General features: G+C 41.0%; 5 protein-coding genes across 7 annotated transcripts in view; all 5 read left to right on the top strand.

Annotated features, from left to right (window-relative positions):
• NUDT7 (nudix hydrolase 7) overlaps positions 1-3,233 on the top strand; it is an 8,014-nt gene extending 4,781 nt beyond the window's left edge. The window contains exons 3-4 of the mRNA XM_087729429.1: positions 876-1,034; positions 2,665-3,233. Coding sequence (XP_087585555.1) covers positions 876-1,034; positions 2,665-3,039 — 534 coding nt within the window. The 3' untranslated portion in view covers positions 3,040-3,233. The remainder of the gene's footprint in view (positions 1-875; positions 1,035-2,664) is intronic.
• A 23,598-nt stretch (positions 3,234-26,831) lies between these two features.
• On the top strand, positions 26,832-91,247 carry VAT1L (vesicle amine transport 1 like). The gene is made up of 9 exons (XM_014056792.2): positions 26,832-27,139; positions 35,827-35,956; positions 43,254-43,469; positions 52,466-52,608; positions 59,439-59,542; positions 63,257-63,312; positions 65,672-65,866; positions 83,150-83,233; positions 84,418-91,247. Exons 1-9 carry the CDS (start codon positions 26,880-26,882, stop codon positions 84,517-84,519), a joined length of 1,290 nt encoding a protein of 429 aa, XP_013912267.2. The 5' UTR covers positions 26,832-26,879; the 3' UTR covers positions 84,520-91,247.
• Positions 91,248-102,128: 10,881 nt separating this feature from the next.
• On the top strand, positions 102,129-109,088 carry CLEC3A (C-type lectin domain family 3 member A). Its single transcript, XM_014056794.2, has 3 exons — positions 102,129-102,243; positions 104,287-104,370; positions 107,432-109,088. The coding sequence occupies exons 1-3, from the start codon at positions 102,129-102,131 to the stop codon at positions 107,821-107,823; spliced, it is 591 nt and encodes a 196-aa protein (XP_013912269.2). The 3' UTR covers positions 107,824-109,088.
• A 769-nt stretch (positions 109,089-109,857) lies between these two features.
• LOC148042770 (uncharacterized) lies at positions 109,858-115,303 on the top strand. The gene is made up of 4 exons (XM_087729297.1): positions 109,858-109,951; positions 110,354-110,841; positions 114,770-114,983; positions 115,125-115,303. Exons 1-4 carry the CDS (start codon positions 109,858-109,860, stop codon positions 115,301-115,303), a joined length of 975 nt encoding a protein of 324 aa, XP_087585423.1.
• A 2,483-nt stretch (positions 115,304-117,786) lies between these two features.
• WWOX (WW domain containing oxidoreductase) overlaps positions 117,787-144,179 on the top strand; it is a 576,922-nt gene continuing 550,529 nt past the window's right edge. For all 3 annotated transcript variants that reach the window (XM_087728466.1, XM_087728467.1, XM_087728468.1), the window contains exons 1-4: positions 117,787-117,954; positions 119,922-119,986; positions 123,136-123,193; positions 133,413-133,591. In XM_087728466.1, the coding sequence (XP_087584592.1) occupies positions 117,848-117,954; positions 119,922-119,986; positions 123,136-123,193; positions 133,413-133,591 (409 nt within the window). In that variant the 5' untranslated portion in view covers positions 117,787-117,847. The remainder of the gene's footprint in view (positions 117,955-119,921; positions 119,987-123,135; positions 123,194-133,412; positions 133,592-144,179) is intronic.

Genomic DNA, 144,179 nt, shown 5'->3' with positions numbered 1-144,179 from the left:
TTAGCATTAAAACATTGTTTTGCAATGTGAAACCACTTATGCCCCACACCCAGTTGTTATCTCACAATAACTCCTTTAGGATTATTCAATAACTCCTTTAGGATTACTGGATTATTCAAAACCAATACCATCAATTATAGGAAAAGTTATGAAAGCCTGTCTTGTTCACGTCTGTACTTGCTAAGTTCCTATGTTGATGATATTGATTTTGAATAAAAATGGCAATAGACACAAAGATCAAGAGACTGCAAAGAACAATTGACCTAATATTTGGATCCTGGTTTTCCCTGTGTGACATTTGACATTTGAGGTTATATTTTAAATGGAAATGAGTGCTAGAAAAACTCACAGGATTTATGCATACCAATTGCTAAATTGGAGTACAGTTCTTTGAACCCATCGATTTCAGTGACTCTTAAGTTTGACTAGTTCTTGATCTAAGATAGGATTTTATACATGCAGCTATTCTTAAACTAGCTGCCAGGATTCCAATGGATGCCCTAATTATACCATCAGTCTCGAGCCAAGCTTCAAAAGAAATCCAGTTATTTATTAGGAGCAACATGTTGGCACATACCCAAGTGAAGCCAACTCTGACCCCATGTAATTTACAACCAAATTATGACCCTGTTTCCCTCCTCCCTCAGGATGTGTCATAAATCACATTCTCCAATAGAGCACTTTTGCAGGCTGTAGAGATCACACCCCTCCGGCTGCTGCATGTGACCTGGGATAATAATAATTACACGTCAAACAATAACAGGTGCTTATCCTAGGTCCTTACAAAAGACTTGTTAGGTGAATCAAAATGCCAAAACTTAGTCTAAACATCTGATGGACTTATGCAACCAACAGTGTTAATGTTCTAATTCCAGTTGAGAAGAGATCCCGGAGAAGTTTGTTTTCCAGGAGGTAGAAATGACCCAACAGACACAGATGAAATTGCCACGGCTCTTCGAGAAGCTAAAGAAGAAGTGGGACTTCTTCCTGAACAGGTTGAAGTCATCTGTAGACTTGTTCCTGGAATAGATAAAGTAGGTACTGTTTGTCTGAAATATTTAAAAAAGCTGTAATTTGTGCTGAATGGGCCTTAAAAAGGAATACAACAAATTCACAGAGGATAATACTGTCAGCAGCCACTAATTCAAATGACAATAGACTTAATCCTTTGTATTGATAGTGTTGACATGGTCTATATCCGTGATGGTGAACCTATGGCATGCATGTTCAAAGTGGCACGTGGAGCCATGTCGCCCGTTCCTCTTCCGGGTTTCTGGTGCGCATGCTCACACTATGATCAGCTGTCCTTTGCAAGTGTGGGAGTGCCAGAAACCGGAAGAACTGGTCTTCTGGTTTCCATTTTGCGCATGTGTGCCGACCTGTTGATCATCACATGCACATGCACGCCAGTAACCGGAAGAAAAGCTGGCTGGTGCACATGCACACGCTGTAAACCGGATGTTCATTTCTAGTATAATATTTATGGGTATGCCCACTGGGCAGCTTCTCTTCTGGGTCACGTCCCCAACGAGCATGCGCGCAGGTGCTTGAGCACTCCCTTTTTAGCGTCAAAAAGCTTCACCACCGCTAGTCTATATGTCCTTTAGTGGCTTAAGAGTCAAATATTTAAACTCTGGCTTCCATCAATTCCAAAACCAGTCTACATTAAAAATTGCTGGGAAACCTTGCTCATGTCCTTTATCAATGCAATGGACACGATCAGGTCCTTCTGAGTAGTAGCATCTGTGGTATTAACCTGCTGCTTGAGGGAACCATAGGTGTCCTCCCACAGGCTGCCTTCTTTAAAGTAAGAACTGGAAATCCTGTGTTAATCCAGGAACAAACTTTTTAGATAATCTGTTACGTAAGGTACTTTTAAAGGATTAACTCTCTTTTAAATTTCATACTTACCATTTTTAAGGAATACAGATAGTTTCTCCCCATTACAGTTGTAAGTTGTGAAAGTAGTAAAGGACTCATCATGTGGTCCACCTGGTTTAACCATTTTTTGTGACAGTTGTTAAACAAGTCACCAGGATTGCTAAATGAATCGGCAGTTTTTAAGCAATCATTATGGGGTATTTCACTGAATATTGCAAGCCGATGCCTGTGAAAACATCATGAATCGGAGTCACGTGATGACAGGACACTGCAAATAGCCATAAATGTGCGCCATTTGCTGAGCACCCAAAATGCAGCCACATGCCTGGGAGGGCAACCATTGGAGCTTTGGAATGAGATCAGAAGTACATTTTTTTGACTGTTCCACCGCGGCACAACGCGCCTTTAAAAACGGAGACTATTTTGTTCACATTCAGTAAGACCCTGGATCCCCCCCCCCTCAAATTTATTTAGTAATTTGACTAAAGCGAATTGAAAGAATACTTGATTCAGTGGTGAAATTCACTTTTTTAAACTACCAGTTCTATGGGCGTGGCTTGGTGGGTGTGGTGTCGTTTTGTGGGCGTGGCAGGGGAAGGATACTGCAAAACCTCCATTCCCACCTCACTCGGGCCAGCCATAGGTGGCATTTGCCGGTTCTCCAAACTACTCAAAATTTCCGCTACCGGTTCTCTGGAACCTGTCACAACCTGCTGGATTTCATCCCTGACTTGGTTAGAAATGTTAAAAGTTTAACTATAACTTTACTTCTCTCCCCTTTAGACTCATTCTGTCGTAACTCCAGTTGTAGCCTTCATAGAAGACACTTTTCAAGCCCAACCAAATCCAGAAGAAGTCAGTCACGTGTTCTCTGTACCGCTAGAGTATTTTATACGCCCTGCGAAACACAGCATTGTACCTGTGGAAACACAAAAGGGATACCCTCCATTTGTGTTACATTCCTTTGAATACAACGACCCAGAGCATCAGATGTTATTTAACGTGTGGGGACTCACTGCCCGTTTTGCAATCTTTGTTGCTGTTGCAATTTACGGGGAGAAACCGACATTTGAAGTTGAATTTGACCTTGATAATTTGAATTCTTTAGCTGAGAAAACCTTTATGATGCACTACCATAGCATAAAAAGCAAACTTTGACAGGTAACATTGTCATTTCCCCCCCCCCCATGTAATTGAAACGCTTAAAACTATGATTCATGTCTTAGCTGAAATAATTTGGTTAATTTATATTTATAAATCATGTTGGAAGCGTATAATTGCAGGAATCTGTTTGTGCCACATTCAGCTGTGATAGGGTGGTATTTAATTAAAATTTTAAAATGTAATGATCATTTTGGGCCCAAGTCTCTAATGCTTGGCACTTTCCCCCCCGTCTAAATCTAAATGCCAATAGAGATGATATGGGAGAGACTGCTAAGGTAAATAAATCTTTATAGGTTTTACGAATGCAAATCTTTTTGCACATTTTATACAAATAAAATGCACTTCTACTAGATTTTAAAAAAATATTCTCCTGTGTCTATATACCTACTGGGCTCTTTAATAGATCACTATAGGGTAACAAGGTAGTTATATATGAGGACCCAGATTGTCGGGGGCAATATGCTAACTCTGTAAACCACTTATAGAGGGCTGTAAAGTACTTTGAAGCGGTATATGTGTCCAAGTGCTATTGCTATTTTTGAGAAACAGAACTGTCATATGCACAATTTGAGTTGTGCTTCAGGCAGAAGCCTCTTGGTGGAGTTCAACTACTCACTTTTTAGGTATGTATGGCCTGGCATTAGGCACCCTTTTCTCTTAAAGCATCGCAGTCGTAATTGTTCTATATTTTTCATAGTGAGATTGGAATCATAACTGAAGGATGCGGTATATTCCTCACAAGAGAAGCTACTATAGAACCCATTCAGTTTCAGTTTGGATTGCAATTTTAATATAGTTAGTCCGTGTATAATTGACAGACTGGATTTTATCATAGATTTTAGTTGTTTATTATTTTATATTCTCCTTCCTCCTCCTAGCATATTCCCGCAGGTCCACTTTTCGGATCATGGAATGCCACTTTGCATCTGCATCCCCTGTGCACAGGCCCATGGCATTATTTGTTTATTTTATACTATAATTTTTAATTGTAAATTTACTGAGTGTTTTTACTTCTTCTGGTCTCTGGTCTGTGACTGTAATAATAGTAAACTGAAACTACTCCAGAACCAGCATTTCTGCAAATTAAGTCCAGAAGCAGATGCTTCTTGGTTATGGCTCTGATATTATAGAACTGCCAGATTTTTTTTAAAAAATTTTTTCCTGGAAGTAATAAGTAGTTTGGCTACTTTTATGGATTTTATTTAGATATCGTTTAACATGAGATTGTTGCCTTCTCTTGCATTTTTCTGCTAGCTCTTTTTCAATTCAGAGGTTCAGCTTCTTTTCCTTCATCTAAAACTTTATACCCATTCACGGTTGAAAAGCAGCTGTTCCTGATACTTTAGGACTGGCACTTGAATGGTGGTGACGTTTTAAAATCCTGGGGCTTTTGGGTAGCCTTGTTTGTCTACCAAATAAATTCAAAGCACCTTCCCTTCTAGTTTTCTTAAAGCTGGGGCTAAGGAAGAATTTTGTGGCAGGTTAGACTAAGTTCAGCCTACCTAAGGTAAAGGTAAAGGTTCCCCTTGCACATATTTGTTAGTTGTTCCCGACTCTAGGGGGCAGTATTCATCTCCATTTCAAAGCCGAAGAGCCAGTGTTGTCCGAAGACATCTCTGTGGTCATGTGGTCAGCATGACTAAACACCAAAGGCGCACAGAACACTGTTACTTTCCCTCCAAAGTGGTTCCTATTTTTCTACTTGCATTTTTTATGTGCTTTCGAACTGCTAGGTTGGTAGAAGCTGGGATAAGTAACAAGAGTTCACTCCGTTATGCGGTGCTAGGGATTCAAACCGCCGAACTGCCGGCCTTTCTCATCAATAAGCTCAACATCTTAGCCACTGAGCCATCATGTTCCTTACTATCTAGTAGTAGACTATCTTAAGCAAAGTTTACAGACTTACAGAGTCTGCCAGTAAGATTTAAACTACTTCTGGCTGTAAAATCACAATTTATCCTAACATTCTGATGACTTCACAAGAACTTAGAGATGGACAAGGTCTCAAGTCCAACCTTTTTTGCAAGAGTATTGTTGCAAATGTACATCAGCTTCCTTAACTCCACCTGCACCCTTTCTCCATCCTATTTTTCCAACTACAGTTGGTTTGGTTGGGATCGATCCCTGCCCTCCAGTCAACACAAACTGCGACCGATCTGACAGGTAGGAGGAGAACCACCATAAAATGGTGCCCCCCACTCCCAACCCCCCGAGTCGTCGCAGTAGGATACCATGGTCGATGGTATCGAAAGCCGCTGAGAGGTCTAATAGGACCAGGACAGGGGAGCAGCACCTGTCCCGGGCCCGCCAGAGATCATCTGCCAACGCGACCAATGCCATCTCTGTGCTGTATCCGGGCCTGAAACCCGACTGAAACGGATTCAGGTAGACAGCTTCATCCAGGTACTGGGGAAGCTGACGTGCTACTGCACTCTCAACAACCTTCGCTACAAAGCGAAGATGTCAGCGTTCCAAGTATCATGCAGAATTAAATCAGAGTCCAAGGCAAAACGATCCTTTTTGTTCCAATTTAATAAGACAGACATCTTAGACACATCTGTGTTAATCCCAATACTGGAAATGACATCAGAATTCCACCCAGTTAAAAGTTCATGATCTTGTTCCCACACCCACAATCCATCACATGGTCCAATCTTCTTCTTCCACGCTGGCATCCACGCCCAGCTACTTCCGGCCAGGTGTGAAAGTCCAGAGACAAAGGATGACCTTGGCTTCTAGTAAAAAATGAAAACAATTCCACAATCTCACTCCTGTCTATTCCCCCCTCCCATTGACTATACTTAAAGAAACAGCATAATGAAATAAGAGAAAGTGTGGCAGGCCAAAATTCTAAAAGGAATATAAATGCAGGCCTGACAGAAGGTTGGAGACCGGAAGATAGTTGGCTAAAGAAGCTGGGTCCGGGGAAGAGAACCCCTCTCTCAACGAAGCGTTGGTAATCACCTGGAGCCAGCCTCGTGTCACCTCCCGGGAGGCCGAGACTAACCAAGAGGGACACGCGTCCAGCACACAGGTGACAGCACTGAGTGTCCCCATAATCCTGTCCATACCCTCGGGGGTCACAGGGTCAAACTCATCCCAGATGGTCTCCACAAGATTCATCCCCGTCGACTCGCCTGAATCTACCCAGTCAGAGTCCAAGCCTGTCAGGATCTGAGTGATTTTATCCTGCAGATACTGAACAAATTCTTCAGCCCTACCCTGCAAGGGGTCTTTCCCAGTTCCTTGGTTAAGTAAGGAGCAGGTCACCCTAAACAGGGCAGCTGTTTACGTCAAGAAGCTAAAAAATGAAGCAGGGGGGAAAAAATAACCTTCCAGGACTTGAGAAAATATGTGAAGGAAAGGAGAGTGTTTTCGTTTGAAAATTGAATTGTAAAAAAGAAGCAAACATACCCAGGTTATTTGGGGGCCTGGAGGAAAAGAGGAAAGGGTTCATATAAGAACCTGCAGACGGAGTAGGATTTAGCTGTTGTAATTACTTCTCTTGTCTACCAAAGGTGTGTTGCCATAGTAATTTGGTTTGGCTGAGGAATTAAAATGTAAAAACCTCTATCCATGGAGCAAGTCACACTGTTGGGAAAGGTTTGATTTTGCTTTTGCTTTTCCTGGAAGAAGAGAAAAACAACACCAGGGACTGTATTGTTCTCATTTTGGGAGAAATAACCAGGAACATTTTGGCTTTAAAAAAAAAAATCAGGTTTTTAAGTTGGGTAAGATGCATCACTTTTTGGCCTCGGGTTTTTCATAAATATGATAGCCGCATTCGGAGATGCACTTCTTGAGTTTCTTCCAGATTCCTTGATTTAAAGTCTGAATTGACAAGTGTTTCTATTCCCCACCGTGGCGCATGAAATTGAAATTATTAATATAAATGAGATCCCAAGGAAGCAGCGGGAATTTATTATTTCTTCTCCAACTCTCTTTAAGGGCATGGTCTGGGGCTAGTAAATCTGGACTGCAGAATTCTCTTTCCTGCCAACCAGCAGTTCTCTTGGTCAGTACAGCCCATGCTTGGTAGTGGGAGCAAACTCAAATAGTCAATACTGCAGGGGAGGGAAACTTGAATAAAAATGGAGCTGTGAAAAAGCAAGTTGAAGGAACCATAAGGTGTACAGTAGTAAAATAAAATAAAAGTATCTTTAAAATAAAATAAAAATGTCTTTAAAAAGAAGCATAATTGTGCAATGAGTGCACTTTAGAGCGTGAAATGTTGACTGTCAGGAAAGAAATGGATCATTATATCAGAATTGTAAATGCAACTGGTTTAAAAGGTAAAGGTTCCCCTCGCACATATGTGCTAGTCATTCCCGATTCTAGGAGGTGGTGTTCATCTCTGTTTCAAAAGCCGAAGAGCCAGCGCTGTCCGAAGACGTCTCCATTGTCATGTGACCTGCATGACTAAACGCCAAAGGTGCCCAGAACGCTGTTACCTTCCCACCAAAATGGTCCCTATTTTTCTACTTGCATTTTTACATGCTTTCAAAGTGCTAGGTTGGCAGAAGCTGGGACAAGCTCACTCCATTACGCAGCACTAGGGATTCGAACCACTGAACTGCTGACCTTTCTGATCAACAAGCTCAGCGTCTTAGCCACTGAGCCACTGCCCCCCTTTGTGCAACTGGTTTAGTGAATGCTAAAGGTAACCTTCCAAAGCCTTAGATGCAAACTTCAGACATCTGAGCTATCGTACCTTGTACGTTCAACCATGTTGAAAAAACAACAACACAGATTGTGATTTCTTAATCCAGCAATACCATTGAGTCTAGATTACCTTAACAGAAATACAGTATGTAATCTAGTTTATTTGTTTTAATTTGCAATATTTATTAAAACAACCCTGGTCTTAACCACACTGGATCACACACACAACCATTAAAACCAAACCAAATACATATAAATAGTAAAATTCATAGTCAATAAGAGATGCAAGAAAAATAATGTACATGGAAGACACAATCTCCATGCCATAATCATCTGGAACCAAAACCCAATTGAAAAAAGGATGGTTCTTTATAAATTCAAGAACGGAAGATGCCTTCTGAGACTCCATGTGTAATATATTCCATGATATAAAGGCTGCCAAAAGAAGGCCTGTCCTGTCACAAAATTAGCTAGGGAATGATAAACCGCACCTGAAATGGTGCCTCTTAATCACTAATTTAGAAATTCATGATTTGGGGTTGAAATTTTGCCACCGTGTCTCTACAATGTAGGATGTCTCTTCCTTGATGTTTCTAATTGTTGTACAGTTTCTGATGTATAAAAATAGAAAACGTGTCCTGCTGGGCAGATCAAATATCCACCTATCTTTATTCAGCATCCTGTTTTTCACAGCTGGCCAGTGCAGATGTTTCCAGGAAGCCCACAAGGGGAGCCCGATGAAGACATTCATTGAACCTTGAATTTGTTCCCCCCCCCCTCAACCAATTTTCAGTGGCTTCCTACATTCAGAACATAAAACTACTGTGGCTAAGAGACGTTGGTTATTTTCGTTTTGTTTCTGTCTTAATAAAAATAGTGTGGATAAGAAAAAAAAGATAAGGAAATTAAAACGATGTACTTGGAAATATAGACCTACTGTTAGATAGATCTAGATCTACCTATAGAAACTACTGATAGATAGGACAGGTTCTAGGCCTCTCATACTTTTCTGTGAGTGATCCATCACTGGAGGTTTTCAAGAAGAGACTTGACAGCTATTTGTCCAGAATGGTATAGGGCCGTGATGGCAAACCTATGGCACACATGCCCCAGGTGGCACACAGCACCCTCTCTGTAGGCATGCGCGCCGTCACCAGCTGCTCTTCTGGTTTCCGGTGCGCACATGTACGGCGGCTAGCTGGTCTTCGCTGGCCACAGAAAATGGCCCAAATATGGCTTTTGGGGGGCTGTTTTCCGGGCCATTTTCAGGCCATTTTTAAAGCTGTTTCGGGGCCATTTTCAGGCTGCTTTTCAGGGTATTTTCAGACTGATTTTTGGGTTGTTTTCTGGACATTTTAAGGCTGTTTTGGGGGGCATTTCAGGGCATTTTCCAGCCTGAAAAATGGCCAAAAAGCAGGCATGAGCACAGTGACCAGCTGGTCTTCAGGTTTCCGGAGCTCCATGCATGCATACACATTCCGGTTTGGGCACTTGGTGCCCCATGGCATTCCAGAGGTTTTCTGGAAGTCAAATCTTCTGATCTGTTGTTCTGGGGGGAAAGGGGGGAAGGGACTATTTTAGGTCTGGACCAAGATTACAAGAATATACACCCTTCTTGCAGAACATGAGAAATTGCAAAGGCAAACCTTTGTAATTTCCCATAATATCCTAGAGTAGCAGCATGTTGGGATTTTAAAATGACAGAATGGCAACTTAAACTGCCAAGTTCTCTCAATATCAATTCTGCACTGTTATTTTTAAGGCACTGGTTTAATACATTATTTGATTAATATATATTTTAGTTATTTAATACATTTTATTTGCTCGAGTCAGTAAAGAACTTATCATCTGCTGTGAACAGTTACAGACTCTTCTCTCTCTGCTGTGAATTATTTACACTTTGCTGCTTTTAATCCCCCCCCTTGCAGTCTATTTGACCCTCCCTTTTTTGCCTGCTATGTTATAAATGAAATCGTGTTCCAGTGACCTTCATTGCATGTTGCTATGGAGCTGGGTTTTGTTTTGAATAAAAATTTAAAAATAGAATATGTAATTTAATCATAATATTTCCAATTTATTTCTTCAAGTTTTATTATCATCACTCAGGAGGTGACCCTGGGTCTCTATACAGAGAGCTGAAAGTCACACAATGCAAGTCAGAAAATGATGATTATGATGAAAAATCAGCTGTAAAATATGTAAATTATCCATTAGTAAAGCATTGTATTGTCTGCAGATATGGGTCTGAAATTATATAGAACATGTTAATTCTCTTGTCCACAAAAAAAGAGGTTTTCACTGTCAACTTGCTAGTAACATTCTCTTCATTACCTCATAAAATTATTCATATGATTCTTTTTTTTTTAGGAACCAAGGAATTCAAAATTAATTAGTACAGAATTGCCCTGGTTTGCTTATTGCGGTAAGCTACTTTTTAACTAAGATTGAGGTCACTATCCTGATTCATCAATAACATTAAGCTACTTTGGCAAGCTGCATGAATATCAAAAACGAATAATACAAAGAATACTATAGAAACAATGAATGGCTAGATTTACATACCACTCCATGTGAGTAGGTTTTGAATCACAGCTTGTAAAACGAACCTTAGTAGCCAAGTTAGCACATAAGGCTAAACACTGGCCTCGTATTCCTTATTAAACAAGCCAAAAGGTAGCTTAATTACAATGCTATATTTTTAAGAGACTGAAAAAAGACAGAAGTCAGTTGGATTTATCTTTGAAAGTCATTGTAACACTAAATAACACTAATATAAACCCTAAGAAAATAGAAATATTAAAGGGAAAATATATATATAACAAAGACAGGGGAACGACAGTAGTATCAGCTGAACTTTAAGGACTTGGGAAATAGTGATACTGAATATAATCAACTCAACATTCTTACAGCATTAAATTAAATGAAAACCCTAGGCTGTTGTTTATTACTACTGTTTGGAGACAGTAGTTCAGGGTGTTGTTTATTTCATGCTCATCTTATGCTAACCTTTTGGGCTCAGGTAGAAGAATATGTGCAGGACTCCAGTCTCGTGGACTCAGTGGTATTTCCTTCATGATGTTGTCATGACAACTACATCTCTTAAACCATCGCAATGTACAGCATGCTCCTTTAGCAAGCAAGGAAAACACAGACATTGGATGCCCACCAATCTATGATACCGGGGAAGAAGGCATGCAGTGGATTTGATTACTATTTTAGTGGTTTTGCACAATGACTCTGAACTTGGTAGAGAGGTACTTAAAGACTGAGTCAAACTACATTTTTAAGCAAGTTTATGTCAAATACTGGAGACTTTTATTCCCATATGCAACAGAGACTTCCCTAACAAGCTGTAAGAAGGGGAAATACTCTGTGATTATTATAAATATTCCTGGGGCGGCGAAAGGCTTTTTTGGAAGTCATAGCATCTAACTTATGGCATGATTGAAATTTTATTCTATGCCATGTGTCGGATGAGTGTTGAGGATTGAATGGAGCTTCGACAACAGGGTAATGAATGAGGTCAAAGCATAATTGGTGATTTTGCAAAGTGTTGCTGACCATAATTCCCCCCCCCCTCAAAAACACCATCCAGTTAATTTTATTTCATGTGGAAATTGTTACAGCAGCTCTATCTTCTTGCTATGTGCTGAATTAATTATTGAAGAAGCCTGGCAGACTCCCAGATTTTTTTCTGCATTTCAGAACATTTGGATATACTTTTATCTTTAGGAAATATATATGCATACAAATGGATATTCATTATCAGTAGCAAAACTTCCGTTGAGCCTGTGGTCCAGGAACTGAGCTTTGCGGCTTTCTTGTCTGTAATGCAAATATGCACGGATTAATGTTACCGAACTAGGCAGCATGCATTTCCGTGCTACAGTTGGCAAAGTTTATTGCAGATTGTTGAGATATGTGGAATCTCTGTTGTGGAGAGAGAGAAAGCTGGGAAATGCTGATACTGGAAGCAGACATGCAAGAAATACCTATTTTGCAGTATATGTTAAAAGGTTCAAGGAGTTGGACATTAATTACATATTGCTTCCTGTTCCTGGTACAACACTTTATTTAACGGGACTGGGCAGATACCTTGGCTGTCTGACACTGCAATGGATCTTCTTGCCATTGTGTTGCTGGACAGCTCCAGGTTAGCTTCTACAGTCACACCTTGATACTCAACTGTTTTTAAATTTGTCGAATTCTGTACTCAACACATTTTGACATGAAAATTTTGTCCCGGTACTGATCATTTGTTTGGTACTTGATGCAGAAGCTAGAACTTGTCGGTCAAAACCAAGGGCCATACATTAGTCACAAGGTAGCTCTGGGCCTACACACATTCCCCTTGTGGCCTTATCTTAGTTTCCATGGTCATGTTGTGTATTTTTGCACATTCAATTTATTTACATTATTCAGGGGACAAAATTAAGGGTTTAGATATAGACAAATACTTAGATAAAGAGAAAATACCCCTAGTTAGAGAAGAGTACAGGCAAAAGTTGAACCAACCAATAACCTCTGGGGAAATTCTGCAGGTAATCAAACAACTAAGATTAGGAATAATTTAAACTGCTTAAAGTTTGTGCAACGGCAAGAAGCTGAGTTCAACGCAGAGATCTTATTGACTTTCTTTTTTTAAAAATTTCCTTTGTTTTAATATATTTTAGACTGTGTTTGTTAAAAAGCTACACCGTGTACGGGCTCTGGGAAGTCCGGGGGGGGGGGGAAGGGAGGTGGGATCTTAGGGGGGAGGGGGGAAATATAGTATGTGCTAGATTTTAAAGTAACATGATTGCACTTGTATACTGTTGCTCTTTAATTCTAGTGTAAAAATAGGACAAGCTGAATATATTGATAGATAGTAGAAATACACCGAAGGGAGGAGTAGAGGGAAAGAAGAAAGAGGGGTAGAGAGAGTGGGAGAGAGGATTGGAGGGAGGGTGAGAAGGAAGGTAGGGAGTGTATTGGGAGAGAGGAGTGATAGAGGGGGAGGGGAAGTAGGGTAGAGGGGAATGTTGGAGGGAAGAAAGGAAAGTTGGAGGGGGGGGCGAAAGAAAGGGTGTATGGAGGGTCGAAGTGGTACATTGGGTTTGTATTGTGGGGGGTATTGTTGACAAGAGGAATGGCTGTGTTTATTGTTTAATGTTATATGGCCCCGTTTATGCACAGTATATATGTGACTGTACAAAATGAAAATGAAAATAAAACACATTTACAGAAAAAAAATTATTTACATTATTCCTTGTGGGAAAAGTTTTATACTCACCAATTTTTGGTACTCATTGCGCCTCTTGGAGCCAATTAACAAGTATCAAGGTACCACTGTGTAACGTAAAGACACCTTATTACCATTGGTGGATACATAGCATAAAAGTTTTGCAGGGCCAGGAACAGATGCTAAAAGCAGGGGTGTTCAATCTTGACAATTTTAAGACTTGTGGATTTCAACTCCCCCAAATTCCCCACCTAGCCATGAGTGATACCCCTTTGCTAAAGAGTGATACATTTTGGGATGAGGCTGGCCAGAGTCAGAATATCATTTAGGACATTTTGTGTATGCATCTGAACCTCAGTTAAATGTTTTTGTCCACTTTGTGGCTTGTTTTCAACACAAAGGATGAATTCATGTTTATGATGACTGCGTTTCATACTAAAGTACAGAACTGTGTATTTTATGCATGCTACAGGTAGAGCATGCATCAGTTCATGTTATCTTACATGCAAGTGATGGCATCTGGTATCAATGTAAAAAAATCCATCATGCTAGAAGGGAGTGGGGTTTGTTTTCGGTTTTATACAAATGACTTGCCCTGTCAGCATTGTAGGAGTGTTCTTGGTCTTGATTAGTCTGTTGTTTATTGTTTAATTGCTTGCCTGAATTGCTAGATCCTTGATTGTGGTATTGTTTATTGCTTGATTATTAATCTAGTAACAATCTTGGTGTTAATCTCTGTTCATATGGGTTTGATTGCTGACAAGGAAGTGTTTTGGTCTTTGTTCCCTTCTTAGCTTTTTGATTGTCTGTTTTGATTGATATGTAGATGTTGCTTATCTCTATGTGTCTAATGATGGCTGATTTGTCTGAGTGCCAAACTTCCAGGAATTGTATAGTGCTTTTGAACTTGGCTTGGTCTAGAAGCTCACAGTCTCTCAGTTAAACTTATCGTGAAGTCTCTCCATGTATTGTGCATTTAAGACTCCTTTCATCATATCTTCTGCTAATTGGTATTGGACATGTAGAAGACATTGACTAAATAAATAAATGCCCCTTGTACATATTTCTGTTCTAGAACTGAGCTATAGGTTTGTTCGTGGAATCCTGCTGTTCTTAAATACAGTGAAGGACTCTATTTCATCCCATTGATAAAATAAGTTACATGACATGATTGACCTATTGCTACATTGAACTAAGTGTAGCGCTGTCTTGAGTCCTTAGCAGAAAAAATGGCTATGCTTATATTGTGCCTTAAGCGATAATGTACGTTTCTTGGTCTTGGCATGTCAACCCAGGCCCTGTATTTTTAAAACCATGATTTAGGGCTCGATGTATAGGTGCAACTAGCTTTACCTTATACCCCGCTTACAATAAAAGTAAGAAGATATACTGATTTTGGAAATGTTCTCCCAACATGACATATATGTTTTAAGTTCTTCTTAGCTAAGCTTATAAGAAAGCTGAAGTGGTGTAGGGTTTCTTGCCTAGTCCAAGTGGTTGGACTAGAAGACCTTCAAGGTTCCTTCCAACTCTATTCTATTCTATTCTATTCTATTCTATTCTATTCTATTCTATTCTATTCTAGTGAAGATAAGAGAAGGACCAGGGGAGACATGATAGCATGTTCTAGTATTTGAGGGGCTGTCACAGAGAGGAAGGGGTCAAGCTATTTTTCAAAGCATCTGAAGGCTAGACAAGGAATAATGGATGGAAACTGAACAAGGAGAGATTCAACCTAGAAATAAGGAGAAGTAAGGAGAACAACCACCAACCCATGGAACAGAAGTTGCCTTCAGAAGTTATGGGAGCTTCATCCCTGGAAGCTTTCAAGAAGAGACTGGACTGCCATCTATCAGAAATATTGTAGGGTCTCCTGCTTAGGTGGGGGTGGGGGTTGGACTAGATCAGTGTTTTTCAACCACTGTGCCACGGCACACTAGTGTGCCATGACATAGTGTAAGGTGTGCCGTGGGAAAATTATTTTATATATAGTCAATATAGGCACAGAGTTAAAAAAATTTAATATTTTCTAATGGTGGTGTGCCTCGTGATTTTTTTCATGAAAAAAGTGTGCCTTTGCACAAAAAAGGTTGAAAAACACTGCACTAGATGACCTGCAAGCTCCCTTCCAACTCTGTTAATCTGTTAATCCTCTGTTAGATGTCTTAGAGAATATTGGTAATTAGACCTAAGTTTGAAAGGACACAACTCTTCACTAACTTTAGCCAGAAACAGAAGAACCCAAAGTGGTGAACTCAAATTATGAGTTTGAGGCAAGAGGTGACCTTAAAAAAAATATGGTAGCCCTTCTTTCAATATTCATAAAATGCTATTTTGATTATTCACCCAGTAGTGAAAGTCTCTTGATATTCTAATGGGCCAAACAGCATGGACTGGTTTGACTTCTTTTCTTCAAATGCCTACCACAGCTCTTGGAAAATGCTCACCATTTCTGTCAGCCCTTTTTAATTCTCTGGCTTCCTCCTGCCCATCCAAATGAACATGGATTTGAATTTAGCTTTGTGACAATTGCACTGTTAAAAGATTAACACTGTGTTTCAGTGGTCCCCTTCAGAATTCAGCAGTAGGAATCCAGCCATCCGTGATTCAGTCTGAAGCTTGCTCAGTTTTCCCTAATCTGTTTTGATAGCTATGCCTGAAGACTCCTGGTGATGTTTAAAGGATTCTGTTGAAAGCCAAACTACATGCAATTGGGAAGTCATCCAGCAATTTCATTGAACCCAGGAAGTGCAAACAATTCTAATTTGAAGCCATACATTGAAATAATTGGTGGATATTCAATAAATATTGAAGAAGCAAATTCATTCCAGCTTGTGCCTTTTCCCCCCCTCATGGAACATTGAAAACCTATTTGAAACACATTTATTTAGATCCCAGTGGACATAACCAGTTAGGAGATTATAATCTCCAAATGTAATTTTATTAAACTAAAGGTGCCCATTGAAGAATTATCTGAGCTTTTTAAAGTAACTTCATAGGTACTAAAATGCAGCAGTACATTGTAAGCAGGTTTGTTTGAGGCTGAAAAAAAGAAATTTGGCTTTTAATAATCAACTACAAGCTTAAATTCTTTCCAGTAAGTTTAGCACCTCTCAATTATCAACTCAGTCAATGTAGAAATGCAAAATTTGAACAGAATTTGCACATTCATTCCTTTTATATACTGTATATTATCCCATCTCATATGACTCTGAGTGGCTTATAAAGTTAAAAAGCCCCAAAACAATACAGAAATAAACCAAAAACATACATATGTAATATTAAAAACAATTACAACATAAAGATATAGTCAGCAGGAGAGTATATGGCAAATTATCTCTGAATTTTAAAACAGTAGGCAAAGTGTTTTATTTGAAACTGCCAAGTGGAATTGTCTGAATTAAATATCACATATCCTGGTGAATTTTTTATTCTTTCCCAACTGTTTTTTTTTTTTTGCCTATTTAACTACTCTTGGTTAGAGTAATGAACTTTAAAGTTTTATCATCCATAGTCTTAGAAAGTAGCGTAATGTTCCATAGGACTGGAAGTCTGGACTTGTATATTTGGTAAAGTATAAATTGAGATGTAATACTACTTTATTGCATAGTTTTATTTTCCCAAGACATTTTTGCCACCTCTATTTCAGTGTTATGAGCTAGTAGAACTGACCCATTATCTCTCTTTTATTTTGGCAGTTACATGTTCAAAATGTTCCCCTGAGCAGGCCAAATTTTGTACTATTTCTTGGAGAATCTGCCAAATGATCCTTTCAGATTTGGCCCAGTTATGATGTAACTGGGGCCCAAATGTGATTTGGCTTATGCCAATGTGCTTGTGATATTTCTTCATTACTTGTTATCGTCTGTCTGTCTGTCTCCCTCCCTCCCTCCCTATCTATCTATCTATCTATCTATCTATCTATCTATCTATCTATCTATCTATCTATATATATATATATATATATATATATATATATTTGTATCCTACCTTTATTAGTTTTGCAAATAACTCAAGACGGTGAAGATACCCAATACACCTTCCTCTTCCTATCTTACCCCAACAACAGATCTGTTACGTGGGTTGAGAGTAAGGGACTGGCCCCATGTTTATGCCTAAGGATGGACCAGAACTCACTGACTCCTGGTGTTTGAGCCAAATTTACCCAGCAGATTTTGATGCCTAAGGCAAGACTAGAACTCATAATGACCTGTTGATTTGCCCAAAGTCACCTGGCTGGCTTTCATGGCTAAAGTGGGGCTAGATTTCACCGTCTCCTGCTTTCTAGACTGGTGCCTGCACCACTAAACTAATCTGATTCTTTTTTTTTTAAATTCTGGCCTATTTTAGTTTAGTTTTTAGTTTATCCTGGGCATAGAGATGTCTCGAGCAAACCACAATTTTGTCAGAGTGAGGAAATCTGCATTATGATACCATGATATAAAGTCTACTCACTACATATTTGTGTGCAACATTGTGATCCCTGGAAGAAATGTTCATTATTTGTCCCCTATAGATACAACATAGAAGCCCATGATTTCCCCAAAACTATAATAAAACATGTATGCGGGTTTGTGTAAGTATATACATATTTGCACACATACCTATTTATTTGATATGCATATGTTTTCCATGCATAATATCCATAGTCACAGTCTTCCTGTAATTCCGCCTTCCTTCAGATCTGACATATTCCATTAAAACTTTGAAATGCCACCTAAGTGATAATGGCACAAAATCTCTTACATTAAACTCTACATGGTTTTCTTTTTTTTAACTGCAAAAAGAGGAAAATGTAATGACATTAGATGATTAAAGACAACCAAGGGAAGGAAACATGCTAATAAAGGACAAAGCAAGTTCAAGTAATTGCTTTGAAGCCTGGCTGTTTCACTAATAGGCTGAATCTTTTACGAGCAAAATTCTATCCTGATATAGAAAACGAAAAATAATATCTAGTCTCTGGAGTTTATATAAGCCATTCCAATCCGTTTTCTCATGCTGAGGAGCACATTCTTTTAATGGGCACTAGCAATTGAGTCCTGGATATTGAATTCCTACTCTTCTGTAGGATTAATGGGTTTTTACTTCACCAATAATATAGACAACATATATCCACACACATATATACAGAGAGAAAGAGGGAGGGAGGGTGGGAGGCACCCCCTAAACACAAAGCTCTGTTTAAGTAATGCCAGCATGACTTTCAGAGATGGCATTGATTTGTAATGTCAAGTGAGAGTTTAAATTTCCCAGACACTAAATTTATATAGGCACAGAAGAAACAAATAATTTACCCCCAATAAACTTGCCATATTTTCTGCATGAGTGCTAAGGATCACAACAAGTGTCTTAGTATGTTTCAGGAATACTAAACAAGGCAAAAACACTTCAGAAGTGACAGAATACAAGGAATAAAACCATATATTTCTCAAGGGAAGTTGCACCAGGGACTCCGGTAGATAAAATTTTGGTTTAGAGTCAATTACTTCCCGCTGTTTAGTGAACAGAAATGTTTCTCTTATGTTTATTATCTTCATATCTTTTACAAGCAACCTTACAATCTCTCTAGAATCTTAAATATAATACCAAGGTGGGAAAAACTGGATAATTCCAAAATTAGAGTTAAGAATTCAATGAGTGAAATCTCCAAGAAGTATATCACTTTGTCCCTGTTATATTACACTCCCAGTAAGACAATGATATGATCCACATTTTTATTGTTGTGTTGTACTATTTATAAAAGGGATGTGGTGGCTCAGTGGCTAAGATGCTGAGCTTGTTGATCAGAAAGGTCGGCAGTTCAGCGGTTCAAATCCCTAGTGCCGTGTAACGGAGTGAGCTCCCTTTACTTGTCCCAGATTCTGCCAACCTAACAGTTCGAAAGCACGTAAAAAATGCAAGTAGAAAAATAGGAACCACCTTTGGTGGGAAGGTAATAGCGTTCCCTGTGCCTATGGCATTTAGTCATGCCGGCCAGATGACCACGGAGATGTCTTCAGACAACGCTGGCTCTTCGGTTTGAAACAGAGATGAGCACCGCCCCCTAGAGTCAGGAACGATTAGCACATATATGTGAGGGGAACTTTTACCTTACTTTATGATTTATTGCTGACTGAGCATTGGTCTCTGCTTGGGGATTTCTCATCCACTAAGAATTTCTACTAGGAACAAAAGTACTTTTGTAACACAGGGAGCTTCTTGGCTGATATCAAAAACTCAAGCAGGTTGGACTTTGTTGACCATTACATGGAAGACGAAGAAGGTGACCCAAGAATTTAAGCAATACTACAGATTAAGATGGATGTTGAAATAAAGCTAAAGTCCTAGAATTAAACTATTTCTGTGCAATCACCAAGAAAGCTGGTATATGGTTGCATCTCTGTGTCCATTTCAACTCAGAGCTGATTTTACCTATACTATTATTAACACTGTGTAGAGGCCTGTTTTGTTAGCTTTCCCCCCCCCCCCAATATCTATTGGATGACACATAAATAATGTATAAACCTAACCTTCCTATGCACTCGGTGCACAATCTGCACCATCATGGTTAGACCTCGCAATTGCAGAAAAACAGCAACGCCTTTTAGTTTGATAAGATAATGTCTTCTGTGTTTTGAAATGTGGGATGCAAAATCATTTGAAATTTTTTTTTTTAATCCAATACCTGGCAACGATTCCTGAGTGGAATAATCAGATTTAAATCTACCTCACACAAGCAGAATCTATCTACTTTCTAAATACACTACACATTTATCCCTGAGGATTGTTTACTTAAGGGGGCGCATATTTGCTAAGCATTTTCATTACCTACAGGATTTCTCTTTCCATTATGAGGCTGCTGATATAATTGAGGGAGCCAGTTTAATGTAGTGATTAAGGTGCTGGATGAAAAGAAAGGAGATGCTATGTTTTAGTTTGGCCTTAGGCAGAAAAGCCAGTAGAAGTCTTTCTTTTCTTAGCCACAGGAAGAAGACAAATCATTTCTAAAATGGTGCCTAGAACCAGCAGTGACAACAACAACTTTTCATTTGCAAATAGTGAGACATCCATTGGTGTCCTCGTTCCTCCACCTTATATTTTTAAAAATCTGAAAGTTTAAAAGACTATTGCAATATCTACACGGGTGAGCTTCAAAAATTATAGCTAGGGGTTCTCTGCCCTGTTGCTGGGTCGGCCTCAGATTCAGCCTGTAAATAAGGAGGGACTTTCTGACAGTGAGAACAATCAACCAATGGAACAGAAGTTGCCTTCGGAAGTTGTTGGAGCTTCATCACTTGAGACTTTCAAGAAGAGATTGGACTGCCATTTGTCAGAAATGGTGTAGGGTCTCCTGCTTGAGTGGGGGGTTGGATCTATAAAGTCCCTTCCAACTCTGTTAATCTGTTAAAATGATTTGGGAGATGGATGGGAATCCTGTAAGAAGGCAAATCAGAAAAAAATAACCAGCTAAGGGATGGAGGGAAGATGGGTCGAATGTATCTCTTAAACATCATGTGGGAGACTGTACTGATGAAGATACTATTGTAGGAAGTTAGCACCCAACCCTCTCCTAGAAGAATGAAATATTTTAGGAAATATTAAAAGAGCAGAATATTTCCCCTAAAAGGGAGGCAGAAACTCATCCCCCCATTTTTTTTAATGGACCATTAAGGCCTGGCCCAGTCTATTCTATATAATAAAGATCTACCTCCTTCAGGCAGCCATTTAATTGCCCTCCATTGCATCACCCAGCAAGATTCAACCAAAGGTAACACAGAGACAACCTACAAAGTTACCTCTGCATGGCCCTATGGGTGTCTGACAACCAATCAGAATCTAAGATCAATTTTTTTGCCCAGGATTTCAAAGCATGTAGTCCTTGTCCACCATTAAAACCATCTTTTCAAGCAGTCTCCGTGTTTCCATGTCTTTCTCCCCACTGGGAACTGAACCCATATGGATATTTCTTCCAACACTATCAAAGCACATTAGAAACCATCTTGCTATTATGGGAGTCTCTTGTCTGAGCTTTTAATCTTCCCCCCTCAACAGTTCTGGCAAAACCCCACCAAAATTACACTCAGGAACAAAATCAAGGATATATTTTGCCCTATCCAGATTGTGGCACTAAAGCTGAACGCAGCTGGGCACAGTTGGTAGGCAGAGAAATTATATTATCCTGAGGGAAGGAGAGATTCTCTCAGTTTTTCTAGGATAAAACTCTCCCTTAAAAGTAACAGAAGCAGCACCATTCCTGGGAAGAATTCTCACCTGAAAATGGGAGAGAATGAAGATGTAAGAAGACCAGGATACTGCAGGCAGATGGAGAATCATGTCTGCTGAAAGACGAGATAACTCACTAAGCACAAAAATGGTATCTATTCTCCCACCCCCAAACCCACTTTAAAAGAATTTCTAAAGCAAATTCTCCTTCATCAAATGGAGTGAGAGCAAATAGAAAACAACCCAGAGGATGTAAGTAAATGCATTGTATATCTCTTCCACTGAAAGCAGAAGCCATTTTCACTTCCATGTACATTATTATGTTTTGTATGTGTGTGTGTGTGTGTGTGATGGAAAAAAAAATACAACTCTCAGTAGAATCTCTAAACAGAAAATTGTTTCATTACAGCCATGATTCATACTGACTTCTGGAGAGAAGGGGGAAAAGAGCTTTGAGTGAAGTTGGCCGGGAAGAGGGAGGAAGGAAAACAATGATCTTAGATTGTGAATAAGCTTTTTGAAGGACAAGATTGCTTGGCACAGAAAATTGGCATAGAGAAGTTTTCATGCCTCTCCTCTACTGAATCGTTTTCAGTAATGAAGACAAGCCATTGGGAAGCAGTTCTCTTAAATGAACAAAAAGGGATTATAATTGCAATAGTAGAAATAAAAAAAAAACTCAAGTGTGAAAAAGTCAACACTGGGACCACCATGTACCTCGCAAGGCAATGGGTTATCCTTGGTTAGATGGGCTCAAAGGGATGCTTGCTAGGTAGACATATTCCCTGGATTCTTTCAATTGGATTCCAGCAGTGACAACAGAATGACGGCTTAAATAATCCTTTTTCCAGCAATACAATTCCACAATTGTATAAACAGGCAAATTCTACAACAGAGAAAAATAGCACTGATGGTGCTCACAATGAAGCTTTGAGAGCATCAAGCACTCCACAGAAAAAAAATACTTCAGGTGTAAACCATTCCATACATTATATGCTTATTTTGCCTGGCATCATGCATATTTTTATGATATCAAAAGGAATTGCTGGACTATGTCATCAACACAATGTACAGAAAGAATCCAGACTTCTGTTTGTGGGATGCTTGGCGACCTCTGAGCTTGGTTGTTTTCTTGCAGATGTTTCATCACCCAACTAGGTAATATTATCAGTGCTGGAAAGCAGTGGGGTTTGCTCTCTGTTTACATAAAATGGTTTGCCCTGTCAATGTTGGTAGAAAACTGATTGGTTGATTCCTGAATAGAGAGCAGATCACATTCCTTTCCAGCACTGATGATGTTACCTGGTTGGGTAAAGAAGCGTCTGCCAGTTGGATAAGAAGCAAAACATCTTCAAAGAAAAAAAACAAGAAAGTCCAGTTGCCTCCTGAGAAAGCACCTTTGGGACATACCACTAAGGACTTCACAGTTCAATCCTGAGCTACCAATATTCTCTTTTGTTAGATTCTTCTTTCTTTCTAAGCCTTAAGCATACTTATTTCAAGACTACATCGAAGCCAAATTCATTCATATTGCTGTGTTTTTCCCATTTTCACAAAAAACCTTGAATTGTTGATGTGTCCACTCTTCCCTGCATTTTCAATTCGCCCTTCCTCACCTGCCTTTGTGATGTCACAATGCAGCCGAACTAATTAGCTTTCTAGCAGCATTGTGTCATCCCATCCATTGTTTGTGATTCGAAATTGGCTGCTATTACCCCTGAGATTAAAGCAAAACAGAATTCGAAGCAACAGTTGGAGAAGAAAACATCAGTCAAGTAGCACCAACCAATTTTGCCTTTTTTTACTTTTATTTTTAAGGTGGACTTTAGAAAACCTGCAGAGTCAGATTTTCAGGGCAGTATTGTCAGGACAATTTTCTACACTATAATTTAGATTAAAAAACAGATGGAAAATAAGGTTTATTATTTAGGTAGGCAATGCTTGGGGAATGACAGGTCCATTTGGCCCTTTTCTGCACTTACATTGTGAGACAAAATTGTTTATTTTTGTTAACTGAGCTGAGCCTATTTTAGGGCTTACACTGCAGTGACTGTGTCTTCTCATTTTGAAATAAACAGAAAGTAGCAGTGGGGGGAAAGCAAACTCAATATTTTGGTTGGAGGAACAAAAAAGAGATGGAAAATCACATTTTATGTTACTGGTACTACTGGTTTAGACAACAAATAGTTCCATTAAAAACACTTTATGTACTGCTAAAAATTCTAAATGTCTTTTCAACTGACATGTCTCACTGAAAATCAATTATCAGTGAACTAGCCTGATAGCTACTAACAGAAATAAAGCAGAACTTAGTTCCATGCTGGGATTCATGGAAAAAAGGACTTCTTTTTCTTCTTTCATTGTGGACAATACACTGTAATGTGACTTATTGATTGGATTACTTTATGGTGTCAACCCAGAAAGATAGATAAATAGATGGCAGGTAGGTATCTGCAGACAGATACAGACAGAGATGATTGGATGAAATAGGGTAGGGTAGGGTAGGGTAGGGTATGGTAGAGTAGAATAGAATAGAATAGAATAGAATAAGACTGGAAGGACCTTGGAGGTCTTCTAGCTCCCAGCTCAAGCAGGAGAACCTATACCATTTCAGAGAAATAGCTGTCTAGTCTCTTCTTAAAAACCTCCAGTGATGGAGCGCACACAATTTCTGGAGGCAAGCTGTTCCACTGGTTAATTGTCCTCACTGTTAGGAAGCTTCTCCTTAATTCCTGATTTGATTAGATAGATGATAGATAGATAGATAGATAGATAGATAGATAGATAGATAGATAGATAGATAGATAGATAGATAGATATGAATGGATGATAGATAGAAGTTAGATTGATGATAGGAGAAAGAAAAAAAAGAAAGAAAGAAAGAAAGAAAGAAAGATAGATAGATAGATAGATAGATAGATAGATAGATAGATTGATGATAGAGACCATGTTCCTTTTCCAAAGCTGATGACCAGCCACTTGAAGTCAGGTTCTCATCTTCTCAAAAGCCTTTTCCCACCTCTAAATTTCAGAACCCGCCTCCCACCTCAATCCAAGTTGCATTAGATGGAAAGAGAAATCCAATCAAGCTTCTCTTGAATTCAGCTTGACTCCTGGGTGACTTCGTGAAGATCTCCATGTTGTTTCCTTGGCTACAAGTAAATAGTTTGCTTAGAATTTCTCAGTGTCTTCCATCTAAGTACTACAAGGCCCAACCTTGTTTAGAGGTAGAGATCAAATTAAGCCAAATGCTGCTTTTTAAAAAAAAGATGGAGGGGATCCACTTTTGGAAGTATGCATTGGGTTTGTTTGTTCACAGGGGTGTTTTCTAGTATTAAGTTTCTCTCTCAGTTGTTTTCAGTTTTTATTTTTTTCTCAGAAATTTGAGAGTCTGCTGGCATATGGTTTTCCTCTCCAGTACTTCCTATTTGCCACACTAAGTACTGTTAATTAGGAGACATTGCTTCTGAAAAGGATTTGATGGGTTGTTATTCTTTTTCCAGCAACACCATTTCTTTCTGCTAGCAAAGGAACCTATTAGGTGGAAGTTTTATGGCGGGCTACTGGTGAAGACCTCATCAGATTAGTTTCCTACCAAAAATGCTCAGACACTTCTGATGCAACTGAATTTGCCAACCAGTTGGAAGCAAATTTCCTGAGACATATGTCAAAAAAAGCCAATCCACCAACTACAATGGTGGATTTGAAGCTGTAGGACACAGCACACCCAAAACAGGGAGAGCTTTGATTGTACGGTTGTGACACCCATGTTGAGTTTTGACCATACAGAAAAGAGCAGGCAGAATAAATGCTATTTTTAGGACCATTCTTCTCTCAATCCCCACCCCCAACCCAAATTCACTTCTGAAACATAAACTCTGAAAAGATCCACAGGTGTAGCATTTCTGATGTTTTTAGCCAGGCAACTAGAGTTGAGGGAAAAAAAGACAATTTAATAGTGGCGATACCTTTTGGTATCACTTCCTCTAGCAAGCTTAAATGTAATTTATTTGGGAACCTCCTTTTTAAAAATATAAAAAAATCATGACAAATTAGAACAGGGTGATGAATCATAACTCAGTGCCTTTTCTGAGTCTCTGGAGGATGTTGGGATTGTATACGTGGCTATAGTCATACCTGCATCTGAAATTTTTCATGGGGAAAAAAAGAGCATCAGTAAGAAAAAGGACAATTGCAGGAAGATTTCATGTGGAACAATGGAATTTAATTGGGGGCAGTAGGTTCAGAGGTATTCTGAAGACCACAATTCTTCTCCATATTATTAAGGATGATTTCATCTACTTAGGTTTTTTTTCCATAGTTCCCTGTTTATGCCATCAAGGTGGTCGGAAGTCTACAGCCCATTGCAATGTCAGAAGCTCACCAAATGTGATTTATTCCACAGATTCTGGAGTTAAGCCCAGTCGTGGCTTAACGGGGTGAACCCAGTTCCAAATTTCAGTAATAGGACAGTTCCATAGTAATCCGTCCAGAATCCGTCCAGAATCCAGTAATCAATCCAGAATCAGACAACTACAGATAATCTTCTTCCAAAGTGCTTTGGAAGAGGCAGGAGTATTTTTTAAATCTTTAGTTCTTGTTAAAAGCAGCCTTAGGATGTCATGCAAAGCTAACTAAGTGCGGCTTACTCCATAAACCATGACTTGTTCAACCAAATGGATCAAATTGCATGAGTGAGCTCTGGCTCAAGCAAACTGAGGGTTGTAAGCCCCAGTTTATGCCTTGTGCAAATCTAATCATTGTAGCTTGCACCGCAGACCATGGCTTCCGGGCGAGTCTGCCAACCTAAACTTGCTAAGATTATCTCAGGCCACCTGTGCATCAGTGAAGGCCCATCTACCTGGGCACAGGCACAGCATAATCCCTCCTCCCAGGTATGCAACATCCAGGCAGCATCCTTTCTTCCCAAATAGCGGCATCCCTTCCACACCTGTTTCTTTTCCCCCCTTCCTGCCTTTAAACTGCTCCTTTCAATCCCAAATGAGGATTATAAACACAAGGAGCATAGGAGCAACAGAACCAAAAACCACCCAATAGCATCTGCAGGCCAAACTCAATCACAGCAACCATTTTCTTTCTTCTTTTTTTCTCCCTTCCTTCCTTCTTCTTTCTCTCTTTCTCTTCCTTCCTTTCTTCTTCTTTTTCTTCCTTCCTTCCTTCGTCTTTTTCTCTTTCTTTTCTTTCTTCCTTTCTCTTTCTCTCCTTCTTCCTTCCTTTTTCCCCTTCCTTCCTTCCTTCCTTCCTTCCTTCTTTCCTTTTTCTTTCTCTCTTCTTTCTTATTTATTTATTTGCCCCCGAAATCTCTTGTCTCGGGAACGATGCGTTCAAAAACCCCGAGCGCTCGACCGAAGCCCTCAAAGTAGGCGACTGCTGTCGTCCGACCCCCCCACCCCCCCCAAAAAAAACCCGCCCCCGGGGAGTTTACAAACCCGAGCTCGAGAGAAAATAAAATAAAATAAAATCGTCTGCGCGTCTACGTCATGGGATACGCACACGCCCCGAGCCCCTGCCAGCCCGGCACCTCCGCCGCGCGCGCCTCTCCATCGTATTGGGTGGCGGGGGGGGGGGGGGAGACGGACCCAATTGGTCTGCGGGCGAAGCCGGCCGGCCAAAAACAGGCGCGCTCTCGTCCTCCGGCTCCCCCTCCCGGCGCGCGCGCGCGGCCCCGTCCCCTTAAACGCGGCTCTCCAGCCCCTGCGCCTTCTTCTGCCGCCGGAGCAGCGCCATGGCCAAGGAAGGAGCCGGGAAAGCTGAGGAGACGGAGCAGATGATCGAGAAAGAGGCTCCCGAAGGCGGCGGCAGCGGCAACGGAGAGAGCGGCGGCAACAACAGCGGCGGCGGCGGCGGCGTCCCGAAAGCCGGGGATGCCAAAGAGATGCGAGCCGTGGTGCTCTCCGCTTTCGGGGGCCTCAACAAGCTCCGGGTGTCTAAAAAAGTGATGCCGGAGCCTCAGGAAGGAGAGCTGAAGATCCGCGTGAAAGCCTGGTCCAGTATTCTGGTTTTCTTTAAAAAACAACATTATTGTTATTATTTTTAATTCTTCTAGTTAGCCGGCGGTCGTCTGGAAGCATCTCCCTGCCTTCTCCCTTCCTTTCATCCATCCATCCATCCTTCTTCCTTCCTTCCACCCATCCTTCCTTCTTTCCTTCCTTCCTTCCTTCCTTCCCTTCCTTCCTTCCTTCCTTCCTTCCTGCTTTCCTTCCTTCCTTTCCTTCCTTCCTTCCTTCCATCCATCCATCCATCCATCCATCCATCCATCCTTTCTGCCTTTGGATTTGATGGGCAAACAGGCTTCTTTGGGGAAGGGAGGCTCGCCCATCTGAGGCAGAGGCACTGGAGACGCCTTAACTCCAATATAAGTAAATGAGTAAGCAATCAAGGGGGTGGACCCGTCCCCCCAAAAGAATCCTGCTCCCCCCTCTCTTCCTCCAGCTACTTTGTGCAAAGTTCCAGCTCAATCTCCAAAGGGGGGGAGGGTGAATTCAACAGGGAGCCCCCCCTTCCACCCTCTCTTTGTCCTTGCAATTGGTGCCTTCCTTAGCCATCATGGAGAAAGAACCTTAAAAAAATAACAACAGTCGGAACAAACAGGCTTATTCCCAAGTTATGGAGTATTTTGGTTGGAGCTTTGGAAGAGCAGGCTTCAGGGCTTTGACTCAGCAACAAATGCAGCTCTGTCATCTTTGGTAGGAAAATGTGCACAAAGATTGCAAGCGAAAATGAAGATCTTTTTTCTCTCTTTTTTTTTCATTTCTCTTCCTCTTTTCATCTCCCTCCCCCCCCCTCTCTCCTCCTCTCTCCTCCCCCCCTTGCCCCCATCTCCAGGGGTGCTCAATAATAGGGTGGCTGTGAATCTGAAGAATGTGAATCATTTTTGGTTTTTTTCCAAAAGACCACTGTATTAGAAGCCCTTTCCAAGTTTTTTCCCCAAACAGAGGGACCAGAAAGCTTTCCCCAAATTGGCCTGTTTTGGTCCTTTTGGGGCACTTCCCATTTCTCTTACATCTGCAGTCTGTGTAGCTGTTGACACTGCTAGATAAGGGACCAATTGCCTCGCCTTCTGATAGCCTCAAGTTCTTTTCTTTGGTCAAGCTCATGAATAAATCCTCTTTTCCCCAACTGTTCCCCTGCTCCTATGCTTAATCCCCTTCTATTTTCTGCCTTCTGGCTAATTTTGTTTTCCCTGGAAATCCTCTGTTAGAAGGATGCTGGTGACAGTTAGACCTACAGCTCCTACAAGCTGAAATTACTCAAGGCCAGGAAAACTTTGTTGAGCTATTGAGAGCTTAGGCAAACTGTGGGTAAAAGGTTGGGTTGGGCTTTCTAAAAGTGAGTAGTAGAAATCAGAAAGAAGGATGAAGCAGGATTGGGAAGGCCATGCTCCTTCTTCTGGAGCTCCTTAGCTTACCTGAAGGAAATGCACATATTTAAGTGAAGAGTAACTTACTCATTGTGAGGCTGAAGGTAAAGGTCCTTGAGTTGTGCTTGACTCTGATGACTCCCTGGAATCTTGCCGTTTTTATGGTGCAATATGGGAGTAGTTTGCTGGTATCTTCTTCCTGATTATTTTAATCTGCTCAGTGGCCCTGAAATTCCTTAGGATACATAACTAACTAATCCTCCTGTCTAGGTAATAGTTATGTTCAGTGCTGCTTAAGAGAGCCGAGGTGGCGCAGTGGTTAAATGCAGCACTGCAGGCTACTTCAGCTGACTGCAGTTCTGCAGTTCGGCTGTTCAAATCTCACCGGCTCAGGGTTGACTCAGCCTTCCATCCTTCCGAGGTGGGTAAAATGAGGACCCGGATTGTTGTTGGGGGCAATATGCTGACTCTGTAAACCACTTAGAGAGGGCTGAAAGCCCTATGAAGCGGTATATAAGTCTAACTGCTATTGCTATTGCTTAGCTTCCTAGCCCAAACAAAGTTAAGTTGTTGCCATCTACTTGAAAGTGCAATGTTTTCCATAATCTGTTCATGTCCAACTCAACCCAACTCATGGGGACCAGCTACACATGCAGTTTTGGCAAGAGGCAACCGTCATTTACATTGAGTCCATTTACATTGGGATGCTGTGGCTCAGTGGCTAAGACACTGAGCTTGTTGATCAGAAGGTTGGCAGTTCAGCGGTTCCCGTTATTTGTCCCGGCTTCTGCAAACCTAGCAGTTCGAAAGTACATAAAATGCAAATATAAAAATAGGGACCATCTTTGGTGGGAAGGTAACAGGGTTCCGTGCACCTTTGGCGTTTAGTCATGCCAGCCACATGACCACGGAGATGTCTTCCGAGAGTGCTGGCTCTTCGGCTTTCAAACGGAGATGAGCACCACCCAGTAGCATCATGAACGGCTAGCACACATGTGCGGGGGAAACTTTTTACCTTTAACTGTCATTTGCTACTGCCTCCTCCTAAATGAGCTTTCTCATTTAGCTGGTTTTTTGTGAAAGTCTGTCATCTAAGGACTAACCAGGCCCAATCCTGCTTACCTTCTGAGCGGACAGAAAGTAGGTCAAGGGTGGATTGTTGCTTAGTTTCTTCTGAAAGTTATGTGACTGTATGAACTGAAACGTACTTTAGCCAGAAGTCATGGGACTTACCCTGTTGGAACATTTTTGTTTCTTTCCCAGTTTAAAAAAAAAATTAAAAGAGATTAGAGCGGTACAGTATATGTTTGTTGCATGGAATCTTTCTCCGGCTTTAAATGGTTGGTCTTAACTGTTTTAACATCTTGGGGGTTTTTTTGATGTTGTGTTTGTTGTTAAATCAGCAGGGTATATTTACTGCTGCTCCACAAGGCCATTCCAAACAATGAGGATAATTGGAAGGGAAGAGAACTAGGAAGTGGCACAATAAAAAAGTGGTTTAGAATTAACAATCAACCCATCTCTTCCATCTTTCTGTTCCAGATTAAAACTGTCTTTTCCTAATGAAGATGTAGAAGGATGGGAGTTTGCTCTATTGGTCAAATCTTTATTATCATTGGCTAAGATGCTGAGCAGAAAGTTAGCAGTTCGGCAGTTCAAATCCCTAGCGCTGCATAACAGAGCTCCTGTTACTTGTCCCAGCTTCTGCCAACCTTCTGCTTTTGAACTAGCAGTTCAAAAACATGTAAAAATGCAAAAATGCAAGTAGAACAAATAGGGACCACCTTGGTGGGAAGGTAATAGTGTTCTATGTGCCATTTAATCAAGCTGGCCACATGACCATAGAGACGTCTTCGGGCAGCTCTTTGACTTTGAAATGGAGATGAGCACCGCCCCCTAGAGTCAGGAATGACTAGCACATATGTGCAAGGGGAACCATTAGCTTTACCTTAGACTAGCATGAGGAAAGTGGGATACAGAAATTATTTTTAAAAAAATTTAAAAAATAAAAATAAAAATTACATAGAATATATATATATATATATATATATATATATATATATATATATATATATATATATATATATATATATATATAAAGTGTCTGTGTGTATAGATACATACACACACATATACATACATATACATACATACACATACATATACATACATATACATACATACACATACATATACATACATATACATACATATACATACATATACATATACATCCATCCATCCATCCATCCACACACACACACACACACACACACACACACACACAGCATGCACCCATATAGTACATACACACAAAAATCTACAAACTATAAGGAGGAGTAAAAACATTAGACAAATACATAAAAATTAATATATCCCTAAATGTATAATAATTCAAAGTACTCTTGAGTAACAATTTAAATACTCGTTAAGGCTAGTTTGAAACCCAGGTCATTATTTGCGGGATTTTGAGCACTGTTGCCAACATTGTGTTGTAGCAGGTTTGGGGTTTGCAATTTGCAGAGAAATATAAAATTATCATGTGCGTCCTTGATATTTATGCAATGATGGTGAAATAAGGCTGCATGTTTTCATGTAATATCTGATTAAGTGATTAGAAGTGCATGTTTCCCAAATGGCTGGAAAGAAGTGTTGGCCATCACAATAAAACGTACTGCAGAAGTTTCAGTTCAAGAATCCAACTAATTTGGCCTATTTCAGACGTGTTCTATTTTTTCTTTCAACCTCCAGATTTTCAACAATTAATCAGCATGCTGTGAATGTGGAGTGTATCCATCTTTATGGATATTCTTTTGGGGGTTCCACATTGTTTTGGAACCTTGACCAAGAGTTTCACAGTGTCTTTTTGTGTTTCTCTTATGTTCTTGGATGTGCACACGTGCCACCTCCTATATGTTCTTCCCATGACGTATGTGTGACTATCCTAGAAATTCAAAACAGAGACATAGGAATTGTTTGGCCAATGAGCTATTAATAGGCTGTAATACCTCTTTGATCTGTAGCAAACATACAATATGTACACTATAGTTTCAGTTAGGTGCATGTTTCAAAGAACAATTCAAAAAGTTAATTCATTCTACCAGATTTTAGGGAAATGATCTCCAGAGGTAAGGCTGAGTCCTAGAAACCCTAATCAATTTGGGCCCTGGTTAAAAACATTTTGGTAAATCACAGGTTTATTAGGCTATGGTATAAGGACGTGGTGACTCAGTGGCTAAGATGCTGAGCTTGTCAATCAGAAAGGTCGACAGTTTGGCCGTTCAAATCCCTAGCACTGCTTAACAGAGAGAGCTCCCATTACTTGTCCCAGCTTCTGCCAACCTAGCAGTTTGAAAGCATGTAAAAATGCAAGTAGAAAAATAGGAACCATCTTTGATGGGAAGGTAGCAGGGTTCCATGTGCCTTTGGCATTTAGTCATGTCGGCCACATGACCACAGAGATATCTTTGGACAGCACTGGCTCTTTGAAATAGAGATGAGCACTGCCCCCTAGAGTCAGGAACGACTAGCACCTATGTGCGAGGGGAAGCTTTACCTATGTTTTAAAGCATATGTTAGTAGAGTGAGCAGGAGTTGGAGCTCTTTATGAAGCCACAGATTTTTCAAAACAATATGCAGAGAAGTGATTCAAAATGTCCTCTCAAGGCAGAGCTTCAAAAGCTAAAACAACAACAACAACAACCAAACACCTCTGCAGCTTAAACTGGGGAATCCACCAGAGATTTGAACATCTCTGATACTCAGTCCAAATACCCTTTTCAATCCAAGGGTAAGACAGTAGTGGGTATGGCTGAGAAAGACTAATCTATTATTTAAAACATTTCACATGTTTGAAAATGGAGTTTCCCATATAGCCCATCCATGCATGAAATGCCCACATGCATCAGACGTCCACAGACAGAATTTGGAGCTGCATCTCCTGACATCATTACCGTGTCCTGATAGCAAATATAACTTTGTACTGTCACCTTGCATTGGCATCCATGCTGAAATGAAATTCCAGCCGAGAAGCACTCATGGATGACTGAATATTGATGCTCTGGCAGTATAAAGGTAGAAAACGTTTCAGTGAAGATTTGGCATGAGGAAGGCATCACTTGCAAAGCATTTTCCAACCAAGTTCAAGAAATGGAAATAACTCCTGTGTGCCACTAGGTCAGAAAAATCACATTTCTGCTATCCACGTCTGGCTCCTGTTATACAAAAGCCCTGGCATTTTTATCGGAAGAAAAAAAAAATCAAGGTGAAATGCTGCAGTGCTTATTTTAAAAGACTTTAACCTTGAAAGAAACATTAAGGCATCTGTTTAGTGGAAACAATTAGTTGTATTGTGAAGGACCAGGCATACATTGGATTTTGTGGCTTATTTGAAATCTGCCTAGTTTTACTGAATCCCCAGAATTCTAGAATTTTCACTCAAAGTGTGAATAATCAGCTCAAAACATGTATTTAATGTCAGGGTTCCAAATAGCATCCAAAATTAAACCAGAGTCTGAGGCAAAGTATTGCTCAAGGTTCCAATTTATTAAGAGAGCCATGATGGCACATCTGGAAAAACCCAAATCTGAAAGCTTCCCGGGTTTTCCCACCTAGTTGAAAGTTCAAGATCTTGCCCCCAAGTCCATCACATGGTCCAACCTCCCACTGCCATGCTGGCAGTGCCACCCATCCAGTTCCAGTCAGGTCCAGAGGTGCAAAGACAAAGGATGACCTTGACTTTCTAGAAAGAATTTTGTTATGCCTACAACGCATCTCACTTCTCCAATCCCCCCTCCAATTTTTCCACAATAGAAATTGCATAGTAGAATAATAAAAAGGGCAGGCCAGAGATCCAAAAGAAAAGATGGCTGCAGGCCTGACATTTAATACATTTTGCAAAGAGCCAAGCTCTCTTGAGAAGTCTACAATGTTGAGAAAAGTGGAAAGAATAATAATGAGAGGGCAGCCAACATCAAGATCAATGTACTTGATTGTAGTAGTTTGGCAATAAGGGTGTCATTGAAAGAGTTGAAGGACCAGGCTGGGGCAAGAGCCTCTTGGAGAAAGTCAACCTATGTACAATCACAAGAACGGATGCTAACCTGGTGGCATATAATCAACCCAGGATCGTGGATTATGGGCATTGTAGTCCAAAACACTTCGAATGTATAGTTTGTCTACCCTTGGGGACGGAGGTGAATGCAATCTGATTTTGGATGGTATTACATTTCATTCCGCATTAGAAATGGTAGCTGTCTGTCATTGTCTAGCATCTATATTATGGCAGCCTTCCTTTCCATTGCTGCAGAGTGGAGTTGCTTTGCTTTACGCAGTCCTTCATATTCTACTGATCTTCCTTATAAAATAAATTCTGTAACACTAAGCATCGTATTACTGTTTACCAAAGGCTTATGTTTGGTGGGGGGAAGCAATGAGCATGGGTTAGAGAAGAGTATGATTCTTCTCCTTTTTACTCTAATGCACGTCTAATTCAATAATCTGTCAAGAGTTCTCTATTTCACCATCTCAGGGTTTTTATATATTGGAGTTAGCCATTAAGAGTATTTTCTTTCTTTCTGCTAAAAATGTTAACTCAGAAGGAGTAGGAGCACAGAGAAAGAGACAAAGAGAGAAGGAGTCTAACTGGAATGTAGGAAATCTTTAAAAAGCACATCAACAAAAAATAATGAGGCAGCGTTCACCAGTTTGAAGCCCTTTTCAGCAAATGAGGCTTAAGTACCCAAAGAATAACATTTTTGTCTTTCAATAAAGCAAAACACGAACAGCTTAGCTTCAGAAAAAAAATTTCCCCAGCGCTGGGGATAACCATTGTCTTATTTCCACTAATTTAGGGTTAATTATTTAGGGTTTGTCTTATTTAGGGTTAATAGGACACAGTGGTTCAGTGGCTAAGACACTGAGCTTGTCGATCAGAAAGGTCGGCAGTTCGGTAGTTCGAATCCTTAGTGCCACATAACGAAGTGAGCTCCCGTTACTTGTCCCAGCTTCTGCCAATCTGGCAGTTCGAAAGCATGTAAAAATGCAAGTAGAAAAATAGGGACCACTTTATTGATGGGAAGGTAACAACATTCCATGCTCCTTTGGTATTTAGTCATGCCTGCCACATGACCACAGAGACGTCTTCAGACAGCGCTGGCTCTTCAGCTTTGAAACTGAGATGAGCACCACCCCCTAGAGTTGGGAACGACTATCACATATGTGTGAGGGGAACATTAACCTATTTAGTGGGAATTGAAAAACTCAAGGACTGAACTGGGTTATTCAGATATCTTTGTCCAAAATTCCACACAGGTTTTGAAGGTTGCCATGATTGTTATAGACTGTATATTACAGAAATCCAGGGAAACTGGTGTGACAAGGAAGTTTGGTAGTCCTCAATTTATGACCACAAAACTCAATTGCTAAGAAAGACAGTTCAGTGAGTTACGTCCCATTTTTGGCAGAGTTACTAAGGCAGTTGTTAAGTGGCTCATATAGTCGTTAAGCAAATCTTGATTCCCCCGCATGGACTTTGCTTGTTGGAAGCCATCTGGAAAGTGTGCAAGTAGGGATCATATGATCCCAGGATCCTGAACCTTCATAGGTACATGCCAGTTGCCATGTGCCCTAAAATTTGATCATGTGACTGTAGGGATCTGCAATGGTCATTGAAAACTTGTCATAAGTCATTTTTTTCCAGTATCATTGTTAACGTTGAATGGTTACTAAATGAATGCTTATAAGTTGAGAACTACTCGTAATACGTTCATGATAACCAATTTGATTAATAGTCTGGAGCTCATGGATGAGCTGACACCACCTTTTTGAAAGATATTGGACCATGGGGAGCAATCAAAAGTTACCAGTATTTGTGGGAAATGAATGTTATGTTTCATTTTTTAAAATTGCATGCTACATTAATATGGAATTGCATAATAGCTTCCTTAAAAATCAAACCACTTGCAAACTCCTCACCCTGCATTGTCAGTTTCTACTCAGTTGTAAACTGAATGGGTTCATTTTTGCAAAGTCCTAATATTTGAATATTATTTTCCAAAGCAGCATAAACAAAGGAGTTTTTAGCTGTAGACAAAGGAAAGCTATGTAACCTGAGTTTTTCCTAGGAATATCCCAAAAGATGAACAGTGAACTCAGCTTGGGTGAGGGTGGGAAAGAAAAGAAATCTCTTATAAAGAGCATTTTGGGTTTTGGTCACTAAAATATGGTTGTGAATGGCGTGATAGATTGTGTTTATCAGCTACCTTGGAATGCAGGCCTTCATATCTTCCTTTCTTATTTTTTCCCCTTACAGTGGCTTAAATTTTATTGATCTGATGGTTCGCCAGGGGAACATTGATAATCCACCTAAAACACCACTTATACCTGGATTTGAATGCTCTGGAATTGTAGAAGCTCTGGGTGAAAATGTGAAAGGCTATGAGGTAATATGATAGTGCTTGAGAACAAAACAAGATACCCTTAAGCCATGATAAAGCAGTGGTTCTCAACCTGTGGTCCACGGACCCTATGGGGGGGGCACAATGGCATCAAAGGGGGGGGTCCATAAAGGCTTGAAGAAATGTCATGATTTGAATCTTGAGTTAGGTCTTGTGGATCTTTGGCCATGGTTCATGGCCACAAAAAGTATTTAAAGGGGTTTGTGGTGAAAAAGGTTTTAAGAACCACTGTTATAAACAATAACATGGTCTGTTTGGGTTTTATTATGTAATGTATGTACTTAACTATTGCTGATTTGTGTTATGTGCAGACTGTCATTTAAATATCCTGGCATGCTACAGTGTCTTTCCAATGTTGAATTCTAACGTATTGTGAATTTCAAATGGTGGTAGAGCACTTGATGATTAAATGGACTTGTTCATAGCTCAGGTTGTACCATAAAATGGTTTGTTTGCTTTGGGATTAGAATAGGTTGGACTAGAAGACCTCCAAGGTCCCTTCCAACTCTGTGATTGTATTGTATTGAATTACATATCCCCATTCTAATTTGTGTTCTATATCTACCAGGAAACTGGTTTTAAAATGGCTGGCGTAGAAATACGTCTAAATATAGCAGCTATATAAATATATATAAATACAAAAATAGCAAATGCGCAGCAGCAGTGGTATAAAAGCAGTTTTAAAAGGCATCATAACATAATTCTCTCTTGAAAAAAAAAACAAAATTCACATTAGGAACACTATTGGTGATGTAACCAAAACAACATTTCCTGCATAGGAGAAGATGTGCAGTACTGCAAAACAAACAAATCATCACCATTATCATCATCATCATCCCTTAATGACAATAGTTATGCTTGGTCCTAATAGAATATACACTCCTCGAGGGCAAACTGAGTAAGATGAAAAGCAAAATCAAATAGGGTGAAGTTCTCCGTGTGAAACATGAAGACTTAAGTGTTCTGATTCAGGCTTCCTTAGAAAGCAAGAAGTAAAGTCTTGCTCCTGACAAAACCCATTTTATTTACATGACTGTGAATTCCTTTCATTCACAGCAGTAGTGGGTTTCAGAAATTTTTGGAACCTACTTTGTGGGTGTGGCCTCCTTTGTGGGAGTGGCTTGCCGGCCATGTGTTCTCTCTCTCTCTCTCTCTCTCTCTCTCTCTCTCTCTCTCTCTCTCTCTCTCTCTCTCTCTCTCTCTCTCTCTCTCTCTCTCTCTCTCCCCCTCTCTCTCTCCTTCCCTTTGTCTCTCTGTCCCTTTTTTCTTTTTTTCTTCCATCTCTCTCTCACTCTTTTTCTTTCTTCTTTCTTTCTTTCTTTCTTTCTTCCTTTTTTTCTCTTTCTCTCTCTCTCTCTCTCTCTGTGTGTCTGTGTGTGTGTGGCAGTGATGGGTTTCAAAAAATTTTTGAACCTCTTCTGCAGGTGTGGCCTGCTTTCTGGGTCCACTGGTGGAACCTCTTCTAACCGGTTCGGTAGATTTGATGAACCGGTTCTACCAAATAGGTGCGAACTGGTAGGAACCCACTCTGATTCACAGCCAGCAAAGAGTCTTTCAGAGGAATGTTTATCCACACGCACCTTATCTCGTTTGGAGCGCTGCCAGATAACTAGAACACAGGACAAAGCAAAACTTGGCACAGAATCACAAACAGAACTTTCCGGACCAAATGAACAAATTGTTTCCTGCAAACCCCACTCCCCATTCACTCCTCTTTTGTTTCCTATGGGAGGGGCCAATCACCTCCAAGGTGTGGCTTTACTTCTAAGTTGACCCTGCTTTCTTAGAAGTTCTTATCTTCTAGCAGCTCTGCACATGCACACACTGGGAACAGGCTCCAGCTGTTCTTCTGCCTCGCTGCTGTCTAGCTCCCTCTCTGCCTCCGACACAGAGCCTTCGTCTGAGTTTTCCTCAGTCCCCAGGATTGGCCCCTGTTCCTCCCGAACCTCCTCACTGTCCGACTCTGCTGCCAGCTCTGCTGGCTGGCGGCAGGCCACAACACTAAGATACTGCAAAGGTGGTTCTCAAATTTATAACCTACCAAGTCATTTTTTGTAAAAAAAAAAAAAAAAAAAAAAGATACTTAAAGGAAGGAGTGCAATATACAGGTGTCATCTGACAAGAACTTACCACTCCCATCTTACTTCAGAAGATGTGGGATGGTAACAAGGGAGGCAAGAGCAAACTAGATGGACAAATGTGGGGAGGAAGAAGAGAAGGAGGGAGTTGACTTGCCTGTGACCCAGAAGAGTAAAACTCCACCTCCATTGTTGTAAACCCTGCAGAAGATCAGCTGACTTAACCTGGACAGTGTTGAAGTTTGTCAGCAGTGTTGGCCGGATCCTCCTTGGTGCTGAAGGGAGATGACTGGAAATGATTTCCAGGACAGTGGACAATGGCATTCACTGGGTTCATGCAAGATATTCTAGGTGACTGGCCAAGTTAGCCTTGCTCCCTCTTCTTCCAAGGGCACCTTAAGTAGATGCCTGCTTAGAGAGGTGATGACAGGATCCATGGACCCTATGCAGGCTGATGCCCAATGGAATTAGTAGGAAATGCCACATCTGGAATTTGAGGGATTCACATTAAGCAAGGGTCCTTGCTTGCTTCCACATAGTCATCAGCTTCAATGATTCCAGCTGCTCTCCACACAAGAAACATCCACAGCCATCCCTGCTTCTAAGAGCCTTATATAAAACCCCAAATGTAGTTATGTAAAGTTCATCTATTTAATATTTGTGTACTTATTGCCCTTATTTTCTTCATCCTTGACTCATTAGAGATTTCATTGTTAAGGCCTTTGGTCTTTTGAGCTAGTCTCAAGTAACATTCATGGCAATCTGAGTTTGAGATTCCAGCTGAAAAGGAAAAGCAATAATTTCTTTTGGGCTCTAAATCTGTTTTTCTTTGAAAATACAATGAGAAATAACCCAGGGCTATTCAGACAATCAGAAGATAACTGCATTTACCTCTGTGCAGACTGCAGTCAAGACAGTAACTTATGAATTGTTAAACTGTCTACTATATCACCCTTAGTATTTGGCACGAATAAATTTTACTTGTCTTGCTGAGCAAGAGGCTGCAGACTTCCTCCTAAAAAAATTAAAAGCAAGCAACCCTTTAAAATATTGCCAACATTTCAGCAATAGTTATGGATTGTAGAATTTGAATGCTGCCCTCTTTTTATTATTTATTGTTTTAAGGTTGGCTTACCATATATAGTCTTACATTTACAATATATTTGTGTTTTATTGGTCTGGGACTATAATCAGTAAACATAACCAGCCAATCTGTGAATGGAATAGTCTTCCACCTCAGCTGTCATTCAATGCCTGTGTCCATCCCATGCTCTCAAAATTTCCCATGCAAAGATTGGGGTTGTAGAAAAAGCTCAATGAAATTTGCTTGTTTGTGGCTTAGCTGTTTTGTTCCAAAGTTGCTTTTCCAAGATGCTTTATCTTGTTGGGTTTTTTGTCTTTAAAAACATTTTGCTTTTCATCCAAGAAGGTTCTTCAGTTCAATCCAGAACTGAAGAAGTTTCTTGGGTGAGAAATGAAACATTTTCAAGCAAGATACACCAAGAAAGTCAAGTTGCCTTTTGGACACCCATGATCTGGATGATTGAGAATTTCCATAGACATTTAGCAAGTTTTCTAAACTCAGTCAACTGTAGTTAAACTCAAACAGCTGAAGTTCATTCTTCTTAAGCCAAATAGACTTTAACATACTGGGTAAACAACTAGTACAGTATAGCCATTCAACTGAAGGCACAAATGAAGTTATGGTTGCAAGAAACTTCACTCCAAATCTGCAATTCATCAGCCAGTTGAATGAGTTTGTTCCCACTTCTTTGGAATGGGACTGTAATTGCGATATTCAACTTAGCTTTCACCTATTGTATGCAAATACTGTATCATTTTTTATTTGGTAATAATGAAAGAAAGCAGGCAAACCATTTTATTTCACATAAAAAATCTACTTTTTGCTGATGGGGGTAGAAGAAGAGGTAGACAAATAGGCATGTCATCCTGCTTCAGCTGCATTTTAAAGCTATCAGCAAATTTTACAAGTTTGTAATCTTTTCTGTATCCCAAGGCAGTTGAAATGTGGCACCACTCAAGATGCTATAAATGTTTCCATGCTACAAGCCTCGTAATCCACATCCCCACAGCCTTTGAGTGAAGACAAGTTGGGCTCTAAAAGAGGGCAGTAGAATTTGATCAAGATCAAAAAGCACAATTTCAAAATAAATGAATATGTGGGAGATAAAAGGGGAGAGATGCTTGCTGTTTCATTTTCTCATTTCGAAAGGTCGTCACCTGAAAGACATGCAGAGCTAATAGAATTTGAGATGATCTATGATGGAAGATATAATCAGTGATTGAGCATTTAACAGCCTTTAACATTCAATAGGTCTCTTCGTTAAAAACAGAAGATAGGATTTGCATACGGTGGGGACTATTTCAGTTCCCAGTATTGCTAGTTTATGAAAATAATACTTTATATTATAAAAAAATGTACAGATAGATTTGAGTCCGCCTAGCTTGTGGTCTGCCTTTTTTTTAAAAAAAAACACATTATGATGGTTATCTTAATTCATCCTACAGCACTCAGCTGTTTTATTTGCCCATTTTAATCATGCTATGGTGCTTCATTATTTAGTCAACATTTATAATAGCAATGAAGATCCCCAGCTTATCCAGATGTTGTTGGATTACAACTCCATCCCTTTAAATGAATATAGAGATGTTGGAAGTTAAAGTTCAAGGTCCAAACTTTATCAAGTGCATTTTTCTTGAACAAAGCTCTTGAACTTGATCAAGTTCAAGTTAATTGACAGTGTCAATGGTCACTGTTGCTGTTTTTGTATTTCGCACCTGGCCATCTCCAGATAGCGATCTCCCAAGATTAATTGAGACCAAAACTCTCCACTTCCTAAGCAAATCCCAAATTGCAACGTGATTCAGTAAGACTGAAATCCTGAGTAACCTGTAAAGAAATAAGCACTCTTAAATATTTGTTCTTATTTATTAAAGTTGTATGCTGCCCATCTTCTCTACCAAGCAATTCTGGGCAGTTTATAAATGTCATAAATAACAAAATAAAACAATTTACACATCGCCATGAAAGCAAATATTTTATTCTATCCAGTAGGGAGTTGGTCTCTGACAGAAAACCACTTGAAGAAACTAGAAGCATTTGAAATGTGGATTTATAGACGGCTGTTACATAAAAGCTGAGTTAACAAAATAATAAATGAGGAGGTGATAAGTTGCCTGGGAAAACCAAGGGAAATCATCAAAGCCATTAAAAAGCAAAAGTTAGAATATTTTGGATATGTGTTGTGACATCTGGAAAAATACCTTCACTTAATCCTCCAGGGAATGATTGAAAAACTTAAGGGACTGGTTTGGACAAAATTCACCAGCACTTTTTCATGTTGCAGTTGACAAAAGAGGATTGCCAACATGATCGCCAATGTTCGTTGACGGATATGGCACAAGAAGAAGAATGAAAGCAAAAATATTAAAATTAATATTAAAATGGATAAAGAACCAATGCATAGGGTGGAAATGTGATCTTGTACTAGCCATCTTCAAAATGGGATGGCCGAAGCCAGTTATGAATATAACTATTAATACAAATTAATTATATTAATATAATAATAGCTTAATGTAAATATGTAAGTTTACTTCTAAAGGCGCATGGGTAGAACTATACTACTCTACAGCCAGACAATCTTTGAAGCATGGAATTGAAGCTCACATTAATGGCACCCAACTGTGCCATAACGCTGTATTCCTGCTGGCTCACTAGCAATTATTTCATTTGTCATAACAATACACGTCTCGGGAGAAAAAAGTACAATGGACCAAGCTAATTAAGTAACCAAAATAATTTTATTTCAGATGAGCTCATGCGAAGAATCAGACAACTGTAGCAAAAGCCTTGAATTTTTATCAATAGGCGAGTCAGCTTTGCAGTTTAATTTCACTTTCCTCCCCTCTAAAGCTGTAATTCTGTGTTGACATCTGAATAAAATTGCACTGAGTACTTGAATATGCTATGGAGAACGATAACATCCAGTTTTTAAAAAATGATTTTTGCTACTTTATATGTGAAAACAGTCTTCCTTTCCCTCTCCCCATATTTTATTGTATGAATAATTATATATGAGCAAGGTAAGGAATGGCTTCCTTCTTTAAAAACTATCAAAAGCAACTGATAAAGTTAAATGTACCATAGGCAGAAGAATGCAGAGATACACATGTTGCAATCTGAATCAAGCAGTGTTCTCTGAAACACAATTCAGCCTAGTTGAAACAGTTTATACATGAATTTAAATCCACAGCTGCTAAGAATGCAAAGAGGGGGTGGATTTGCAATGACTGTTAAATACTTTTTAGCATATTTAAAATCTGGAGCATATAGGACTGATTTTGTTCTGGTTGGAATAAGCCAGCTCTATGAACTGGTTTAAGCAATACACCAATGATTATTTTTAACTTACCTTCCCAAAATATTATGGGAAGCATTAGGTGGGTTTTATGATAATCCAGGAATCTCCAAATTTGGCAACATGGCTGGCTGAGGAATTCTGGAAATTGAAGTGCACAATTGCCGAATTTGGAGACTCCTAGGACAGACTATTTTCTGTACAATTCTTCTAGTTTCAAGAGGAAGAGGTCTCAGTCTCATTTAAGAAACTGGGGAGATCTATCACTCTATTTCAGGAAAAATACAGACCTGCCCAGAGGGAAAAATGGGGTAGAAATATGGTATAATAACAGCTGACATATTTCTACACATTTTGCATCATTCTTATTCCCACAGTGACTCTCATCTACCAACACTGTACGTGGTCGTACCCGTGATTGCTGGATGTTACAGTCACGAAAGGGTAACTGCCACTGATCTGAAACTAGCCTGTATTTTGGGGGGTGCCTCCATGTGGATTATCCAGAAGGTATCTCAGGGGTTGCCACAAAGAAGAGGGAATCAAACTATTCTCCAAAGCACATGAGGGTAGGACAAGAAGCAATGGGAGAAATTTCTTGACAGTTAGAACAATTAATCAGTGGAACAACTTGCCTCCAGAAGTTGAATATGAATGCTCCAACACTGGAAGTTTTTAAGACAATGTTGAATAACCATTCGTCTTAAGTGGTGTAGTTTCCTGCCTAAGCAGAGGGTTGGACCAGAAGACCTCCAAGGTCCCTTTCAACTCTGTTAGTCTATTCTAAAGTTGTAATCCGATTGTGTTTCTTTCCAATGATTTCAGATTGGAGACAGAGTCATGGCATTTACTAACTACAATGCCTGGGCTGAGGTTGTGTGCACCCCGGTTGACTTTGTGTACCAAATTCCTGATGACATGAGCTTCTCTGAAGCAGCTGCTTTTCCTATGAACTTTGTAACGGCATATATGATGCTCTTCGAAGTTGCCAACTTGAGAGAAGGCATGTCCGTGCTGGTTCATTCTGCTGGGGGCGGAGTGGTAAGTTGATTCCGTTTCATGTCTGTCCTATAAAGAATTACAACTTTGATTGTCAGTACTGTATCAATAATTGCTATTGTTGTAGATTGTGCAGCTCTACCCTCAAAACGATGCACACCAGAACAACTAGACACAAGGACAGTTTTTTCCCAAATGCCACCACTCTGCTAAACAAATAATCCCCACAACACTGTCAAATTATCTACTAAGACTGTATTACTATTATTCTTCTCTTCCTATCTCTTTCCTGGTACCTATCTCTTCTTACTTATGACTATAACCAAGTTGCTTGTGTCTTTAACATTTATATTGTTTGTTTCCTAGTATGATTTGATAGCTTATTAGTAACCTATGGCTATCACTAAGTGTTGTATCTTATGATTCTTGATGAATGTATCTTGTCTTTTTATGTACCCTGAGAGTATCTGTACCAAAGACAAATTCCTTGTGCATCCAATCACACTTGGCTAATAAAGAATTCTATTCTATTTAAATTGAGAGGGCTAGATGTCAAAAAAACCCACCAACCACATAAAAGTCTCTCCTACCCAGAAGAAAGTGTCTTCAGGTGTGTTTGTGTGTTACCAGAGGTGTGTTGCTGCTGGTTCAGCTCGGATTGGGTGAACCAGTAGTAGCAGTGACGGGAGGCTCCGCCCACCCACCCGGACGCTTCTGCGCATGCATAGAAGTGTCATGTGTGCAAGCAAACCAGTAGTAAAAATAATAGAAACCCACCACTGGGGTTTACGTCATTAAATAGAGGGAAAAGATACAAGTATTTAAATTTAAATTTCACTATTAATAGCATTGGATTTAAAACAAGCAGAATTGCCAGAATTCAGTCTGCTTAGCAGATTTTGTGTACTTTAATGCCATATGTGCTGTTTCAAGCCCAGCTTGTTGAAAGAAAACTGGCACCTTGACCAAGAAAGTCTGTAATGACTTCCTTTCAGAATAAAATAGAAGAATAATTCTTGGCTTGTGAAATCTGCCTTTGAATAGGTGGCTATTGCTGAAAATTGGGATGAATGTTGAGAGCTGTGTAAGTTAAAATGGAGAAAGAGCCACAGGAGCTTCCAAAAGTGAACACACATGGACTTCCCATGTAGAAGTAGAGATACTCTGTTGAGTAGGTTTTGGAATAATGTAAAAGGGTTCTTTTTTTAAAAAAAGGATGTGGTGGTTCAGTAGCTAAGACGCTGAGTTTGTCAGAATGGTCGGCACTTTGTCAGTTCAAATCCCTAGCGCCACATAATGGAGTGAGCTCCCATTACTTGTCCCAGCTTCTGCCAACCTAGCAGTCTGAAAGCATGTGAAAATGCAAGTAGAAAAATAGGAACTACCTTTGGTGGGAAGGTAATAGTGTTCCGTCTGTCTTCAACATTTAGTCATGCCTGCCACATGACCACAGAGAAGTCTGTGGACAGCACTGGCTCTTGAAATGGAGATGAGCACCGCCCCCTAGAGTCGGGAATGACTAGCACATATGTGCAAAGGGAACCTTTACCTTCACCTTTATTCAATGACATGTCACAAAATGCTTGATAAAACAAAGATGTAAGCTTTACCTAGGCCAAAATCTTGATCATATAAGTTACAAACTGCCTAACAAAGAGAGTAAAATAACTGCAATAGCCCACTTTACCTCTATATCCTTTTTCACGTTGAATGATTACTCCTGAGTCATTGCAATAACTGTCTGGAATTATAATCTCATGATACTGTAATTTAGTATAGACAAAGAACTTTATTTTTCTCAAATATTTTCTTCCTCCTCCTTCTCTTACTCCCCCCTCCCCCCCAAACCACCACCCAAATGCAGACCATTCAAACAGTGGTGAAATTCAAATTTTTTTTACTACTGGTTCTGTGGGTATGGTTTGGTGGGCGGGCAAGAGAAGGATACTGCAAAATCTCCATTCCCACCCCACTCTTGGGCCAGGCAGAGATGGTATTTGCCAGTTCTTCGAACTACTCAAAATTTCTGCTACCAGTTCTCCAGAACCTGTCAGAACCTGTTGAATTTCACTCCAGGATTCAAATTATTTGAAGCCAGGAAAAAAAAATTGGGTTCAAGAGAACTTTGGAAGGAGTTAGTGAACTCCACAGGAGCATTTATCTAGTTTGCAAATAACACCATACAATCATGTAGTTAATAACAAACAGTTGCAAAAAAAAAAAAAAGGTCAGTCTGGAGACTCCCACACTAGCTCAATGTAGGAAAAATATCTGCAGCAGTACAATCCAAAACAATTATTGCCTATAAAGCTGGTTTATAAAAAATGCAAGGGAGTAGGCATTGGACATAGGCTCAAGAGAGTGATTTGTAGGCTGGTGTGGATAACATATTCCAGGGCTTTAATGTCTACCAGGAGGGAGGACAGCCAAACTACCACATTTATTCCCAAATGTCATGAGCATTCTTGAGCCAGCCAGTAAAACAATGGAGGTCCTGTAGCACAAGAATCTTGGACTTCGTTTTGCATTAATGAAAAGTTCCATGTCATTGTTTCAAGTGCTCCAAACATTCCAGGAGCGCATGATATCTTGCAATATCAAACGGGTGGGAAGTCTTTTGTAGTCTTGGACGAATTGATTTACGAAAAGTTCTCCATTGGTTGCTAACTTGCCTTGCAAGACAAGCTGTCCAGGAGATGGGTGATTGGTAGGGCCTTTCCTTTCGAGAGGAATGCAGCTTCTTAGCAGGGGGATTTTTTTTTAATTGTTCACTGGACATGAAATCATTGGAGGAATAGCCTAGATTTCAAAGAAGCAGTTATCAGGGTGTTTTTTAAAAAAAAAAATTAAAGAGGAAAAAAGCCTTTAAAAAATCTTAGTGTACCTTGCCCATTTCAACTCATTCTGAGCTTTAACTTTTCTGGTGCTATTGTTCTGACCTAGGCAGCCTGAGACAGTAAAAATCACACGCTTAGTCCCCCAAATCCTTTTTTAATTTAACCGGCTGTGAATTATGTTCATTCGCAGCCCGTAATGATTCACAACCAGTCTGGGAAGAGTCCGACAGAAGTCTGCCACAGTCTTTCAGGGTAAGGCTGATAAGCACCCACCTTTATCTCTCTTGAAATGCTGCCAGAGACCTAATTGTCAATTAGTTTTGCAAGGCCAAACGGAGCACAGAGTCAAACGGAACTTCGGAATTTAAACCGACCAGAATGAACAAAGTTGCTTCCTGCAAAGGCTCAAGTCCATTTGCTCCTCTTTTATGTCTTATAGGAGGGGCCAATCATCTCCAAGCCTCACTTCCAAGTTGCCCCTTTTGCCCTTGCTGTTCTTGCCTTCTGGTAGCTCTGCGGATGTGTGCACTGGGAACACACACACCCGTTCCTCTGCGTCGCTTATGTCAGACTCCAGAGGCTCCAGAGGCACCACATAACTACCAGATGGCCCTGGCCCCCTCTCTGCCTCTGAATGCAGAGCCCTCGCCTGAGCCTTCCTCAGACTTCAGAACTGGCCCATGTTCCTTCTCAACCTCCTCACTTTCCGACTCTGCTGCCAGCTCCGAGGCCGCCAGTGGACCGCAACCGCTATTTCTGTAATTCCAAGACATCTTTGCAACATCTTCTGTGCGTGCCCATGTTTGTTCTCAGATCTTCAGGGAGGGGCAGAAACCTGGCAAGAGTGATTTTTTTTTCTTTGAAGACATTTTCGCTTCTCATCCAAGATGCTTCTTCAGCTCTGACTGGATGGTGAGGAATGGGAGGATTTATATTCCTTGAAGGAAGCTGATCATTTGCAAGCTTTTAGAGGGCCGTTGAGGCCACTTGGAGGGTTATCTGTGTCCTCAGGGTAACCTGATGTGGAGTCCTGCTGAAAGGACTGTGTTGTAGTCAGGAGATAGATGATGACATATTCTCCCCACCCCATTGGGAGAGGGCTGTTCAGTTTTAACATATATGTCCTCTCTGACCCTTCTTTGAAACCAGCAGACTTCTCTGTCTAAAATGTGGATGTTGCTGTCTTCAAAAGAATTGCCTTTGTCTTTTAAATGCAGATGGACTGCTGAATCTTGTCCTGATAGGTTTGTTATCCTATGTTGTGCCATTCATGAAGTAATTGTTTTGTTCAGAAAGTCCAGTTGCCTCCTGGAAAAAAAAAGCATCTTTGGGACAACCATGACCTGGATGACTGAGAATCTCAATAGACATTCTGTGAATTCTTGTGTTCATTTCCCTTGTCAGAATTGATTGCAATTCTTATTCTACTATCTTCTTTATTAGGAACCTCTGTAAACCACTTTCCCCATTACTTTGTTTTGCCATGGAACTTTATTTATTGTTCTAAGTTTATTAACATTGACCTTTTTGTAATCCAAGATACACATTCAACTCCACTGAAGCTTTCTCCTTAATAACAAGTACTCTAATATTACACAATCAGTTTCCCCATGTCTCTTCCTTTCACTTCATCCACTATGTCTTCTCTATTAGAAACTATTTAGGGAAAAAGTAAAGGATACATGTACTTTGCTTCACCCTCTGAAAAGAGGAGTCTCCAAAATCATTGTCTTGAATGAAGTAGTTGGGGTGCAGCTACTTGTCTTGAAGATCTTAGTTGGGATCCAGCTGAATGAATGAACTAAGACATCAATTCAATTACTGAAAACAAATAATATATTGAACATGTGTTTTCTTTTTTTAAAAAAATCTACAACAAAAGACTTTAAGGCAGCTATTGACATTTTAAAGCAATAAACCTCTAACATGTTTTCAAAAGGAAAGCGAGATTTAAAGCCATCCAAATCAATACTAGAAAAAATTCAAGCCAACGCCACCAAGAAACTGAAGGTTTCATGAAATGTTAGAACAGGGGTGTCAACTCAATTTTATTGAGGACTGCATTAGGGTTGTGTTTGACCTTGGAGGACCAGGTGTGTTTGTGTGTGTGTGTGTGTCCCCGGGGGGGGCATGTCCATGGCACCCCTCATGCCCCATTTTCTGCTGTGACAGCCTTGTGCAGCCCTCTGCCAGTGAAAATGGATGCCCCCCATGAGCTCCATTTTCACTGGCAGAGGCACTAGGGACTGGTCCTTTGCTGTTTCCAGGCTGGCATCGTGGGCCAGATCTTGCATCCCATGGGCCGGATCTGGCCCACGGATCCCTGGATTAGAAGATCTCTTCCCTCGATCTCAGTGCTGTTAGTGCAATTGAGATTTTTTTTTATAAGGATGTGGTGGGGAACATTTTACCCTTTTATATTTCCAGAAAACTGTGAAGACTTGGCTCTTCTTCCAAGCATTGGGGCAGAGTCAAGAGGTCCACAGTATGGGTGACCTGGCATCTGATGGGAAGGATCTGGTTTATTTGTTCCAAAATGTTGTTTTTATGGGTTATTATAATCCACCTAAGATCATTGTGGGAAGTACAATCAGTTCTTTAAATACTGTATTTTTTTTTGGACTATAAAATACATCAAGATTTCGAAGACGTAAGTAAGAAAAAAAGGGTTTTGTCCTCTCCGGCCCCCAGGCTGGGGTAAGGCAAAAAGCCCCCATTTTTCACCAAGAGACGTCTTCAGACAGTGCTGGCTCTTCAGGTTTGAAACAGAGATGAGCACCGCCACCTAGATTCAGGAATGACTAGCACATATGTGTGAGGGGAACCTTTATCTTTACCTTTATAGTATAAAGGGGAAAATCAGTTCATCTGATTTTTATTTATTTCCTTTCCACACAGTAACTCAGTTTCTCCCTTCTTATGAGATGAAAAACTTTCCTTCTGGAATGTTATTTGGATCTAAGTACTAACTGTGTCTCACCCTGTGAGCAAAACTGGGAAATCCATCCACAGGGAAGGTATTTGAGTGTATGCCTCATACAAGGATACTGCCTAAATCAAAGCATATTCATTTTTCATTACCAAGAAGCCTATTCTGTCAGATTTCCACATCACTCTGCAAATGATGTCTTTAAAATATATATTAAAGTATAAGATGTAATGCAAAACTCTGCTTGCCATAAATATTTTAATCATGGAAGCCCTTTGCTCTGTGGGAAACCCTCATCTGAGTTCCTACTTTTACATGTGGTTATTGAGCCAAATGCTGCATTGCCAGTTCTCCAGGGAGTTACTAAGGGGAAGGTTAGTAGTTCTGCTTTGTCCATACATCTAGGAAATATCTGAATCAGGGCACTTTGCTTTAAAACAGCAAACCGGATGAAATTTTCCTACAGCTCTCTTTTTTCCACCAAGAACGAATCTGACAGTTCCCCTTGCAAATGCTCCCATCCACTTCAAGTGCGGTTTGTTTAATTTAAATAGTAGACTGTCCACTTAATAATTATCTTTCCCAATTTCACTGTTTGAAAGTCCTAAGAGATAAAACAACCCTCTATTCCAGTTGAAGAGCAACTTCCCGGTCCTTTTACACAGGCGAGAAACATTTGAAATGCAGCCAAGGTAGCATAAAATAAAACAGCCCGTTTACCAAAAAGACAGTGATTCCTCCTCCTACAAACCCAAAGTGTGCGTACACAAAGGAAAGTGCAGCAGGTGTTACCAGGGGGCTGCTCAGCTAAAGTATGGAAACTTAACAAGCTTCTGAATACATAAAAAGATGGGCTAGGACAGTGTTGGTGAACCTTTTCAGCACCAAGTGCCGAAACAGGAGTGCGCGCATGGGCATGCATACTGGAAACTGGATGATCACCTGCCCAGCGTGCATGTCAGGCAGCTGCTCTTCCGGTTTCTGGCATGTGCATGCACACTGGTGAGCTCGTCTTCGCGCACGCATGTATGCTAGAGACCAGAAGAACAGGTGGCCAGGGCACCTGCGCCTGCCTGAAACCAGAGGAGCATCCACCAAGTGCTCATATGTGCACCAGGTAGCTGCTCTTCCGGCTTCCATTGCTCCCTCATGGGTGAAGACCAGCTGGATGGTGTGCTGGACCCGGAAGAGCAACAAGCAACGGTTCGGGTGCCTGGAGCGATGGCTTTGTGTGCCACTTCTGGCACACATGTCATACATTTGCCATCACGCGGCTAGGAGACAAATTCCCTACAAAGGTTCTTATTTTTTAAAAAATGTTCAAGTATGTCAGGTATTCCTGGTCTAAAGGGAGAAACATGCTCATTATACAGTTACCTCATTGATTTTTCTGTATCCGAGCAGGGGAGCTTTAAAGAAGTATTCTCCAATATTTTTGCAGAGCAAAGATATTAAAATAATAGGCTGGTCGGATGTAGAGAAGGTGTGATGGCTTAAAAATGTTCTCCCTGTAGTTCTCCCTCTGTGGTTCATTGCACAAAAAGCTCTCCATCTCACAGGGCATAGATGACTAAGGTACTTGTGAGAGGCAGGGACTGTGTTTTTCTATGAACCATCCTTTTCCTTGTTGATTGGAAATCATCAGCAAACAGAAGGAACTAGACCTGAATGGTTAACATTGTAATTTCAGCTCGTAATTGAGTTTGGAAAGACATGCTCTTCTCTCAATCCCCAGGAATCCCATTTGCAGCTGAAATACAACATTTGGCACATACTTTATGCCTGCAGTGGAGCTTTTGAAAGTTTGGATTGTTCATGCTTTTACAAATTAAATTGGGCTTGGAATCTAAGTTCAGTTGAGGTTCACAATCAAAGTTTGAGCCAACATTGTGACCGCAGAGAACTAAGTGCTTCTTGGCTAAGATTTGAAGGCCTGAAAAATGAGGAAGCTATCCAATTGATTCTCTTCATTTAAAAGATAAATTCCTATCTACAATGAGTTCACATTATGAGAAATCTTTGTACTCTGGTAAATATATATCTTGACTTGGCCATCACTTGGAATTGAGGTACACTTTTCTTCTTGATGAATTTTTTTCTATTTCCCAGTATAGATCATAGCCCCTAGAACAGTGGTGGCTTTTTGTCACTGCGTGACGAAAGTGTCTACACCCATAATGCTTTACACGCATGACCCCCCCCTGTGCTCCCCCTACCCCTGGACATGCATGCATGACCCCGTACACAACCTCCGCTGCGCCACACATGCACACGTGACCCCCTCCCACACCCCATTTTGGGCCTAGTAAGCCTCTCTGTAGCCTCCTGGGACCAAAAATGGGCTGCTGGGGGGTACCCCATGCCCCCTGCACTTGCGCATGGGACACCCCTCCCCACTCCCCATGTATGAACGGCAGAGACCTGAAAATCATCTGGCCAGCAAGAGAAGCGTGCACATGCGCAGTGGAGCTGAGCTGGGGTGACAGCTCGTGTGCCCGTAGAGAGAGCTCTGTATGCCACCTGTGGCACGCATGCCATAGGTTTTCCATCACGGCCCTAGAATGTCTTGGAAGTTCCCCATGGAGCTCTTAGTCTGATCTGAGCTTTCATAAGATCATCTAAAGTCAAGTAACTGTTGTCCCCTTTGGCAAATCATACAACCACAAACGCAACATCTTAACCAGTGGCTACATGTGGCCAAGTGGCAATATGAGGTTCTTTGATCCAACTATATCTCAGAAACAATTCTGTTCTCCTAAGTCTGGCCCTAGCCTAATTTTAATCCTACATATATATTACAATAATAGGCTACTTTTCAAATTTCTCTTATTTAAGCACAAGTTACAAATGGCAAATGGTGCTAACATAATATTGCCCAATGGTGACATAACATTGCATAACATAACATTGATTTTGAGCAGTAAGGTAAATAGCACTTAGCACATATATACCGCTTCACAGTGCTTTTACAGCCCTCTCTTAAGAGGTTTACAGAATCAGCCTATTGCCCCCAACAAACTAGGTCCTCGTTTTACCCACCTTGTAAGGAGGGAAGGATGAGTCAACCTTGAGCCTGGTGAGATTCGAACTGCCAAATTGCAGGCAGCCGGCAGTCAGTAGAAGTAGCCTGCAGTACTGCACTCCAACCACTGTGCGGTTCAAAAAATAAAGAATGTATTTTCAGATCACTTTTGGACAGAGAGCCAATTACAGTAATGAATGGTAAACACGTTTGATATATCCATGCAACTAATTTACAAATGCATTTGTAGGGACAAGCTATTGCTCAGCTCTGCTCAACGGTTCCTAATGTTACCGTCTTTGGAACGGCTTCTTCTTTCAAGCATGAAGCTATCAAAGAGTCTGTGACCTACCTGTTTGACCGAAATATGGATTATGTCCAAGAAGTTAAAAAGTGAGTGAGTTTGTATTTTACTTGATACTGGAAATGGTCAATGAGAACTATAAGAAGCTATTGGAGGCGACAAGTAAGTTAATTTTGAAAAAAACATTTTTATTGTCCTATTATAAACAGCCTGTAAAAGATGAAAAAATATGACAATGTGTGTGGTTTTTGGTTTGTTTTTTTATCAACTCCTAGATTGTATTTCTGGATAACAGTGATGTGACCAGTTATCAATGGGAAATAAAATGTTATGAGGTCTCCAATAGGTTTATCACATTTACAATATATCCGCTTTATTGAATCTTTCTTTTACGTATATAGATAGTAGTCAGGGAATCCAGAGGTGTAAAAAAAACCCTCTTCCTTAATCCATTTTTATGCTCCCTTAATCTATAATCTATTTTTGTCTGACAAGACAAGTCAATGGGGAAATCTGAGTGCCTTCACATAACCATTGTGTTAATAACTTAACAAATGTCATGATTCACTTAACAACTTTTGCAAGAAAGGTTGTAAAATAGGGCAAATTCACTTAACAAATGCTCCACTTAGCAACATAAATTTTGGACTCGATTATGGTCACTTGAGGACTACCTGTATAAAAAAAAGGCTGTGTTTGCATTGTACTGCTCATTTTGTTATTCTTCTCCCCATCCCCAAATGTTGTTGCTTACATCTTAGCCCAGGGGTGTCAAACTCGATTTCATTGAGGGCCGCATCAGGATTATGTTTGATCTTGGGGGGGGGGGAATGGATGGGCGTGGCCAGCTCAACATCATTCGTGTGAACTTGACATCACTCATTTTCAGCCGTGATGGCCTCCTGCCAGTGAAAGCAGAGCTCGGAGAACTGCTCATGGCTCCCATGGGCCCTTTTTTCAGACACAACAGCCGCCTGCAGCCTTTAGTGACCTACCAGTGGCCGGCGGAGCTGGCAGGAGAGTTGGACAATGAGGAGGTTGGGGAGGAACATGCGCCAATCCTGGAGGTTGGGGAAAGTTCGGATGATGGCTCTGCGTCAGAGGCAGAGATGGAGCTGAAGCCATCTGGCAGTGATCAGGTGCAAGACAGCAGTGAGACAGATGAACAGCTAGAGCCTGTTCCCAGTGTGTGCATGCGCAGAGCTGCCAGTATAAAAGAACAACTCAGAAATCAGGGTAGACGTGGGAGTAAAGCCACAGGTGGAAAGTGATTGGCCCCTCCCATAAGAAATAAAAGAGCAGCAAAAGGGGAGTGGGCTTTTGCAGGAAACAATTCGTTCGGTCATTAGATTCATTTCAGGAGTGCAAAGATCTGTCCGTGAATTTCAGAGACTCTGTGCCCAGTCTTTCCTGGCACAGCACTCATTTGGAAAATATTGACATGGCAGCTTTCCAAGATAGATAAGGTCTGTAGTCATAAATATTCCTTTGAAAGACTGTTTACCAGGCCTTTGCTGAATGTGAATGAAAGGAATAAAAGGGGTTTTGTGGGACCAGGACTTTGCCTCATGCTTTTTGGGGAAGCCTAAGTCAGAACACAGCCCTCTGCCATTGAAAACGGAATCTGGGCGTGTGAGCTCCATTTTCAGTGGCAGAGGCTGTCATGGTTAAAAACAGATCTGGGAGGGTCACACGTGGCTCTCCTGAGCTGCCCTTTTTTCTGGCAGAATCACTGAGGGTCGGTCCTTCGCTGTTTCCAGGATGGGCCCATAGGCCAGCACCCCTAAGACATCCCTGTCTTAGCCCCACTGTGTGTACTTAATCAGAGTTATAGCTTGTTTGACAAAAACTGTGGAAAATCATAACAATAGAATCAGCACAACCCAACAATATGGACATTTTCCTGCCTTTGTTCCTTATTATTCTGCCTTGCAGAGTAAGTGGGTAGAAAATGAAATCCGAGAGCAGATTTTAAGTAGCACTTACTTTCTTTTTAGTGCATCATTTGTTCTCTTGAAGAGCAGTATTATGTACTCCATAAGTTATATATTCAAAGGAAAAGTTTTTGCCTTCCCCTCTCCTCCTTCTGCTTTCATCTTTCTTTCTTTCTTTTTCTTTTTTAAGAGAGGTTAGTCAGCAGGCTTTTGTAAAAAAAAATGTGATCAAAAGAAATGCTGTTAGGTCGCACTCCTCAACAATTGTACAGGGCACAGGCAAATAATTATGACAATGAAAGTCTTGGCTCATGAACACACCAGATATAAGAAGAAGGAAGTGTGGATAATTGATGTGGTGATAGCAGGAGATAGTTGAAGATAAAGACTTGGAGAAGATCACAAAGTATTGTTCTAACCAAGGCTTCCCAAGAGCATGAAGAAAACTTCTTGTCCTGACAAAAAACCCTTTTATTAATTGACTGTTGAGTTCTGCTCATTCACATCCAGCAAAGTCTTTCAAGGGAAGATTTACAATCACAGACCTTATCTAGCTTGGAGAGCTGTCAGGCCGATATCTGCAAAACTTGGCAAGGAGTCTCAGAGAGTCACGAACCAATTAAGCGAACTAATTTTCTCCTGCAAACTCCACTCCCCTTTTGCTCTACTTTTATTTCTTCTGGGAGGGGCCATTCATTGCCTGGCCTTAATCTCAAGTCGATCCCTGTTCTTTAGCTGTTCCCTTCATCTATGAATGCACACACTGGGAACAGACTCCAGCTGTTTGTCTGTCTCCTTGATGTTTGACTCTGAAGGCAGATGATAATTGGCATACGGCTCTGGCCCCATCTCTGCCTCCGACACAGAGCCCTCATCAGAGCCTTCCCCAGACTCCAGGACTGCCCCATGTTCCTCCCCAACCTCCTCACTGTCTGAAACTTCTGCCAGCTGTGCTGGTTGCTGGTGTGCCACAAGTATCTAGAACTGAAAACTGAAATTGAAGAACTATAAACTGAAGATTTTAGCAAAAATTGGCTCAATGGTCCCAGTTATTAGCACACAGTGTGGCATACTTACAGAATCTGCGCATTGACATTCTGGTTTTCTTTAACAAGCAGACCGTGCTTTGCAAGAAGCTCCGTTTTCAGTGAGCTATTTTAGGGTTTCCCTGCCTTTAGCAGTCTCTCCACTATCCTTCTGGAAGATGGATTTCCCTCTTCTCCAAGCTTGCTGGTACTTTTTGTGTCTGTTACCGTTTTGGATGTAAAGCGTGAAATTGGAAACAGTAGGATTTGTGAGATGTTTGATGCCATAGCAAAGGGATCACAATAACGTGAGCTAATCTGCAAATTGCGCTCATGAGAGAGGCCCCAATGGACAGATCACAGAGTTGCAAAATAATTCCTTCTCTTTTAGAAGTATCCTGATGATAATGTTTAAAATCCTATCTTCCTCTATGAAGAATGGCTGAAGATTTTGGGTCTGGCTAGTCTAAAGAAAAGAAGCATTAGGGGTGGCATGATAGCAGTATTCCAGTATTTGAGGGGCTGCCACAAAGAAGAGGTGGTCAAATTATTCTACAAAGCACCGGGGAGGGGGGGCAGAACAAGAAATAATGGTTGGAAACTGATCAAAGAGAGAAGCAACCTGGAATTAAGGAGAAACTTCCTAACAGTAAGGACAATTAACCATTGGAACAGCATAAATTCTGGGTGCTCCATCACTGGAGGTTTTTATAAAGAGACTGGACAGTCATTCATTTGTCTGAAATTGTATAGGTTCTCCAGCTTGAGCAGGAAGCTGGACTAGAAGACCTCCAAGGTCCCTTCCAGCTCTATTCTGTTCTGTTTTTTTTTTTTACTCAGTATGGAAAACAAAACAAATTGCTTAGGTCTTCTGTCTGTTTCACCTGTACCATTTGATCCATAACTTTCTTCCTTAAAGAATACTTCCACAATTTTGTTCCATTGATGTGGCTGAATCCTGCAGTTCCACCGTTCTTTTAAAAATACATGTTGACTTTGATTACTTTTTTGGGGGAAAGTGCAGAATTAAAATGAACTTTATAAACAATTTCCTATAGCTTAGTATGCCCAGATAACATCCTGATCCTAGCGAACTATTTACATGTAATATAACTCCATTACTTCTCTCTGTCGTCAGATGCCCACTGCTCTTCCTGTTTCTAGAAAAGAAAAGAAAAGATTCATAAACTAGATCAGTTAGTTTAACCTATATCTTCATAACAGCTATTAACCAATTTCAGACAATAATTGTCATGAGATAAAAGCTGGTCTTGGGAGTTAGACGTTATTTGGTGCAACTTATGCCCTTCAGACTCCATAGAGTACAATTATCCGTAATGAGTGCACCAGTGATTTTCATAATTATTTAATTGAAGTGAGCCATTGAAACAATCTTTTAACAACTGCTATAGAGGTTGATGCATATAATCTATGCAGAGAATGGTTGAAGCCAGTTTTCACAGATTTGGTTAATTTAAGGCAGAAACCTGGCAACCTGGTGCCATCCAGATTCTTTGGATTTCATCATCCATCAATGGCATCCATTGGTCTTAATTCTAAGAGATTTTAGTCCAGAGTTCTGGCAGGCTGAAAGATGTAGACTTAAATTTACAACATGGAATTTGCTTTTTGAGAATATACGCTGACGTTGGCTTCTCACTGCACAATTGCCTTTGATCTTTCTGTACATAAGTGGCTCTAAGGAAGCTCACAATGAAACTAGTGAAATAATGAAAAGCCAAGGTGGCACAGTTGTTAGAGTGCAGCACTGCTAGTTGCAGTTTGGCAATTCAAATCTCACCGGCTCAAGGTTGATTCCATCCTTCCGAGGTGGGTAAAATGAGGATCCAGATTGTTGGGGGGCAATAGACTGACTCTGTAAATTGCTAAGAGAGGGCTGTAAAAGCACTATGAAGCAGTATATAAGTCTAAGTGCTATTGATATAATAATTTGAATTTACTACCTTACGGATAGGGTTCTACCTGGCATTCTCTTCTATGCAACCTAACCCTAAGCCTCCAAAACATCTGTTGGCTAAAGCCTATTTTTCAGGAGGTCCTTGGCTTAATTTTTAAGAATGTCTACAAAGATGTTTCAACTTCTTATAGAAACTGTTCCTTCTTTAGCTTAGGGCAGGGAAGATAAAAAGCAGGGGAAAAGAAAGTAAGTTCAGAATGAGTAAAAGGAGAGTTTCAAAAGTAGAGAGTGAGTTTTGTTTCTTCTTCCCCTTTACATATAGAGGAATATGTTCTCCATTTTCTAAATACTGTAGATGGTCTGTATTTTCATTTTAATTGATTGCAAGATAAAAAAATTGAACAATTCTGACTTGTGGGTTTTTAACAATCAAATGCCCTATAAAAGTATAGAAAAGAATTCTTGATTGTGGGGCAATTAAAACATCCCTATGCACAAGGGGGCAGTAGCAGCAATACTAAAGACAACTTCATAAGAAAGGCTGAGCACCAAAGAATTGAGGCCATTGAACTATGGTGCTGGAAAAGACTCCTGCGAATTCCTTGGACTGCAAGGTGATCAAACTGGTCAGTCCTAAAGAGGATCTGCTCTTTAGAAGGCCAGATCCTGAAGATGAAACTCAAATACTTTGACCACCTAATGAGAAGGAAGGACTCACTGGAGAAGAGCCTAATGCTTGTAACGATGGAGAGAAAAAGTAGAAAGGGACGACAGAGAAGGAGGTGGCTGGATGGAGTCACCGAAGCAGTCGGTATGAGTTTAAATTGACTCCAGAGGATGGTAGAGGACAGGAGGGCCTGGAGGAATGTTGTTCTTGGGGTTGCAATGGGTCAGACACAACTTCACAACTAACAACAAAAACTAAGATAACTTCACCTTTGAATTTAAGACAGCTCTTGGTGACTTTATAGATAAATAAGCCTCTATGGTTTTCTTGGCAACAGTAAAGAATCAGGCTGTCTTTGTTTTCTTCTAACCCTTAAAAAACAGTCTAGCTGCAACTCTTTGATTTGAACATTCCCTATTCAGCACTAATACATTTGACATTGCATTGTCTTTGAATATCAGCAAGGTTGGCCAAATCATTCCACCTGCTGGACTGCTATTCTTATCTTTGCAGAGAGCCATGGATTACTCCAAACTAAATATTTTAATAGTTGACTTCTATGCATTGCCTTTCTCATCTCCTACTAATACCTTGTAGAGGGCATCAGGGAATGGCCTTAAAAGACAGGAAAAAGAGCCACTATCAAGGCGACAGACAGATAAACAGGACTTGACTCCATTTTAAGAAAGTAATTTGGGAAAAATGTCTCAGATAAGCTTCTTAGAGTCTGGGGGCAGAGTTAAGAGAGAGATCAATCTAGAATCCCTATGTAGCCACAAGTAGATTAAGTCCCATTTACCTTGTGTTCCATGACCGTCATTTGAGAAGATTCCTGTGCACAAGCTGTTTAGCAATCAATCACTTTAATTGGAGCTTCATGTGTAGCTCTGGCCCTTCCCTAGTTGACATAAAGATGGGGAGGGGCACATCCAGGCTCTGAAGATTCTGTTATTATGGCTGTTTCAATGTAAGAAGTCCTGGCTTCCATGAGAACGGTTTCTTAGCCTGTTGGGCTGATAGTCTTCTACACATTTTAATTAAAGAATGGAGGAGTAGCATAGATCAGTTCTACCCACTTTTTAAAAACAGAATAAATTTGAGTGATGGGTAGACCAATACACAAAGATAAAGGATCAGTTCAAACATTCGCTAAAGTGGACTGTTGAGGGAGGGAAATGCTTGAATGACATAATGGGCATTCTAAAGAGACCTTGTAGATTCAGTATTTGTGGATTTGGGTCTTCACCTCCCCAGGACCAGCCTAGCACCTGATACATAGGTAGTCCACAAGTAACAACTGTCCTGTTTACTGATTATTTGAAGTTATGATGACATTGAGTAGCAAGTATCATCTCAGTGTTTCTGTGCTTTCTAGAATCTCTGCAGATGGTGTAGACATTGTCCTGGACTGTCTTTGCGGTGAAAATACTGGTAAAGGCCTCAGTCTACTCAAACCACTTGGGACTTACATTTTATATGGTGAGTAAAATTCAAAGGCTAAATAAATCATGAACCTCTCAAGAATCACCATTACGTTGTAACGGTTCTAGTTGATTTCTAATGAGTGGTTGCATGAAAAATTCAGTTACTATTTCAGATATCAACCAAGAAGCACCATAACTTCAAAGTTAAGTTAACTTCAAACGGTGGGAGGAGAAATGAAAAGATGGCTGTTCTGACTGAAGCTTCCCAAGAGCATGAAACTCCTTGTCCTGGCAAAAAACTCTTTTTATTAATTTACTGTGAATTCTGCTCATTCACAGCCTGCAAAATCTTTCACAGGAGGATTTAGAGTCACACAACTTACCTGGCTTGGAGAGCTGCCAAGCCGATATCTGCAAAACCTGTCAAGAGTCTCAAAGAGTCACTAACCAATTAGTGAACTAATTGTCTCCTGCAAACTCCACTCCCCTTTTGCTCCTCTTTTATTTTCTCTGAGAGGGGCCATTCATTGTCTGGCCTTACTCCCAAGTCAACTCCTGTTCTTTAGCTTTTCCCTTCGTCTGGCAACTCTGTGCATGTGCACAGTGAGAACAGGCTCCAGCTATTCATCTGCCTCACTGATGTCTAACTCTGAAGGCAGCTGATAACTGGCATACGGCTCTGGCCCCCTCTCTGCTTCTGACACAGAGCCCTCATCAGAGCCTTCCCCAGACTCCAGGATTGGCCCAGGTTCCTCCCCAACCTCCTCATGTCCGAATCTGCTGCCACCTCTGCTGGCCACTGGTGGGCCACAACAATGGCAGAAGTAAAAGGAAGATATATGAAAGATAGATATGACCAATTAATCTATGTTGGCCATCCAGGCTGTCTGTTTTCATATGACCATACCTGAAGTCCTTCTTGACCACTTTGCTCTTGGGGAAGCATATATTATGGTTTAAATTGAAAAGAAATGTTAACTATTAAACATGTTGATTGATAGCATAGAACTCATAGAAACTTGGATGATATTCTACTAAGGCCATCAAAAATGCAGTTTTAAAAACAATTTTCCCACTTTCTCTCCAATGATCTCCTTTTATTATCTGATAAGCAATCCTATCTGCAGGGATACGAAAGAAAGTTTTCCATACAACAGGGTAATTATTAAGCCCAGAACTCAAGATTTCCCACATTTAATGAGGTCTACATCATCATTAAATATAAGGGGATGCGGTGGCTCAGTGGCTAAAATGCTGAGCTTGTCGTCGATCACAAAGGTCAGCAGTTCGAATCCCTAGTGCTGCGTAACAGAGTGAGCTGCTGTTATTTGTCCCAGCTTCTGCCAACCTAGCAGTTCAAAAGCATGTAAAAATGCAAGTAGAAAAATAGGAATCACCTTTGATGGGAAGGTAACAGCATTCTGTGTGCCTTCAGTGTTTAGTCATGCCGGCCACATGACCACGGAACTGTCATTGAACAGCACTGGCTCTTCGGCTTAGAAACAGAGCTGAGCACCGCACCCTAGAGTTGGGAACAACTAGCATTTATGTGTGAGGGGAACCTTTACTTTTACCTATGTCATTGGCAGCAAAGGAAAAACTTTCATCCCAAACCTTATCATTTAAAAGTCCTTCTGGAAGAAGCTTGACATGGCAGAGATCTACTCCTATATAATCCTTTCTGTCTTCTGTATAATTTCAATAAAGAATTATTACTACCATTCATTACTCTGTCATTTCACAGATTCTGGAGACTGGTGGACTGAGTGTTATTGACCTTTAGATGTCAAAATGCTCAATAACATTTTAATTCCCCCTTTTTGCATTAATGAAATTTGGGCTCTCACAGCCATATTGTTATTTTTTTTAAAAGCACTAAAGGCAACTTATGAAAACAACCTTAATAGTGGCATAATTAAGTATGGGACCTTTCAGGGTTCTTGTTGTAATTAGGTTGTGGAAGAAACAGCGAAAAAATAATTATTTAACAGATACTATCAAGCCCCATATAACTGGGCAAGATCAAGGAAAAAAACTGCAAAGATTTCAATAAGGCCTCTTTAATTCAAGCCTGGGGTAAATAATCCAAGAATTTTACAAACTGCAAAAAAAAAAAAAAAAAAATCCACCTTCACTTAAATTGTGGACTCTTTGAGCCAAGGTGGTGCAGTGGTTAGAGTGCAGTACTGCAGGCTACTTCAGCGGACTGCTAGCTGCAGTTCAACAGTTCAAATCTCACCGGCTCAAGGTTGACTCAGCCTTCCATCCTTCCGAGTTGGGTAAAATGGGGACCCAGATTGTTGGGGGCAATGGGCTGATTCTGTAAACCGCTTAGAGAGTGCTGTAAAAGCACTATATAAGTCTAAGTACTGAGATGGCTGAGATGCCATTTATATAATCAGCTAACAATGGATTCACTTTCTATTTCTTGACAGTTAATCTATTTTTCCCTCCATTATTTTCCCAGCCATTCCACAGCCTTTCAAATATTGTGTGTATCAACATACTGTATATAATGCAGGTGTTACATCAACAGTCTAATTGGTGATGTTCAGTCATTTTTAAATGTTTCCTTTTCTCCCTTGCTCTCAATTTGTTTTCTCTTGAATAAATGCAAACTCCCAGACACATTTTTCACAAGCTTATGTCAAGTTAACTTTCTGTGGCAATGCATATGTAGATGATAAATCTTCTACCACCTTCCCCATATATTATCTTCACAAGGTTGAATCCCATATCAAGATATTCCTAAACAAGCAGTCTTATATGATAAGATACTTTAAGGCTAAAATTTTGGAATTCAAAAGATATGTATGTTCTCCAATATGTTCTACCTTAGAAAAACTTACTCCTGATTCTTTTTAAAAACAAAACATTACAAATGTACAACCTCATAATCACTATGAAAAGGTCTTCTTTTCTCATCAGATGCTTCTTTCTAAGCGGTCTCTGAAACTTATGTGCGACAGAGCAGATATCATAAAATCTGTTTGAGGCTATCATTTTCCTTCATTGTGTTATACCTAGAATAGTGCAGAAGGACACCCCAAGGACAGGGAGTCTAGAGAAACAGAATTTTCCAGGGCTCCTGTGTCCTTGAGATGTCACCTTGCCACAAGCATGACTCACCCCCCAAAAAAGGATGAAAACAATGCACAGTGTTTGACAAAAGACTTACATCATCCATGCTGAAAGCTCCAACATTGCCACTAGGTAAGGGGCACATGGATGAAGTGTTCGTTCTATGGCAACTGAGAATAGCAGAAGGTTATGATCCATGGTGGTGCAGTGGTTAGAGTGCAGTACTGCAGGCTACTTCTGCTGACTGCTGGTGGACTTCAATTTGGCAGTTCAAACCTCACCAGGCTCAAGGTTGACTCAGCCTTCTATCCTTCCAAGGTGGGTAAAATGAGGACCCAGATTGTTGGGAGCAAGAGGCTGACTCTGTAAACTGCTTAGAGAGAGCTGCAAAGCACTGTAAAGTGGTATACAAGTCGTAAGTGCTATTGCTATTTGGTGAAAGATAATTGGAGTTTTCTTCTTCTGATGGCATCATTAAGAGCCCAACAAGAGAGTAGAATTAAACCCCAACAATAGACAAGATGTCCTTTTTTCCCCAATAAGACATTTATGGAGAATGGAGATGTTGTTTTATGATTTTGACACAGAATATCGATATTCTTCTGTTTCATCCTTGTGGCATATAAATAATCTACTTCGGTGCTCATGTTTTCTTCTGTTACTTTCCTCCCTCTTCACTGCTTTCTAGGCTCATCAAACATGGTTACTGGGGAAACCAAAAGTTTCTTCAGCTTTGCAAAATCGGTAAGTATGAGGCCCTTCCGGCTTGGTTAGAGCTTATTTGTGTGTGCTGTGCTCCGAGTCTCTCTTTGTTTCCCTCCCATTTTCTCCCCTCTCTCCCTTCAACAGCATGACTCATCTTTTTCAGATTCAGATCCAAGCTAGGCATTATCCACAGCAGAGGTATGAATGTTTCATTAAGTTTATTGATTTCTTCTTTGCCTATAGAGACAATGGAAGGAGGTGCTGCTTAAATACATTTCCAGCTAGATATGAATAAAAAAGCCACTGGATGATTGTTGAAATCCTCTGTTATAGAACCAGGGGTGAGTTGCTGCAGGTTCACACTGCCAAGGATCTCTGGACTTTGGTGAACCCGCAAATCCCACCCCTGGCTGGTCCCTCCCCTCCCACCCTTCCCAGAAGTCTCCACGTGGCCCATTTTGGATGCTGGTACAGGGCTCGTGTAGAGGCTCAGGGAAGGAAAAAACCAGTTCTCCTGGAAGTTTCTGGAAGGCTGGAAACGGGCTCATTTCTGGCCTCTAGAGGCCCTCTGGAATCCAGGCAGGCCATTTTTGCCATCCCGGAGGCTCAAGAAAAGCTTCCCAAGCCTGGGGAGGGTGAAAAATAGGACTCCCAGAAGTTAGGGAAGGCCAGAAACGGGCTCATTTCCAGGCCTCCAGAGCCCCGGGACGCTATTTTTACCCTCCCAAACGCTCAAGGAAAGCCTCTGGAGCCCGGGGAGGGTGAAAACACTCCCCTCCCCATGGTGCAGCAGGACGACTAGGCTACGTCCACCCAGCAAGCAGGCCGAGAACCCATTGCTAAAACATTTGAAGCCCACCCCTGCATAGAACCCAGGTTAGAAACAGGTGGGATTTTGAGACCAGCTAATTTAGAACAGTCCAAGGCTTGGATCACGAGCCTATGGCCACCAATGCACAGAATTGGCTCACGGATCTGAGTAGGTGTTCAGGTCCCAAGTCCAAAATAAATACCGCAAATTCTCACTTGGTTTGTGCATCACGACGAACCCGTGTGTATTTTAATGTTGATTTGTCGAATAACTCTATCTGCTTCATTCACAAATCTCAGTGAGCCACAACCTGTTTTTAGGGGCTGGGCATAATTGGCTGAATTCAAATATGGTATTAATGCAGAGGGTGTACAGTTGCTGCCTCTTTTACCTTTTGTGGCACAGCTGCCTTTCAAAAGTGAATCTGCAGGGGCAATTGAGGTGTGAAAGAAAGGGTGCCTTAAATCTCAACAGTTTGCTTTTAAGCTCACACAAATTCCAAAAATGTAAAAAGAAAATTTGACCATCCATTCTGGGAGCTTTGAAATGGTTGGTGGGCTAAAGTAGAACCAAAAATGTTTATCCTATTATGGCTTTGATTTCATTGGGTAAAAAAAATCAAAAAGTGAATTAAAGTACATTGTCATTGAATGAATGAATGAATGAATGAATGAATGAATGAATGAATGAATGAATGAATGAATGATCTCTGCACATCCTTACTAGGTTCACACTGACTAAACCATTCCAGTTTTTAGCTCTAGCTTAGTGTGTCATTGCAGATTCAGCCATTGTGGTTTATAAACTGTTATGTATGGTCTAGGGTGATATATAAACTAAGCCATGGTGTCTTGTTCATTTTATTTAAACTCTGGCTTATGGCAAAGTGGAAACCCATCCAGTTTTCTCCTAACCTAGATTTGAGAAGGGAGAGTTGCCCTTTTCATGTGAAAATTGGGAGAGTGAGCTAGTACATCTTGAGAGCAAAAGGTTCATCTGGATCTACCTGTCAACTCATTCAGCATTCCTGGCCTGCTTTCGAGTTGCCATTGGCAGGAGTGGGGAGAACTGATGGAGCAGCTTGGCAGCCATGACTGGAAGCAAATTCCACACATACTTTTCTCAAGCCTGTATCTCAGATTACCAGAGCCAGCCAGGGAGAGGCATGTTTTCTACAGCCCGTGAAAGTACTCCATTGCAGAATGTGATTTATGACACCTTGTGAGGAGGAGGGGGAACAGAGTCATAGTTGAGCCATAAATTACGTGGGGCAGAGTTGACTTCATTTGGTACGTGCTGACTTGTTGCTCCTAATAAATAATTGGATTTCTTTTGAAACTTGGCTTGAGGCTCATGAGTTAATTAGGGCATCTGTAGGAACTCTGACAGCTCCTTTGTTTCATGCCTTTGTTTTTGAGACCCTTCGAAGTCTATACTCCAGCTCCTGGCCTCCCATCTTCTGTAGAGTGAGTGAGTGAGTGAGTGAGTGATTATGAAGTACATCATGCATTTCCAGTGTAATACACACATGGAATATACACATGGAATATCTTGGTTCTAATCTTGTTGCAATTTGTGTTCCCTTAGTGGTGGCAAGTGGAGAAAGTAAATCCTATCAAACTTTATGAAGAAAACAAAGTCATGGCTGGATTTTCTCTGCTGAACCTGCTTTTCAAACAGGGCCGAAGTAGTCTTGTCACTAAAGTAATGGACAATCTCATAAAACTTTACAACGAGAAGAAGATCAAACCAGTGGTTGATTCACTGTGGGCACTGGAAGAGGTAAGCACTTTATCTTGTTCCTTCTCTGATATGTTAGTTTTGGTTTTATTTTTTAAACAATGTATTATTAAAATAGGTCATGGACATTCCATCTGCATTCTTCAAACAGCAGCATGGGAGTACTGGGGTTTTGTAAGTTTGTATTTTTAAAATGTAACTCTCTGCATAGAGATGAGAAAAGGAAGGATCCCCATTTCCTGGTTTCATGCTCTAGTGTGTTAATTATTAGCATACACAGTGTAGCTTATTTAAACATTGGCAGTGTTCCTTCCTGTTTAAAAAACACAACAACTTGAATGCTTTCCAGCCATGTGTACTTTGATGTCTGTTGTATCTTACAGTGGATTTTTTAGCTTATTGTTTCAAAAAGCTTCTAGGCAGTGCTTGCAGACATGGCAGCCTTCCCACACAGCATTAGACAACAAATACTAAATGTTTCAGCCAGCCATGCTGGTTAAAGGTGGGATGCTTTGTCTGGCATAGAGTTTTCCAACCTGAACAACTTCCATATGTGTGTCGACTTCAATTCCCAGATCACTCAGCAATGGCCACGATGGTTAGTGAATTCTTGGAGTTAGTTCATTTGCCCAGGTTAGGAAACCTAGCACACCTGAAGAGCATCAGACACACATGAGGAAAAACAGGTAGGAAGAAAGCTACAATACTTCAGAGAGATAAGGACTCCGGCTGAACAGGAGTCAAAAAGAAAAACAAAAAAGTGTACTGAAGGAAGAACTGAAGACTTAGCTAGAAAAAGGTTAGTATCTTGAGGGGAGTTAAAGACTTGAGAAAGGACCTCTAAGCATGCCATGCTTGTTGTGTGCCATAATGAAAATATTTATTTATTTGTTTATTTACTTACTTACTACCTGATAACCTGGTGTCGTCTGGGTATTTATTTATAGGGGGAAAATGTCCTGACCAAATGTAATTTCTAATGTTGGATTTTCCTCCTTACCAGAAGGAGCCCCCTTGTAGAGTTCTGTAAAGCCATTACCATGGCAACTCCACTGCACTGTACAGTAGAAGCCATTTTACGGCAGTGCAGTAGAAACCATTTTACGGCAGTACAGTAGAAGCCATTTCAAGGCACAACAGGCTGTATCTTAACAGAACACAAACCCTAAGGTGTGTTAGGGATGTCTTATCCACACTGTATTTTTTTCCACAGAGAAGTCATCTGTATACCAAGTGTGGTTGAAATTGCTTGAGGCGTTCCAGAGTTGTGCTGGAACACACACACACACACACACATCAATCAAATTTACATCCTTGACTATCCCACAGAAAGTGACTCAGGGCTGCACACAGTAAAATCAGGAAATGAATAAGACAATAATTAGTTACAACCATTACCTACTTATTTAAAAAATGAGAAATTATAAAAGCAGACACAAAAAAAAGAGAACAATAGAGAGACAGACATATTAATAATAAGGGAGCCACCTCATGAATTCACCCGTCCCTGGGGCTCCCAGTCCTGCTGCCCTAATATGAAAGATATATTACACTAGGATTTATTGGAATAAGCCTTCAAGAAAATATGTATGAGTTTTAGTGCAGTTTTTTTAAAAAATGTAAGAAAAATAGGCATGGCACAAAAGAAGGTTGAGAAATGAGAAATGGAACAAAACCTAAAGATCCATAGATGTTCTTACACGTATTTGTAAATGGTGTCATGCTATTTTACAAAATAACATTCTTCCATTTGTTTGGTAACACTTCATACCATTTGGCAGCTATCTCTCCTATCACTCTGACATTAGCTTGAGAAGTACATAAATACAGTCTGTTCATCAAGCCTACTCACTGTCATCTGATGGGGGAATTAAAAAAAACCACATTAAACCTTATAATTACCCTTGTCCTTTCCTCCCTAAGATACACATTTATTTTTCAATGATCAGTCTGAGGTTTTTTCCTGAGTTGCCATATTAAGGGTGCTGTTGTCGTTTCATCATTGGAATCTAAAAGTCTCAGAGGTTACATAGCAAATAAATAAAATAAAATAATAAAGTAAGATTAAAATAAAACCATCAAGGCACATCAGCTGTATGGATGGGATCTATCCAACTCCAAAAGTACAAACAAACAAACAAACACAGATGCTCAGGAAGGCAGAAACTTCCATTTCCTCCCTGACTAACTGACATAGAATAATTTTACCTGCTATTATAAAAGACAGAATTCCTGTTGTATCTGTTCTGTCCCATGACAACCAGAAAAAATATACATAGGGGTGGCTTTGTTCTCTTTAATAAATGAGTCTTGCCAAGACATCACTTGCAATACAGAGATACGTTCAGTGGTGGGATGCTACCAGTTTAACAACTGGTTTGGTGAGCGCACACTTTGTGTGCACAAATGCACCTAAAGCACTTGCGTGCAGCACTGAAAATGTAGCATTTAGAAGCTCAGCTGCTTATCTTCCACATCAGCAACAGTAAGTAGAACAGCAAGGGGGCAGAAATCAGCTGTGCTGTGCAATTGAGATAAACTAGAAAGCAGGAAATAAAGGACAGGATAGGGCGGGGAAAGGTGGGTGGGGCCAACTGATTGTCAAAACTACCGGTTCTCCTGAACCGGTCTGAACCAGCTGAATACCACCTCTGCGTAAGTTCAGCAAGTTTGGCTTACAAGGTTTCCAAATCACAGAGGCAAGCGGGAGAGAGTGTAGATCAGTGGTTCTCAACCTGTGGGTCGGGACCCCTTTGGGGGTCGAACAACTCTTTCACAGGAGTCATCTAAGGGCATCAGTAAACACATATTTTCGATGCTCTTAGGAACCGAGACACCAATTTTATGGTTGGGGGTCACCACAACATGTGGAACTGTATGAAAGGGTCGCGGCATTGTGAAGGTTGAGAACCACTGGTATGTATGGATAGATAGATAGATAGATAGATAGATAGATAGATAGATAGATAGATAGATAGATAGATAGATGATAGATAGATGATAGATAGACAGACAGACAGACAGACAGATAGATAGATAGATTCCAGTTTTCAATCCAAATCCCCAAATGCCAATGCAGAGAAGTCACACAAAATATTCTCTGTAGAAGCTTCAAGTAATTAAGAAAAAGCATTGAGAAAGAATGAGCTTTCAGGACCCTGGACAGATCACTAGGAGCTGAACACTTGGGTCCAGCCACTTGTTGCTCCAACTGAGGTCATATGGATGTTTGAAATCTTCTTGCTACTCCTCCAAGGCCCAATCAACCATCTCCAATTGAAGATACTCTCAAGTGTTTTGTCTTAGAGTCCCAGATGATACTAGTAAGCCTAGAACTTTCTGATGGGAGAGATTCTAATGTATCTCAAAGCCAGTCTTGTAAGCGAAGGCTCCGCAGACTTCACTTGGGGACTTTGAGTCTACAACTTTCATTACTGGTTGTTCTTTCTGCCTTGTGTATTTCTTAGTTCTGGCCTAGTGCAATATCCTGACTGTTCTTGTATGAGATGTTTTTACTAACGATTGACTGTGTGAACAAATATCACAGGTATCCATGGGAAATAAAAACCTAATGACTATATCCATCTATATCAGTTATGCATGGGTGGATATTAAATCAATACATTGGTCCCTTTGTTATGGTAAAGTTCACGTTGTCAAATTAAATATTAACAACAGAACACTGATTTTGTTAATTGAGACTTTTCCTCCCCCAAGGTTTGCTACTAAACTAATGAAACATACTGTATGTTCATACTTGATATTGCCATGGCAACATTTCCTTTATCATGCAGATCAATCTATCAGTGGGGAAAAGAGACCAAGGAGAATGATGTACTGGCATTCCATTTTGTCATTTGCTTTGCAATGTGAAACCATCTTCCTGTTCTGGTTTTGGTATTAAATAAACATTGGAGGTTCAAAGTCTAGTAATAAATTTAGAAGAGTTCCTGTAATCAAGTGAACTGGATTTAGAAGGAATCAGTGTTAATAGTAAACTGATATTTGAATGGGCCTATCAATTTAGAGAGGACGCAGTGGTTTAGTGGATAAGATGCTGAGCTTGTCGATTAAAAAGGTCACCAGTTCAGCGGTTCGAATCCCTAGCGCTGCATAACGGAGTGAGCACCCGTTACTTCTCCAAGCTTTTGCCAACCTAGCAATTCGAAAGCATGTAAAAATGCAAGTAGAAAAATAGGAACCACCTTTGGTGGGAAGATAACAGTGTCCCGTGTGCCTTCGGTGTTTAGTCATGCTGGCCACATGACCATGGAGACGTCTTTGGACAATGTTGTCTCTTCGGCTTTGAAATGGAGATGAGGACCATCCTCTCGAGTTGGGAATGACTAGCACATATGTGTGAGGGGAACCTTTACCTTTTAAACCAGTTGCATTTACAATTCTGATATAATTTACTATTATTATTTTTGGCAAATTCTGGCTAGAACTAGATTTGTAAGCTTAGACCCAACCAATAAGAACTCATGTTTTAACAGCCTATCAATTAGATGCTAAACATGACAGAGGTTACCTCAATTTGCTCAACTTGAAATGAACTATAATGAGCTTTGATCCTAAACAAATGAACAATAGAGATGGGATCATCTGCACCATCTGGCAGAAATCATATTTCTAAATATTCACAGCTGAAGACGAATTCTAAATGGTTTCTAATTAAATTTAAGAACAAACACTTTGAGTAGAGACAGATTTAAACCAAGATCCCAGTGCTGAGATTGTTGATTCCAAAATCAAAAATTGGGTAGAACAAATGAATTTCTCTTCCCATAGAGACAATCCTAGTTTGAAACTATGAAGAATTTACAGTTTGTTCTTGTCTTAGCCATTGTTACTGCTTTCTGATAGATAAATAGATGATAGATAGATGGATGGATGGATGGATGGATGGATGGATGGATGGATGGATGGTCCTTGTTTTGGCCATTGTTATTGCTTTCTCATATATATATACATATAAGATAGCTAGATGGATGGATGCAGTGGTGGGTTTCAATAATTTTTCGAACCTACTCTGTGGGTGTGGCCTCCTTTGTGGGAGTGGCTTGCCGGCCATGTGACCTGGTGGGAGTGGCTTGCAGGCCATGTGTTCTCCCTCCTTCTCTCTCTCTCTCTCTCCTTCCTTTTGTCTCTGTCCCTTTTTCCTTTTTTTCTTTCATCTCTCTCACTTTTTCTTTCTTTTTACTTTTTTTCTTTCTTTCTTCCTTTCTTTCTCTTTCTCTCTCTGTGTGGGTCAGTCTGTGTGTGTGTGTGTGTGTGTGTGTGTCCAAATTTTTTTTTGGAACCTCTTCTGTAGGTGTGGCCTGCTTTCTGGGTCCACTGGTGGAACCTTTTCTAACCGGTTCGGTAGATTTGACGAACCGGTTCTACCGAACTGGTGCGAACTGGTAGGAACCCACCTCTGGATGGATGGATGGATAGCTAATCTTCATTAGTTTCTAGAGTTGCTTATGTTCTCGAATCTAAAGAAATCGAATCTTGTGAGAAGGTTTAGCGAGGTTTAGATTTAGACAAAGGGTTTTAATTTCTTGTCACTGTAATGCCACTACTGTACATGCACAGTGTATGTACAGTCTAATCTCCACTAGAATATAACGCATTATGATCAGTTTTTTCTTTTATTTTTGCCAGTGGAATTGTGTATCCAAGGTGAAATTTAATTCCATTGCTTCATATTAACACAGAAAATAGCATTCCATATTTGAATGCTAAACTGATTCCCTGGTGATTTTAATCTATCAGCATTTTAAATTGGGGGTCCAATTTAAAATGTTACTGGTTGTTTTTGAATATCAGGGAAGCTAATATCATCCTACCTACTGACTCATTCAAGGAAGAAAGATTTTTGGACAAGCGTCCAAACCATCCTTTGTAGTTATTAAATTTGCCAGTCAATTTGATAATAATTATGCTCGAAGTAATAATTATGTTCCCTTTAATCTACATAGTTAAAGCTGAATTTCAGAGTTTTATGCTCTGTGATGCTCAGTTGTGTGTTATGCAGAATCTCCAAGTTTAGAAATAATCTAATCATAATTCTTGAAAATCTTACTAGGAGTTCCTTAATCAACTTCCAATGTCCTGACATGTTTAGAATTAGGCTGCATTTCCCTTAGGCACCGATTAAACCTCTGATATCTTAGATTCTGGCTGAATGCAAGTCTACTAGGAAAATTCCTTAGTTCATCTCATTTTGCTAGTTACACTTTTTTCCTCCTTAAAGCAAATGAATGATGATGTGGCATATTGCAGCCTTACCTTGTCTGTACTAAATGCTTTGCGATTTGATAAAACTCTGACTGAACCCAAAGCAGAGAATTTGGCATTTAGATATCCTAAATGACAGAACCAAAGTTTCCCATCCCTTTTATAATACAATCATTCCAGAAGTGGGTTGCTCCCGGTTTCATTGCTGGTTCACTTTGCGTGTGCATGTGCAGTTCAATGTAAATTGTACTTTGCGCATGCACAGAACAATTTACAATGAACTGCACACACACACACACACACACACACGCACTACTAAACAACATGCTAGCAACAGCAGCATTGACCAGGAACTGGTTCGGGGGCGTGGCTAGCCTGGATCGCTGCCAGTTCTGTGACCCAAGCCAAAATACCACTACCGATTTGGCTGAACTGGCCCAAACCGAGAGTAACCCACCTCTGACTCATTCTCCCTTCCTAGATATTTCTATAATGTCTTTCAAGATCCACATGAGAAGCTGTTTACTTGATTAGAATTAGGGTGCTACGTATACAGGGGACGTATAAGCCTCTCAAAGCCAAAGTTATTTCTGTCCCATAGTGTACTATTAAAATGTCCATTGTGCATCCAATGATGATTACTTGCTCATATGAGAGAGGCTTGGCCAGCCAGAAACACAGGAAGCTTAAAACAAACCATAGTTTGTTGTTTTTTAACTATACTACCTAGAGTCATGATGGCCAACCTATGGTACACGGGCCAAAGGTGGCACCCAGCACCTTCTCTGATGGCATGCAAGCTATCACTCCAGTTCAGCTTTGCCATGCATGCATGTGTGCCTCCCATCGCCCAACTGGTCTTCGGGTCTCTGCCGCACATACACGGGGGGGCAAGGCACGTGCAGAGAGCACATATGCATGATTGGAGGGGCGGGGTGCATGCGCAGTGATGCAAGCTCATTGCATTTTGGGGATTTGAGTGCACGCATGCACATTTGCAGGTGTACATGCATGCTTTGAGCACGGTCTGGAAAAGGTTAGCCATCACTGACCTAGAGGGAAATGTCAGGAGCTGGATTTCCCAGCCTGCTATCCCAGTAGTGTCCCAGTACTGATAATGATACCTAGTTTGGTAATGAAATGCCTGCAAGAAAACAACCAAGCTCAGAGAACACCAAGGACCCCACAATTCAACTCTGAGCTCTAAATATTCTCTTCTATCTGTTGGGTAGCATTTTCTTCAAATGTGCCCTACGCAGACTCAGAATTATTATTTTTTTACAGTTGGACCATGTGTTTAATTATTTGGATTCCAAAATTTATCTTCTCAATGATTCTGTCGAAACACTAAGAACATTTTCCTATTTCATGGCTCCTACCAAACATTTTGCTCTGTGCTGGCTTTTAAATATCACTGACTTTTGTGCCAGGCAGCTGGTGCTGCAGACTGACTGGTTTCATTACTTTGTAGTTTAAAAAAAAAAAAGAATAAACTCCAGCAGTTCTCTGCCAAAAGCCTAACTCTGCATGGAAAAAACCCAAACGAGTGTTAATATTTTAGAAAGATGAGCGAAACATTTTGGAATTCAAATATTTATTGGCTACACTATGGAATTCTACACACAATTTCCCATAACCCCATTTTCTCAGCCACTCTAAATCTAATATATTATATTCCCCCTGAGCCTTGTGATATGGAAGATCAAATATAAATCTTTGTGGATATTTGAGATATTATCCCTGGTGTAAAATGTCATTGCTGAGATATTAATAGTGACAGTTACAAAGGAACATGGATTCCGGGTCACGAAAGATCAAGTGTGGTTTTTAAATTCACTGGGCTGTAGTTGAGCTAGAAGTTTCATTTGCAGATATATGAAAAATGGTCTCACTGTGCTCCAGCTTTCTCATGATCTTAGATACAACAGGGAAGTGGAAGACCAATCTGAGAGTCCCACTATTGAGAATTACAAGTGATGGGATCTTTGTTATAGTATTGTAGTAGTATTGTATTTTTCGGAATATAAACACACCCTCCTCCCCCCAAAAAAGAGCGTGGAAATGTTGGTGCGTCTTATACATCGAATACAGCCATTTTTAGCCTCCGTTTTGGTGAAAAATGGGCCATTTTTCACTAAAACGGGGGTGTTTTTGCCTTCCTCCACCCCCCCAGAAGCACTTTGCAGGCTTCAGCAGGGCTGGGGGAACAGAAAAATGCCCCCATTTTGTGAAAAATGGGGGGAGTTTTTGCCTTGTTCCAGCCCTGCTGAAGCCTGCAGAGAGTGCTCTTGGGGGCCGGGAAGGACAAAAACTTTTTTTCTTTCTTACCTCTTTGAAATCTTGGTTCATCTTATACACCGGTGCGTCTTATAGTCTGAAAAATATGGAGGGAGGAGAGAAAATGGGAGAGCTATCTGAGAAATGCAGTTTTATTGAACAATATTTGTTGCCTTCCTCTTGTAGCAGCTGGGCAAAAATTCACTATTTTATGACTAAAACTTATTTTAATGGTCTGTTAAAAGATGGGAGACTTATCATTTATTGTCACTGCCTGGGAATTCCTTTACGAGTGGGTGGATTAATACCTCATGCAGACCCAAATAAAAATTTCAATACAACTTCCTCTCTGAGAGTCACTGGAGCAAAGTCATTTGTGGGAGAGATTTCCCCTCACCCCTTTTATTGGTATTTATTGTTGATAACTGCTGAAGGGAATGTGTTGAATCTAATCAGAGCAAATGTGTTTAAGGAGCATAAGGAAGTGGAAGAGGTACAGCACAATCCAACTTTAAAAGTTCTCTTAATATAGACAATCTCAATCAAAGTAGTTTTAGCTGAGTTTTAGCCAAGTAGTTTTAACCAAGAAGAAAAGCAACCTGACAGAACAATTAATAGATGGAACAACTGACCTTCAGAGATTGTGAATGCTCCAACACTGGAAGTTTTTAAGAAGATGTTGGATATCCATTTGTCTGAAGTGGTGTAGGGTTTCCTGCCTAAGCAGGGAGGTTGGACTAGAAGACCTCCAAGGTCCCTTTCACCTCTGTTACTCTATTCTAACCTTCTGGTGGTGTTGATTTCCTGCCATGGTCTTCCTGATAGCCTTGAGAACATCACTTCTACATCCTCAGTCACAACACAAGAATTGATGTGAGGATTGCCTAGGAATGTTATGGAATACTTCCATCAGGTAAAATGATTTATGGCCAGGAAGGAACAGGGAAGTTGAAAACTTTGGTTGACTGTTTGGGCCAGATCAAACTTTCAGACTGTTTTTCAATGTTTTGCCTTTTTCTTCATTTCCCTTCCACCTGGTGTGCTGAATTGGTTTGGGTAACTTCAAAGTTTCCACACACTCTCCCCACTCCCCAATTCATGTTGACTGTAATGATGATAAGAACTGGAATTATTGGTTGTTGCTTTATTTATAGTTCTTTATATCCTACCATTCAGGATAGTAATCTCCCCAAACCATTTAAAAATAAAACAAACTATTATGTAGGCATACATGCCTGCATGTAAGCAAACAGTAGGTGGTGATAATAACCCTTGGAATCATGGGAAGAGAAGCAATACAGTTGAACAGCCTTCATCCACCCTTCCTTCCTCTCTTTTCAAGAATCTTACCGCTTTTGGTTGTTTGTATAAAAGGATTGGGGAATTGTGTGTACACACACACACACACACACACACACACACACACACAGAGGAAATTTGTGTTTCAATTAATATCACATACACTGGAAGGAGACTAATGAGTTCTTAGGGTCTGTGTTCACACAACCCACTTATTGATTTTATTACTGATTTTAATCCACTCCGATGAATTCAGATTGCACAATCAAAAAAGTTTGACTTGCATAATCTACGAAGCCATAATGAACTAAGATTAAAACTAGCCAATCAAAATCTCTTGAGGGCATGCTGCTCCTAAACCTTTCATTAGCCTACCCAAGTATGTTGTGAGAACACAGTCGGTGGCTGTGATTCTGCTCTTTTTCACATACCCACTGAACAGTGGCGACTTTTAGGAGTTCTTGTGACTGCATAAATGCTTGCTGTCTGTGGGTTAATGCCAGCAGCTGGATGAGCATCAAAACAGAAAATCAGACAGATGCTTTTATCAGTTTGGGCAAGATCTACTTGCGCCATTGGCGTTGCCAAAGTAACTCTGACGCTAAAAGCTTGTAATTTTAGGCCACATGACCTGTAACCATGGAGACCTGATCCTCATAATTTGCAGTGGCATTTTTTAGTAGCTTGTTCCTTAGCAGCACTGGGGTAAAGCAGACAGGGAGAAGAATGACGGACCAAAAGTGTATCCTTTAACTCTTCCCTCACTGGTGTGGATGAAAAAGCTTTAAATATGTCCTTCAGAAAAGTCCCAGTAATGTTGTATTAAAGGCTACCTGCAGCACATCCAAACCGGGGGAATATTTTCCATATCGACAAAGTCAACATTTGAGATTAAGGAGCATTGCCTACTAATATTTAAGGGACGTGGTGGCTCAGTGGCTAAGATGCTGAGCTTGTTGATCAGAAAGGTCAGCAGTTTGGTGGTTCAAATCCCTAGTGCTGCATAACAGAGAGAGATCCCGTTACTGGTCTCAGCTTCTGCCAACCTAGCAGTTTGAAAGCATGTAAAAATGCAAGTAGAAAAATAGGATACACCTTTGGTGGGAAGGGAATAGCGTTCCATGCACCTTTGGCGATTAGTTATGTTGGCCACATGACCACATAAATGTCTTTGGACAGCACTGGCTCTTTGGCTTTGAAAAGGAGACGAGCACCATCCTTAGAGCTGAAATCGACTAGCACATATGTGTGAGGGGAACCTTTACCTACTAATATCTAACTACTGTCTCTATAATAAACTCAGACAAGCATTTCACCCTGGAATGTGTGAAATTCTTATAAGAAACTTGGCTAATCTTATACGAACCTCCCATTCCAAGCATTCATATATCATTTTTATTAAGAATTTTTTAGCTGTAGTAAAATATAATATAAACTAAATTTAAGGAAAGAAAAATGAAATAGTTGTAAAATGTAAAAGGAAGAAAAAGATAAAAATATATATTACAGAAAGAAGGAAAAAATTACATAAAGAAGGGACTTCCAAACTTTATCACAAGCATAAACAAATTTAGTAGCTCTTCGCTCTCACTAAAGTTGCAAAGAAGAAATTTCTGCTTTTCTGCTTTAGAGAATAATAAAAACATGCTTTATTATGCCAGGTGTTAAGAAGTTGGAATTATTTGTGTTTGGCTCAGCATGTTATGTGATCCTTGGATTGTGGATTATGTCCAGCTGTGTGGAAGGAGCCCAAGTATTGTCTTTCAATTTTATCTAGTGATGGTCTTGCTCTTCTGTTTATTTCAGCCTTTGAAAACTTTTCAAAAGAATTATAAAAATAAAGTCATGCTCCACTCCTGGTAACCACTTGGCCATTGCTATTTTTGGAAACTGTATAATTTGTTGTTTACTTAATCTAGGTTAATATTTTGTCTTTTGAGTCTAGCATTCACTCCTGAGATTTCCAACTGGCTCTCTTCCTTAGCTTTTCCAGAGTTCATAAAAGTGACCTAGCTTTGGCGGTTACATTTTGTTGCTGTTTGTTAGTATTACTAGTAATGCAAATGCATTCCTTTATGCGAATGTTCTAATCTCCTGTGAGAAGTGGGGCAGTTTGCAGCCAAAGGTCAGCATTAAAATCTTGTACAAAATGAGTTAATAGTCTTTTGAGCATTCCTTGTGAGGCAAAATGCGGAGTAAAGAAAACATTTTTTTCTGAGAGAAAAGGATTCACACACACACAGACACAGACACACACACTGTTGTTGTTAGTCGCAAAGTCATGTCCGACCCATCGTGACCCCATGGACAACATTCCTCCAGGCCTTCCTGTCCTCTACCATCCTCTGGAATCCATTTAAGCTCACACCTACTGTTTCAGTGACTCCATCCAGCCACCTCATTCTCTGTCGTCCCTTTTGTCTTTTGCCCTCAATCATTGCAAGCATTAGGCTCTTGTCCAGTGAGTCCTTCCTTCTCATTAGATGGCCAAAGGATTTGAGTTTCATCTTCAGGATCTAGCCTTCTAAAGAGCAATCAGGATTGATCTCCTCTAGGTTGACCGGTTTGATCACCTTGCAGTCCAAGGGACTCGTAGGAAGGGATAAAACAGTCCAACCTATCAAAAACAGCACCACAAAAATCAGATTAGGAACACAAGTTGAAATAGTGAAGAAAATGGTAAGTGAGCACCTGTCTACCCTAGATGAGTTCAAATCACCAGGATTGGATGGATTACACCCCAGGGTTCTGAAGGAACTGGCAGATGAGATATCAGAACCACTGAACTATATCTTTCAGAGATCCTGGAGCACCAGGGAACTACCAGAGGACTGGAAAAGAGCTGATGTGGTTTCCATCTTCAAAAAAGGGGAAAAAACAGATCCAGGAAACTACAGACCTATCAGCCTGACCTCAATATCAGGAAAGATTTTGGAAAAGATAATCAAGCAACGAATTAGCGAACACCTAGAAGCAAACAAAGTAATAGCCAAAAACCAACATGGGTTTGTCAAAAACAGATCATGCAAGACTAATCATTGCATTCTTTGATAATATGACAAAATTAGTGGACCAGAGGAATGCCGTCGATATAATTTATTTGGACTTCAGTAAGGCATTTGATAAGGTAGACCATAACCTACTACTAGATAAAGTAGTAGAATGTGGGTTTGACAGCATCACCACCAGATGGATTTGTAACTGGCTGACCAACTGCACTCAACGTGTAGTCCTCAATGAAACTGCATCTTCATGGAGGGAAGTATGCAGTGGAGTACCCCAAGGCTCTGTTTTGGGCACAATGCTCTTCAACATCTTCATCAATGATTTGGATGAGGGAATAAATGGGAAACTCATCAAATTTGCAGATGACACCAACCTGGCAGGAATAGCCAACACTCCAGAAGATAGGCTAAAGATACAGAAGGATCTTGACAAACTTGAACATTGGGCACTATCTAATAAAATGAAATTCAATGGTGAAAAGAGTAAGATTCTACATTTAGGCAACAAAAACGAAATGCATAGGTACAGTATAGGTGGTACCTTGCTCAACAGTAGTAACTGTGACTGGGATCTTGGAGTCCTAGTGGATAACCTTTTAAATATGAGCCAGCAGTGTGAAGCAGCTGCCAAAAAACCCAACACAGTTCTAGGCTACATAAACAGAGGGATAGAATCAAGGTCACGTGAAGTGTCAATACCATTTTATAATGCCTTGGTAAGGCCACACTTGGAATTCTGCATTCAGTTTTGGTCACCACGATGTAGAAAAGATGTGGAGAGTCTAGAAAGATTGCAGAGAAGAGCAACAAAGATGATTAGGGGACTGGAGACTAAAATATATGAAGAACGGTTGCAGGAACTGGGTATGTCTAGTTTAATAGAAAGAAGGACTAGGGGAGACATGATAGCAGTGTTCCAATATCTTAGGGGCTGTCACAAAGAAGACGGAGTCAAAATACAAGGCACCTGAGGGTAAAACAAGAAGCAATGGGTGGAAACTAATCAAGGAAGCAACTTAGAACTGAGGAGAAATTTCCTGACAGAACAATTAATCAGTGGAACAGCTTGGCTCCAGAAGTTGTGAATGCCCCAACATTGAAAGTCTTTAAGAAGATGTTGGATAGCCATTTGTCTGAAACGGTATAGGATTTCCTGGCTAGGCAGGGGGTTGGACTAGAAGACTCCAAGGTCCCTTCCAACTCTGCTATTGCATTGTATTATTGTATTATAATCTTCTCCAGCACCATAGTTCAAAGGCCTCCATTCTTTGGCCCTCAGACTTCTTTATGGTCCAACCTTCACAGCCATCCATTGCAACTGGGAAAATCATAGCCTTGACTATATGCATCTTTGTTGGCAGGGTGATGTCTCTGTTTTTTAGTATGCTGTCTAGATTTGCCACATCTTTCCTCCCCAGTAACAAGCGGGAGACACACATTACCCATTCTTATATTAAGCTCTGATCATCCAAGTAGAAAGATTATTCCGCCCATTCAAATAATTGGTTATCAGGAATGATGGAATATTTTGTGTAATGGAAGGTCCTGGAATTGGTAAAAATAAGTTCAACCCACCACTGATCATATTGGTATAGGCAATGTTGTATCATTCAATGAATTGTGTTTATTCAATAACTGTTGATTAATCACTTCATTGTATTGTGAAAAGACCTATAAAGTGTATAGAAACCTTAATAACCTCTTTCCCCTTTTCTCTCATCCATATTAAGTGGATATATTGTCACAGAAAGCACAAGTAATTTCTTTTTTTCTATAATATGGCATTTGAGCACCTCCTGAGGCACGGCTATATTTTCAAAGAACAAATGTTACATAGACAGCACGGTTATTTTTTTCCCCTTGATAGAAGCAATCAAAACATTTGTTCTCTGCAGACTTAAGGGCTTGTAAAATTGCAGTTGGCTGCTAATCATTCTATACCTTTAGCAAAATTCCAAATTAAAGCAAGGATTGGGAACCATTGAAGGTCAAGAAGGTTTTTTAATTCAGCTGAACAATAAAGTGCCTGCGTTCTTTAGGGGAGGAAATGGGTTGGATGCTATCCATCAGAGCTGGCTGGCCTGTGAATGGTGCTGTGAACCATTCAGCAACATCGGGAGCCCCACATGTTAAATGGATTGCTATCATAATGAAGTAAGTCATTCCCTAATTGTTATTGAACAAATCATATTCAGAATTGATAAACTAGATGGTTTGGAGACCCCTTGTAAACATTGGGCTTGCATAAATCAGATTCAGGTTGAAATCCCCACTTGATCTCCAGATGAGGGATGTTACAGTGGGATTCAGCCGGTTCAGGCAAACCGATTGTTAAATTGCTGGTTGGCCTTGCGCCTTCCAGGAGTCCCCACACACCCTGTTTTGCTTGCAGGAGACTGCAGGGAGGCCTATTAGGCTCAAAACAGGGCGCGGGGGGGGGGGTGCAGCACTTCCCCCATGGCCCATTTTTTGCTTGCAGGAGGCTGCAGGGAAGCCTACTAAGCCCAAAATGGGGCACCCCCTGTGGCCCATGTTTGCTCCCGGGGGGTGCAGGAGGCCGAGTGCTGCCTGTCACACCCCCTGGCCATGGCCACCATGGCCACGCCCACCCAGCCGGTCATTAGGGCAGAGAACCAGTTGTTAAATTATTTGAATCCCTGGTGATGAACCCTCATCCCAACACTCTTCCTTGGGAATTGTGGGAATGCAATGAGAGAAACTTTCCCCTTCTCTGAGTTACCAGTAGGAGATAGAAATATAATGATAGATCCATGAATAGTTACTAAACATGCAATATTATAATTTAAGACATGTGTGTGTGTATCCAGCCCTACTAAGGTGCAGAGCTGAAGCTAAGCTTTTCCAGATGCAGCCCACATACAGTGTGGAAATTGCTAATGGTGACAAAATAATCGATCATTCCACCTTGCCTCTTTACAATCTGGTCACTCCAGGATGTGCTCATGTAGTTTTCTTAACCATAACAGCTTCACAATTGCTGCTTTATGGGGTATTTTGGAGAGATTTCAGCTCAGGTACTTCAGGTAGATGCCCTAAAAGGGACCGCAGAGCTCAAAGACTGGACAAAGGATGCCCATGTCAACTGCCATAGGTGTACGATTATGCACCAGTTGGAATAACGTAGATGATGTTCTTGTTGTGACCTCCACCAAAATGATATTTCTATATTTTTATAACCACGTCATGTGTTATAATCTGGTTTTGTTACATTAACGTAATGCTTTCTGGTTTTGCCATTGTATTGTTTACTGCATGTTATTATATACGCCGTATGCTGCCTAAACTCTCTTTGAATTGAGCTCATGTATAAATGTAATATTTAACTCTGTGATTGCAGGAATTTGTTCATGTATCATAAAATGAAGCTGCAGTCCATCAAAGGACCCCATCAATCATTAACAAAAAAAAATCATAGCAGAGAATAGAAATCCAGAGTTCTTATCTTCCAAAGTGATATTCAGTTCAATATCCTCCCAAGAAGATAGAAATGGGATTGCACATGGCACTTCAATTGTATCCGTCAGGGCTGCTCTCCAGATGCTTTTATTACATTATTATTCTCTAAAGTCACATGGTGTGGGAGAGATAACCTTGGAAAAAGCATCATTAGAAGAGCAGGGACAGAAGAAGCATGTTGTAAGCCCAGGGATGTAGGACAGCATTAGAAGAAGACTTAGGTTGGATTCTTTTCGATCCCCAGGTATAAAAGACAGGCGGAAGCGAAAACACAAGCAGACCTGCAAGATTGTGTTATTGTAGCCTATCACCAAAATGTTTCAGTCCAATCTTTCTGTAGAGTGAATTTCCTGATCTGATGTACCTTGTAGGGCTGACACCCGGAGGACAATCCTGAAGAATTCTAAGAGCTTTAGTCTAAGTCTTCTGAAGGCCTTGTGTTCCAACTTCTGCCAGACACATTTACCCAAAAGAAATCTCCAAACATACTCGTAGGAAACAGATACAGATTGACAGAGTTGGAAGGGAACTCGTTAGTCATCTAGTCCAACCCCCCCACCTAAGCAGACCCTTTCTGAGAGATGACAGTCCAATTATGAAGTTCCCAGAACTTCTGAAGGCAACTTCTGTTCCATTGGTTGATTGCTCTCACTGTCAGAAAATTTCTCCTCATTTCTAGGTTGAATCTCTCCTTGTTCAGTTTCCATCCATTATTCCTTGTCTGGCCTTCAGATGTTTTGGAAAATAGCTTGACCCCTTCCTCCTAGAACATCCTAAAACAAGTTTTATACAGCAGCTTTCCTAGTTCTATATTATTCTGGAGATACAATATTTTCTTTTCTTGTGATGTATAATTAATTCCATGTCTTTCTTGGGCTTACACTAAAAGTCAACATAGGCACATATTTTTTTACATACATAAATATACAAGGAAACATACTTGTGCCCAAAAACCAATTGTAGGGGGGTATTTTTTTGTTTTTAATTTGATTTGCTTTTGCATCACAAAGAGGATTAAAATTTAAGATCTGTTTGATTATAGGTGAAGGAAGCAATGCAAAGAATCCATGACAGAGGTAATATAGGAAAATTAATTCTGGATGTGGAGAAGACACCTACTCCTTTGGTAAGTTACAAGAAGTAGAAGATTTCAACTCCAACATTGATCAATATGTGAATATTGAAGAAACCTTTGCACCCTTTATTAGCCCCCTGGGTAACCTGTTGGGTTCTTGTTTTAGAGGTATTTTTATTACCAAATTCCTCAATACCTTCAACAATGGCAGAACTTCTAATGTTTTATCTTCACTGGAAAAGTTCTTAAATTTCAGGGAGATATGCAGAGATGTGAGTATTTGAAAATAGCCCATGTTGAATTGTCAAACATCAGGAGTTGGCCATAGAAGAGGTTTTATGACATTTGTATTATATCATAAAGTTTTATGATAATGTTTATGTCATGAAATGTTCTATAAATTTTGCAAAATTTCAATTCTGTGAAAGTCAATTCCATGAATGTTTGGAATGCATTTGGAGATCTGCCAGTTGGTGATCATGCCTTTGCAAATCATTGCTTGGATCCATCATTTCTCCTTTTACTCAAAACCTTGAAAATGACACAATGTATGCAAACCTACTAAAGCCCTTCATGGTAGTGGATCTGCGTACTTGGGAGACCGCCTCCTGCCAATCACCTCCTCTCGACCCATAAGATCTCACAGATTAGGCCTCCTCCGAGTGCCATCTGCCAGCCAGTGCCGGCTGGCAACTATGCGGAGGAGAGCCTTTTCAGTAGCAGCTCCGACCCTCTGGAACGATCTCCCCGTGGAGATTCGTACCCTCACCACCCTTCAGACCTTCCGCACAGCCCTCAAGATCTGGCTATCCCGCCAGGCCTGGGGGTAAAGACCATAATCCGCCCCCACCCGAATGTTGTATGAATGTTGCTTGATTTTAATTATACATTGTGTTTTTATGTTATTGTATGTCTTCCCCTCCCATACAAGTTGTTAGCCGCCCTGAGTCCCCTCAGGGAAAAGGGCAGCCTATAAATAAACTCAACTACTACAACTACAAACCTGGATGGGTTGGGCATCTATGCATGTGTAAGAGATGATGGTGATGAACTTAAAGGTCACTCCCAAAATTATGGCACTCCTCCTTTCATCTTGTTCTTGCAATTCTTGACAAAGTTTTGGAATGGTGATACCTCTGCCTTTAGGGTCTTCTCCATTAGGCTGATTGCTTTGCACATCAGCCAGAGAATTATATTGACTGATGTGCATCCTTTCGGTTCCGTCTCGTCCCCAGATGGCCAACGACAGCACAGAGACCAGTGAAGCTGCCGAAGAGGAAGAAGACCACGAGGGGGACAGTGAGAACAAAGAGTGTATACCATTCATTCAACAGTAGTTGGAAAAGGTGGGAAATGAGAGCTGGACGAGTTGATGAAGCAGAAGAAGGGAAGACAACTGGGGAAACCCATTTTGTGCACCAGTGAACAAATGCTCTAGTACAGTGTGTGCTGTTTTGTTTTTCCTTTTGTCTGCAGTCAGCTGAGCTATCAGGTGTTGGTCATTGATGTTTTGAACTGAAGTGCCATTCTGACTTTCCCAGTATTAAGACATTCCATCCTGTGGTCTCCAGTTTGCCTGTAAAGAGTCTTGTTGAATACCTATCAAAAGCCTTATTGTCATCTACAGCGATAGGAGACACAAACATCTTTCCATGTTGGTTCCAGAAATAAATTTTCAATCCACTTTGATAGGGTTGACATGGGTTAGTTTTGGAGAGAAGCAGGGGATGTTAGGTTCTGTGGACAGGTAGTCCATATGTACAATAATTGCAGATATGCATAGCCCGGACTGTTCTTGGCATTTTGGCCACTTAAAACATGAGTATTCCCAGACTAACACCCCCCCCCCACCTATTACCAATTTTATTTAGGTAATTTAAAATTAAAATTGAGAGCCAGTTTAATGTGATAGTTAAAGCATCAGGCTAGAAAGCAGGAAAGTGTAAATTGTAATTCCACTTTGGGAACCAAGCCAGTTGAATAATCTTGGGCCAGTCATTTTCTGTGAGCTCTAAGAACCAGGCAATGGCAAACCACTTTTAAAAAACCTTGCCAAAACAGGGGATGGTAGAAATCCTTTAGGCAATCCAATCTGAGAATTGGACACCATTGAACCAAAGAGAAACAAGTTAAAATTAGTGATTTGATAATATGGGGCTGGGTGTGGGGATGTGGATGAAAGGAATTCAAGTTATTAAAATGTAGTTACAGTGAAGGAAACAAGAAAAAATATTTCATGCTTGCTTTCTCTTTGGTGACACCTAATTTTTCTTTTTCCCCAGCTCCCCTGTTCAGACTGATCCACAGGCAAACTTTCTACTCATGTTTTATAATAAGTGGGAAAGTTAGTACAAATATACCCTCCCTCTATTGATAAACTGATACAAAGCCTTAAACCATTGCATAGGCCAATGTTCTCCTTCATGACAAAATTCTAATCATTAACTGGGCAATGATATGAATGAACCCTGATAAATCCATGTGCACACAAAGCCCTCTCCGACTATACATTTGGAGAAGTGTTCATGATGTATAAATTAATGTGCATCTTCTCCTTTATGGGCCTAAAGAAGGTAAATCCTCTTTTTGAATCACAAACTAAGCCTGCTATGGTAGGCAATTGCCAATTTTTCCTGCTCTGTAAAATCACTCCATCTTTGTTAGACGAGCAACTCCTTCTCATTTCTCAAGAAAATACCTCATGTGTACAATATTGTTTGGTATACAAAGAAAACAATCCTCAAGAGATGTTAAGACGCGCTGTGATTTGTGTAACTCTCAGTGTATAATAGTTGTTGCGGGAATAGTAGTGCTCAGACTCCACCAATGAATTAAAATGGGTTTGTTGAAAATATTGCCAACAAATGTTTACAGTTGGTTTGCCTAAATTATATTATTGTACAAAGAAAATTCTTCAGAATGACTTTATACTTTCCTATCCTAAATGTTGATTTAGCATCTTTTGTTTAGCATTGTTAAGCAAAACAGCACTCTTAATAATATTTAAAGTAGTTCAAGAGTAAATAGCTCCATTCAACACATTTAAAGAAATATTAGCCTCTTAATGCTTTATCCAAATGCTGACACTTTGTGTAAACTTCACTTCTTGTCTCACTTCTTGTCTTATTACTATTTTTCTTATAGGCAAAGAACTGGGATGCCATATCTTGTACTCACAGAGAACATAGATTTCCTATGCAGTTTTAGTGTTATCCGCTTTATTAATCAAAGAAAATATTTGTCCAAATGTCTTGGAGAGCCACTAAACTATTACTAGCATCTTTCCTCAAAAGAAAGATGCATTTGGATTAATGTATTATTTGAAACATTCCAATTTTATTTTTATAATTTTCTGTTATGTGCTTTTTGTCTGTTGAACCATTGGGTTCTGTTAGGATCCTAAAACATTGAGTTTGACAATAAGCCATTTTACAAAGATGATTCTGTTCTGTTCCTTGAAGTTGTTGATCAAACCACTTCAAACTTCGAACCACAGGTGAAAACAAATCCAAGTTAAGGATGATTTTAAAAAAAACCAAAGAAAGGGAGGGAGTTGAGATATCAAGATGTTAGAGTGATTGATCATTATTTGTACAAATCATTTAGTACAGATTCAGAGTGATAGAAAATAAAACAGCCCGTCTTAAGTGGTGGTATGCAGTTCAATCAGACTTGATAGGAATTTTATTGGTTTTTAGAAAGTGGCGGAAGCATCTTCTTGTCCATTTCTGCATTGTTACTTCGCCCCCCCCCCTCAAATTTCCAGTTGTGTTTTTTTCCAAGGTGGGGAAAATAGCTTTAATGGTAGGAGAATATCTATACTACCATATTTTTTGGATTATAAGACACACCTTTTCCCCCCTAAAAGAGTGTGAAAATGTTGGTGCGTCTTATACACCAAATGCAGCCATTTTTGGCCTCCTGAAGCCTCATCTACACATCCCATTTTTGTGAAAAATGGGGCATTTTTGCCTTCCCCTGGCCTCCAGAAGTGGTCTGCAGGCTTCAGCATGGCTGGGGGAAGGCAAAAATGCCCCTGTTTTTGCAGAAAATGGCCCGTTTTTTGCCTGATTTCCACAAAAATGGCATTTTTGCCTTCCCCCAGCCCTGCTGAAGTCTGCAGAGTGCTCCTGGGGGCTGGGGAGGACAAAAACTTTTTTTTCTTACTTACCTTTTCGAAATATTGGTGTGCCTTATACACCAGTGCATCTTATAGTTTGAAAAATACGGTAGTTTGGAATTCTAACAGGTCTGAGACTTAATCCAGAGCTAGATTGGGACACAGATCCATTCAAATAATTTATTTGATTTTGAAAATTGATCGGATTTGCATTGACTCATAAAACTGACGTGAGTCGAGTCAAATGTTTGGATCAAACAAGCAAATTGATTCAATTATTTTTTTTTAAGAGCCATTTTTGCATCTCCATCAAAAATAAAAATAAAATCCAGGGCACTTCAAAAGGATCCAATAAGATTTAAGCACGTGTCCAATGTATTTTTTTTTAAAGTCAGTTTGTTTTCAATACTTGCTCGAATCTCTTTCAGATGCATAATCTTCTTCGGACGGAATGTTTTGCACATTAGTAAAAAATGACTAGCTTTGATTCAAGTCCTGCTTTTGGAAGCATTTCACTGGCAGCATCGTTATAACCACACTGTTGTTTATAAGAGCCTGCTCTAGTTATCCACTGCCCTGCCAATAGATTTTATATCCATCATTAAAATAATATTCCTGCAACGTTCCAATTCTACCACCATCAGCCTTCTCTTCTTACCCAGGTACCTCTAGCAGTGCAACAATGATTAATAGCCTCTTTCTTCATGGATTGGTTTCAACTCAGTTTTGAAAGCCATTTAAATTGCAGCTGTTGCACATTTGTGTTACCATTCTGTTTTTGTGACTCATACGGCAGCTCTTCTTTTTCCTGCAGTAAATGTATCTCCGCAGAAGGCCCATCTCTTCAAGAATATAGAAGAAAGCAAAAAGAGATGGAATGAAGGGATCATGTCAAACAAATGCCAAAAGAATGCCATGTTTTAGGTATGCTTTAAGGGCAGGAGCCATTGTAAGCTTAACACTGTAATCAAATCAAACTTTATTATGGTCATTAACCAACATATACCAGTATCAAAAGTTGCCTCTTCCAAGAAGATAAGCTGAGCCTTCACTTGAATCTTCCTTTTAGACTTTGGAGGACAGAGATGACTTTGATAAACACTCCCTGAGTGGGTGAATCTTTTCGCAACATTGTGGCTGTCCACATATTTATCTACTTGTTTTTTAATTCAATCCCCAGAGATGCCCAGCAATTAGAAATTAGACCAGTGACAGCCAAGAATTGATCATAAGCTCTTTACTTAAGCAGGGGCAGATGCTTTAAAACTTCCATCTTTTGACATTTTTACGAGTAAAACTTTTGAAAGAAAACTTTTAGAAATAAGGCAACGCTGCAGGGATTGCTTTTGGTGGAAGAGATTCATCTCCATGGCTAAATAACAGAATAACAGAGTTGGAAGGGACCTTGGAAGTCTTCCAGTCCAACCCCCTGCTCAGGCAGGAAACCCTATACCTTTTCAGACAAATAGGCTAACTTTAAGATGAAGCAGAGTTCTGGAGCATGGAGAGGGAAACGTTACAATGTTTTCTGCACCATGCATGTGGTAGAAATAATGCATAAATCCCTAAATCGCTCGTGCATCCTCCTGGATACATTCTTCCTCACTAATTTGTAATGTTTTGTAATCCCTTAGGCCTGACTTCTAATCCGTTGTCCATCAGTCTTACATTGCAGAAAGAAAAATGCATTCTTACTTTCCCTTGGGCAGGTTTGCCCTTCTTGATGATGGCCAAGATACCCAGAAGGCAGCCAACCCAAAGCCGAAACCTCTCGTCAGCAATGCAAAATGTATTATTTCACCCGATTCTCATCTTGAGTGGAGGAGATGAGGGACAAAAAACAGGATATATCTTCTGTTTCCCACATGTCTGGTAACTATTCAGGAAGAATATGATAGCTTTATTGATTAGCCCATAGGCCATATCAAAGCACAAGGTTCAAGCACATATCGCCAATAAAATCTTATGCAAACAATTTAAAATAAGAGTAGGGTAAAATGCAATATTTATAGGTTGAGACAGAATATAATTTAATACATAAATATAAAAAATAGAATAAAATGACACAAAATTATATTTCAGTGTCACCCTTACAATCTACCCCAATCAGTCCCACTTATGCAGATCTCAATCAAATCATTTTGTTTAAGTACTGCATTGAATGCTATTTTCATTCTGGCCAGATATAAAATAAGTTGTTTTGATATGGGGATCCCAATGGGTCATTTGTTTGGTATATGGACCAAGATACCTGACTCTTACCCTCTTATACAAGCCACAATCAAATAGGACGTGAGCCAGGTCTTCTACCTCTGCCGCTCCACAAATCCAGAGACGCTCATTGTAGGGTATAGAATGGGATCTCCCATGTCTGTATTATATTATATTGCATCTTATCCTATAACTATTATATTTTACCCTATTATTTTAAATTGTATAGGATTTTATTGGTGATGTGTTTGAAACTTGTGCTTTGATATGGCCTATAGGCTAATCAATAAAGCTATAAACTAATTGGCCAAAAAGAAGATTCAGGTGCTGAGTGTATAATTTGAGAGAAAGGAAGCCAGAAAATTAATTGGCGTTAGATTAGCCTTGCTTCCCCCACATTTTAGAGATGTCGTGAGGATAGCATCAGAACTTCTGTGATTCAGCTCCTTTTGTGCTTGAAGGTCAAGGTACATATGAAGTACGCTAAGTTTGCTCCTCTTCAGCTTTGATGTTGACTTTGGATTGTTGACAACTCAAGACAAATTGATCTCATGCTTAGTCCTGCAGCATTGCAAATATTGGTGGATCATTTCTTTGCTTACAACTCTCAATTGTGGACATCACTTCAGAAACACAACTCTCCTTGGATGCATTCTTTTGAAAAAAGCCGGTGCTTATATTTTATGAGCTGCAGAGAGGCTTTCGCATCAAGTGGGATCAAAATAACCCAACATTCACGCAAACTTAGCAGTGCCTGTGATCCCTTGAATTCAATCTTATGAGCCTGAGCTTCACTGGACCCTGGATTTTCTCCTGGGATTAGGTGAAAAAGTGCAAAGCATTAGAAGCTCCTTTTAAACTCTTGGCTTACCTCCTCCCCATCTGTCCACAAAGCAACTGTATTTACCTAAAATTGCAGCTTGGCTCTTCGGGGAAATTTAGAAAGGGATATCATCACTTGAATTTTGAAAGAGATTACTGCCCCAGGGGTGAAATCAATTTACCTTCGCTACCGATTTGCAAATGTTGAGCTTTGCTTGCATGCACCCCCTCCGCGCATGTGCAGAACCTTCCGCGCATGCACAGAGTGTCAAAAATGGGACGTGATGACATCTGGGAGGATGGGCGGAGCTTCCTGCCACCACCGCTACCGGTTCGCCTGAACCAGATAGAACCGGCTGAATTGAACCACTGAACTGTCCACATCAGAATACATTGGAAGTACAGCAGGTTATAATGCCCCCTATAGGTGAAGAAATACTTCTGTAGGTGTAAAGCAGTGGCAAAGTCTCAAAATGCATCATTAGCAAGTCTTTGCTTTCAATGTGCAGGGAAAAACTGGACGGAGTTGGGGAACATTTTTAGTTTGCAATTCTGCCAACCTTGGGGTTGGGTAGAATCCTATCAAGACAGCAGGAGACACCATGTAGAAAAGGAATTTTATTTAATCAGTATTATTACTGGGGAATAGAGTTCAGAATCTTTTGAGTCCCAAACCTCTTGTTACTAATCTACTTTTTCTCTAATGAATCGATTGCTTTCATCAAGTCAAAGGAAATGAGTTCCCAATTTGGATTATGGAACTATGACAGCCTCTCTTCATCATCCACCTGAACTAAGTAAACTGAAATGTTTGTTTTAACTGTTCTCTGTTGCTTTAGAGCTTTTGTTATATTGTGCCTACCAAGCAAATGATGTTTACATAAAAATATAAATAAACTATGAAGCATAGCATTAACTTTGCCTCATGGCATTTAATCCAGCACATCTAAGGATTGACAAGGGAGGTGGGCTCGGGAAGAGCGAGGGTGGGTGGGTGGGTGGGTGGGTGCCAAACTTTGCTGACAGAAGTAGCCTCATCCAATTTCTAGACTCTTCAGTAAAAGGTGCATTAAGCCAGATGTACCTGCAAGCATGAGCTTCTTACTTGTGCAACCCAGTACATTGAAAACATGAAGAAGGCATAGTGTCAGAAGAGCTAAAGATTGGTAGCATGGTTTCCCGGTATTTGAGAGGTTAGGGAAACATTTTATAGTTGAACTCAATGAGTGAAACTCTAGACATGGATTCTTGGTTGACCCAGCCTAGCATTGTCAATCTTGGGCTACCAACTCTAGGCTGCAAAAATCATGTCATCCAACAAACAGGAGAGATGCAGAAGCAGCGGCGGGTTTCACATTTTGTTACCACCAGTTTGCCGTGCAAGCCCCTGCTCACTTTGCATGCCCTTATGCGTAGGCACCTGGCCTTCCGCGCATGCACTTTGCTTGCACACACATCTTCTGTGCATGCACTTGGCCTCAAAAATGTACCTAAATGGGATGGCATAGAGCCGAGGTGAGTGAAGTGGACCCACCCGGGATTTCCGCTACTGATTCGGGTCCAAACTGGCTGAATACCACCTCTGTGCAGAAGACCTGGGGGTCAATGAGATTTTTCAATGCAGATCTGGTAGCTTTACCTAATACTTCCTAGCAGTGTCCCTTTAGGCAGGAACATTTTCTACCCTGCCTGAATTTAAGGCAGCTTTCAAAAGTCTTTCAGGAAGGGGTGTTTTTTCTCTTCAACTTCCCGCTCTGCAGCAGCCCTGCTGGATTTTTTTTTAAAAAAAAAATCAGTTAAAATTGGCTATATTCCATTACCTAACTAGGCCACCTTACTGAAGGAGCTCTTGTATGTTTCTGCCACAGAGACATTCAGGTTTTTCCAAGCAAGTTTGTCTTAGAGGACACATTCGACAGTCTAATGTCAGTATTGGAGTAGAACCGAAAACCCATTGGGACATTTGCCAGGAAGCAAACACAGTGATCAATGGAATGAAATAGAATAGAATAACAGAGTTGGAAGGGACCTTGGAGGCCTTCTAGTCCAACCCTCTGCTTAGGCAGGAAACCCTATACCATTTCAGACAAATGGCTGTCCAAACTCTTTTTAAAAATTTGGATAATCATTTGCCATGGGAGCATGTCGGACTGGTATGACTGTCCATTTTTGCTAAGTCCATCTTTTTTATCTCTGTGTCTTCCTTTTGGGGAGGCCCTTATTCTGCCTGTACATTCCTAGAAGGATCATGTGATTGTCATTATCAAGCAACTCGGTACCAGGCGAGTAGCTGGTTTGGGATTAACTCCCTTTTTGTATTGTAGCTCGATGATTAAATTAGCTTGCAGGTTTTGCTTAATTGCCAGTCTTATCAGTTAGAGACAGAAGGGCAGACGACTACAATATTTTAGTCATAAACCCATCCTCTACCAGAGCTGTGAATATTTTATTTGGTTGTTGCTTGCTAATGAGCATGTGTCTCTGTTGTTCTCCAAACGTGCACAAAAGCTATGCTCATGTATATGTTAGGGGTTCTCAATTTGCAGTTTAGTCCCAAGACTACATCCCTTTGTTGCTGTACAGAATAAGCAACAACTCATTTAATGATAGCAATGGGGACTTCAGGGATGGTCATCACTAAGTGATGTGGTTGTGCTTTGACTGTATCGATGAGTGATAGAAATTTTGATCCGGATGGCTGTTGTAAGTCAGCAGTACAGAAACATTTCAGGACAAAAACAAGCAGTAGCAAACCAACAAGAAGCTTGACTCAATAAACGTTTTATTTTAAGATGCAAGGTGTTTTCATGTGCATGGTGTCACTTTATGGACTAAAATATGCAGACCAATTGTATTTCTCTTTCCTCGGTACCATAACCTCTTAACAGTTGCTAAGTGAATTGTTGTAAGCCAAGGATTTCCTGTACTTTCTTTGTTTTAATTGTATGAGCTACCCAGAATGATTGGGAGTCAGGCATCATACAAACAGTGCAGAGAAGAGCAACCAAGATGATTAGGGGACTGGAGGCTAAAACATACAAGAAATTGTTACAGGAACTGGGCCAGAGGTGGTATTCAGCAGATTCTGACCAGTTCTGGAGAATCGTAGCAGAAATTTTGAATAGTTTGGAGAACCAGTAAATACCACTTCTGACTGACCGGCTGTGCCCCGATCTATTCTCTGCTTCCCGAGTCCCAGCTTATAAGAAGAGAATGGAGATTTTGCAGTATCTTTCCCCTGCCACGCACACCAAGCCATGCCCATAGAACCGGTAGTAAAAAATGTCAATCCCACCACTGACTAAAATGCATACAGTTCAAAATAGGAGGATGCATCTGTTTCCTGCATTGATTACATTACAGAACTCAAGATCCTTATACAATTCCTCACACAAAATATTGCAGAGACCTGTCAGGTTCAAAACCAACAACACATTTGTACCAGGTGAGTTTTTTAATTGTTTTGCACCAATAGACAAAATCTTGCCAGATTGAAGACTGCTATCTGCATCTACAATACACTCTGGGAACCATTAGGGAGGGGCTGTTGTCATCCACTTTCTCTCACACATATTTGAGCTAAGTGGCCTCTTATTCCACTGAAATGCACCCCTCCCTCCTGGAGCTCCACCTCCTCACTGCATTCTATTACAGCACGTTTACTATTCTGGCCTGGAACTTGATGATTCCACCCTTTGCTTCCGAAATGGGAAACTCTGCTATCCTATTCTATTATCATAATTTTATAGGTCACCCACAATAGTGAGAAAGGAATAGAAAGCATATACATTTTGTATATACCACTGAGTGGTGGCTCAGTGGCTAAGACGCTGAGCCTGTTGATCGGCAGTTTGGCGGTCCGAATCCCTAGTGCCCCATAACTGAATGAGCTCCCATTACTTGTCCCAGCTTCTGTCAACCTAGCAGTTCGAAAGCACGTAAAAATGCAAGTAGAAAAATAGGAACCACCTTTGGTGGAAGGTAACAGTGTTCCGTGTGCCTTTGGCATTTAGTCATGCCGGCCACATGACCACAGAGACGTCTTCGGACAGCGCTGGCTCTTCGACTTTGAAACAAAGATGAGCACCACCCCTTAGAGTCCGGAGCAAGTAGCACATATGTGCAAGGGGAACCTTCACCTTTACCTTACATTTTGCAGACATATTCAAGAAAAGGCAATGTATCTTTTCCAAAAGACAGCAAGGGAGATTATTCCTGCTAAATTTGGCATAGATGCAATTTTTAAAAGAGTCGCTACGGCCTGGGGAAATTGCACCCAGGTGGCCTATGAATCTGCTTGTTTTGCTATGTAGGTAGGTATTCTGAATGGGTCACATGAAATTCCCCCCTCTCTTTCTTTAGGAAGATTACTTTAATAGCTTTGGCCAAGCATAATAGCCAGCAATATATTACCATGGAAACAAAATAGTTGGTTGATTGCTTAAAATGGGCAGGAAGGACAAAGTTTATTCATTCCCTCTGAGCCACCAAATGTGATAATCCAATTTCTTAGCATGAATACTGAATTAGCCCATTATCAAGGTCACAGGATATATTCTACTGTAAGTGAACCTCAATGGCCAAGTTTAATTCTGCACACAACTGCCAAGGAGAAACTAATTGTTGGAAGAAAAATCCATCTGGTTCAGTTCCAAGCTGGGAGAAAGACACTGGAAACATGGAAGTGTGATGGGAAAGACGGTTTTATGATGAACAGAACCACCAAGCACATGGTTCTGGTCAGTGATGGGATTCAAATAATTTAACAACCAGTTGTCTTCCCTAATGACCAGCTGGGAAGGCGGGGCTTGGTGGTCATGTGACTGGGTGGGCAGGGCCAACTCAACCTCAGTCATGTCAATGTGCGCTTTGCCTTAACTGTTACAATGGAATAAGGATTAACCAGAGAGGCAGTTTCTGGGCAATAAAGATTAGGCTAGAAACAACACCAGAATGTTTCCTTCCTGCCTTCCTTACAGGATTAGCCCTGTAAAGTGGAAAAAAACAAAAGGAGATTTCTTCCAACAACTGATTCTCTGAACTAATTAGAAAGTTAACCGGTTCTTCCGAATAGGTACGAACTGGCTGAATCCCACCACTAGGTCTGGTGCAGCTGCCAAAATGGAGCTGAGAATGGGTGGCTTTTGTACCTTCTTTTGGGCTTTGTATTTGAGCTTCCTGTTTCTGTGCAAGAACATGTCCTTTAATATTCTATTGGCTGTTGTCAGATGCCTATAGGAGTTATGTAGGGCTGGCTATACAGGCAAAAGGGGGAATGCAAATCCTAGGTGCTTGTCTGAGCTAATCAGGTCAGCCTCTGGCTTACTGTTTACCAGGTGAAGTTTGACTGCTCTGGGCTTGTGTTCTGAAAGTTAGGCAATTTCTATTGTGTCTTAACGGCTTAATGCAGTGATGGGCAACCTTTTTGGCGTGGTGTGTCAAAAATCGGCAAAAAATCGAGCATAACTCGCGTTGTGTGTCACTTCGACAAAAACATAAGACTCTCTGTGCCGGCCTGACTGGAGAGAGGCGCGCACTGTTCCCGCGCTCCTCTTCTGCGGGTCCTCCCTCGCCGCGCTGATGACGTGTGTGCGCACGACACGCACGCCTTACCAGCAGCCCCTGCGCTCAGAAAGGGGGGGCGGCGATACAGTAAGTGAGTGTGAGCGGGGGAGATCACACGTCCCACCCCCCCTTCCTCCAGCACAGATTCTTTCATCCTCGGCGGCCGTGCAGGAGCCGAGGATGAATCGCATGAAATCCTGTGCGTGTCACCCCAAATGGCTACGCGTGTCAGCACTGACACGCGTGTCATAGGTTCGCCATCACTGGCTTAATGGCTGTTTTAGATTTTGCCTGAGAGGGCTGCTTCTAATGCTACCATGCTGCCTTCAGTTCAGACTTTGCTGCAGGGAGTTTCAAAATATCCTGTCTGGAATGGATTTCTTCCTGCAGTATCTGCTTTGCCTATGAATAGAATTGTCTAGATACTTGTCTTCCTTTTTCAACAAGCTCTTTATCTCTTAAGTGCTGACATCTGCTGTGGGCTATTAAGGAAAGAGGGGGCCACTTTCTGCCTTTAAAAACACGTTTCTCCACTTCTCCCTTTGGGAAAATATAACACTCTGCCTTTTTTAAAATATTCCCCAAAATATTTCATTCTTCTAGGAGGGGTAGGCGCTGACTTTCTACAGTAGTCAGCTAAGCCAAGAAAATAAATGAATTTGATTTGTAATTTATTAAAATTAAACATAGTGAATGACATTACCGTTAGTCACATATTTCATTAGTTTCTCCTCCGGTGGCTTTATCAATTATACATGGCTAATTTCGGGAGGACTTCAAGAGTTATTCCTCAAATTTTGGGAGGCTGCACAGGTTGTTGTGGCTCCAGTTTTATATTCTGAACCATAAAACAACTGCCAGGGTTGGATGTTCTGTTATGTCTATGGAGATCCAGGAACAAGGAAACAAATATTTGGATTCAGTTCAATTCTTATTTCTACTGTTGGAAGAAATGTTCTTCTGGGTTCAGTTCCAAGTGGGGGAAAAGAAACTGGATTCATGGAAGTTGCTTGGAAAGAAGGTTTATTGATGATGGACAGGACCACATGGTTTGAGGTCCAGGAGCGGGGGGAATGGAAGAGATGCTGAGAGTGCCCTGGTTTTATGCCCTCTCTGGCCCTTTGAATTTGGGCTTGTATTCTGATTGGTTGTCAGACTCCCGGGGGGGGGGGCATGCAGAGGCAACTCTGTAGACTGCCCTGAGTCCCAGAGCCTTACTGGATGATGCAATTTCCCCAGGTGCCATGTGGTGAGATGGGTAGATGGGTAGAGGGCTAATCCTATAATCTCCTGAGGGCCATGACTTAATTCCATCACCCTGGAGTTGTCTTTAAAACATATTTCTCCTTTTCTTATCCAGGGAAAGATAATATTCTGCCTTTTTAATATTTCCTAGAATATTTCATTTTTCTAGGAGAAGGGTGGGTGCTAATTTCCTACACTACCTAAGAACCAAGTTTGGGACCCTCCAAACTCTGCTTATTTAGACTTGGAGGAATGTCCTCATGCTCACCTACTTAGCTGTTGGCCAGATCTGATCTTCTATTAGGAGATCAGCCAAGGTAGCTATTGTAAGTAAGTCTTTGGCTTATTACAAATGCCTTGTTATCGCTCTCCCTTCTTATTGCTCTTTGATAACAGATCTTCAAGGTGTTCAACTTTGATTGGAACTTTTCCAGATATTTAAATAATTTGAAATTGTAATCACATAAACATGTTGTTTTCCATTTTTGTCCCGGTTGTAAAAATACCCCACCACTAATTTCTATGGGGCGATGAAAGCAACTTGTAAAAGCAAGTGTGGTAGGAAATGAAATACAACATAACAGAATGGCAAGGGACCTCAGAGTTCTTCTAGTCCAACCCTCTGCTCAAGCAAGAGACTCTATACCATTTCAGGCAAATGGCTGTCCAACTTTTTTTTTAAATCTCCAGTGATGGAGCACCCACAACTTATGGAGGCAAGAAGCCGTTCCACTGTCAGGAAATTTGTCCTTAGTTCTAGGTTCCTATCTTTAATCTTTTTAAAATTTTGTCTTATACTTGATCTGGTTTACATTTGCTTAAGGAGCAGGGTGCAAATATCATGGCATCCAGTCAAAAGGCCAGTTGTGCCATAGCATTTCAGGCATTGCTGTATTTAAAAATCAAGGCAGCGTCTTGTACTTTTCCAGATTTCAGAACTAACAGTACAACTTTTTCCAGGTTTTCAGAACTGGAAAGAAGAAAAGTTTGGAGGTTCACATTTGAAATGTAAATCCTTAACAGAGGTTGACTAAAACACAACCTGTTTGCCTTCTTTTTAAGGAAGCATTTTCAAATGCTGCCATCTTGAGGATAAACTGCAAAACTGTTGAATGAGGATCAGCAGGATGTAAATAGAACAGTTGCAGAGAGCGTGAAGGGCTAGTGAGCCTCCTATCTCATTATTCAACGCTATATAAGATTTCATATAGCATTGAAACAACTTACTTTATGTGAGGCCAGAACCTGAAGATAACATTTAACACAACACAGTACTTAAACAAAATGGTTCAGCTGAGATCTGCATACACAGGACTGATTGGGGTAGATTGTAAGGGTGACACCGAAATATAAATTTATGTCATTTTATTCTATTTTATATATTTATGTATTAAATTATATTGTATCATCCTATAACTATTGTATTTTACCCTACTTTTATTTTAAATTGTTTGCAAAACATTTTATTGGCGATATGTGTTTGAACCTTGTGCTTTGATATGGCCTATGGGCTAATCAATAAAGCTATCATATTCTTCCTGAATAGTTACCAGACATGTGGGAAACAGAGGATATGTCCTGTTTTTTGTCCCTCATCTCCTCCACTCAATTTGCAAACTCTAAAAGTCAAATAATATCTGGCTTTTTGAGGATTTTTTAATCACTATTTTCACAACAGTAGTCATTGAAACTTTCATGTATTGTGACTTTGTAAATTGTCTGATTTATTCTTTCCCTTATCACTTGAGAGACTCAGCAGCCTAGATTTACATTATTTATTTCCTGATTCTAGCAGTCAATTTCAATCCAGTCCCTTCAGATTATGATCAATATTTTCCATAGATCACACGATTCATATATTTTTCTAGGATGAAATTGCAAATGCATTGTTGATTCTCTATTCTGACCCCCCTTCTCTGTCCAGGAACGAAAGCCAAAAACAAACGTAAATAAGAATACTTTTACTCAGTCCAGGCTCTCGTTGGCTGCAAGCCCAAAATAAACAAAGAGATAAGCACTCTGGCAGCAAGTCCTACAAACCTAGGCAGCAAATGCAAAACAAACTCTGGCAGCAATCCAACTTGCCAAGTTGATTTCTCTAAATCGTGAACGTTGACTTCTGCAAAAAGTCGTGGCACCACCAGTCTCTTTTATAATCAGGAGAGGATCTTAATGAGCATCAGCTGCAGTTGTTCTTGACGCCGAGTAGCCCTTCGACGGCATGTATCCCGGAACAACTCACAGGTATTTTCTGGATCACTCATTCTTGTCTCCTCCCCACTGATCCAGGGCTCAGGCGCCACCTGGTGGCCAACCAGTCTCTCCGTGCCCTGCTCGGAGTCAGAACTCTGTCCAGGGTCCTCCACCTCCTCCAGGGCTGACTCATAAGATCCCTCGCTGTCGGAGTCTGGTGGCAGCTGCAAAGGCTCCTGCTGGGCCACAACAATTCTCTGTTATCACTAGCATATATAAGGTCCCATATGTGGGCAAAAGAAATGGAGCATCTGGCTAATGGGGCAAGAGAGATGTGCTAGCCTATAACAGCCAGTTGTGAAAAGAAGACTTGATAGCATCTTTTCAGGCTAACAGAAGTTCATGAAAGTTTCTGCTGTTTATTAATCCGGAAAGATCCCACCAAGCTTTTTGTGAACTTTGGAATTGGGTAAGTTAATGCAAGGAAGTTCAGGTCTGAAGAAAGATTTGAAAATGGGCTACTTGTACCCAAATAAGTCATTTCCACCTCTGTATTATTTGAAAAGGCAAGTCACTTCTTCAAATAGAGGGCTTGCTTGCTTTTGAAAGTCTTTCCATATATAAGAATCTGCTTGGTATAGAGAAAAGTTGCTGGCTTTTAAGGGAGGCAGAATATTTATTTATTTATTTTATTTATTAAATTTATATACTTACAAATATTCCAAAATAGGAAATGTACAAAAAGGGAGAAATTTTATTTCCCCCGCCCCGCTTTTTCTACTTTTTACTTAATTATTGTTACATTTGCCTTATCGTTGGCATCTTATGTTGGTTCTTGAGTTCAAAATTCTGCAGCTGGTTTATAATGTTCAGAATATCTTTTATACCTTTTGAGCATGTTGCAAATGTGGTGTTGGTGACCTTCAGGATTCAAACTTGTTTATTTGCTTTTCAAGTTGTTATTTTTGCACAGATGTTTTGGCCATGCTCTTCACCCCATTTCTGCTTGGTGTCAGTTGACAGCCATCCTGTTTATATTCTGACACCAAACCTATTTTTGTTCTAACCCTTCTAACTTTTTTTAGTCCAAAAAGCCAGTGGCTGGACTTTAAATGGCATTGTGAAGTTTCCACTCTACAATAAGTTAATGGGACAGGGGACAGTACAGGCAGAATTAAACTAAATTAAATGGCTTACAAGTCTCTCTCTCTCTCTTTCTCTCTTTCTCTCCCTCCCACCCTCCCTCCCCTCTCGCTCTTTCTCTCTCCCTCTCACAGGAACTTCAGGAAGGAACTTCAAAAGGTAAAGGTAAAGATTCCCCTTGCACATGTGTACTAGTCATTCCCAACTCTAGGGGGCGGTGCTCATCTCGGTTTCAAAGCCGAAGACCCAGTACTGTCTGAAGACGTCTCCGTGGTCATGTGGCCAACATGACTAAACGCTGAAGGCACATGGAACACTGCTACCTTCCCACCAAAGTGGTCCCTATTTTTCTACTTGCAGCTTTCGAACTGCTAGGTTGGCAGAAGCTGGGACAAGTAACGGGAGTTCACTTAGTTAAACAGCACTAGCGATTCGAATCGCTGAACTGCTAACCTTTTTGATCGACAAACTCAGCGTCTTAGCCACTGAGCCACTGCGTCCCTTGGAAGGATCTTAGGCAGCTTCAGTTCAATTCAGATCAATTTATTATTACAGTCTTAGACCAGAACAAATAAAAACAGTAAATATACAATTAAATTTTTTAGTATAAAATAATAAATAACAACTAAAATCTATAATAAAATCCAGTCTGTCAATTTTACATGGTCTGACTATACTACAATTACGATCCATAAACTGTGTGGCCCATTGTAGGTCCAATGCTAAAAGGGAAAGGACTGAGCAGTGCAAAGGGTTTGTCACATTTGTTATGTAACATAACTATGGTGGAGAAGACACGTGTTCACAACTAATCCCCAGTGCTGCTGCACAGAATCTGGCCACTTCAAACCTGGTTTGGAGGGTTTCAAATTCCTATTTTACAGTAAGCAAGGATTAAACTTGGCTAATTGGTGGATATTAGAGCAACAGAAAATTCCAAGGTTACGTTGAACCCCTTTGCTGAGAAAATGACACAAATGAAGTTGGTAGGAGTCAGAGTTACTGGACAATTTGGAAATCCAGTTTGGGGGCATGGCAGGCTGGGTCATTGCCGGTTCTGGCGACCCAAGCCGCCAAACCACTAGTCGTTCGGCTAAACCAGTCTGAACCGGTAGGAGTCCACTACTGCCCCTGTTCCTCCTCAACCTCCTCACTGTCCGACTCTGCTGCCAGCTCTGTAGACTGGGGCTGGAGCACAACAGAAACTCAAACATCGGAGCCTTCTTTCATTGGGGATGTTACTTGGAACCCTGGCATTGAAGTTCCTATGAAATTTAGCCAATGGCTGCATTTGGCCCAAGGACTCCAATTGCCAGCCTCCTGTTATAAAGGCAGCTGCTGCCCCAAGGGCCTATTTACCAATACTCATTTCTTCCAAAGCTACAAGTTAATCTTGGGTTAACAACCCTGATGCACTGAATGTCCAGACCTGACAGGAAATGGGAGTCAGAAGGGAGGTGTCCGTTATTCTAAGAACAACAGGGCACTTCATGAGGAAGCCCGATGAGGCATTTCATTCATTTCGTAAACAAGAAGCGGAGCCAATTCCTCACTGCACTTTTTATAAAGGTAGCCAAGGGCAGTTCTACTGGGATGTGAACTCTCCGAATTGCTAACTGGCTGCTCTTGCTCATCGTCTGAAGAGACATGAAGCCCAGAGTGTGTCTGGTTTTCCTTTTCATAACTGTAGTTTTGCTGGATCTAGTGACTGGCCAAGCTTCCCCCTTCAAGACAAATAAGCACGCCAAGCGGAAAATCAAAGGTAAGTGATAGAGTCACAAAGGTGAAAATGTCACAAGGATAATATTGTTTTGAATTACACACCTGGGAAAGGGAATTTGGGAACTGGACAATGTAAATGGATTTTCTGTGTCCTCCCCATTATAGCTAAATGGCTGATACTGTATCTTTGGAAATATAAATATAAAGCCCATTTATTCAATGAGTTGAAGACCTGGTTATGCTTTCTTCCTATGAGTGGATGGCCTATAGATGCAGATATTGTATGAATAAATAGAAGGAACTATGGGACTCATTTGTACAAAGTGCAGTAGGTTTTTAACATAGTCATATAAGTGTTTGTCTGTCTGTCTGTCTGTCTGTCTATCTATCTATCTATCTATCTATCTATCTATCTATCTATCTATCTATCTATCTATCATCCATCCATCCATCCATCCATCCATCCATCCATCCATCCATCCATCCATCTACCTACCCACCTACCTACCTCTCTCTCTCTCATCTCTCTCTATATCTTTATTATCTATCTATCTATCTATCTATCTATCTATCTATCTATCTATCTATCTATCTATCTATCTATCATCCATCATCCATCCATCCACACATCCACCCATCCACCCATCTATCCATCTACCTACCCACCTACCTACCCACGTCTCTCTCTCTCATCTCTCTCTATATCTTTATCATATAACTATCTATCTATCTATCTATCTATCTATCTATCTATCTATCTATCTATCTATCTATCTATCATCTATCTATCTATCTATCTATCTATCTATCTATCTATCATCCATCCATCCATCCATCCATCTACCCATCTACCTACCCACCTACCTACCTACCTACCTACCTACCTACCTACCTACCTACCTCTCTCTCTCTCATCTCTCTCTATATCTTTATCATCTATCTATCTATCTATCTATCTATCTATCTATCTATCTATCTATCTATCTATCATCCATCATCCATCCTTCCACACATCCACCCATCTACCCATCTATCCATCTACCTACCCACCTACCTACCCACGTCTCTCTCTCTCATCTCTCTCTATATCTTTATCATATAACTATCTATCTATCTATCTATCTATCTATCTATCTATCTATCTATCTATCTATCATCTATCTATCTATCTATCTATCTATCTATCTATCTACCTACCTACCTACCTACCTACCTACCTACCTACCTACCTACCTACCAGGGGTGGGTTTCAACCGGTTCACGGCAGTCCCTGCGAACCGGTTGGTCGGCGAACCCGGAAGTAAGTAACTTCTGGGAACGGCAAAGGGTGCGCCCGCCCGCGGTCCTTACCCAGTTTTGACGAGTTCTGCGCTTCTACGCATGCGCAGGACGCATACAGCACCTGCACGATCCTCCAGGAGCAGCTGGAGCGTCGTGCAGACGCTAGTACGCATGCGTGCACCGCACGCGTGCACGAGGACGCCGCCGGCCCCGTTCCAACTGAACCGGTTGGAACGGGGCGAGAAACCCACCCCTGCTACCTACCTACCTACCTACCTATCCATCCATCTACACATCTACCCTCTACCTACCTACCTACCTACCTACCTACCTACCTACCTATCTACTTACCTACCTACCTACCTACCTACCTACCTACACATCTACCATCTATCTATCTATCTATCTATCTATCTATCTATCTATCTATCTATCTATCTATCTATCTATCTAGAATACACATTCAAACACATACATATTACAAACACACATACAAAAACACACTTGAATAATGTTTGTGTTAGATAATTATCTATAGAATTGTAACTCTTTATTATTGTACAATGGTCTGATTCTAAAAAGCTATTAAGAGCATGCAGGCATCATGCGGCATCAGCCTGCAACTTTAAATACATTTTTTTTAGGATTATCTTCCTTTGATTTCCACTCCTATATATAATGAAGAATATCAAAAATGTAATCATATGTGTGCCTCCTAAAAATAATATGCCTGGATTCAAACAATAGTAATATTTCAGTGTTAATAAATGTACTAATCTCTACCTATTTCTACCTATTTAAGAGAAAAATGGTGACCTTAAGAGTCAAATTGACAAGCTTTGGAAAGAGGTAAATGCCCTAAAAGAAATGCAAGCCTTACAAACAGGTAAGTTTCCTTTCACCTCCAGAAAAGGCTGCGATAAGCATCTTTGTACATGATCTATTTTTCAGTTGCCGCCTGAGCTTAACTACGGTACTAGTAGAGTTTTAATATGGGGATGGAGAGGAGACTATGGCAAATATGATTTCATTTCCTGTTGCACTAAATGCTATTCATCCTGTGGGATGCTGAAAAGGTGATTTAAAAGACCCTTGAAGAATCCCTGGTCTGGGACTTATTTGCTAAGCACTGGATTGACTTTACTTTGGCAGATTGCAAGACTAAATCAATGGAGGCTACAGATCTTGCCTTCCATGAACAGCCAAGGAGACTCTCATTTCCTGCTAGCTTTCCCCACTCTCATGTCAATATAGACACTTCTTTTCTTTTGTGGTATACTCTGAAGCCAGTGAGGTGTACCAGAAGGGGCTGTTTTCTCCAAGCTGAAATAGTACAAATAACATTCCCAAGTTGCTTTCATCTCCTCTATTACTGCCTTCAAGACCAAATCTTCTAACAGAGGAATAACATGGCCCTGTAGATTTACAGAAATAATTTAAAAAAAAAATATTTATAGAAGGTGGAAGGACTGGGACTCAATGAATGTTTTGCCTACAGGGCAGGCTTGATGTTGTGACGTAGCTTCCCGAGAAAGCATAAATCACAATCTTAGTCCCGGAATCCCTCTTTTATTTAAATGGCTGTGAATTATGGTCATTCAGAGCCCATAATGATTCACAAACAGATTGTAAAGATCCCAACAGATGTCTGCTCGAGTTCCCACAGTCTTTCAGGGTAATGTTGATAAGCACCCAGCTTTATCTCCCTTGAAGCACTGCCAGAGACTAATTGCCAATTAGTTTTGCAAGGCCAAATGGAGCACAGAGTCAAACAGGATTTCTCAGAGATTGAACCGACTAGATGAACAGATTGCTTACTGCAAAGGCTCACCTCCGTTTGCTCCTCTTTCATGTCTTATGGGAGGGACCAAACATCTCCAAGCCTAACTCCCGAGTCCCCCCTTTTTGTCTTAACTGTTCTTGCCTTCTGGCAGTTCTGCACATGCGCAAACGGTGAACAGGCTCACACGGTTCTTCTGCTTCACTGATATCAGACTCTGGAGTCTTCAGAGGCAGCATGTGGAGCAGTGGTTAGAGTGCTGTACTGCAGCCACTTCAGCTGACTGTTATTTGCAGTTCAGCAGTTCAAATCTCACCGGCTCAGGGTTGACTCAGCCTTCCATCCTTCCGAGGCGGGTAAAATGAGGACCCAGACTGTGGGGGCGATATGCTGACTCTGTAAACTGCTTAGAGAGGGCTGAAAGCCCTTTGAAGCGGTATATAAGTTTAACTGCTATTGCTATTGCTAGCATATATCTACCAGGTGGCCCTGGCCCCCTCTCTTCCTTCAATGCAGAACCCTCTTCCGAGCCTTCCCCAGACTCCAAGACTGGCCCATGTTCCTCCCAACATCCTCACTGACCAACTCTGTTGCCAGCTCTGCAGGCCACCGGCAGACCACAATATTTGATATTAATGCCCATCTATTCCAAAATAGTGCTCAAAATGATCTCCCAGTATCATATTTAACTTCTAAAGAATATTTCTGGGTCCATAATGTTTATTTTCATTCTTTTTAAAAGCAAGATATAGGCAGGACTCTGGAAATATGCTCATTTGCTTGGGGAAAAAAGAGGAGATAAACTGGGGAAATATATAGCTTCTGAATGTGATCATTACTTCATGCATTTCCCTTCCTTCCTCACCAACCTTTGTACTGTCCATTGAAGCATAAATTAAACCAACAGTATGGGTTTACCTAGTACACTAAGCCAAAAAAATCCTAATTGAAATTGACATTCCAAAGTAAATATGTTGTGAATGAAACTATTAAATCTTTTAACTATGCTTAAATTCCATTTGGAGCCAGTAACTAGAGAAGTAATCAGGAAAAAAAATCCTGAAAATAATGTAACAGTCTATCTACACAGAGGATAGGACATGGTGCCTCAGTGGCTAAGACGCTGAGCTTGTTGATCAGAAAGATCGCAGTTCACTGGTTCGAATCCCTAGTGCCACATAACTGAGTGAGCTCCCGTTACTTGTCGCAGTTTCTCCCAACCTAGCAGTTTGAAAGCACGTAAAAATGCAAGTAGAAAAATAGGAACCACCTTTGCTGGGAAATAGGGGTGGGTTTCTCCCAGTATTACTGGGGGCTCAGTATTTTGCATGCGTGCCCTCGCTTTGCTCTCAAACATTTTTTTATTGTACAATTTTAACCCAGATGTCTGATGAAGCCATAGGGAAGGAGATTCAGAAGAGCTAAAAGGAAGCACTTTTTGATGACAGTGGGTCAAAGAAAAAAGAACAGTGATGTTACTATCAGGGCAGCTTTAAAATGGGCAGAAATATGCCTTCTATCCAAAAAAAGCCACATATTCGTAAAATTGTGCATGACTCACCAAATAGCTGCTTTGCTTAGCAATGGAAATTTTGGTGCCAACTGTGGATGTAAATTGAGGGCTCTCTCTTGTAGGAAGTTAGCACCCACCCCTCTCCTGGGAAAGTGAGATATTTTGGGGAATATTGAAAGGACAGAATATTTCTCCTAAAAGGGAGGCAGAAACACACCCTCCCACACACCTTTGTCAATGGCCCATTAAGGCCTGAGCTAATCTATTCCACATAACAAAGATCTATCTCTTTCAAGTAGAGCCATAATAGGAATCCCAAAGCCCTTTGATTACATCACCATCCACCAAGAGTCAACCAAGCTTGGGACTCAGGACAGCCTACAGAGTTGCCCCTGCATGGCCCCATAGGAGTCTGACAACCAATCAGAATACAAACTCAAATTCAAAAACTCAGGGCATAAAACCAGGGCACTCTCAGCATCTCTTCCCTTCCCCCCCGCCCCCCAGGACCTTAAACCATGTGGTCAACCATTAAAAGCCATCTTTCCAAACAGTCTCCATGTTTCCAGTGTCTTTCTCCACCCTTGAAACTGAACCCAGAAGGACATTTCTTCCAACACTCTATTCCATGTGTGCTTTTCATTCCATTCACAGTCTGCCTCCGTGGAACGAAGATCCACAAAAAATGCTACCTGGTTTCTGAAGGCGCAAAACATTTCCATGAAGCCAATGAAGACTGCATTGCCAAAGGTGGGACCCTCGCTATTCCCAGAGATGGAGATGAAACCACAGCCCTGAGAGAATACAGCAAGAAGAGCTTGCCGGGGGTGGCAGACTTTTGGCTTGGTGTCACCGACATGGTAAACGAAGGCAAATTTGTGGATGTCAACGGAATGGTCTTGAATTACGTCAACTGGGACCGTTCACAACCTAACGGGGGGAAGCGTGAGAACTGTGTCTTGTTTTCCCAGCCAGGTCAAGGAAAATGGGCAGATGAGGTTTGCCGTACTGTTAAACGCTACGTTTGCGAATTCCTGATCCCTTAGACCTCTTTCCAACCACGGCTGTTGGAAGATGTGCTGAAATGACAGCTTGTGAGACTTGCCAATCTGGAGGAAAATATCTATTGCAATTCTGGGAGTGAAGTTCTTAGCTGCTCGTGGTTGGAGGGAGAAAAAATGGATGTCAGGGTTCCATATAGCATCCTCCATCAAATAAGAATCTGAGGCTAGAGTGTCTTCAAAATTCAAATTTATTAAAGAAGCCATGTTGGCACATCTGGGAAAACCAAATCTGAAAGCTTCCAGGTTTCTCCCACTCAGTTGAAAGTTCAAGACCCTGCCCCAACACCCCCAAGTCCATCACATGGTCCAATCAGTCACTGCCACGAAGGAAAATTCCTCCCATCCAGGTCAGTCCAGGTGCAGGGACAAAATGACTTTGACTCTCTGAGAAGTAATGTTATTATGGCTACATATCTCCCATGCTCCATACAATCCCCCCTCCCAGTTTCCCACAATAGAATATGATTGAATATGTGGCAATATGTATTGGGGCCCAATGCAAAGATGGCTTCCAAGACTGATAATAGAATGATCATAGATAGGCAGTTGAGTTGGAGTTTCTGGAGTCTTTCTGAGATTAGCCTGCTGTTTGAACATGGATTTGATGGGCCTTGAATTGTAGCAGACATGCTCCTAAGATCCCTTGTCTATTTAGAGTGAGATATGTTCAGCTTTGTCTAGTTAAACCAATGAGATGCATTGTGCTTCTTCTCATTGCATTATTTCGCTTGTGAATCATTCTAATTTTCTCTAGTTACTTGATCACTCTTCTCCTTCCCAGCTCAACTTTTATAATCTGGTTCTTGGACTGAATCTTGATAGACCACCCTATTTCTTGGGAAATGAATTCATATCTTGGTTAAACATTTTGGTTTAATCCACCCACCGTCCCATCGATCTAATTGAAGATTGAAATGCATTGTCCTTGAGAGGACAGTATGTCTTTTATAGAATATTTTACTTTTAAAGTCCAAGTTTAAGTCTTTTATCTTCTTGTTATATTTGAACCAGGAAAATTTTCTAATGTTTGATATATATCTCCATCTATAGAAATGAATGTTTAAAATTATTGTAGGAGAAGGATAAAAACCAAGTCTTGTAATACTGAATAGCATCTTCAATTGTCAATCAATAGATAACCCTAGCCTCTAAAATGTAATCTCTCAACATGCTTTACTGCTAGCCCAGATAGATCTTTTTCTATAAACTTCATAACATTTAATAAAGTTATTTTTAACAGCACTAAATATTGGTTGTAATTTTATTTATTTGTTTGTTTAAAAGATTCATATGGTTGTCCATCTTAAATATTTGGGGTGTCTCACAGTCACAGTAAAACCCATAGCCATAACACAGAAAAAAACAAAAAAAAAACCCTTTATGTGTATGCTCTCTCTATCTCTACACACACACACACTAAATCAACCAATTGAAATTCTATAATATAAATTTCAATTTCATTCTTGCTTTATTCCCTAAAGTCCCTTCACCGTAACCATAGCCTTAGGATATCTTGTAGCAAGCTCCAGTTACTCTCATTCAATTTTATTTCATTCCATTTCATTCTACCCTACCATTTTGGTAAAAAGTCAGGCTGCAGCTATGAGTTGGTATGGCTTGGCATTAAATTGCATCCAGAATATTCATAAGAAGTCTTAATGGTGATGGCTCGGCTTAATCAAGTGTAAAGATAAGGTTCTACCACAACACGCTGTCCCCTGAACTACAAATCTCATTTTAACCTGATCTAAAATGTTGGGTGAAACCAACTGGAATCATGATACTTGATAAGTTAATCCAGACTGATTACCTCTAGGTAATCTGTGCTTGCACATTATGCTTAAGTGGGTTGGTTAAAGGTCTGAAGGCTGCTTTGACACGGTTGGCTCAGCTGGGTTGATTTTAAGCTTGTTTAGTTACTTGATCACTTACTGTGTGGTATGAACTCAACTGATTGGGTTAATTTACAACTTATTGCACGGTGTGAGCCCAGAAGTATGAGTCAGTTCAGTAGCTATGTCAGGAATAGTGTGCCTTTGGGTATCCCTACCGATTTCCTTTTCAGAAGATCTAACTAGTTGGTGGCTCCTTAAGAAGAAGGAAGAAAGAGGTAAGGAGATGAGAATGGAAGGGAGAGAAAGAAAAGGAGGAAGAGTAGAAAGGGAAAGAGGAAGAGTAGGAGTAGGGGAGAGGTAAGGGAAGAAGGAAGGGGAAGAAGAGGAGGAAGGAAGAAGTAGAGAAAGGAGGGAGGAGGAAAAGAAAGGGGAAATAAGATGGTGTTAAAGCAATCCAAACTGTATATTATAACCTGGAATAACAAATGTATAAGAATGACAAATGTAAAGAAGAAGAATAACTATGCGGATGTATACCTATAATTGTATGTAAGAGAATTAAAAAAACTTTTTTTTAGAAAAGAAGTTCCGTCCTCTTGTTTTGCCTTCTTATAACCTTCAAACGAACAATGACAGAGTAAACTCGACAGGCGCACACGGGAGTTAAAACCTGGCAGGTTGGAATAGTCCCCAACTCAGCTGGAAATGGAAGGCGGCAGCCTGGAGACTTCAGAGTTTTGAGCACCTGTCGGCGGAGGTCGGGGTGAATACGCTGCTGGCCCTGGCGCTTTTCGTGGCGCTGAAGCTAAGTGTGGACGCCGTGCGCCGGGGCAGAGCCAAGGTCTCGCTGCTGGTGGTGGGCGCCGGCCCGGTAAGACTGACGGCCTCCCTGGTCGCTCTCCGCTCGGGCAAAGTGCTGAAGCTGACGCTCCTGCATGCGCGCCCCCGCGCCGCCCTCTGCCGGCCCCGGCAGATCGCCCTTGACCCCCGATTCCTGTTGGGGCTGGGGGTGGACTTCGGCAACCTGGAAGGCTGCTGGAACAAGGGGCATTTCTTCATCAAGGTGGGCATCTTCCAGGAGCACCTGCTCTGCATTCTGGAGCAGCACAGGAAGCACTTGGCTCTCCGGATCTTGCTGGGCACCAAGATGAGTGAGGGAGAGGAGGCAAAGATAGAATAAATGTCTCTGAGCATTTATGCATGTCTCTCTCCACCCGGTTTGTAAAAGATAAAGCCAATTTTAGTGGCCAATCATTGCAGAGATCCTGCTGTTAGAAGATAATTTTCACAGTTTTAGTCACCAATTCACTTCCGTGAACCTCACTTTATACTTAAGAGGTCCATAGAGGGGGGGGGGGCGTGCATAAGCGCACTAATGTCCCTATCGTCCCTGTCATTGTATTTTTTATATTATTCCTGTTTTTGTTTCTGTTTCACAAATTATAATGAATAAATAAAAATAAATAAGTAAAATAAATACTATAGGAAGACAGCTTCTTGGTGGCTGAGGGTTGCACATAAACAGGGGGGTGGGTGATGAGGCTGCAAAGAAGATGAACATGTATCACCTGAGTTGGTTGAGGAGCCTCAAAGCAAGAATTCTGGGACCACAGTTGTCCATTCTTACTTTTGGGGATGTGGAGAGGGAGGACATTGTATTGTGCTGCATAGCTTTGGACTAACTTTCTTCAACTTGATGTCCTCATCCCAGCAAATCAGTCGACATTGCTGGTTTAGAAGTTCTTTTAAAAGTTGCACAATATTTACTGAGATTTGCTATCCCAGTTTCACTGTTATTCTCACTCAGTGTAAATCATCTTTTGGGGGAAGGAGACATGCTTGTTTATTTGTTTATGGGAGAAGAGTTTGGGATGTTGAAAATTATAAAAAGGCTACAGTATATCTTAGAATCATATAGTCAAGGCTTTGATTTTCCCACTTGCAATGTATGGCTTGAAATTTGGACCATAAGAAAGACAGCACCAAAAAATTGAGGCCTTTGAACTGTGGTGCTGGAGAAGAATCATGTGAGTCCCTTGGACTGCAAGGCCATCAAACTGGTCAGTCCTAGAAGAGATAACCCTGACTGCTCTTTAGAAGGCCAGATCCTGAAGAGGAAACTCAAATATTTTGCCACCTAATGAGAAGGAAGGACTCACTGGAGAAGAGTCTAATGCTGGGAACGATTGAGGGCAAAAGAAGAAGGTGATGATAGAGAATGAGGTGGCTGGATGGAGTCACTGAAGCAGTAGGCGGGAGCTTAAATGGACTCCAGGGGATGGTAGAGGACAGGAAGGCCTGGAGGAACATTGTCCATGGGGTCATAATGGGTAGGACATGACTTCACAACAACAACAACAACAACGTATCTTAGAATGTTTACATTCTGCCTTAAGCACAGTCCTGTTTAAAGTACAGAAATAAACATGTATGTTTAACATTATGTTTATTCTTCCCAAACCTAAACCAATTCCATACCATTTAAAAAAAATGAAAATAAGCGTAACATATACGATTCCCACTTCATGAATTAAGTCCAAGTCGTTCTAAAGTACATCCAGGATATAACAACTAACTTGCTTTCTTTATCATGCATAAAATTGACAGGTCCAGGGAGACTTTTCTGATTAGGTAATAATAACCCGGTATTGAGACAATCTATAAACTGGAACAGTTAATTATTATTGTACATATTTGTATAGATAAATGGCTCCATAAATGAAACCAAACAAAGGGCATTTGGCTAAGATTAAAACACACAGATACTCTAAGGAAAGCTTTGTTGGTTTATAATTAAAGTTGAACATGAGAACCAGTAATAAAAAGACTTTCCTGTAATAGTTGTGTGTGTGTGTGTATATATATATATATATATATATATATATATATATATATATATATATATATATATATATATATATATATATATATATATATATATATATATATATATATATATATGTTTTTATTTGTGCTGATAAATAAATAAAGGAAGACTAGTATAGATCTATTTCAAGCTATTTAGCTCTCATCAGCTAGCCATATCCTTACTGGGATTCGAACCATATATATATGTTATATTTAGGCAAATATAACATATATATATGTTATATTTAGGCAACAGTAAAAAATATTGGGTTTCTGTCTGGATGGTCTCTTGTGACGAGCCGAAGACAGAGAGTGGAAGTGTGACCTTCCTCCCATATTTGGGCATACCAGGGGTTGTGACTTTATATACATATATATATGTATATATATATATATCATACTGTTGGAGAAATCTAATTTTTCCACTTTTGGTGGAGAGGATTTGAAAAGTGATATTTTTTTTCATTGGGTTAATTTGTTGCTTCTGTTCACACCTTGGCAAGACAGAATCATAGCAATAGCAATAGCACTTAGACTTATATACCACTTCACAGCCCCTCTCTAAGCAGTTTACAGAGTCAGCCTTGTGCCCCCAATAATCTGGGTTCTCCTGTTTTCTGTTGGGTATCTAAATCAGAGGTGCTTGTTTAATACATACTTCCCTCCCTTCTAAGCCTACAAATGCAATCGCCAGACTTCTAGGGTGGACTTTTGCAGCTGGACTGTTGAAGTGGCTCAACAAGGGACTAATATATTGTAATAAATAGATATGTATTATGTTACAATTATCGGTCAGTATAAAGCCCATAAAATAAATTGAAGCAAATATTTAGTGAATTGCTGTATGTATTAAGCATATTTTAGTGCAAAATGTTGACATTTCTCCTATCCTTAATAGGCATGGGTCTTGCACTAGGAATTGTGTGTACCTCTCCCATGGAAAAGTTGTTAAATTCATGACAAGATAATCATACGACTAATATAATTTATGATGACTTAAATATCAATCAATGAAATCTTTATTACAGTCATCAACCAGCACAGACTTAAATAACAATTTAAATGGTTGAATAACAATATAAAGCTGTACTGGTCGATGACTGTAATAAAGATTTAAATGTTTAAATGAAATTAATTCAAATAGGGGAGGAAAGGGTACAAATGTTTTTGTCCTGGACCTATCTATTATTTTGTCTTAGCATTTTATTCTGCATCTCTGATATAAATATTGGATCCAAAAACAATCTGTCTTTTGAACTGATTTCCCTCCGTGCAGATGAGGCATGTTGTAGAGACACTGATGAGTCATCTTGAAAGGTTATGTTCTGTTATTAGACTACCGGCTGCATTCATTCATTACTCCAAATGAATCATAGCAACATCAGATACATAACTGTTTTCCAGAAACGCAACATTTTGGGGACCTATCTCTTTATAATTGAGATTGAGGAGTGAAGCAATGCTTGGAGAGAGGGAGCTGGAGTTTTCAGTCCTCCTTGGAAGAGGAGAGTTGTTTTTACTTACAGTAGTAAAATACTGTATTTTTCAGAGTAGAAGATGCACCGGAGTATAAGACACATCAAGGTTTTGAAGAGGCACATTTTTTAAAAAAGGTTTTGTACTCTGCAAACCTCCCAAAAATGGCATGGATAGCCTTTAGGAGGCTTATAGAGTGCTCCTGGAGGCTGGGGGAAGGGGCAAAATTGAGCAAAAAATGGTTCATTTTTTGCTCATTTCTGCCCTCCCCAGCCTCCAGGAGCTCTCTGAAAACCTCCTAAAGGCTATGCACAGTTATTTTGTTGAAGGGAGTGGGGTTTCAGGAGGCAAAAAATGCTGTATTCACTGTATAAGATGCACCTAGATTTTCAGCCTCTTTTTTGAGGGAAAAAGGTCTGTCTTATACTCTGAAAAATACAGTAATAATTCTGGGCTTTCTTGATCTAAACAACAGGAAACGGTGACATACCCGATTGATGAGAGTGGGGAGGCAGGGAATGTGGCAGGTCCCATCCCCGAGGGAGATACACCTGGTAGGACCCAGAAGAAAGGTCTTTTTCATGGTGGGTCTCTCTCTCTAGATCATCCTCCCCCCCCAGAGATTAGAATTGCCCCACTCTGACATTCTTCCGGAAGGCGCTGAAGATCTGGTTCTGCCAGCGGGCCTGTGAAATCCAGAGCATGTCAGGGCATTTATGCTTTTGGGCCTGGTTTTCTCTTGCTAACAGGTAATGAAAAGTATCTTCCAGCAGTCTTTCAATGTTTATAAGACAGACATTGAGCCACGGATTGGGGAGGCGATGCTCCATTGTATCCGGTCCAGTCACCGACTCTTTAAAATCATGCTGTCCCATCGACGGGTGGCAACTGCTTTCCTTGTGGAGGACAATATTGTGGTCGCTGTTGAAGGTGGAGGAGCTAGAATGTTGAATTTTGACACAGGTCAGATTTTCTGTCTATAGCTAAAGAAAATAACTATTGACTATCCTGGAACACGACAGAAGCATTGGTCCAGTGTGAAAATAGCCGCAACAAAAAAAATCTCTTTTTTCCCTTTCTTTTTTTAAACTCACTCTGTGGCAGGCTGTGGCATTAATCTTGGCCTGAAAGGTTTGGAGTCAACAGAAGAATTGATTTATAAGGTGGCCACCGCTGTGTATCAGCAGGATATCTTTGAGGCCCTGGCAACTAAAATCCAGCATTCCAAACAAGTGGTTGAAGATTTTAAGCAGGATGGATTATCTGCTACCATGTTTGAATGATCAGGGAGGACGACAGCCGCTGCTGAGATTGATGGTCATTCTTGCCTTTTTCTGCACATCAAGAAAGAGGAGAGCCTTTTTTTTATTTTAGGAAGAAGGAGAAGAAAAATACATGCAGAATCAACAAGCTTAATTATGATTAAGATATTAGTCAAATCACATCCAGACACCTTCATTCAAATTCATTTTAGAAAAAAAATTACAGGGCTTTGGGTTCCTGGATTTTGTTCCTAAACCACAGGTCTGTGTTATGTTTTGGATAAGTAATACTGACACTCTTTTTTTTTTAATCAAAGGTGAATTTAAACCCAAGTCTCTTGTTACTTAATATTTCATATTTCTGATCTGGGGGAAGGACTTCTATCTTTTGACCCTAATAACATCGATCATTACAAAATTGGATGAGCCAAGCAAATAATTCCATTCTAGTTTTAGGTTCTGCTTTGATTCCAATATGTAGGAGTTAAGTCACTTTGATGCAAAAATATGCATCTCTGGAAGCTTCCCTAAGTGTGTGTTCAGTGTCTAGTTTTCTCTGATTTTGATTTTTAAAATTATTTTGATTAAATAAAAAAAAATGAGGGAGTTGCTATTTTCTTATTTTTATCTTCAGAAATCTCTTAGAAAATGAAAGTCGAAAGCTATGCTAAATGAAAAACATGTTAAAAAAGATGTGTAAAATTGAGCAGGACTCACTTAACGACCGCACCGCTTAGCAACAGAAGTTCTTGCCCCAATTGGACTTGTAAAACTCAAGAACAACCTGTAGCCACTTTAAATACACAAAAGCAAAATGGTTTTTCATCTGTGTTTGCACCGAACCATTCTACTTTGCAAATAAAAATATAACCTTGGGAATCTAGGGCTACTCCATTATATTTCTTTGTATGCCGCACCATCTGGTGGCATCCTCAGTTATTACATTTCTTCCATTGTATTTTCATCCCTACTGCTATGTGCCAGCGTAAAACAAAATGTTATCAGTAAAATCAGAGAAACTTCCGGCGAAGGAAATAAATAAATAATTTATTGTTTACAGCTTGTCTTCCCTCTTTTTGTCAAACTTATTCGTGCATGTGTTTTTACCCATCTTAGACTCTTAACAGTAGCCTGTGAGATAGATTGGGATTAGAGTAGGCTAAACTAGACTAGAGTAAAGTAGACTAGACGAGTTGGAAGGGACCTTAGCGGTCTTCTAGTCCAGCCCCCTGCTCAGGCAGGAAACCCTACACCATGTCAGACAAATTACTCCATTTCAGATAAATAAAGAGAGTGACTGGCACCTAACTCTTCCAAAGAATTAACTATTACACTACATTTTGAATATTAATAGCTTTTTTAGTAACCATGCCCCAGAAGTGATTCTCTAGTTTTGGGGAGCAATAAAATTAAGGGATGAAGAAAATGCTCTAAGACTTGCAAAAACTCTATAACCGTCACCTTATAATAAAAGTAAATGGTGGGTGCTTCTTGCATGGACTATCTCGAAGGGCTAATATAACGTGTGAACCCCAAACCTCACCCCACTCCAACTGTTGACAGCCTATTGTAAGAGTATCAGAGAATACGGGAGAGGATTGTTTAACAAATGCATTAGGACAAAAAAAAACCCATATATAGAAGTGGAATGGCTTGCCTTCAGAAGTTGTGGATGCTGCATCCCTGGAGGCTTTGAAGGGGAGGTGGCTTTTAAGAGGTGGCTTTTCAGTACTCATTTTTCATCCCTGTTTCATTCATACTATGTTTATTCTTATACCTATTACCTTGTAAACGATTGACAAATAAAATAAATAAACCTGTCTGAAATGGTACCGGATTCTCCTGCTTGAGCAGAAGGCTGGATTAGAAGACCTCCAAGGTCCCTTCCAGACCTATTCTATTCTATTCTATTCTATTCTATTCTATTCTATTCTATTCTACTCATTTCTGTTCTATTTCTATTCTTTATTCCAATATTCTATTCTATTCTTTCTATTCTATTTCTATTCTATTCATTTCTGTTCTATTTCTAGTCTTCATTCCAATATTCTATTCTATTCTATTCTATTCTATTCTATTCTATTCTATTCTATTCTATTCTATTCTATTCTATTCTATTCTATTCTATTCTATTCTATTCTATTCTATTCTAATCCTGTTCTATGTTTTATGTTCTAAGTCAGATTGCCCACCCCAGTTGTGCCTGAATGTCTTCTGCAAACTCTACCGGGATTATTATTATCATTTTTTGCACCAACCACAGCTCCTTAGACCCTCCTCTCGTTTTCTACCTGTCCAGCATCCCCTCCCCGGCAGGCTCACCTGCGGAGGAGAGCCGCGCGCGGCAAGCAACAGAAACAGCCCCAGCCAATCAGCTGTCTGGTGCCCACGTGCGTTTGGCAAGCCGGAGACTCCATTTCCCAGCGAGCTTCGCGGCCTCCCCGCCCTGGGATTGGCGGGGGCTCAGCGGAAAGGGCGTCCCTTCCGGGCGGTGGGAAGGGGCTGCGCCTGTCCGGTGAGTGAGGCGGGAGCTCAGGTGGCTTTTCAAGGAGCGCAAAGCCGAGCATGGCGGCGTTGAAGTTTGCCGGGCTGGACGACACCGACAGCGAGGAGGAGCTGCCGCCCGGCTGGGAGGAGCGCACCACCAAGGACGGCTGGGTCTACTACGCCAAGTGAGCCCCCGCAGCATCCTTTGGGGGGGCGCTGGGTGGGGAGTGGAGGGGCAGGGGGTGGGGGGCGCAGATGGGGCTCCCGAAGGGGGGGTGATGATGAGGAGGAGGGGAAGAGTCATGTTGCATGACTCTAGGGGTGCAAGGAAGCCAAGGGGGGGGAGGTCTGCACGAAGCCCACTTTTGGGGGGGGGGTGCAGGTGGGCTAAGGGAAGGCATGCAGGAGATGCTGCAGAGTTTTATTTTTTACATTTTTATTTATTTATTTTGTCAAGGATCTGTAAGATAACAGATATAAGTATAAACATGATTATGGATCCATGAAATTGATACGAATAAGTGGAGTTGTTAGGACAGGGCACTTTGGTGTGCTTATGCACACCCCCTTTACGGACCTCTCAGGAATGGGGTGAGGTCAACAGTAGGCAGTTTGAGGTTGAAGCTTGTGGGGGTTTGAGGCTGTAACAACAGAGTCAGGTAGAGCATTCCAGGCTTTCACCACTCTTGCTGAAGTCATATTTTTTGCAATCGACTTTGGAGTGGTTTATCTTGAGTTTGCATCTATTGTGTGCTTGTGTATTGTTGTGGTTGAAGCTGAAGTAGTCATTGACAGGTAGGATTCCCAGGTCTTTGCTGTGGGTGAAGTTTGTGGGAGGCTGAGTTGTGGGGAATTATTTTTATCCTGAGTTTGTTATTATTTTTCTTTAAGGTGGCAAGCGTACTTAATAGTCTTCCTTCAATTCCCCCCCCCCCTAACAACCCTATAAGGTGAGTTGGGCCGAGACAGAGGGGTGGCCCATTGTCACCTCGTTGGCTTTCATGACAAAGGTGAGGCTAGAACTCACGATCTCCCGGTGATTGGCTTGCAGTCACCTAGCTGGATTGTTGTTGTTTTTTTGCCTAAAATGGGATTAGAACTCACTGTCTCCTGGTATTTGACCTAAAGTCACCGAGCTAGCTTTGGTCTCCTGGTTTTTAGCCTGGTGCCTTGACCCCTAGTTCCAATTGGTTCTCTATGTGGAAAAGAAAGGAAAGGAAAGGAAAGGAAAGGAAGGAAGGAAGGAAGGAAGGAAGGAAGGAAAAGGAAAGGAAGAAAAAGAAAGGAAGAAAAAGAAAAGAAAGATAGGGCTATGTGTTAATGCGCTTTGGGTTTAGGTTCCTAAAAGTTTGCCAATCATACCTCCGTTTGTGTAAACATAATTTATACCTTTGCTCTAAAACATAATTTACACCACAATTTTTATTGATTACCAGGAAGGGAAGTGCTGCTAATTTATATGACATAATAAATCTATTGTCTCTCGGCATCTTCCTAATACTTGGAATCTGGATTGGAATTTAGCGGGCCGACTGATCATTGCTAAGAAATCTTGAGCCTGAAATTCATACATCTCTCAGTCCCAGATCAAGGAACTGTCCAAAGACAAAGTGCAAATATTCTCTGCTAATGCTGATTGATTGCTCTTGTAGGGCGATACAAAGGAAGTGTCCAAAATGGTATGCTTTGTTTTAGGATAGCGTGATAAACTTTCTACATTCTATCCTTGAGTATGTGGGTTGACATGTTTGTTGTTAATCCTGCCATCACCCAAACCTTGGAGCGAGATGCAAAATCACAGATAAAAGATGCTAGTACAGTTATCATGAGAACGAGAAAATTAACTATTAACCATAATCTAGAAATACCAGTAGGAAGCCAGTTAGGGATAATGGTTAAGGCGTCAGGCTGGAAAAATACCGTGAATTTAGCCACAAAGCCAGCTGGGTGACCTTGGGCCATTTCCTGTCTCAGCCCTAGGAATGAGACAGTGGTAAACCACTTGCAAAAAAACATTGCCAAGAACCTGCTGGGACTTGTCTATTAGTCTAAAACTGACTTGAAGGTACACATACACACAGAGATAAATTCTGGTGGATCTTCATTGTGAAAAAGCTTTCTTTAAAAAAAAAATGTTTTCCAATTCTTTCAGTCATTTGGAGGAGAGAACTCAATGGGACCATCCAAAATCTGGGAAACGGAAAAGAGTTGCTGGAGGTTTGTATTCAGACTTTGCTTGTTAAATGTATTTTATTTTTTAACCTTTCTGAACCACCCATCTCCCTCGGAAAGGGATTCCACAAAGGGGAAGGGGGGAATCTTCATGCAAAAGTTGCTAGTAATCCTTGTAGGACCAGGAACAAGTTGTTTGATTTATTTCAATATTGGGGTGCCGCATAAGCACTTCAGAGTTGCTCTTTATGCATTTCAGCTTTTAAATATCTACACTACAGAATTGGAACGGACTAAAATTAGTATTGACTTTGGATCTTGTTACCTTTAAAAGAATTGAGTCTTGAGATACAGACAAGCAGAAGACTAGTATGATTTTAGAATTTGGGGCCAGCATCTGACATGTTAGCTGTTGTGGCCCGCCAGTGGCCAGCGGAGCTGACAGCAGATTCGGACAGAGAGAAGGTTGGGGAGGAACCTGGGCCAGTCCTGGTGTCTGGAGAAGGCTCTGATGAAGGCTCTGCGTCAGAGGCAGAGAGGGGACCAGAGATATATGCCAGTTTTCAGCTGCCTTCAGAGTTAGACATCAGTGAGGCAGAGGAACAGCTGGAGCCTGTTCCCAGTGTGCGCATGGACAGAGTTGTCAGATGAAGGGAACAGCTAAAGAACAGAGGTCGACTTGGCAGTAAGGCCACAGGTGGATGATGAATGGCCCTCCCAGAGGAAATAAAGGAGCGAAAGGGGAGTGGAGCTTGCAGGAGACCATTAGTTCACTTAATTGGTTTGTGACTCCCTGAGACTCCTTGCCAAGTTTTGCAGATATCGGCCTGTCAGCTCTCCAAGCCAGATAAGGTCTGTGAGTGTAAATCCTCCCATAAATGAGCAGAATTCATAGTAAATTAATAAAAGGGGCTTTTGTTGGGACAGGGAATTTACTGCATACTCTTGGGAAGCCTAGGTTAGCATTAGTGGTACATTTCTCCCCAGGATCTTTAAAAATAACTGAAAAGCAATCACCCCTTTAAAATAAATTGTCAGAATAAATACAGATTTTTTAAATCTAGGAAATTTATATAGCCACCTACTTGCTCACGGTTACTCTAATCCAATAAAACACAATATTATGCTTGCCTGCAAGACGTGATCTAGAATAAGTCCCATGGTGTAGAATTTGAATTTATTTTGAATGGAATGAGGATAAATGGGGCATGCAGAAGTCCTCCCAACAAGTCCACCAGCAATATTTCCATATTTTACATTCAGATGTCTCTCCTTCCCTCTCTTCTCATAATAATCGTTTCTGAGACCCCATGGAAGAAGACAATCCTGGGGTGGAAGATGCTGCCTGAAGAACGAGACCTCCAACCAGCATTGGCCTCATCTGGTAGAACAAGGTGCTAGTCGTCACCTACAAAGCCCTTCATGGTATTGGACCTGGGTACTTGAGAGACCGCCTACTGCCAATTACCTCCACTAGACCAATTAGATTCCACAGACTAGGCCTCCTCCGAATTCCATCAGCCGGCCAGTGTCGACTGGCGACTACCCGGAGGAGAGCCTTCTCTGTGGCTGCTCCGACCCTCTGGAACGAACTCCCCGTGGAGATTCGCACCCTCACCACCCTCCAGGCCTTCCGCAAAGCCCTTAAAACCTGGCTGTTCCGACAGGCCTGGGGCTAAAGACTCGCTGCCCCACTTCGAATGGTATGATTGTTGTGCTTTTAACTATGTATGGTTTTTATGTTTTTATTTTTTTGTTACTCTGTTTGTATTTCCCCTCCCTTTTTGAGTTGTGAGCCGCCCTGAGTCCCCTCAGGGAAAAGGGCGGCATACAAATAAATTAAACCTAAACCTAATAAATTAAACCTAAACATCCAAATAGAAGCTACTTAGAATCCAGCATTTTCAAGAGGTTGTAAAACCTGAGGCTTAAAGAGGTTGTTTTTCTACGGCATTGCCTCTCCTACAGTGACCGTAGAAACATAGTGATCATGTGTGACCTGATATGTTCAGGCACTGCAGATTACTCACTTTGACTTAGAAACCTTGTGCAGATGTCTTGTTTTTGTGTGTACCCAGAACAAAATATCAGTTACATGGTTAGAGCAGGAACAGTTATATTGTAAGCAAGTGGAAACATTTCTTATTTTTGTTGGTTCTCCAATACCCTGGGTTTTTTTTTACCCTACTCTGTTCCAAACAACAAAGAAATTTAGGTCTACTCCTTGAACTGATGGAAGATTTAAACTGTAGCACTGATGCACCTTCTGTCAGAGTTTGTTGCAGCAATCATATCCAGAAAGCATACACAGGTAACTGTTGTGGCCCGGCAGGAGCCGTGGGAGCTACCACCAGATTCTGACAGCGAGGGGCCTTATGAGTCCGCCCTGGAAGATGTGGAGGACCCTGGACAGGGTTCCGACTCCGAGCAGGGTGCAGAGAGACTGGTTGGCCGCCAGGTGGCGCCTGAGCCTTAGATCAGTGGGGAGGAGACAAGAGAGAGTGATCCAGAAACCCCCTGTGAGTTGTTCCGGGATACGCGCCATCGAAGGGCTACTCGTGTCAAGAACAACTACGTAATTACAGGAGGTAATTACGCTCAGCTGATGCTCATTAAGCTCCTCTCCAGATTATAAAGGAGACTGCTTGTGCCACGCCCTTCTTGCAGAAGTCAACGTTAGGGACTAACGAGAAACAAACTTGGCAGGCTGGATTGCTGCCAGAGTTTGTTTGCATTGCTGCCAAGGTTTGTAGGACTTGCTGCCAGTGCTTATCTCTTTGTTGATTTGGCTTTCAGCCAACAAGAGTCTGGACTTATTAAAAAATATTCTCATTTATGTTTGTCTCGGATTTCGTTCCTGGATGGAGGAGGGGGGTCAGAACAGGTAACTAATTCAGCAGGATTCATTAACATCTCTTTATATATTATATAACACATGAAGTAAATACATAATTCCAAGGCAGGTTTTCCAACGTGGTAGTAAATACGAGCAAAAAAGGCATAGGAGAGAACAGTTTCAGTTCAGAGCAGCAGACTAGTTTTGAGCTGAGCACAGACTCAAGAGCTTTAGAGCTAAGCTACGCCCAGGCTCCAAACTGTTTCAGTTCCCATTGGCTGACCTTGTTACTAACCTTGTTACTCTTCCAGTCATGAACTCTCATACACACTGATGCACTTTCTATCTCTCCTTCTAGACTTACCGTATGGTTGGGAACAGGAGACAGATGAAAATGGACAAGTCTATTTTGTGGAGTAAGTTTGAATTTTTGGGGCATGTTTTTGAGGGCTTGAGAGGCAGTGGATTAAGGCCTTAGTCCAGGACATGGGCCTCCAAACTTGGCAACTTTGAGACGTGTGGACTTCACCTCCCAGAATTCCTCAGTCAGCCAAGTCTTAAAATTGGCAAATTTGGAGACCCCTGAACTAAGATGAGGAAGCCCTAAATTATCTTGTTATGGAATGCACTGAAGAGAATTGGGTTTGTGCTTCTCTCTCAAACTTACCTTGTTCATTGTGGGGGTTGTGGGGAAAATGGGATAAAAGAGCATTCTCTCTGGCAGGCTATACATAAATCCATCATTAATAGTATTTATTTATTATTTGTGTTGACTGTGGTTATGTTTTGTGCTTAATTGAGTTTTTAACAGTGATTTTAGTGGGATTGGATCTTTGATCTTTTATAATTTTTGTTCTTTCTGTTTTTCATTGTCATGAGCTGCCAGAATCTATCTATATAAAAGCCAATACCACCCACTCATCATGAAATCTCCAGAACTGTAAAGCCTACATACTTGAAATTTGCCACATATGTTCTAGGTGCTCGCTAAGAATGGATTTTTCAAAATGACCATCAGATTATTAGTATTTCTTATACAATCATTAACACGTTCTGATGCTAACACACACCCCCTCCCCACCTGAAAAGAACTGTTCCAACTGCCAGGTGCCTCACATTCCGTTACATCAGTTCAAACTGTCAGACTCCTTCACTCAGGAGCCATACATATGTGTTGTGGCCCGGCAGGAGGCGTTGGGGCTGCCGCCAGACTCCGACAGCAAGGGGGCTTATGAGTCGACCTTGGAGGAGGTGGAAGACCCTGGGCAGGGTGTCGACGCCGAGCAGGGCGAGGAGAGACGGGTTGGCCACCAGGTAGCAGCAGAGCATTGGATCAAAGAGAATGTTCCTGAAAGTATTTGGGAGTTGTATCAGGAGGCAAGCAAGCTTAGGTCTACTCAGCGTAAAGGACAAAGGAGATGATTGCGAGCAGTTGTTGCTCATTGGGATCCTCGCCTGAGTATAAAGAGACTGCTGGTGCCACGCCCTGGTTGCAGAAGTCAACGTTCCGTTCCTGTTCTAGTGATTGTCTTGTTCGCGTGCACACATTGAGAGAAGCCAACTTGGATAAGTGGTTTTGAGATAAGATAAGCCGGGTTTGCATTTTGTTATGAGTTATAGGACTTTTGACTCTTGTTTATTTTGGGCTCTCAGACAGCAAGAGTCGGGACTGATTAAAAGAAACCTTTTGAGTTACGTGGCTTTTGGCTTTCATTTCTGAATGGACAAGGTGGGGGTCAGAACACATGCATGTATGTATGTATGTATGTATGTATGTATGTATGTATATGTATATGTATATGTACATGTGTATATATATATATATATATGTTTTTATTTGTGCTGATAAATAGCACAAATTATCAGCACAAATAAAAACACAAATATAACAAAGGCAACAGTAAAAATATTGGGTTTCTGTCTGGATGGACTCTTGTGACGAGCCTAATGACAGAGAGTGGAAGTGTGACCTTCCTCCCACACTTGGGCATACCAGGGGTTGTGACTTTAAGTATATATATATATATATATATATATATATATATATATGTATGTATGTATGTATGTATGTATGTATGTATGTATGTATGTATGTATGTATATACACACACACAAACATACATACACACACATTTATTTATTCATTCATTCATTCATTCATTCATTCATTCATTCAGGTCTTTTCCCGTGTAAGATTGAGAGTATCTTGGTGATGTTTTGACAAGGTCAAAACCACCCAGCCACACAGGATGTTACGAAATAGCAGACTAATCAGCATACATCTACTCCATCAACTAATGAAGATGTAACAATACAGCCAATCAACCTGCTTACAGCAACAAAGCCAGCATTACACACACACACACACACACACACACACATATTTATAGAAAGACGGCAGCTCCAATCACGCTTTGCTCCCACAAGCACGAAGCCGAAGGAACCAGCCTGAAGATGGCGAGTGGGACCTCACCGAAACGTCACCAAGATACTCTCAATCTTACACACACACACACACACACACACACACACACACACACACACACACATATACTGGACAATATACATGTACAAATTGAATAAATAAGCAGATTTGTTGCTTGCTATAGTCAAAGGAAGCAATAGTGCAGGGTCTGCATAAAAATAAGAGTGTTTTAGAAAATGACAGTCTTGGATTGAAACAGGTTTCCCTGCATATAGAAAAAGCAGGATGAAAGTGTGTGTGTGTGTGTGTGTTGTTGTTTTTTCCACTTGGAGGTATAACAGTTATCAGAGACTATAGTCTAGGGAGCTTCTAAGATTGCCTGTTATGCTGTTTTTTATTTCTTTTTCTGTAAATGAACTTTGATTTAACTTTTGTATGTATTTCTTTTGGCATTGTTTGGTTATATTGCAATGCAATGGGTTTATACAAAATTAAAAATCTCTCATGAAGTGCTACAGGCTCCTTGGAGAAAGAGTGATGTGGTAATAAAAACATTTTTTTTTTAAACTTAAAACTTTCGGTTCAAGTCAGACATTCACGGCTAAGTTAACAGAGCAGATATTTTTGCTGTTTTCACTCTGCCAGCCACAGGAAGACCTTGGGCCAGTTACCGTGACAGCTGTTGCCAGAGTAGGCTTTGATAGTTTGATAGACTAACTTAGTTATAAAGTAAATTCAAATATTTCTTCTTGATTTAATTCTTCTTGCTTTGCAAAACTCGGAGGTTGCATGGAAGCTAGGAATTTGACTTCCCTTTCAATTGATTAGGAGCTACTTATTCATCATCATAGATTTAAGAACTAGATAGATTTAAGAATTCACTTGGAGTGAATTAATCAGTGGGGGAAATAGAAGTTTTTAGGTTTTCTTCCCAACTGCTAGGAGCAATAAAGGAAACCCTCAAGAGAAGTCATTTATTTTTTATATATTTTAAATTGTCCCAAATTATATACCACTTTTTAAAATTCATACTTCATGTTTTCAGAAGTTACTTTTTAAAACCTATTATTGCCTTAAAGTTTTTTTAACAGTAAATAACTGTTTCCCACCAGTAAAAAAAACAACCTTCCAAATAAGTTTGTATTGTGACAGTGTAAAGAATGGAGATAACCATAATGAAAGAATGTTTGGGCTGGTAAAGGAGGAGAAATAACTTATGAGAAAGAGAAAATCTGAAAAAAACCTTAAAATATTGCATTGATTTTCTCTTTGGCGTAAGAAGGAATAAAGAAAAATTAGCAAGCTTTCATAGGTATGTTATTCTACCCTACAACAATCAAATAGCATTCCTATCATTATTGTGTTACCAATTTTGTGACTGGGTCTGCCTTGAAAACTGACAGCTCAATAATATTTTAAGTATCTTTGAGTAGCATTTGAAATGTAAATGTAGGATTGCTTAAGCTTGAACAACCTGCTTTCATTTATTAGCGTTTCTTGAAGAGCTCAGCATAGTTCTTGCAGTCCCAAAGGTGCTTTTTCAAGAGGCAACTGGACTTCCTGGTTTTTCTTTGAAGGCATTTTGCTCCTCATCCAAGAAGCTTCTTCAGTGCTGAAGCTCATTCTTGGATGAGAAACGAAACGTCTTCCAACAAAATCCAGAAAGTTCCAGTTGCCTCTTGAAAAAGCACCTTTGGGACAACCATGACCTGGATGACTGAGAATAGACATATAGTTCTTGCTGGTTTTCTCCATTCGTCCTTCCAACATTCTTTGAGGATGGCTAATGGTGGCTTAGTTTCCACATTGCACATTGCCACAATCTGTTTTAATAGCAATAGCAATAGCAGTAGACTTATATACCGCTTCATAGGCCTTTCAATCTTGGCTTGCATGAATGACCTCACAGGTTTTGGGTGCCCATGTACAGGTAGTCCTCAACGAACAACCACAATTGAGCCCCAAATTTATGTTGCTGAGTAAGAAGTTTATTCTTACTTATTGAATGAGTTTTGCTCCATTTTATGACTTTTCTCGGCACATTTGTTAAAGTGAATCTCTCCTGTTGTTAAATTAGTAACACGGTTGTTAAGTGAATCTGGCTTTCCCATTGACTTTGCTTGTCCGAAGGTTGCAAAAGGTGATCCTGGGACACAGCAACCATCATAAATGTGAATCAGTTGTCAAGCATCTGAATGTGAATCACGTAACTATGGAGATGCTGCAATGGTCACAGGGATGAAAAAATGTACATAGGTCACTTTTTTCCAGTGGCGTTGTAACATTGAATGGTCACTAAGTGAACTGTTGTAAGCCGAGGACTACCTGTAATCACACACTAAGCCCTAAACCATGGAGAACTGAGCTAACACATACTAAGCCAAAATACGCTATGGTTTAGTGCAATCCTGAAATGATCCACTATCGACCAAATCAAGCTTCAGAAATGAAATGGGGATTTAGCTCTAAGTTTCCACAGAACGTTGTTGCTGTTAGTTGCAAAGTTGTGTCCAACCCATTGCGACCTCATGGACAACATTCCTCCAGATCTTCCAGTCCTCTACCATCTTCCAGAGTCCATTTAAGCTCACGCCTACTGTTTCAGTGATTCCATTCAGCCACCTCCTTCTCTGTCGTCCCCTTCTTCTTTTGCCCTCAGTTGTTCCCAGCATGAGGCTCTGCTCCAGGGAGTCCTTCCTTCTCATCAGGTGGCCAGTATTTGGTTCCACCACAAAACCGCGATGCCCTTATCCGCGCTGACATAAGTGCGGAGGCAAATCCGCGGCGTCCGAAGCGCTAAGAAAAAAACGACCCTACCGCCGCGACAACAGCGCGGTGACAGAAGGGCGTTCTACATGCTTCGTTCTTTGCCTCCAAATGTAGCCCTCCTCCTCCAGCTGACAGCGGCAGCGGGCACGGGGCAAAGCAGGCTGCCCAGCAGCAGCAGCCCGCGGGAAGGGTCCAGCTCAGCCGCGGGGGGCAGCAGGAAGCGGAGGAGGACACGGCAGCGGTGGCGGCTGAGGCTCTCCCGGGCCGGCGAAGCGGGCTTGCCCGGCGGAGGCAGGCTGCCCTCTTCTTCCTCAACAACATCTCCTTGGACGGGCGGCCTCCGCCGCCGGCGCCTCCCCCGGAGGAAGAGGCAGGGCGGGCGGCGGCTGAGGCTCTCCCGGAGCCGGCGAAGCGGGCTTGCCCGGTGGCAACGGCCGCCCATCCAAGGAGATGTTGTTGAGGAAGAAGAGGGCGGCCTGCCTCTGCCGGGCAAGCCCACTTCGCCGGCCCCGGGAGAGCCTCAGCTGCTGCCGCTGTTGCGTCCTCCTCCGCCCCAGCGTCAGCGGCCCTGCTCGGGCCCCCCGCGGGCTTCCTGCTGCCCCCCGCGGCTGAGCTGGACCCTTCCCGCGGGCTGCTGCTGCTGGGCAGCCCGCTTTGCCCCGTGCCTGCAGCCGCTGTCAGCTGGAGGAGGAGGACTACCTTTGGAGGCAAAGAACGAAGCATGTAGAACGCCCTTCTGTCACCGCGCTGTTGTCCCCGCGGTGATGACGCGCGATGATGACGTCGCGACTTTAGTGACGCGATTTAATCTCCGCTATTTTGCGTAGCGCGGTTTTGTCGTGCCACGCAGTATTTGAGTTTCCTCTTCAGGATCTGGCCTTCTAAAGAGCAGTCAGGGTTGATCTCCTCTAGGACTGATTGCTTTGATCGCCTTACAGTCCAAGGGACTTTACAGAACTAGTCCAGTGCTTTTTAACATACCGTATTTTTCGGACTGTAAGACACACAATGATTTTGAAGGGGTAAGTAAGAAAAGTTTTTGTCTTCTCAGCCCCCAGCAGCACTCTGCAGGCTTCAGCAGGGCTGGGGAAAGGCCAAAAAGCCTCTGTTTTTGTGAAAAACGACCTGTTTTTCACCCATTTTTTTTTGCAAAAATGGGAGTGCAGGGGCGGGACTTCTGGAGGCTAAAAATGGCTGTATTCAGTGTATAAGATGCACCAACATTTTCATGCTCTTTTAGGGGTGCATCTTGCACTCCGAAAAATATGGTAGTTCATTGCTTTGACCAGGTTTGCTTTGATTTTGAGATATCAGTATGCTTTTAGTTGCTGTAGTTTATCTTCATAGCAAAGAGAGAGCTAAGGGGAATTGAAAAAAAAATAGATTGTTGGACTAAGACTTACGGTCCATATTGTTGATTTAGAACAGGGGTAGTCAACCTTTTTATACCTACCGCCCACTTTTGTATCTCTGTTAGTAAAATTTTCTAACTGCCCTCCGGTTCCACAGTAATGGAGATTTTATGAAAACGGAATGAAAAATTTTAAATAATGCCATGAATTTTTTTTAAAGTCAATTAAATTTAAAAAAGGGAAAGTGCTTCAGTATAGGACAAAACCCCTACCGCCCACCATGAAAGCTGGAACACCCACTAGTGGGCGGTAGGGACCAGGTTGACTACCACTGATTTAGAATGAAAATAAATCAGGAGAGAGAGAGAGAGAGAGAGAGAGAGAGAGAGAGAGAGAGAGAGGGAGAGAGGGAGAGAGGGAGAGAGGGAGAGAGGGAGAGAGGGAGAGAGGAGAGAGGGAGAGAGGGAGAGAGGGAGAGAGGGAGAGAGGGAGAGAGGGAGAGAGGGAGAGAGGGAGGGAGGGGGAGGGAGGGAGGGAGGGAGGGAGGGAGGGAGGGAGGGAGGGAGAGAGGGAGAGAGGGAGAGAGGGAGAGAGGGAGAGAGGAGAGAGAGGGAGAGAGGAGAGAGAGAGAGAGAGAGAGAGAGAGAGAGAGAGAGAGAGAGAGAGAGAGAGAGAGAGAGAGAGAGAGAGAGAGGCAAAATTGTTTTAGAATAACTTACAATAGTAGGTGTTAAATATTAGGAAGACATTCTGGTCACCACGTTTGTTAATACAAGAAATGACATTACCATACAACAGATCGTTTTTATTTTTTTTTAAAACTATATAATAGTAACACCGCATGGATATAATTTAAATAGTAACATAAGAAGGTCAACTACTCCCTCCCCCTCAAGAAATGTTAACTGTGATCTTTTTGAAGTGTAACAGAACAGCAAGCAACAAATCCTCTTAAAAGTATCTGCGTTTTACTTGCTATTAAAAGTAACGACAAGGAAAAGATACATAACACTCTTAAGTTGTGTCTGTTGTTGAGTAAATCCGGTGCTGATACATTCTGTTGAGATGAAGTGCCTTTTTGGGGGGGGGGGGGGCATATTTCCGTGTGCCTTTATAACAGACATTGGTTTTTTTTCCCCAGTGTAGGCTGAAATTATTAATTACTTTCTTCTGCCTTGCTGTGAAGAAGGATTAAGAAGTTGCATTGCAAGGCAAAACAATAAACTCATGAAATCCAGGACAAGTCTTTAAAAATATTAAAAGTGATGAAGCACTGGTTTCAAAGACTAAGCAAAAAGATAAATGTGTCTTGGTGCTTTTTTTTTTAGAAAAAAGAATCTGGAAGGGTGAATGTGAACCATTCTTCTGAAGGAGGTCATCCTACAGCTTAGAAGTGACACAAAAGAAGGCCTTTTCCTTAGGATTATGGGAATGGGCCTTTGAAAGTGGAGAGATTCTGAAACGGACAGCCAGGTGTTCCCCTTTTCCTATTGGACATAAGCAGGCCAAAAACCTTAAATAACATATTTTGTAGCAATAGAAGAGAATATTTATCGCTCGGGATAGAATTGTGGGGGTCCTTGGTACTCTGCTATAGGGACACGGTGGCTCAGTGGCTGATGCTGAGCTTGTCGATCAGAAAGGTCGGCAGTTCGGCAGCTTGAATCCCTAGTACCGCGTAACGAGGTGAGCTCCTGTTACTTGTCCCAGCTTCCGCCAACCTAGCAGTTTGAAAGCGTGTAAAAATGCAAGTAGAAAAATAGGAACCAACTTTGGTGGGAAGGTAACAGTGTTCCGTGTGCCTTCAGGGTTTAGTCATGCCGGTCACATGACCACGGAAATGTCTTCAGACAGTGCTGGCTCTTTGGCTTTGAAACGGAGATGAGCCCCGCCCCCTAGAGTTGAGAACAACTAGCACACATGTGCCAGGGGAACCTTGAGCTTATCCTTTTTGCATATTTTTTTTAAAGGAATTTACTCATATACTCTACATATAGTGGCACAGTAGTTAGAATGCAGAGGTTAGAATGCAGTATTGCAGGCTAACTGCCCACTTCCAGGAGTTCAATCCTGACGGGGCTCAATGTTGACTCAGCCTTCCATCCTTCCGAGGTGGGTAAAAGGAGGACCCTGATTGTTGGGGGCAATATGCTAACTCTAGACAGCATAGAGAGGATTATAAACCACTATGAAGTAGTATATAAGCCTAAAGTGTTGCTGTGTGATCTAACTCTACACCCTTGCAAAGCCACACCTGAATTGATTTACGTGGGAAGCTTTTGTGTTGCAATGTTAAAGCCGACTTGTTAAACAGCTTTAAGAAATGAGATGGTCCTGCTGACAATTTAGGAACATTTTCTCACACTCTGAGAGGTAACTCAGCATAGGAGCTGTGGCAAAAGGAAGAACCGTGTCCTTGTAAGTAGTTCCTCCGTTGCTTTGATTTAACTAAGGTTGGGTATCCTAAAGGGACAACTGGATTTTTAGATAATGCAAAGGTGTGTGATTAGAGGCTTCCTATGAAATGTCTTTTTTTAGTTTCTCCTTCCAGGAACTAATTGTATTATTAATCATTTTTGTTTACTTGTAATTTGTTTATACCAAGACATCTTCTGAGAAGTTTTAATATAGCTGTCACTGACATCGTTTTTCTACTGTAGATAGCTGATCTTTTCCTAACAGAACAGTTCATTAGTGGAATGGCTTACCTCCAGAAGTGATGGGTGCTGCAACACTTTTTAAGAAGAGATTGGACAGCCATTTGCTTGAAATGGTATAGGGTTTCCTGCTGGAGCAGGGGTTTGGACTAGAAGACCTCTGAGGTTCCTTCCAATTTTGTTATTCTGTGTTTACTGAAGCAGAGTCACTAGAATCAAAGACTCTCGACGTTTAATTTTGCACTACTTCTCCAACTTATGAATCTTCACTTTACTCTGTGGATTAGCCACATCAAAGTACAGAGTTCCAGACACAAATTATTACTAAAATCTGATAAAAACAATTTAAAATGGAATTGTATAAAATATGATTTAAAATGAAATTGGAATAAAATACAATAATTTAATGTATAGATAAAGAAAATGTGATAAAATTATATTTCAGTATCACCCCTACAGTCTACCCCAATCAGTCCCGATCTCAACCAAACGATTTTGTTTAAGTCTTGTGCTGTGTTAAGTGTCATTTTCAGATTCTGGCCACACATAAGCTAAGTTGTTTTGATATGAGGCTCCCAATGGGTCCTTCGTTTGGTATATGGACCACAGTATCTGTCTCCCATCCACTTATACAAGCAACAATCAAATAGGATGCAATCCAGGCCTTCTACCTTTCCCCCTCTGCAAATGCAGAGACATCCATTGTAGGGTACAGAACTGTGATGGCAAACCTATTGCATGTGTGCCCAAAGTGGCATGTGGAGCCATGCCACCTAGCAGAAATCTTCCAGATTTCTGGTGCATATGCGCACATGACGGTTACTTTCTGGCTGATGCACATGTGCATGCTGGAAACTGGAAGTTCATTTTCCGGCACGCACATGCCCCCTGGGCTGCTCCTCTTCCGGGTTGGGGCCCAGATGAGCATGTGCATGTATGCGAAGCATGTGCGCCCACGAGAATTGCTCCCTTTTTGGTGCTTGGTGCTGAAAAGGTTCGCCAACGCTGGTATAGAATGATATGAAGCTTTAAAAAACCTGATTGAGCCGGTATCTTCAGCGTGATGGAAATGGCTCCCTTGATTGCTTCAAGGTTGAGCTTACGCTTTGATTTAATGTATGGGGATGTAGCTGTGCTTGTGGTAATAAAATGAGGAGAGCTGAGGTGGCGCAGTGGTTAAATGCAGCACTGCAGGCTACTTCAGCTGACTGCAGTTCTTCAGTTCAGCTGTTCAAATCTCACCGGCTCAAGGTTGACTCAGCCTTCCATCCTTCCGAGGTGGGTAAAATGAGGACCCGGATTGTTAGGGGGCAATATGCTGACTCTGTAAACCGCTTAGCGAGGGCTGAAAGCCCTATGAAGCGGTATATAAGTCTAACTGCTATTGCTATTGCTATTGACATGGAAAAATGCTTCTTGTTTTCCTTCAAAGCCATATAAACAAGAGGACCACCTACCTTGATCCCAGAATGGCATTCACCGTGGAAGACAATCCCATGAAAAGCAACATGAAGCAGAAGTATGACGGCAACACCACGGCAATGGAAGTACTAGAAGGCCGAGACTTGAGTGACAAAGTGATCATCATCACAGGAGCCAATGCAGGAATAGGTAGGTGCAGCCAACCCTTCATTCAACCAGCATTGAGTGTTGGACCTTCCTTCCTTCTTCCCTCCCTCCCTCCTTCCCTGTATGCATGTTGGATCCAAACCCGGACATTTTTTCAGGTGTCAAGTGTAGGTGTGCTTGCTGTATTTTTCCATAGCATGGTAAAGGTGCTTGCCTTGGATTACACACCCACTTGTGAGGCCAAGAAGAGGTAAGGTTTAGTCATTGGTGAAATTCAATTTTTTTAACTACCCGTTCTGTGCGCGTGGCTTGGTGGGCGTGACAGGGGAAGGATACTGCAAAATCCCCATTCCCTCCCCACTCCTGGGGGAAGGATACTTCAAAGTCTCCATTCCCTCCCCACTCCTGGGGGAAGGATACTTCAAAATCTCCATTCTCATGCCCTCGTCACCTCAAGGCTCGATTACTGCAACACACTCTACATGGGGCTGCCCTAGAAGAGTGTTCGGAGACCACAGTTGGTCCAGAATGCAGCCGCGCGAGCGATATCGGGTGTACCTCGGTACACCCATGTTACACCTATCCTCCGCGAGCTGCACTGGCTCCCCATTGGTCTCCGGACGTGCTACAAAGTGCTGGTGATTACCTTTAAAGCCCTACATGGCATTGGACCTGGATATCTGAGAGACCGCCTCCTGCTACACACCTCCCAACGTCCGATAAGAACTCACAGCTAGGCCTCCTCCAGGTGCCGTCGACTGGACAATGCCAGCTGGCAACCACTCGGGGGAGAGCCTTCTCTGTAGCTGCTCCGGCTCTATGGAACGATCTACCAGCAGAGATCCGGACCCTTCCCACCCTCGTGGCCTTCCAAAAAGCCACCAAAACCTGGCTGTTTCGACAGGTCTGGGGTTGCTGATTTTTTAAAATCAGGTCCAACCCCCAGTTAAGCCAAATGTATGTTGTGTATTTTTTAAACTGTGTATGTTTCTTTCCCCTATGTGTTATTTTATTTTATTTCGTATTTGTAAGCCGCCCGGAGTCCTCCGGGATTGGGCGGCATATAAGCTCATTAAATTGCGAATTGAATTGCATTCTCTCCCCACTCCTGGGGGAAGGATACTTCAAAATCTCCATTCCCTCCCCATTCCAGGAGAAGGATACTGCAAAATCCCCATTCCCATCCCACCCTGGGGCCAGCCAGAGATTGTATTTGCTGGTTCTCCGAACTATTAAAAATTTCCACTACTGGTTCTCCAGAACCGGTCAGTACCTGCTGAATTTCACCCTTGGGTTTGGTTCAGGAGCTGCTGATAGGTACCATAAATCTACCCATAATTGTATTTATGCTGCCTTTCCGGGCCATCTGGATATTGCCCTCTTCTGGCTGACCATCTAAACTGCATCCAAGAAAACAATCTCATTAGTTTCAACTGAAATTTAGATGCCAGGATAATTTATCTGCATGGGAACTCAGTTTCTTAATTTCCAGCTTTTTAAACCACTGGAATATTTCTTACTTTGTTGGGGAACAAAATGCAGATGTATGATTGCCTTGCGACAACGGCAAATATCTGTAGCTCGGGTGTAGGATGAGGGTGGGAAATTTGTCCTCCGAGTTTATGGGTTGGTTTCTGAATGTTTTGTTGCCAGGCTAGGTAGTAAAACATTCAGAAATGAACCCACAAGTTCGAAGAACAAACCTCCCCCCTCAGTAAAGTTGTCCACCAAAAGAAGAAATGAGGGAATCTTGTTTTTGCTGTTTTGGTGTTTAAATAAGGAACATTCTAGATTATTTAAACACTCTAACATAGTGCTAGGGATGTGGTGGCTCAGTGGCTAAAACGCTGAGCTTGTCGATCAGAATGGTCGGCAGTTCGGCCGTTTGAATCCCTAGCGCCGCGTAACAGAGTGAGCTCCCGTTACTTGTCCCAGCTTCTGCCAACCTAGCAGTTTGAAAGCATGTAAAAAATGTGAGGAGAAAAATAAGAACCACCTTTGGTGGGAAGGTAACAGCGTTCTGTGCACCGTCAGTGTTTAGTCATGCTGGCCATGTGACCACGGAGGTGTCTTTGGACAGCGCTGGCTCTTCGGCTTTGAAACGGAGATGAGCACTACCCCCTAGAGTTGGGAACGACTAGCATATATGTGCGAGGGGAACCTTTACCTTTAATCTAGTGCTATTTCAATATGTCAGTCCTTAGTGTTTCCACCCCAGGGGAGGTATTATAGTTCCTAGCATTCTTTCCAGGTGTGGTAAAGGTTGGTTTGGAGTTCAGGAAAGCTTTTGCTTAGTACTTAATCTCCCCTAATTACCAATTATTCCTAGTGTGATTAAAGAAAATGGTTGTGTGAATGTCAAAAGACTTCAGGAGCATGTCCCAAAGGTGCTTTTTCAAAAGGCAACTGGACTTTCTTTGTTTTTCTTTGAAGTCGTCTCGTTTCTCATCCAAGAAGCTTCTTCAAGTGAGAACTGAAAAGTGAAGAAGCTTCTTGGATGAGAAGTGAAACCTCTTCAAGGAAAAAAACAAAGGGAGTCCGGTTTCTTTTTGAAAAACCACCTTTGGGGGGCAACCATGATCTGGATGACTGAGAATCTTTGTGGAGCTTTTAGGATCAACAATCTAGTCTCCTGCATTAATGCATTCCATCCAGCAATTAATCCATGTAATAAAATCAACTCTTAATTTTTGTAAACTTCAAGAAGTTCTGTAAAAGAACTTTTTTTTTTTGGCATTTCAGTAAAAAAAAGGTGAAATGGTCAATCTCAATTTCTTATTATAAATACATTTTTAAAATGTTAACCTCTTGGTAAACTTGTATTGTTATTTCTTTTTTATTGGCTCTGCTGCATAGAAAAACAGGATTAAAAAACGCTATTATGGTGGTCCTTGACCATTTTTGTAGGTTATTTTTCTTTGTCCTCACTAGAGGGCGCTGTTGCTCTTTAGAAAAAATAATATTGGCGGATGATCGCAAAGCTCTTTCAAAGTTTGACCAAAACAAAGATTAGTTTTGACTGGGCTATTTTATATTTTAATTGCTGGTGCTAAAGTTCAGAAGTGGAAAGGTATAGGAACTAATCTCTACTAATAATTGAATTCAACTTTATTGGCAAACATGCCTGGCAGGATGAAACACAGTGTGAGTTAATAGCAGCCCCGTATTTTTAACTGAAGGCTAAGATGAATGTAGTTATCAAAGCACTAACCTTTGTCTTTATCTAAAACTTTGTTGTACGTCCTTGAGATCTCATGTAGGGAGTTCTGTATGTATGCTGCAATCTGTCTATGGTCTTATAAGACCTGTGTGGTACTTCTGGAATTCTTTGTTGCTTTCCGAAACAGAATAACCGAGTTGGAAGGGATCTTGGAGATCATCTAGTCCAACCCACTGCTCAGGCACGAGACCCTATACCAGTGATGGCTAACCTTTTGGTTGCACGCAGAAAGCACATGTGTCTGTGCGCACCCTTAATGCAATGCATGCATGACCCCCTTCCCCGCATGCCCCGCCCCACTGCGCATGCACATGCGACCTCCGTGGGCACTCCACATGCATGCACAACCCCTGCACATACGCTCTGTCCCCCCACATGCATGTGCAACCCCGTGTATGTTCACATGACCCCCCCCTGCGCCCCGCCCCTGCGCATGCACACATGACCCCCTACGTTTTTCTGCCTCCACGAATGCACGGCATCTCCTGCATGCACCCTGTTTTCCTGTGCAGGCGCAGCAGAGACCCAAAAACCAGCTGGCCGGCAGATGGCACGCGCGCATGCGCAGTGAACTGAGCTGGGGCAACGGCTCCTGTTGCGCCAGAGAGGGCTCTGTGTGTCACATGTTCACCATCACAGCCCTATACCATTTCAGTCTATTGGTTGTTCAGTCTCTTCTTTAAAAGCCTACAGCGATGGAGCACCTGCAATTTCTGAAGGCAAGCTGATCCACTGATTAATTGTTGTAACTATCAGGAAATTTCTTCTTAGAGGTTGGTTTTATCCTTGATTAGCTTCTGTACATTGCTTCTTCTTCTGCCTTTAGGTGCTTTGGAGAATAGGTTGACCCCCTCTTCCATGTAGAAGCCCCCTCAAATATTGGAACACTGCTATCATGTTACCCCTAGTCCTTTTTATTAAACTGAAAAGGTTTTCTAAATTCAGGGAATCCTCATTTTATTGCCTACCTCATTTAGCAATCACAATTACAGTGGTGATATAAAAGGAACGTTATGCCCAGTTATCACATTTGTGACCTTGGTAGGTCTGTAAAGTAAAGGAAAATTGAAGTAAGATTATAACCACAGTTGCAGTTTCTCTTAGTGACCATTTTGCTGGTTATAATTGTTACTAAACGAGGACTACCTGTAGACTCACATTTTGAAAGGCTGGAAAGAAAGAAAAAATAGACTCCCTGCATGATACCTCTACTCTTTCACTAAACCTTTTTTGCCTTTGAGATTTAACATAATTGAAAACCTGTGTGCAACTGTATAAATGTGTTGACCTTCATTTCTGCATGAATTCATTTCTGCATGAATTCATTTCTGTATGAAAAAAGTGTGGACTACAAGTCAGAAATGGAATCTTAACTGTCCAATTAAACATCATTTTGTTTTCAGGTTTTTTTTTTAATTTAATTCTTATTATTCCTGAGTGAGTTTGAGAGAAAATATTTAAAAATCAAGGAAAAATACTGCAGTGAAATCCATAGACACCAAAGGGGAAATTAAATGCTTGGTTCTCAATTTTTAGTTATTTGTTCCTTCTACCTATCATGGAATTTGAGGTTGAGATGGAATGGGTAAAAAGGTTTATAGAACTCAGCTTCCAGAATTCTTTCCCATCTTTAAACTTGATTACAAGTCACATGGCTAGGGAAAAAAATGAAGGCAGAATTTAGAATGAAGAGATAGATAACATTCTGAACTATTTGTTGTGACCTGCCAGCGGCCAACAGAGCTGGCAGCAGATTCGGACAGTGAGGAGGAAGATGGGCCAGTCCTGGAGTCTGGAGAAGGCTCTGATGAGGGCTCTGTGTTGGAGGCAGAGAGGGGCCCAGAGCCGTATGCAAGCTGTCAGTTGCCTTCAGAGTCAGACATCAGTGAGGCAGATGAACAGCTGGAGTCTGTTCCCAGTGTGTGCATGCGCAGAGTTGCCAGACGAAGGGAACAGTTAAAGAACAGGGGTCGACTTGGGAGTACGGCCACAGGTGGACAATGAATGGCCTCTCTCAGAGGAAATCAAAGAGGTGAGAAAGGGGAGTGGAGTTTTAAGGAGACATTTTGTTCGCTTAATTGGTTCTTGACTCTCCGAGATTCCTTGTCAGGTTTTGTAGATATCAGCCTGTCAGCTCTCCAAGCTAGATAAGGTCTGTGACTGTAAATCCTCCCTTGCTGGATGTGAATGAGCAGAATTCACTGTAAATTAATGAAAGGGTTTTTTTTGTCAGGACAAGGAGTTTGCTTCATGCTTCTTGGGAAGCCTAGCTCAGAACACTACTGTCCAATGTCTCTACCATGGAAATCCATTGGAGATCCCTCCCCTGCCGCTGCCACACACACCCCAGACCTGCTTGGATCAGGCCCATTTTGAAATAACACAATTTCTTCCCAATATTTTTCAGAAAGAAAAAAAAATGAAGCACAATGTGTCATGCTTAGCCCTGGAAAGACAAAGAAAATCCAGCCAAAGTTCAGTCTTTTATTGGCTTACACCAAATAGACAGAATCTTGCCGAACTAAATGTTTACTGTTCTCTCCCTAATGGATACATCCTGAGAGATTCTGCAAACCGGTTACCTAACTCTCTTCCTCCGTCTCCTATCCAGTTTTAGGTTCTTCTGCCTAATGTCTCACAACCCCTTTCTGGATTGTGCTCCTTATTTCCTGAGAAATTGCCGCTTCATGTGGTCCATCATCATCCAATGTTTCTGCATTTGCCCTCTCTAATAGTTGCACAAATCTGTAACTACGTTCTTGGAAGTTTCTTTTGCAGGGGCGTCTGAACTGCATGTATTTTCATTTTTGCTTTGCTTTGAAGTTGTATTAACTGTGCAGCTGCTATTGTGAGCAGCTGCACCAATACGGCAATGCCATTATAGGGTGGCATCTGCTTTCGAAGAAATCGGGAGGAGAAAGCATTCAAAAGTGATTTTTAGATTCGATTTCCTCTCTCAACCCTCTCTGTGCCGCCTTGTGGTTAGGGGAAAGCTTTTTTTTGTTTTTTTGTTTTGGTTCAGTCGATGCCTGAAATGGAAACAATCAGTGATGGTACACGAAGTATGCAAAACTAGGCGATAGGTAGCATTTGTGTTAAATTTTACTTTGTCAGAAGGCAGACACATGCTGCAGAGAGAAAAATGAATTGGGATGCAGTCATTGGAACCAAAGTGGCAGATGTGATCACATTTTTCTGGATTAAGGGGGGGGATCTGTGTAAATTGGTATTGGAGGTGGAATGATTAAAATTGGAAGCGAAGCTGAATTAGAAGTCTTGTTTCCTTCCTCCATATTCTTCTTCACCCGTTGCGGTTGGCAGGTCATTAAAAGTGGGCCGCAGGTATCATAAGCCAGAACTTATGGAAAAAAATTCTAAAACTGAATAAAGTTTATGCTAAGTTGGTTTCTTAGACTCCACGGTCCTTCCAGAGGTTGATGGAAAAACTTATTTAATGTCCTATCTTCTGGCTGGATCACATCGTCGGGAATGTTTCTCTGAGCATCGTAAGGGGATTATCTTGCTACCTAGACGCTGCATGTGTGATACGCTTTTCTGAAAGTGGAGATCTTCATCAAGAACTCTGTGCTTATACTTGGGAGGGTGCTGTGGCAAATAACCATGAATAATTTCTGTATCTTGAAAGTTTCTCCAGAGCAAATGTTAGGCAGCATTTGTTCTTTATATGAGAAAGGAGTTTCAAAAGGACTGAGGTTGGCAAAACATGCAGTCCGTGGTCAAATATTTTAAGAAATGTTCTGTTGCCTTTAACATTGCTGGCATTTGATTCCTGAAGCACCAATTTGACTTTTCTAGAAAGAGAGAGAGAGAGATGGAGGGAGGGAGGGAGAGAGAGAGAATGGGGGGGGGGTAAACAGAGATGACAGAGGGAGGGAGAGAGAAGGAAAGAGAGAGAAAGAGACACACACAAAGAGAGAGATACCTATTTCCCATAGGGAAAAAAAAATCAGTGGGAGCCACAAAACCTGGGTAGGCATGGCAGGTGGGGATGATGTCCTGTGACTGGATGGGAGTGAGTGATTGAAAGATAGATAGAGATAGATGGAGAGTGATAGAAGGAGAGAGAGAGAGGAGAGGGAGAAAGAGATGACAGGGGGACGGAGGGAGGGGGGGAGAGAAAGGGAGAGACAGAGAGAAAGAGACACTCACGAAGAAAGAGATACCTGTTTCCCATAGAAAAAAAACACCGGGAACCACAAAACCTGGGTAGGCATGGGGGGGGGGGGTTGTGATAGATAGATAGATAGATAGATAGATAGATAGATAGATAGATAGATAGATAGATAGATAGAAAGATAGAGTTAGTAGGTAGATGATAGACAGATATACATAGATAGATGATAGATAGATAGATGATAGATAGATAGATAGATAGATAGATAGATAGATATAGATAGATAGATACATTGATTTTCCTATCTAAAGGAGGCATTCAAATTAGCAAGTTTGTTTCTGCAGCCACAGCTTACACAATTATTTTCACACTCTTTAATGCGAAAAAAGTAAATGCTTCTAACCTATTTTACAGTTTTAAAGTTAACATTGAAGGCATGATATTTTTCATAGACCAAAACTAAAACAAAATTAGTTGGAAACAAGGTAGAACAGTACACAATTAAAAAAAAACAATGTAATTGTGGTGCAACAGTTCTCGATTGCTTAAAACAATCACCCGGTAAATGAACATCAAGTGACTTTTAAACTCGCTTGAAGTCAGATATTTTATGAACCAGTAGCTGATCAGATATATTTTTGCAGCTGAAGATCAATTGAAACACAGAACATTCAGAAATAGAAAATAAGCAAATTTCATTGCAGTCTGTGCCTTAGATAGTATATGTCATTCTTGGGAATATTTCGGAAACCTTAGAAGCCTTTGGGACTCAATTTTATTCTTTTCTCCAGAAATAATCTAATGAAATGAAATGTGACTTGCTTAATTATAGAGATACATTTTGAATATATTTTTTTCCTTTAGAATCCTGAATAACTACCTTTATTATTAGGGCTATTGCGCCATTCCAACCCAAAAGAATTCTGAGTAATTTCCATTCTGGGAGTTCAAGTCCACATGTCTTAAAGTTGCCAAGTTTGAAGACCTCTGGTGTAGAGGAAAGAGGAAATGAACATGGTTCATGTTCCATTTTGTTCTCGAAGTTGCGCCTATTTCCTGAACTCTTGAGAAAATGTGTTGGCTTAATGCTCGAAGAATCCAGCATCTAAGTTTAGCTGACGAAACAGTCTTCTAATTTCATCTGGGTTGAAATATGCCTTTTTAATTTTAGGAAACTGCGTGTATTAATATTGCACGATTGTACTTGCCAAAAGGAGATTTAAAACATGCAACTAATTTTGTTTTTCCTTAATGCTTAATTAGTACTCTCTTCTGCAGTTGGCCTGCTCACAGGAACTGCAGAGGAATGGCTACATCTGAAAGACCATGCTAATACGAGGTTAGATCCTGTTTCTTCTGTTTCTGGGGCAACAAAAAAAAAAAAGCATATTTTTATACTCACAGGTGTCATTGTTTCTCACCATTACCCCAGAAGGCAACTTCTGCCTTTTGTTTTAATTGCAAAAAGTAGGTAACCATTTTTTCTTTGCTCTAAATGTTCTTTTAATTCTTGGTTGTAAAATAAAAATTGCAGGTTGTAGGTTGGGCAAAGTAAAAAAAAAAAATCTAAGCGGGGGCTATGAAAGGAGCAAAACATAATACCTTAAATGAGGAAAATGAAATTTCCGGCACTTTTAAAGTTTTTCCTAAACTAATGGCAGCTGGGAAAAATGGCTGACTAGCCTTGTGTAAAACTCCACTTTGTATTTCGTATTTGGTAGCAGGAACTGTGTATGTCTAGTTTAATGAAAAGAAGGCCTAGGGGAGACATGATAGCAGTCTTCCAATATTTGAGGGGCTGCCACAAAGAAGAGGGAGTCATCCTATTCTCCAAAGTGCCTGAAGGCGGGACAAAAAACAATAGATGGAAGCTAATGAAGGAGGGAACCATCTGAGAACTAAGGAGAAACTTCCTGTCAGTGAGAATAATCAACCAGAGGAATGGCTTGCCTTCAGGGATTGAAGTGCTCCATCGCTGGAGGCTTTTAAGAAGAAACTGGAAATCCATTTGAAATGGTATATAGGGTCTTCTGCATGAGACCTTCAAACTCTCTTTCAACTCTGTTATTCTATCCTGTTATTATTATTATTTTTTTGCAACACTGGCTGAGATTATAAAGGTGAAGGTTCCCCTACAACATATGTGCTTGTTGTTCCGGACTCTAGGGGGTGGTACTCATTTCTGCTTCAAAGCTGAGGAGCCAGTGCTGTTCGAAGACATCTCCGTGGTCATGTGGCTAGCATGACTAAACATCAAAGGCGCACAGAACACGGTTACCTTCCCACCAAAGGTGGTCCCTATTTTTCTACTTGTATTTTTTACGTCCTTTTGAACTGCTAGGTTGGCAGAAGCTGGGACAAGTAACGGGAGCTCACTCCGTTATGCAGCCCTAGGAATTCAAACCGCTGAACTGCTGACCTTTCTGATCAACAAGCTCAGCGTCTTCGCCACTGAGCCACTGGCTGAGATTATACAGGTCCCATTGGCTGAGATTATACAGGTGTTTAAAGATGTAGATGTGATGAATATAATTTTATATTAGGCTCTTGAGCGGAAGGTTGCTGTGTTATATTGAACGGTTCCTGAGAAATTTTGCTTTGAAAAACTTGAGAACTTTCAGTCAGAGTTTTAAGACCTCTGCTTCTAAAATTAAAACCCTGGGATGCTGTTTGTTGCATTCAAGTCAGACTTCCCACAGTTGAAATCTTTGTGGAAGAAGACAGAGCAGAGTAGCACACATACATGCGTAAGTTCTTTATCATGGTCAATGATCCATGCCCATTAGCAGGCAAAGGAAACATAAACACAAATATTTCATCATGTGAGACATATTAGTTGATGAATCTTGGCTGCTGCCATGGAAAAACTTGGTGACAAATATTGCTATAGTAGTGTAGAATTAGAAAGTAGAAATCCTGTCTAGGACATGGTTGCAAAATGGGTGCAATAAATGAGTTCCTTAGTTCCCTTTGAAAATTACAGTAGGGCAGTAGAAGAGTGACCGTTTCAATTTCTCCTGAACCCCATGGAAAAATCAGTTCAAATAAGGGTTTGGGTTATTTTAGTATCCACTCAGCAAGAAAATGGATGGCAGAATATTGTGCCATGTCCCCACAAAGTCTTTTCTCAACCTAGGGAAACTGATCGGTGAAATATTTGGCTGCCTCATTGGGACCCCTTGTAATCCAGGTTCTACTGTTGTATGGATCCTACTGTGTCCCCTTGAAAGGATCCTACTCTGAATCTACACTTCCGTGTCAGGAGTTCTTGAAAA

Source organism: Thamnophis sirtalis, unplaced genomic scaffold, assembly GCF_051295495.1.
Source record: "Thamnophis sirtalis isolate CommonGarterSnake01/CBP01778 unplaced genomic scaffold, rThaSir2_p1.2 scaffold_14, whole genome shotgun sequence".
NCBI lineage: Eukaryota > Metazoa > Chordata > Lepidosauria > Squamata > Natricidae > Thamnophis > Thamnophis sirtalis.
Note: the sequence above shows the minus strand (reverse complement) of the source record. Positions and strands in the feature narration are given on the sequence as shown.

Excerpts from the sequence above, each read along its gene's own strand:
- LOC148042770 (XM_087729297.1), top strand. The coding sequence starts at position 109,858 with ATGTCAGGAATAGTGTGCCTTTGGGTATCCCTACCGATTTCCTTTTCA. Across the intron at positions 109,952-110,353 it reads TAAGAAGAAGGAAGAAAGAG|GTTGGAATAGTCCCCAACTC; the intron begins GTAAGGAGATGA and ends AAAACCTGGCAG. Across the intron at positions 110,842-114,769 it reads AGATGAGTGAGGGAGAGGAG|GTAATGAAAAGTATCTTCCA; the intron begins GCAAAGATAGAA and ends TCTTGCTAACAG.
- CLEC3A (XM_014056794.2), top strand. The coding sequence starts at position 102,129 with ATGAAGCCCAGAGTGTGTCTGGTTTTCCTTTTCATAACTGTAGTTTTG. Across the intron at positions 102,244-104,286 it reads CGCCAAGCGGAAAATCAAAG|AGAAAAATGGTGACCTTAAG; the intron begins GTAAGTGATAGA and ends TACCTATTTAAG. Across the intron at positions 104,371-107,431 it reads AATGCAAGCCTTACAAACAG|TCTGCCTCCGTGGAACGAAG; the intron begins GTAAGTTTCCTT and ends TTCCATTCACAG.
- VAT1L (XM_014056792.2), top strand. The coding sequence starts at position 26,880 with ATGGCCAAGGAAGGAGCCGGGAAAGCTGAGGAGACGGAGCAGATGATC. Across the intron at positions 27,140-35,826 it reads AAGATCCGCGTGAAAGCCTG|TGGCTTAAATTTTATTGATC; the intron begins GTCCAGTATTCT and ends TTCCCCTTACAG. Across the intron at positions 63,313-65,671 it reads TCTTCAGCTTTGCAAAATCG|TGGTGGCAAGTGGAGAAAGT; the intron begins GTAAGTATGAGG and ends GTGTTCCCTTAG.